The sequence below is a fragment of the Canis lupus genome, chromosome 17 (genome assembly GCF_003254725.2).
Source record: "Canis lupus dingo isolate Sandy chromosome 17, ASM325472v2, whole genome shotgun sequence".
NCBI lineage: Eukaryota > Metazoa > Chordata > Mammalia > Carnivora > Canidae > Canis > Canis lupus.
Genome location: NC_064259.1, coordinates 36,806,490 through 36,950,668, shown reverse-complemented (window position 1 = coordinate 36,950,668; position 144,179 = coordinate 36,806,490). Strand labels below are relative to the sequence as shown.

At 43.3% G+C, this 144,179-nt stretch overlaps 3 protein-coding genes, 2 long non-coding RNA genes, 1 other non-coding gene and 2 pseudogenes across 11 annotated transcripts in view; 2 read left to right on the top strand and 6 right to left on the bottom strand.

Annotated features, from left to right (window-relative positions):
- The window catches only part of LOC125752737 (uncharacterized), a 3,911-nt gene extending 2,673 nt beyond the window's left edge, over window positions 1-1,238 (top strand). Inside the window, exon 2 of the long non-coding RNA XR_007402887.1 lies at window positions 1-1,238. This exon is cut by the window's left edge and continues 567 nt beyond it. This is a non-coding gene — a long non-coding RNA (uncharacterized LOC125752737).
- A 35,552-nt stretch (window positions 1,239-36,790) lies between these two features.
- Window positions 36,791-47,469, top strand: LOC125752782 (uncharacterized). Its single transcript, XR_007403080.1, has 3 exons — window positions 36,791-36,970; window positions 43,323-43,422; window positions 46,995-47,469. It is a non-coding gene; the product is annotated as an uncharacterized LOC125752782 (long non-coding RNA).
- On the bottom strand, window positions 45,013-54,012 carry CHCHD5 (coiled-coil-helix-coiled-coil-helix domain containing 5). Of its 6 annotated transcripts, none has more exons than XR_007403076.1 (6): window positions 53,825-54,012; window positions 52,315-52,455; window positions 52,058-52,223; window positions 49,301-49,422; window positions 48,702-48,805; window positions 45,013-47,124 (listed from the first exon to the last, which is right to left on the bottom strand). XR_007403076.1 is itself a non-coding variant. In XM_025453927.3 (4 exons), coding segments are annotated over exons 1-4 (333 nt in total). In that variant the 5' UTR covers window positions 53,827-54,012; the 3' UTR covers window positions 49,244-49,398. The 6 variants fall into 6 exon arrangements, 1 of the variants encoding a protein (XP_025309712.1); XR_007403077.1 differs by having other exon boundaries at window positions 45,013-47,119; XR_007403078.1 differs by lacking the exon at window positions 48,702-48,805.
- Window positions 54,013-61,133: 7,121 nt separating this feature from the next.
- POLR1B (RNA polymerase I subunit B) lies at window positions 61,134-86,250 on the bottom strand. Its single transcript, XM_025453928.3, has 15 exons — window positions 85,999-86,250; window positions 83,289-83,456; window positions 82,889-83,035; window positions 81,407-81,539; window positions 79,621-79,757; window positions 78,623-78,846; window positions 77,677-77,848; window positions 75,244-75,415; window positions 74,074-74,355; window positions 73,006-73,139; window positions 70,793-70,963; window positions 69,791-69,947; window positions 66,813-67,009; window positions 64,624-64,877; window positions 61,134-63,822 (listed from the first exon to the last, which is right to left on the bottom strand). The coding sequence occupies exons 1-15, from the start codon at window positions 86,173-86,175 to the stop codon at window positions 62,940-62,942; spliced, it is 3,408 nt and encodes a 1,135-aa protein (XP_025309713.3). The 5' UTR covers window positions 86,176-86,250; the 3' UTR covers window positions 61,134-62,939.
- On the bottom strand, window positions 64,884-66,767 carry LOC112664395 (39S ribosomal protein L11, mitochondrial-like; annotated as a pseudogene).
- A 2,308-nt stretch (window positions 86,251-88,558) lies between the features above and the next one.
- On the bottom strand, window positions 88,559-88,665 carry LOC112665165 (U6 spliceosomal RNA). The gene has a single exon (XR_003140257.1). It is a non-coding gene; the product is annotated as a U6 spliceosomal RNA (small nuclear RNA).
- A 2,003-nt stretch (window positions 88,666-90,668) lies between these two features.
- Window positions 90,669-125,366, bottom strand: TTL (tubulin tyrosine ligase). Its single transcript, XM_025453929.3, is given in 8 exon segments — window positions 90,669-94,214; window positions 97,038-97,181; window positions 104,782-104,863; window positions 104,866-105,050; window positions 105,986-106,121; window positions 113,714-113,946; window positions 122,308-122,386; window positions 125,044-125,366. Coding segments are annotated over 8 exon segments (1,131 nt in total). The 5' UTR covers window positions 125,201-125,366; the 3' UTR covers window positions 90,669-94,099.
- A 13,108-nt stretch (window positions 125,367-138,474) lies between these two features.
- LOC112664399 (60S ribosomal protein L37-like) lies at window positions 138,475-138,777 on the bottom strand (annotated as a pseudogene).
- Between the last annotated feature and the right edge of the window lie 5,402 nt (window positions 138,778-144,179).

The following is a 144,179-nucleotide window of genomic DNA, read 5'->3' as shown; positions in this document are numbered from 1 at the left end:
TACTGCCCTTACCTGCTGAAGCCCTACTGTGTGTGTGTGTCTGTGTGTGTGTGTGTGTAAGGTGTCAAAGCTATGATCCAGCCCAAGCTCTTTTAGACTTCTCCCACTGCTGATAAAAAAATGGGAGGCGGGATCCCTGGGTGGCTCAGCTGTTTAGCGTCTGCCTTCAGCCCAGGGCATGATCCTGGAGACCAAGGATCCAGTCCCACATCAGGCTCCCTGTGTGGAGCCTGCTTCTCCCTCTGCCTGTGTCTCTGCCTCTCTGTTTCTCTGTGTCTCTCATGAATAAATAAATAAATAAATAAATAAATAATAAATAAATAAATAAATACATCTTTTAAAAAAAAATGGGAGGCCATACGGACACCTGGGTGGCTCAGCAGTTGAGCGTCTGCCTTTGGCTCAGGGCGTCATCACAGGATCCAGGATACAGTCCTACATTGGGCTTCCTGTGGGGGGCCTGCTTCTCCCTCTGCCTATGTCTCTGCCTCTCTCTCTATCTCTCATGAATAAATAAATAAATCTTTAAAAAAAATGAGGCCACAAAATCCTGGGGACTTGCTGCCAGAGGGGGAAGGGCAGTGTGTGGCACAAAACATATGGGGGGCTCACTGGCCTGGGCAGAGGACATCTTCGGTAGATCAGAGTCCCTGCCATCGAGCTTGGAAGCCCAAAGGACCCGACCCATCCTCTTCAAAGAAGACAGAAAGACAGCCTACTATATGCTGCTAAACACCAACCTGGCACTGTGGGCTCAGGAGCTTTCTGGAAGATGTTTCCATCCCTCACTAACTCAAGGGAGTTAAGCTTCTGAGAGCTGGGAAAGCAGACCCACCAGCCCCTCTAGACCTGCAGAAGTGGGAAAAAGGAGGCTTCCTGAGCCTGAAAGACACTTGCAGTCCAGGAAATGCATCTGAGGTCACTGTTCAATGAGCATGAACCAAGTATCCGGGAAATAGTCTACTTGGAGGGGCAGGGACTGCAGTGGCAATGGGAACATCTTGGAGCCAGACCAGGATCCGAGGCAATTTCAGAGACTGTCCATTAGGACTGGGATAGAGGGACGCCTGGGTGGCTCAGGGCGTGATCCTGGTCCAGGGATGAAGCTCCGCATCAGGCTTCCTGCAAGGACCCTGCTTTTCCCTTTGCCTATGTCTCTGCCTCTCTATGTCTCTCATGAATAAATAAATAAAACCTTAAAAAAAAAAAAAGGACTTGGATGGAGTAGGAAAAAGAAAGTAGGAACCTTTGAATAAAGGAAAATCATCTCGCCTCTATCCACCACTCCCTTCCACTTGGCTATGGTCACAGATGAATGAGGTCATAGTATCTATGATTGTTTGATTGGATGTTTACAAGTGCCAAACATTGCTTCAGGTGGTCTGTGTGTATCATCTCATGTGACACTCTACATAAACCTCAGGTTGCCATACCTTATTTTACACTCAGAGAAACCGAGGCACAGAGAATAAAGCAACATGTAAAAACTCCAAGTTCATAGGTGCTTCTTCCCTGGCTGTCAGTAAGTGCAGAGGCAAATATGATGCCCTTGGGTGTTAATTCTTATTTGCACTTAACACATCTACTTGCCCTTTCTTTCCTCTTTATTTTTATTAACTTTGTTGTTTTTACCCTGTTGTTTCTCCTGCCTACATATAAGCCTCCTCAAACCCTGCTGGAATAGAAAGGGCATTTCTAGGACACCTGACTCCAAGATTGTCTCCAGTTTCCCCAGAGTAAAAAGCGGAGGCAGGAAGCCAGGGGCACATTGAAATAAAGTCAATTCAGTAGCCTGACCAGTCTTCGAGTTACTGAAAACTCCGTTCTCTTGAGACTTCTCAAGAAAGGAAATCTATCTTGCACCCACCTGTAGTCAATTCCTACAGGCAATAGGTTCAGAATAAATTAATAAACAATAATAATGAATGAATAATAAATAATAGTAAAGTTAGGACCACACATCACCGTTACCACCAGCACTTTCCCACCTGCTGTGGATGTAGCTGCCCTCTGCCTTCAAACTTTTCCCCACTCCCCATCAAATAGAACTGGGCACCCAGTATCCATGGCTCTGCCCTCACCAGGTCCAGGGTAAGTTCCAGACAGAGACAGAGTGCAGGGGGAGGGTGCTTTCAAGTACCCAGACAGCCAATGTCTGATGTGGGGACACTGGTTGAGACTGGTCGCAGGCCAGTGTCCCACAGCAATAAAGAGCCAGATTTTAGTTGCCTCAGACAATGGGTCAGTCCATTCCTCTGCCCATCCCAGGAGTGAGGGACAAGGCTACCCACTCCAGAGTTTATGTGCCTCCTCCCTGACTGCTCATCGCCTGGTTTCTTTCCTTTGGTTTTAAGTTCATACTTTTGGGTGTGATGTGGCCTAGCACCCAGACAGAGGGGGCAGAGGGATAGTTCTTAGAGCTAGAAATGGCCCTGAAGTCTCTGGTTCTCCTTCAAGCCAGCTTCAGGACAGCCCAGTGTTCTTGAACACTTCTTTGGAAAGACCTCTCCAGAGACCTGAACTGGGACCCATTTTCTCCAAGGTCCAAATTTCTCAGCTCTTACCCGGAAAGCAGGGAGAAAAGGCAGCTGGCTGGAAACTCAGGAACTGTGTGTCATGAAGATCCTGTAGCAGAAGGGGGGAAGAGGTCAGCTCACTGCCACCACACCCCAGGACATGTGGTTTTAGGCTGAGAAAGTGAGTGGGCAGCAGGACGTGAGTCATCCACATAGCCATCTCAAGGACGAGGTAGAGGATAAGGACTCCAGGCACTGCAGCTGCTTCCCCTAGCTCTTCATTTGTTCATTCATTCAACAAATAGTCTGCGATGGATTTGGCAGATCAACAAAATTGACCAGCCCACGCCCTCACAAAACACAAACTCTTTCTTACATCTAGAACTTCATACTGAGGACCAGCCACGATCACAACAGCCAAGGAGGCAAAGTCAACCTTCTACCCAACGCCAGACTTCCTAGTCCTGTACCCAGCTCGCATGACTCCTTTTCCAGTACATCCTTATTATTGTTCTCTCAGTGAACATTTCCAGGGTGCAAGAGAGTGCCAGGCCACTCATCTCAGCCTACTCACCCTGCCCCGCCTCCTGCTCTCCATAGGCTCCCCCCGCCCCCCTGCCGCTGGCTCAGGGCCCCTGTCTTCAGATCTCCTCAGCAAGAGAAAAGAATCCCACAGGGCTCCATGGGTAAAGTTGAAGAAAAAGCTGTCTGACTTGGGGGAGAGATCAGAGCTTCAGCAGGTCCAGAAATTTTGGTCTTTGGGGACTCAAAGACGAGCTTCAGCAGTTGGAAGCTGCCTCGTGGGAGCCTAAGGATCTGAGCAGTTTCTTTATTTTCAGTGGCAAATCCATTTCCTATGATGGGGACCTTCTAGCCCTCTGCCTAATGCCTGGCTCCTTAAAGTGCGGTCTGCAGACCAGCAAGCCAGGCGGTTTGCAGTCTCTGGTCCCACCCAGACCTACTGAATCAGAATCTGCATTTTAACAAGGTCACCATGTGATTCATATGTACATTACAGCTTGAGAAGCAGTTACAGAAAAAGAATGGTTCTTGCTACTGGAAAGTTTAGGAACATTATGTTAAAGACCTTCAGTCTGATGTTGAAAAGCCACCCCTTTTTTCTATATTAAGTCCCCCTTTTCCTGAGCAAGTACTCCTACCGTTTTAGCTGAGGAGTCCTTCAGCACATAGACTCTGGGGTCAGACAATCTGAAATTAAAATCCTGGCTCTACCATTTCCCTTGCTAGGACTGAGGGCAAATCACTTTACTGCTCTGTGCCGCCCATTCCTCCACTATAAAGTGGAGATAATAGGGTTGTTATGAGGATCAAATAACTAAAGTGCTTGCACTATACCTGGCATTTAGCAAGCATGCAATACGTTTGGATACTAATTGGATTTGGGTGTCTCCAAATTTCCTATGTACTGTATTTACCATCTTTTAGGCTGAAATGCTTCTGTAGTAGATGATCTCATCTATTATGTACAGATTCTTCCTAGTTTTATTTTCAAAAGGTTACTTTATTTCCTGAGGGCAACCTACTGTCACTTCCAAATGCATCTGTTTCAGGACTGTTTAATTTACCCCCTTGCCAGCTGCAGGCAACTGAACTTTTTTTTTTCCCTTTTTTTTTTTAATTCTGGTATAGTTAACATACAATGTGGTGTTAGTTTCAGGTGTACAACATAGTGATTCAGCCATTCTATACATTACTCAGTGCTCATCATGGCAAGTGTGCTCTTCATCCTCCTCACCCATTTCACCCATCTCCCTACCATCTCCCCTCTGGTAACTAACTGCCAGTTTGTTCTAGAGTTAAGAGTCTGGGGTTTTTCCTGCAGATCTCTTTTGTTTTCTTCATTCCTTTGTTTCTTAAATTCTACATATGAGTGAGATCATGTGGTATTTCTCTTTCTCTGATTCAATTTCAGTCAGCATTATACCTCTAGATCCATCCATGTCATTGCAAATGGCAAGCTTTCAATCTTTTTTTAATATTTTATTTATTTATTCATGAGAGACACAGAGAGAGAGAGAGAGAAAGAGAGAGACATAGGCAGAGGGAGAAGCAGGCTGCCCTTGGGGAGCCCAGTGTGGGACTTGATCCCAGAACCCAGGATCACGACCTGAGCCAAAGGTAGATGTTCAACCATTAAGCCACCTAGGTACCCCGGTTTCGATCTTTTTTATGGCTGAGTAATATTCCATTGTGCATATGTGCATATGCATGTGCATGTGTGTATGTGTGTGTATACCACATCTTCTTTATCCATTCATCTATGGTGGACACTTGTGTTGTTTCCATATCTTGGCTATTGTAAATAATGCTGCGATAAACATAGGGGTGTACATAGCTTTTCAAATTAGTGTTTTCATATTCCTTGTATAAATACCCACTAGTGAGGGGTGGGTATTTATACACCTGGGTGGCTCAGTTGGTTAAGCATTTGCCTTTTAGCTCAGGTCACGATCCCAGAGTTTGGGGACTCGAGCCCTGAGGCACCCCCTTCTCACTCCCCCTGCTTGTGCTCTCTCTCTCTGTCAAATAAACAAATAAAATCCTTAAAGTTCAAGATAGGGCTACCCTAAAACCCAGCAATTGCAATACTACTGAGTATTTACCCCAATGTTCATAGAGCAATGTCCACAATAGCCAAGCTGTGGAAGGAGCCAAGATATCTCTCAACATATGAATGCATAAAGAAGATGTGCAGGTGGCTGGGTGGCTCAGTGGTTGAGCGTCTGCCTTTGGCTTAGGTTGTGGTCCCAGGATCGAGCCCTGCACCAGGCTCCCTATGGAAGCCTGTTTCTCCCTCTGCCTATGTCTCTGACTCTTTTCTGTCTCTGTGTCTCTCATGAATAAATAAATAAAATCTTAAAAAAAAGTGTGGTGTATATATACAATGAAATATTATTCAACCATCAGAAAGGATAAATACCTACCATTTATATTGATGTGGATGGAACTGGAGGGTATTATGCTGAGTGAAATTGGAGAAAGACAAGTATATGTTTTCACTCATGTGGGATATAGGAAATAGTGAAAGGGACCATTGGGAAGGAGGGGAAACTGAGTGGGGAAAAATTAGGGAGAAAGACAAACCATGAGAGACTCGACTCTGGGAAACAAACAGAGGGTTGCTGAAGGAGAAGTGGGTGGGGGTATGGGGTAACTGGGTGGTGGGCATTAAGGAGAGTAGGTGATGTGATGAGCACTGGGTGTTATACTACATGTTGGCAAACAGAATTTAAATTTAAAAAATTGGAACAAAAAATAATAAAATCTTTTTAAAAAATAATAAATACCCACTAGTGGAATTACTGGATCACATGGTGATTCTGTTTGTTTATTTATTTATTTATTTATTTATTATTTATTTATTTATTTATCTATATTTTAATTCCAGTATAGTTGACATACAATGTTATATTCGTTTTTTTGTTTTTGTTTTTGCTTTTTTTTATTTATGATAGTCACACACAGAAAGAGAGAGAGAGAGAGGCAGAGACATAGGCAGAGGGAGAAGCAGGCTCCATGCACCGGGAGCCCGACGTGGAATTCGATCCCGGGTCTCCAGGATCGCGCCCTGGGCCAAAGGCAGGCGCTAAACCACTGCGCCACCCAGGGATCCCTGTTACATTCGTTTTGCATGTAAAATATGATTCAATAGTTCCATATACTACTCAGTGCTCAGGATATGTGTACTCTTCATCGCCTTCACCTATTTCACTCATTCTCTCACCCAATTCCATAATTCTGTTTTTAACTTCTTGAGGAACTTCCATACTGTTTTCCACAGTGTCTGTAACAGTTTGCATTCCCCCTGCCAAGGGTACAAGAGGGTTCCTTTTTTTCTGCATCCTTGCCAACAGTTGTTTTTTTGTGTTGTTGATTTCAGCCATTCTGACAGGTATGATGTGATACCTCACTGTAGTTTTGATTTGCATTCCCTTGATAATCAGTGATGTTACGCATCTTTTTATATGTCTGTGAGCCATCAGTATGTCTAAGTCTTCTGCCCATTTTGGGGACACCTGGGTGGTTCAGCAGTTGAGCCTCTGCCTTTGGCTCAGGCCATGATCCCAGTCCAGGGATCCAGTCCCTCATTGGGCTCCCTGCAAGAAGCATGCTTCTCCCTCTCCCTCTATGTCTCTGCCTCTCTCTGTGTGTCTCTCATAAATAAATAAAATCTTAATAAAAAAAAAAGTCATCTGCCCATTTTGATTGGATTATCTGGTTTTTGCATGTTGAGTTGTTTAAGTTTTTTTATAGATTTTGGATACTAACTGCAGAGAATTGAAGTTTGTTTCCTTTTTCAAGATTTTATTTTTAAGTATTCTCTACATGCAACATGGGGCTCAAACTCCCAACCCTGAGATCAAGAGTTGCACGCTCCCCCAATAAAGCCAGTTAGGTGCTCCAGGAATTAAATTTTTAATTGTGACCTTGGATAATGCCTCTGATAATGATTTATAAAAACCTCAAATCTGTATATAGGACTCTTACCCTCCTAGTTCCAGGTATTTTCAAAAGCTTTTTCATTTCATCTGTGTGATATAGATGTTGTTGCTCTGTGCTTTGGAGCCAAAACATAATGTGAAGATAGAGTTTGGGATAAAGAGAAATAATACCTTTATTGCTTTGCCCAGCAGCAGGCTATGGCCTTCAAAGACTGCAAGCCTGCCCAGAGGAAAGGGCTGGGGGGTTTAATAGGGAAAATCAGTGCATGTACTGCCAGCCCCCTAAGTCATTAGTCATTTTCAGGATGGCACCAAGTTCCTGAAACAAAAGGCTAAGCAGGGAAGATGGGAGGTTTGCAGAACAGAGGAAAAAGGTGACTTTGAAATTAAACTTCACTGAAGCATTAGTGCATCCATTTTTATTTTTGTTCAACTTTATGCTTTTAAATGGTTTTATAGGCAGAACAAGTATTATTACTCCATCTTACAGGGATATGCCAAGAGCCCACAGCCAGATAGTAAGTAGGGGAATAGGGCCTAGAACACTGGCACAGTAGGCCCTGGCAGGGAGTCCATGAATGAATAACCCAAAGGCCAACGTTTTTCCCTCCAGATTTACACCAGAGAAGCTGTTTACAGGAGTGAGACTTCCAGGCCAGATAAGGGAGAGAGAAGAAAAGGAGAGTGTACTTCACTTTCTAGGATGACCTCCATTGCAAATATTCTGTGCCATTGTCCCTGTAAAAATTCGTATTTATCAGCCTTGTGTTCCGACTATCTAATTCACAAAATGTGGTCACTGAAACTATCAAGCTAAATAATATATGCTGCTATTAAAAACCACACCATGTGGATATTAAAAAGAAAATCCAGGCCCTAAATGGAGTCACTTATGCTAGGCCAAGTCACCCAACTGGGGCTTAATCTTTAATCTAATGGCAGTTCCAACTTTTCCCAGAAATGTGGTCTTAACCAACTAGCCAGGAATTTGCTAGAAAGCACCAGTGTGGTCATCTGTCACAGGGGCCCTCTCCATCCCCCAAAGGAAGATGAGGTAATCCACCTAGTAAGACCCTTGCTCTTCCCCCTAAGGGAAGATAACCTTGCCTGAAAATATCCTTTCTTTCCTTTTGCTAATTGCTCCACCCACTCACCCACCCCCATCTGCCTCTGTTTCTGCCTGTAAAGTCCTTCTGTTTTGTGCAACTCCTTGGAACTCCTTCCTATTTTGCTAGGTGATTTTCTGCCTGGTTCCTGGATGGTTGAACAAAGCCAGTTTGATCTTGAATTTTTTTTAAGTTCATTTATTTTTCTTTAGTAATCTCTACACCCAAAGTGGGGCTTGAAGTCACAACCCCAAGATCAAGAGTCGCATGTTCTCCTGATTGAGCCAGGCGCCCCAAATTTGGAGGAGGGGGTTTGTATGAATTTTGTTTTTTAACACTGAAGACTATCCAGTTAAATGTGGCCCTCCGTAGAACCCCAATTTTCTAATCCAACCCCCAAAATAACTACTAACTGTTCCTTATGAATTCAAGTTGTATACATAAATGCATACAGCTGGTTGTATGTCAGTCATACCTCAAGAAAGTGTTTTTAATTCCTTGTGATATACACATGCAAACATGTTTGTATTTCTCTATAATATATAATATACATCATTCTTTTTTTAAGATTTTATTTATTCATGAGAGACACACACACAGAGAAGTAGAGACACAGGCAGAGGGAGAAGCAGGCTTCATGCAGGGAGCCTGATGTGAGACTCGATCCCGGGTCTCCAGGATCATGCCCTGGGCCGAAGGTGGCGCCAAACCTCTGAGCCACCCGGGCTGCCCTACGTCATTCTTTTTTTAATCAAATGAAACACTACCATGTACAATGATACAACCTGTGCTTTTCACTTAACATTGTCTTAGATACCTTTGCATGCATGTCATTGCAGATAGAGCTGTTTCTTTTTTTTTTTTTTAAGATTTTATTTATTTTTTCGTGGGAGACACAGAGAGAGAGAAAGAGAGAGAGGCAGAGACACGGGCAGAGGGAGAAGCAGGCTCCATGCAGGAAGCCGGACGTGGGACTCGATCCCGAGTCTCCAGGATCACACCCTGGGCCGAAGGCAGCGCTAAACCACGGAGTGACCCGGGATGCCCTGCTTCATTCTTTTAATATCTGAATAAGAGTCCATTATAAAGTGTGTGCATGTGTACACGTGCACACCCTAGGGCGAATAGAGTAGCTGGGCTATTGGCCGTTTGAATGTTTTCATTTTCTAAAATATCAAGGCCCACCCACCATATAATGGGAAATGCCAGTTTCGAGGCTCAGAATGTTTTAGATCTCCTTCAGATGACACGATGTCAGGGCCTAATGGCCCACCCAGATGTCCATCCATACAGCCTACCTCTTCAGAGAGTCTTCTCGCTGGGCCAGAAAGAACCCTTCGGACTCTCAGCCCCAGCAATGGGCTTTCCCTTTTCCTCTTTAGCCCTTGTCATTCTGGCACCATCCCTTTCCCTTTGGTACTGTCCCTTCCAGCTTAGCTCTGTCTTCCCACCCTGCACTCTCCAGAACAGCCTCCCCCAGCCACGCTGGGAGCCAGCACCTCCTTCCCCTCCTAGGATGTGTTTGCTTTTGGGGTGAGGTCATCGTCACCACCACCTCCTTGCTTGTTGATGCTCCTACCTCTGCCGGGTCTGTTGGGGTGGTGGTTGTTATGGTCTCAGCGTAGGTGACCAGACCCTGAAGAGACACAAACTTTGTGGCTAAGAACTCTACATCTGTAGTTACTTACTCATCGTCTCAGCAAAGGCTAGCTGGGAGCATGTGGCTGAGAATTCCTACGATTAACCCGGTCCTCGATCCCTCCTCCTTGTGGTCACACTACTTTCACTTCTGGTCTGCCTGTTTGTGCCTGCGCACCTAAAACAGGGGCCAGAGGCTTCCCTACTGTGTACAGCCCTCTGGAGAGTATGGAGCCACCAGGTCTAACGGGGCCCTGTGATAGAGAAAAGGGGAGGAATCCATGGCAAAGGGGATGAGGGATTACTGCTGGTGCTCTGGGTCCCAGATCCAGGGAAGAACCCAGCCTGCCCCTCCCCACTTCCTTTTGCTGCCTAACCACAAGAATGAGAACCATGGACAGCGGGGGGCGGAGGGGGGGTTGGGGGGGGAGGTACCCAGGACTTGGCCCAACATTGAGGGACAAGGAGATGCAGAAGTTGTGAAATCCAAGGTGAGCATGTCCATCTACCTCTTGCACCTCCTCTGGGTCCTGTCTTCTTCATTTTATCCCTTATTTTGACTAGATCTAGTTCTCTCACCTCTGTATCCTTCCTTCTACCTTCAAACTTTCATGGGTTTCCTTTTGTTCCTACTGTGGCTTCTATCTGCTACAGGCTCCTTGAGATAATGCTCTGTACCTGTTATTACCTTCCTCTCCACCCATTCTCCTTGACTCTGAGATATGTTGACCCCTTCTCCACACCAGCAGAAATCCCTGTCGCCTCCTAGCTTCAAACCCCTGGCTTTTCTCCACTCTGTTCTTCTGGAAGCTCCTGTAGTTGATAATGCTAACAGACCTCTTCCTTCCCTGCTGACATCTGTTTACTCTCCACCCCTTCAATTCCAGGTTAGTCTCCTCCTCTGATTTCTCCTGGTTGCTCTTCCCCCTTTCCCCCTTACCTGTCTCTCTCTCCACCTTGCCCCACCTCATCTCCCATGGTAGTCCCATCTAATCCACTGCTGCCCTGAATCATCACCTCTGTCTCCATCCTAAATGCCAGCTGCATATTTCTTCCATCAAATGTAACACGTTTAGATCAAAATTTCTTTCAACTTCTTGCACACCACCCCAAGCAGCTGCCTTCTGATGACTTTCCCGTCGTAGTCTAGAACAGCATCTCTAAGATGCTCCAAGCTTCCCTGATACCCTCTGGATCCTTTGACTCCCACTCTGCACACCAGTCTTTACATCGTCAAAGTACCTGGGGCACCTGCCTGGCTCAGTCGGTAGAGCATTCAACTCTTGATCTCAGGGTTGTAAATGCAAGCCCCACGTTGGGTATAGAGATTACTTAGAAAAATAAAATCTTGGAATACCTGGGTGGCTCAGTCAGTTAAGTGTCTGCCTTTGGCTCAGGTCCTGATGGTTGGTCTCCCTGCACAGTGGGGAGTCTCCTTCTCCCTCTGCCCCTCTCCCACTGCTTGTGTACTTTCTCTCAAATAAATGGATAAAATATATTTTTAAATTATTTATTTATTTATTCATGAGAGACAGAGAGAGAGGCAGAGACACAGGCAGAGGGAGAAGTAGGCTCCTTGCAAGGAGCTTGATATGGGACTCCATTTCAGGACTCTGGAATCACGACCCTGAGCCAAAGGCAGACGCTCAACCACTGAGCCACCCAGGCATCCCAATGAAATATTTTTTTAAAACATCTTTTTTTAATAAAAATAAGATCTTTAAAAAAATTTCTCCCTAATTCAGCTCCCACATACCCCCTACATTTCCTGGATTGTGTTTTGTGTTCATCATCACCACCCTGTGCAAACACCTCAGAGGTGGTCCTGAGCTGCATGTGCACCTTCTCAACACTGGCTCCTCCTGCCTGTCCCTATCTGGGAGCATCCCTACCTTGTCTCCAATTGAGAACTGTCTCTTCCAGCAAGTTGCCCCTGACTTCTACATACCCTTTTCTCATGACCTCATTAGGAGTAGAGCTCCTGTGTAAGCTCAACTCAAAATACCAGTGTCTGCCCCATACATTGGGTCTGGTATGCCCAATGTATTGGCCTGTGTATTTGTTTTGTTTTAGTTTTCCAGGCAATGTTGGAAGCTCCTGGAACATCTTTGGTTTGTTTTTGTTTAAATATTTTATTTTAAAAAATAAATAAATAAATGAATAAATAATTAAATATTTTATTTATTTATTTGGCAGAAAGAGAGAGAGAAAGCACTAGCAAGGGAAGAGGCAGGGAGAGGCAGAGGGAGAAGCAGACTCCCCACTGAGCAAGGAGCCAGTGAGCCACTGAGCAGGATGCCAGGCTTGATCCCAGGACCCCAGGACCATGACCTGAACTGAAGGCAGACACCTAACTAACTGAGCCACCCAGGTGCCCCTGGGACATCTTTGTATTTCTTTGTGCCTTCTAGGATGGGACTGGTAAATTCATAAGCCCAGGTGCCACCAGTTTGAGATCCTCACCCAGGTGCCTTGCCTCGGCCACTATTTCATGAACATTTCTTTATAGTTGATCCCCCCAGAGGCAGCAGTCAGTCCCTCAGTGTCTGGCAAGTGAACCGAGTGACCTGATTTCTTTGGCTTAGAGTAGAAGGAGCAATGGGCCTCAGCAGCCTAGAGGTATCACCTCTCTTCTCACCCACCCAGTTGTACTGCACTTGATGTCAGGTGCTGTCACTTGGCTCCAGCTTCCTGTGAGGTCTAACCTGCAGTAGCTTTTCTCACTCACATACTAAAGAAAACGTGGGCCTGCTCTCCCCGCTCATGACCCAATCAATGCCAGCCAGAGCAGCTTTACCCAGGAAGGCCTGCCAGGCAGCATCTTTATCATCAGCAGCATTTGCTGGGCCACATTTGCCTGCCTCCTTAGGTGGTAGAAGGACACAGGGCTGATAATGAAGGTGGGGGTAGGGGTGGGGACGGGACAAGAAGGAGAAAAACAGACAGGGAGAAAGAAAGAAGTGGTGCGGGGAATATATAGAGCTATCAGAAACCCAGTTTTGACTCCTCTTGGGGCCTGCCTCTCACACCTGCTCCCCCCTGCCCGCCCCGGTCCTTCTAAGCCTCCTAAGTCCAGCTGCTCACCCCTCTTCCCAGCTTCCAGTCTCACTCTGCTTCCAACCAGACTTTAGGCCAGACTAATCTGCCAAACCGTTACTTTCATGAAGTCTTTCACCTGCTACCACTGCCTACAGGACAAAATGCAGCCAGTTCCGTCTGGCTGAGGCTTTTCCATGACTGGGCCCTCTAACCACCCAGCTTTATTTTCCACTGATTCACAACGGGGAAAGCCTACTCTGTCCGGTCTGGCTCCCCACCTCTGTCTCTCTTCCTTGCCCTGAAGCCAGTGGGCTTGCGTGGTCACCTCAGAAAGTTACCAGCTTCATGAAGGTTAGCTGTTCCCATCTCTATCCCCTCATTCCCCTCCTTGCAGTGGCCTGGGGAGCAGCATGGCTGTCCTCATGCTACAGAGGAGAAGAAATTGGGTTCAGAAAGAGTCAGTCTCGTCCCAGGACTACAGGGATTGTGAGTGGCAGAGCCAAAGTCTCTGCTCAGACCTTTGTTCTTTTCAGGCCACGGCCTTTTCATTTTACCTTAGTTACACGAGAGAGGTCAGCTCAGAGGGAACAAGGGCCAGGTTCTCTTCCCCATGTGATAATGCTTACGGTGGATTATAACTTGGGTGTGTAACAGAAAGCAGAACTAGGCAAACAGCTAAGAGGAATTCGTTTTTGTTTCTTTTTAACCTGCAGAGCTGCTTGCGCAAATCCTTCTGCAAGTTAAATTCCCTCCCCTGTGGGAGACACCACAGTGCTATCCTGCTAGAAGGCATTCAGTAAGGTTGAAAGAACAAAGACACAAAGGGAGTGGGGCCCAGATACAGGCAGAAACCAGCTGGAATGTTCTGGAATCAGATGCCAGGTTCCCTTCTGTGGTGTTGGGCCCTGTGCAGAATGGAGCTAGCAATGTTTGTTGTTTCTTTCTTTGTGAAAGTGTGGCTACCCCCATCATAGGACAAGCAGAACCATAACTTACGTGTCCCATTGTAGTGCTGTGATTTATGTGCTACTGATGTGTCATGATCTGTGTCATTTATGACAGTTACATGAAAATTTTCTACCAGGACTATTAGCATGTTGGATTGAGAGATGGAGGGACACGGCATTCACCGCCCTCTGTCCCTGTATTCTCCTTACTTGCTCAGGGTGATGTATAACAGAGCAGAGAAGAGGCGGGAGCTCTGGAGGCTCTGGGCTTGGATTAACTAGCCAGGAAAGACTTGGGTCACCTTTGTGTTCCTGGTGCTGGGCCATTGGTTGCCACCTGCCATTCCTTTTTTTTTTTTTTAGATTTTATTTATTTGAGAGAGTGAGTGAGAGAGACAGAGAGAGATAATGAGAGCATGCGCAGGCAGGAGAGGTAGAAGCAGGCTCCCTATGGGCAGAAAGCCTGTCTTGGGGCTTGATCCCAGGCCCCTGGGATCATGACCTGAGCCAAAGGCAGACGCTTAACCAACTGAGTCCCCTAGGCGCCCCTCCACCTGCGACTCTAATTAGTTCATCAGTGACTCCAGTCACCAGTCCCAAGAGCCTGCTTTCGAGTGTCAAAGTTTACCCTGAAGCTCAGGCTTATCGTCTTCCTTTATTATTATTTTTTAAGATTTTATTTATTTATTTGTAAAGAGACAGAGAGAGAAAGAGGCACAGACAAGGCAGAGAGGGAAGCAGGCCCCCCGCTGGAAGCCCAATGAGGGATTCCATCCTGGATCCCATGATCACGCCCTGAGCCGAAGGCAGATGCTCAACTGCTGAGCCACCCAGGTGTCCCTCGTCTTCATTTCTTAAATTGTGAGATTTCTACACAAAGTGAAGAGATAAATGAGTTTTGTAAATTCCCTGTTGAATTCCGGGCACCACTGCTTCCTGCCTGTGGGCAGCACCTGCCCATCCTGCTCCAGAGCAGCTTGACCCTGCCTGCTTCTCCCTGGTCTCACCACCCTGAGCCCGTGGCAACCCCCTACCCAGGCCGCAGTCAAGAAGAGACGAGCGCCTGCAGACCCCAAGAGTACAGCCACTCATCTCAGACACACCCCAACCCCTTCTTGACATAGGAAAGCTAGGCCCCCTCCAGGAATTCAGTTGAGCAGCCAGCCACGGGGAAAAGACTTACATTTCGGTCTGGCGTGATAAGAGCAATCACAGAGGTCTGCACGGAGTGCCACGGGAGGACCTCTTTGTGAGGTGGGGATGGCTATGTCAAGGAAAGAAGGAAAACTGTGAGGGTCCGAACAGGAAAGATGCCAATGGTCACAGTAGCCCCGCGCTGAGGTCCATCAATGGTCAATAAAGCCCACCCAGCCCTCTGCTTCATAATAAGGCCAAAGCCCTTCTGGTCCGCACATCAGGGCTGGCTGAGGCCCTCATTTGTTTACAGCTTAATCCTAATCTGATCCTGGCTTGGAAGGGAAGCTCTTCTCATTTGAGCTACAACAGCTTTTTTTTCTTTAGGACTGTGGCTTTCCACCTGCAAGTCTCAATAAACACTTTAAAGGAGAAGGAAAGAGAGAGAAATAAAAGAGAAAATATCAGAGTGCATCTAACACAGTAAGTATTATTTCTTGAAACTTTTGTTTCAGTTAGGTGTGTGTATGTATGATGAGTCTGCGTAAACTGGGTCATGGTGTAAAAGATATTTTTTACTGAGAGCTGTGGTTTAAAAAGTTTAAGGAACATTGTTGTAAGGGAAAATGGCCATTCCTCAAATACTAAACAAATACTGTCAAAAACTGTATCTTGCTCTAGTACAGAAAAAAAGCAAGACTAAGCTCCGAGCCTGAGGGTGGAAAGACAAACAGTCACTGGGAACAGGATATGAAAACCACACAGACAGAGGAGTGGGCGCCCCTCCTCCCAGTTCCAAGGAGGGAGCCACCACTTCACCCCAGAGTCCCCGGGCTCCCCTAGGAGGTGGTGTGTGGCTGGGGCTGGTGAGGCTGCCCCGAGGCAGGGTTGGGGGCCGGTGCTGGGGAGGGAACAGGCAGCAGGCAGCAATGAAAAGACCAGAAGGGGCCAGATGATGACTTCATCCTCTGAGAGATGTGAGATCAGTTCTGTTGTTTCACAAGGGGATGACCCTACACCACATGGAGGGCAACAATTTTTTTTTTTTAAGATTTTAGTAATTTATTCATGAGACACACTCAGAGAGGCAAGAGAGACAAAGGCAGAGGGAGAAGCAGGCTCCCTGTGAGGAGCCCGATGTGGGACTCCATCCCAGCACCCCGGGATCACACCCAGAGCCAAAGGCAGACGCTCAACCACTGAGCCACCCAGGCGTCCTGAGGGCAGCAATTTGAAAGCTATTGTTGTAATGGTCCCTGGTTCAAGATAAGCTTTTCAGGTTTATCTGAATATGGGTGCTGATAAAAACTTAGGATATACAGTTAAACATTCGTCTGATACAAATGTCCAGATTTTTATTTTCTTCATGTTTCCGCTTTGCTACCTAGCCAGAACCAGCACTGGTGTCTGCCCACTGGGCTCGGCCTGCTTTCCTTCCTTCTGTATCCCCCAGCCTCCTTGCTGGCCCTCCCTGTCTCCTCTCATTATCCCGGCTGAGCATTAAACCCTCCAGCTGAGGAGATGAGAAGTGCTTTCCCTTAACACCTCTCCTTGCATAGCCCGGGGGCTGCCCGCAGGCTGGCTTGAGACTGGTGCAAGGCTAACAGTCTGCCTTTCCGCTCAGCAAACAAGCTGGGAGTGGCTCCTCTTCCTGCTTGTGAATCTCCGCGGAGGAAGTAGAGATGGAAGAGGAGAGCAAAAGCAACAAAAGAGCTAGCATTTCATTTCTCCTTTGCATGCAAAAGGAGTTTTGAACCTGTTGATCCAGACTATAGTGTCTACCTTTTCCTAGTAATTTCGTTGAGCCCCTACTAACTGGAAAGAGTCTAGACAAATATCAAATATCAATTTACAGCTATGAAAGGGCTAACGTCTAGGACCTGTGAGAATTCACCTACCTCATCCCAGCCTCACTGTGGCCACCTTCCTCCCATAATGTTCAGCTTGATTTTGAACCCCAACACATCTCCAAGAAGGTTACGTATGCACTCTTCTATGTTGTCCATTGTTCTGCAAAGGCTGGTCTTCTTGACTCCCCGCACCAACCCCTTTCCTGCACCTCTGCTCTCAGTGGGTTCTACTGCCTGGAATTCCTTCGCCCCCTTTCCCACACCAATCTGAATCCTACCTACAATCTCATCTCCAGGAAGCCAGCCCTCAAGGAATGCTCAGAATTCCTGAAATCTTTATGGCCTTTACATCTTTATGAATGATAAGGGACTAATTCATTTCCCTATTTTTATAGCTTCATGGTGTTAAATGTTAATTACTGAGGTTGTAGATTCTTAGAACCCAGAGGGGCTAATTCATTCTTCTGTGTCTGACACAGAGCTGAGAATATAATATGATCTGAGAACTGAGACCTCCTACAGACCTGGTACAAAATCTGAGTTCAAGTCCCTGGGACCTTGGCAGCTTCCTGAATCCCACTGAGGCATGACTTCCTCTCTTGTAAAACTAGGATCGTAACAGCACCTACCATTTAGAGATGTTGCACGGGTTAAGTGAACTGCAGGGTAATGTTTAACATATAAGGGAACAATTATTTTCACTGGAATGTGAGATAGAAGTCAAAGGGCATTCTTTACTACTTATTTCTAAGTATATTCCATTTTTAGGGGTTTCCCCATCCTAGTGACTTTCGTGTTATTTTTATTTATTTTTGAAATGAAAATAAATTTATTTTTTGAAAAATCAAAACGGCTCCAAAAGCCAAGTCAGAACAAGAAGATATTTCAGAGAAGCATCATCCCCCTCATTCCCTCTGGCCTTTCCATCCTGTTTTCACCATGCCCTGCAGCTAACTAATCTCATTAGTCTAGTTTTCACTTTTTCTCTTTCTTTTCCCTTGAATAAGTAGTTAAATGCCCTTATTTCCTCCCCCCAAATGATATTCTTGAGATGATGTTCTCTTGAGATGGGATTTTCAGGACCCTCTTTTGCACAGCTGCTTGGGAGGTGCTTGCAAGCAGGAGCTAATAATCCTCACCCAGATTACTCATGGTGAGAACAACTGACACTCCTCACAGGACTGGCTCCATCCCAGGTACCAAAGGTGTCTCTATGACAGGTAATGAGGCCACAGCCCTATTCCTGCCACTCAGGAGGCTGAGCCCTAATGAGGCATCTCCACCAAGCCTGCTGATTCTCCTGGACAGGGTGAAAATGCCAGCATGCCTGCGTTGAGGATACACTTGTATAACACTGGATTTTTTAATTTATTATTTTTTAAAAGACTTTAATTTTTTTAATTTTTTAAGATTTCATTTATTTATTTGACAGAGAGTACAAGCAGGGGATGCGGGAGAGGTAAAAGCAGGCTCCCCACTGAGCAGGGAACCTGGTGTGGGGCTCCATCCCAGGACCCTGGGATCAAGACCTGAGCCAAAGGCAGACACTTAACCTACTGAGCCACCCAGGTGCCCCAACACTGGATTTTTAAAAAACCATGCTCAATCCTTGCAAAGCCACTACAGACACATGCTGTATCCCTGGGACCTTCTTCACACAATGTGGGGAATCAGCACTTCATGCCACTAGGCATTACTTCTTGGTGAGATCTGGGGAATTAAGGTTGAAAGTCCCCTGGGTACTTCTCCATAGGACCTCATTTCAAGGAGTAAAAGACCTGAGTAAATAGAAGTTTCTAGCTGTCCCGAGGTGGCCAGAGGAAGTGGAGTGCCACAGTGTGCCACAGCTGGAGGTATTCATTGGAAAAAGCAGTGGGAGGGAAGTTCTGTCTTGGAGTCAAGCTGTCCGCAAGTCAGCTCCGAAGCTGTGACTCACTGTGAGGAAAAGGAGGGCCCTGTATCCTGGGGGAGGCTACTTTCTCCAAACAGGGGATCGGAGGCCAAGGAAGGAAATGAAGTAATCCAGGACCAAGCAGCCCGCAGGGCAGGCGGAGCTGGAAGTCCAATCCTGCCCAGCTACCGAGTTTGAAAGAGGGGAATGACACCAAAGGGACCCCACTGGTGAGAAAGGGAATAATCGGGCCTGATCTTGGGCAAATTGTGTTCCCTCTCAGGACCTCAGTTTCTCACCATAAGATGAAAGAGAGGCCTGGAAGCCAGCGTCCCAGCGCAGCCCCAGGTGTTTTCTTTTCCTCTTGGTGAGGAGCCCAGTGAATGTAGGTGCTTTGGCCAGGCTTGTCTCCAGCTCACACAGCCACTGTCATTCCCCACCGTCTCACCCTGAGTCAGTAAGACAAATTGAGGCTCCCTGCCTGCATTTGAAGTTATTTGAAATGGCAACTCCTAGACCAGCAGTTCCCAAGTCCCTTCCAGCTCTGGGGACTCTATGCCTTGGAAAACCAGATCCTGAACGAGTAGAAACAGGGCAAGCAGCCTGCAATGGGATGAGAAAGAAATGATCCTTCGTCCCAGGACCCTAGAGAGGGTGAATGTGGCACAGCGCCAGGGCTGAGCATCTGCCAGGCAGAGCTGCCACAGCTTAGAGAGAATTCAAAACAGCCTTTTTTTTTTTTTTTTTTTTACAGCCTGCTGGTGCATCCTGTTTCTCTCGGGCTGCTGCCGCCAGCAAGTGGGCACCATGCCCAAGCTTCAGTGGCCAGTGAGGGGGCTAGGTACCCATCTGTCCAGTTTCCTAAGCAAGTTGCTAGGAAAGTGGTGCCCAGGCTCTGGCTGCCCTCTGCTGGGCAAGCACAGATGCTGCTGTACCGTCAGAGGCAACAGAAAGATCCAGAGGGGAAGGAGGCCCCCCTCTCCTAGAGTTTCCACATCTGCTGAGGTCAAGAAGGCCAATAGTCATGGAAGAGGTCTTCTAGAGACTTTTTACGAGGCACTGATATTTGAGGCTTCCTGGATAAGTCCAGAAAGACCCTATTTCTGACATAGGGTCTGACACAACAGTAAACATTTATTGAATAAATAATTAGATGGGCAGTCACCTCAGGTGGAAGGCGCTCCTGAACAAAGCCAGGAGCGCATTTACAGTTTACTGTCTCTCTTTCTGAAATTCCTCTAACGGATCTCTTGTCTGGCTCTCCCAGTTCCAAGCTGCTTCTCTTGGTGATTCCACTTGGGCTTCCTCCTTTGGTCTCAGGGACCTCTAGCTCCTTAACCCCACTCCCAGTAACCCCTCATTCCCACCCCAAGATGCTTACTAATTACATGAGACCTAGTGCACAGCTTCTCCCATTTCTCTCTATGTATTTTCTTCTGTCTCCCTTCTAGACCTCTGGGTGCTCATTTGGCCTTTTAGTTCATGAGGGTTAGAGGTACTTTTTCCTTCCAGAAGCAGCTACAGGCAAGTCTCTCTTTCTGCCATTAACTTACCGACTGCGGTTACTTGACACTTGTAACTAAGATGGGTGGGTGGGAAGGGCTGGAAACTTCTGGTTTCCAGGAGGGAACTCTGGGAACCACCCACTCAGGGTTAGTCTGGGGCAAGGCCAGGCACAGGGAGGGGTTGAGGTGTGGCCTCAGGTCCAGACCATGTAGGCCGCATGGCAGGACACTCAGTAAGCATTGAGCTTTCCCTCAAGCCTGTCTGGGGGTATTCTCAAGCAGCCCCATGTGACCATCTCACCATACTTAGTGGTGTGTGGTCCTTATGTTTTTTTTCCCATTATTTCTCTTACAACTTGTTTTTCCTAATCAATAATAGGGCTCTAGGGGCACCTGGCTGGCTTAGTTGATAGAGCATGTGACTTTTGATCTCAGGGTTGTGAGTTCAAGCCTTACAATGGATGTAGAGCTTACTTAAAATAATAATAAGAAGAAGGATCAAACTTATTTTTGATTAGCTAGGTAAAATACATAGAGTTAAAAGATAGAGCTGTCTGGGTGGCTCAGTCAGTTGAGCATCTGACTCTTGATTTCAGTTCAGGTCATGATCTCAGAGTCCTGGAATCAAGCCCCTCATGGGTCTCCATGCTGAGCAGGGAGTCGACTTGAGGATTGTCTCCTTCCTTTCTCTCTTCCCCTACCCCCACTTGTGCTCTCTCTTCTCTCTCTCTCTCTCTCTCTCTCAAATAAACAAATCTTTTTTTTTAAGATTTTATTTATTTATTCATGTGAGACACAGAGAGAGAGAGGCAGAGACATAGGCAGAGAGAGAAGCAGACTCCATGCAGGGAGCCCAATGTGGGACTCGATCCTAGTTCTCGATCCTGGGACTCCAGTATCACACCCTCAACTGAAGGAAGGCGCTCAACCGCTGAGCCACCCAGGCATCCCTCAAACAAATCTTAAAAAAAGATAAATTGAGGCACATTAAAAATTGCTTATTTGAGCAAAAAGTAATTATAATCTGGCAACATTCAACCTAACACACAGAAAAGAGCTCTGAAGAGCTATACAAAATGAAAGACTTTTATAGCCAGAAGGGGCAGGAACAAGGAAGGAAGTCATATTAGGGGGAAAAATGGATAGGGTATTGCAAGGTTAATTTCCCTTAGGGGATGGCAGGGGTCTCTCAGGCAGGTCGCCTAACTAGTGTTGATCAGGTGACTCCTGATCGACTGCTTTAGTATTATTCCCTTTCTGTCACTCTTGGTTTGGTGATGTGGGGCGCAGCATGAACAATTTTATTTGGAGCCTCTTGTCTTGTTTTTAACAATGGGTAGGAAAAATTCAAAGGCTGAACAGAGTCAGTGAAAATTATACTCACTCCCACTCTTTCTCCCATTTCCCTTACCCACAGGAGGTCTCCTGCCATTTCCTTGCAGATCCTTATAGAAACAGTATCATGAACATAAAGATGTGGGTGTATAGTCATTCATTCTATCAGTACTTATCGAACACCTGCTATGATTCGTGCACTGTTCTTGCCCCAAACACAAAAATTCTTGCTCTAGGGAATTTACACTGTAGAGGGGTGAGGGAGTCAAGCAATAAAGGAGATAAATCAGTCAAATCTGTGATGTGTTAGATGCTTACACTGGCCATGGGAAACACTTAAGTAGGCTGAAGGGCTGGGGCTCGTCCAAATGCCCTTCCTCTCTGCTGCCTTAGCCACACCCTGAGAACCTGGCTACCCCCTGCCCCCATGAGTCAGGCCTCCACTGTGCTTACTGTTGCTGAGGGGCTTATCCACATGACCAGGAGGGGCTGTGGCAAGACCCTGGGGGATCAGTTGGGGAGCATCCGAAGCAAATATTGAGGTGGGGGCTGCTCATTTTCATTTATTCTGGGTCAAAGTTTATGAATATTTTTCTGGCTTCAATTAAATGTTACCACAACTCAGGGAACCTGGGTGGCTCAGTTTGTTAAGCATCAGACTCTTGAGTTTGGCTCAGGTCATGATCTCAGAATTGTGAGATCAACCCCAACCCAACCCCGTACTTCCCCCCCACCCCCCGCCCCGCCCGCTGAGTCAGGCTGGCTCTGTGCTGGGCATGAAGCCTACGGAAGATTCTCTCTCTCCCTCTCCCTCTGCCCCTCCCCTACTCCCTCTCTCTAAAGAAAAAAAAAAAGTAACAGAAAACTCTGAATACTCTACATCAGTAGTTAAGTGTGGTCTGTGGACCAGCAGCATCAGGATCAGCATCATTTGGGAACTTATCATAAATGCAAATTCTTTGGCCCCACCGCAGTCCTACTGGATCACAAACTAAGGCTGGCATCCAGAAATCGGTGTTTTAATTTGATATTTGCTCTACAGCAATGCTTTACCAATTCACACTGCTACAAGCTATGGTTAGAGCACATATTTTCTACAGTCTTATGAACTTTTATAAAATCTTTCCCAAATTAAATCCTAGACTAGGGGTACAGATTAGATGTTAAGAAGTAAGAGATAAATCTCATAGCTCAATTACTGGAAGATAAGGATCAAGTCATTTGATTATCTGGTCCTTACTATCCAATCTGTCACGTAAGAATATTCATTCAACCTAATGAGTGACCTAGACCTAAGTTCCTATCCCTAAGTTCTGTTAATAAGAAGCAAAAAAGAGGCACCTGGGTGACTCAGTCAGCTAGGCATCTACCTTTAGCTCAGGTCATGATCCCAGGGTCCTGGGCTCCCTGCTCAGCAGGGAGTCTGCTTCTCCCTCTGCCTTTACCTGACCCCCTGCCCATGCTCACGTGTTCTCTCTCTCTCTCTCTCAAATGAATAAATAAAATCTTTAAAAAAAGAAGTAACAAAAATTAGAAATAAATGAGAAATTATTAAAAATGCATAAAATGAGGTATTAAAATACTCATAGATAGTAATATATATTTCTATTCTTCTTTATGCTTTCTAGAAGAAGTGGATGGTCCTGATGGGTGTTAGGCTGTATCCTAGGCAGGGTGCAAAGCACTCGATGTGTAATCTTATCATATCAGCACAAACAAGAAACAATCAGAAGAATATTTTTGGCTTTACAAATGAGTAAACAGGCTCAGAGAGTTTAAGGATTTTTCCCAATACACGCCTAACAAGAGAGAGGACTGGGAATCAGGTGCTTTAATCTCAGTCTATGATCATTTTACTGAAAGCCACATTTGTAGATACTGGTGCTTATCTGAGCCTAATCCCTGGAGCACTGTGATTCATTGGAGAAAGGATTAGAGAGGACAGAAGGATAAGTGTTGGCCAGAGTCCATCTCATAGAGGGTCAGGTGGGATCCCAGACACACCGTGTGGCTATTTTGCCAGCCTTGCTTCCTTTACCAGACGAATAGGTCTACTACAGTAAGAACAGCCAAATGAAGTCCTTGAATAGGCCTCCTACAGCCAAGATAATACCCCAAAATTCTGTGCTTCTGGGACATTGCAGAAATTAGTTCCATAAAAATTTGAAAGATGCAGGGCTAATGACTGTTACCACATCTGCATTGACCTCCCCTATGTGGTTGTGGTGGGCAATGAAGGAAAGTGAACAGAAACATATTCTTTTTTTTTTTTTTAATAAAGATTGTATTTATTTATTCATGAGAGATACACACACAGAGAGAGGCAGAGACATAGGCAGAAGGAGAAGCTGTCTCCATGCAGGAAGCCCGATGTGGGACTCGATCTCAGCACTCCGGGATCATGGCCTGACCCAAAGGCAGATACTCAACCGCTGAACCACCCAGGCATCCCCAAACATATTCTTGGTATGGATTTGTTTACCTGCCCACAGCACTTCTACCAAATCACTGTATGTAGATTTACAAATGCTTATTCAATTATAATGGTGTCCCACAAATTATTTGGCCATGAGACACTATTTTATGACAAAAAAATGTGGGCTGTGTGCCCAAATCATGGAATTCCCTGATGTTACCACATGCCGTATCTCCTAGAAGTGGCTAGCCTCCCAGAATGATGTGACAGCCTGCTGGAGTCTCATTGTGGTGGCAGTATGAACACAATGACTTTAGGGTGAGTAGTAGACCTCCGGACACTTCCCTGAATCCCTATCAGGACTCACTCCTCAAGCTGCCAGGGTATTCACTGCTAGTTACTCCCAGCTGAGTCCCCTTCAAGAATGAACTTAGCCCACAGGAACAATTGTATCCAGGTCATGCATCCTCCACAGTGTGGGGACACACAGCTATTTCAAGTATGTGTAGAACTTCTCTTGATGGTAAGAGACCCCACTGGGCAGATGCTACAAAGACAGTGCCAGTGGAATGAATATCCGTGAGGGACCCAGCAGGTGCCCCAGCCAGGCCCTGTGGCGTGGGGAGGCAGTACAGGATGTGGGGATGAGCCTACCTCACTGATGGAAGAGCTGGTGTGGGCAGGAGTGCTTAAGACCACTGTCCCACAGTCTGTCTGCGCTGCCCACCCCCTCTGACCAGTTAGTCCCGGTGAGCATTTTCTCTTGTCTTTTTTTTTTTTTTTTTTTAAGATTTTCTTTCTTTATTTATTCATGAGACCCACAGAGAGAGAGACAGAGACACAGGCAGAGGGAGAAGCAGGCTCTCTGTGGGAAACCCGATGTGGGACTCAATCCCAGGACTCTGGGATCATGACCTGAGCCAAAGGCAGATGCTCAACCACTGAGTCGCCCAGATGCCCCACCTGTGAGCCTTTTAAACTGCAAAAGTCAGTGACTGGCTACTCCACAGGCTGGAGCCTCCAGGCATCAAAAGAGTCATGATGCTGCATAAAAATGAGATCAGACATCCCCAGATGCAGTGACCCCAGAGGAAAAGTTGGTGCCAGCGCCTCCAGCTTCTTGGGGGCACTAGTGCACCAAGGTCTCAGAGGATGCCTGGGCCCCATTCATAGATGGATCAGTCAAGTTAAAGGCCAATGGAATGTGCTTGGTCCCTGCAGCCGTGCAGTCACAGAAAACAAGTGTTTACAACTTTGCACGAAAAAGAAAACTCTTCCCAATGGACAGTTGGAGTCAATTGTGCTTGTCCTAAATAAACCCTCCAAAATGTATGTTGCTATGTGTTCAGTGATTCATGAACAGGAGCCAGTGGATTGCAGGGACTGGATATACCAACTACGCGACCATGTACGTAGAGCAACCACCCAGGCTCGTGGTGAAGGAATACCTTAGACCTTTCTTGGCTGCAGAACACCTGGCTCTGCCTGTCATCTTGGAGCACTTCAGTAACCTGGTCCCACAATATCACTACTGCCCTCAACCTAACTACAGGACACCTATTCTAGTGGAGACCTTAAATTAAGTTCTGGAAAAGTGGAGACTTTGGGCCCAACATATAAAAAAAGCCCACAAAATTCCCTTGGATTGCTGAATCTGTCTTACCCCTTTTGACCCGCTGACAAACCATTGAGAGGTCCTCCTTTGAATACTTTGGAAGTATTTTTCTAGAAAGTATTCTCTCTTATAGGTTCTTTCTGGTACTTAAGTTTCCTTTACATGGCTAATCCCAATCACCAGTCTTGTAAGAATTGGACCTTGACTTCACATTAGCAAAATGCTGCTGCTGAGGTGACTTGAACTTGCTATTAGCAGAATCTAAATCATCTCGGACAGGACACAGTGTTGGGCTGGGCTATATGATAGCTGGATAGTTACACTTCGAATATACCTTTGCCCCAAGTGAACAGTACTGTTTACAGGGAATATCAGGTACATAATTGCCTGCCACTAGTAAACAGTCTAACCTATCTCATGTGAGTGGTGATAGATGATCACACTGCCCTGGGTTGTCTGCTGACCAGTCAAGGCAGGGTATGTACAATAACCAACACCTCTTCTGGCACCAAAAATAATGACATATTAAATTAGCCTGGGCCTGGATGGGAAGCCTGATTGCAATCCATCTTCTAAGTTGGCCTTGTTGTCCTAAGAGGAGTCGTGGTTGTGTCCACTCTCATTCAATGTTGCCTAAAGGAAGGAAAAAGGATTTGGTCTAAGTCCCTGTCAGCACAACTACCTATAGTATTTGATGGAGTGGCTTCTTTTTCTTTCTATCTTTTATTATTTATTTATTTATCTATTTATTTAAAGTTTTATTTATTTATTTATTTATGAGAGAGAGAGACACACACACACACACACACACAGGGCAGCAGAGACACAGGCAGAGGGAGAGGCAGAGGGAGAAGCAGGCTCTATGCAGGGACCCTGATGTGGGACTCGATCCCAGCACTCCAGGATCACGCCCTGAGCCAAAGGCAAATGCTCAGCCGCTGAGCCACCCAAGCGTCCCTCTTTCGTTCTTTCTTAAAGTGTCCAATCTGAAAAAGGGCTCACTGTTCTTTGCCCACATATCAGCCAGACCTTAGAGCTGCTGGAGTGCCGGGGCTACCTGCTGCTTGGCCACAGCAGTAAGATAGCAGGCCTACAGGGTGAGGATGGGATGGAACACCAGAGGAACTGCAGGACATGGCCAATGTGTCCAGCAGGAGCTGGGGAATCCACAGGACTGGGTTCTCTTCATGCTGCACCAAGTAAGGCAAAACATGAAGTTAGATAAGGGAGAATGGATTAAGCTGGGAGCACTGTCGTGTAGTACAGGATTTAGCACCCTGGCAATGCACTAATGCTCTAGGGGTGCTTGGGTAGCTCAGTAGGTTAAGCATCTGACTTCAGCTCGGGTCATGATATCAGGGTCCTGGGAACCAGTCCCACATCTGTCTCTGTGCTCAGCATGGAATCTGCTTGCCCCTTTCCCTTTGCCCCTCCCCCCACGTATGCACACACACACACACACACACACACACACACACACACATTCTCTCTCTCTCTCTCATAAATAAATAAAATCTTTAAAAAAAAAAAAAAAAAAGCTCCACTTGGCTGGCTCATGGAAACTTAGGAAAAGCAATGGCCCACACTAAGGGAAACAGAACTGTCAGAACCACCATGGCAAATAGGGGTGAAGGGATCCAAAAACTCAGAGAAATGGGCCTGCTAGTGTAGAGAGGCTACTGAGACAGAAAACCCACCAGGAAAAAAAAGAAAAAAGAAAAAAAAGAAAACCCACCAGGTGGCCACAAGAAGACCTGAAGAATGTTTTATTCTCTTGAGTGAGAAGGCTTGGGCTGGTGAACATGGCCAGCAGCATAAGTGAGAAGTTCAGTGGTGGCTCCTTTCTAGACCAGGGCTAGATGGGAGATGCCAGTTAAGAAAGAAGTATGCTTGGGGCGCCTGGGTGGCTCAGTGGTTGAGCCTCTGCCTTCAGCTCCAGGCGTGATCCTGAGGACTCAGGATCAAATCCCACATTGGGCTCTTTATGTGGAGCCTGCTTCTCCCTCTGCCGTATCTCTGCCTCTCTCTCTCTCTGTCTCTCATGAATAAATGAAATAAAAAAAAAAAAAGAAAGAAAGAAAGAAGAAAGAAAGAAAGAAAGAAAGAAAGAAAGAAAGAAAGAAAGAAAGAAAGAAAGAAAGAATGCTTCTAATCCTAATAGGGATGACGGAATCTCAGAATAACCGAGGCCGGGTGACGGCCAGCCACTGCCAGCAGCAAGATGGGTGAGCTGACTGTAATACATGACAAGAACAGTAGTGATTCATGGCAGCCAGAGGAGTCTGTTCTCACAGAGAATTAGAGAGATGGTATTAAAACATAGTATTCCTAGGGGGCAAGATATAGCTTAATTTATACAACTAAAGGGAATCAGGATGGATGATAAAGGTTCAAGGCAGCCATCCCAATAAAAAATTATGATCCCTTGCCCCTCAGACTTCTAACTGAAAGGGAGGCTGGGCTGCATAAGGAAGGATCCTATACAATGTCATGGCAAATGTACATGGTAATGATGCCCTCAGTCCTTTTCCAAATGGATCTCCAAAAGGACCTCAGAGGTTGGGGATCTCTGGGTGGCTCAGCGGTTAAGCATCAGCCTTCGGCCCAGGGCGTGATCCTGGAGTCCCAGGATCGAGTCCCACATCGGGCTCCCTGCATGGAGCCTGCTTCTCCCTCTGCCTGTCTCTCTCTCAGTCTGTGTGTGTGTGTGTGTCATGAATAAATAAATAAAATCTTTCAAAAATAAATAAGTTAAAAAAATAAAAGGACCCCAGAGGAAAGGGGAATAACCAGGGGAATAACCAGACATTTCAAGGACTGTTGGACACAGGACCTGAGTTAACACTGAAAAGTAGAGACTTGAAGCATCATCATTACAAAAGCAAGGTCATTTGTGGAGTCCTGGGCCAGAGCAAGTCATAGTGGATCCACAGTGTCCATAGATCCACCTGATGCTCATTTCCCTGATCCACAAATAGATCATTGGAATGGACATGCTTGCCAATGGGAATAACCCCACATGGTCCTTAGCCTGTAGGGAAGGTGGGAAAGGTCAAGTAAAAGCCCTGAGACTGTTTCCTCTGACCAAAATAATCCATCAAAAACAACACTCATCCCAGGGGGATTGGCCCAGATTAGTGTGACTCATAAAGAGGAAAGAATGTGCAGAAAGAGGTGCTTATCATACCTCCTTTAAATTACATCTGGTTCCTACACCAACTATACTTTCTGTCCTGGCAGAAGGCAAGTAGACAGCTTGCATACAACCAAAGGGTAGCCCCAGTGGTTATCACTGCCTCCCCTGAGAGGGCATCCAGATGTCTTCTTGGGGGAGCTAAACAGGCTATGGGTGGGGCGAATGCTGTAGGCAGTCAGTGGTCTAGCAAATGGTTCTTTTGTATCCTTGGTTGGGACCACTTACAGTCTTACCCCAGGGTGTAACTCTCCCACCCTCTGGCTGTGCTCAAAGGTGATTTGAGGTGGAATTAGGACCTCCTGAGACCAAGTCTGGGTTAGGTTAAAAAAAAAAAAAAAAAAAAAGAAGATGATCTTGTAGGGTCACAAGCAGGAGTAGACCAACTAAAGTGTTTACAGATAACTGGAGTCATCAGCAACATAATGAGCACAGAACTCCCTTTTGGAACCCAAGCTTCGGGAATTTGTATTCATTTCTAGCACCTCCCTCAGGACAGACTGGAGCGAAAGACATTGGAAGCAAGGAAAGAGGTTACTTGCACAAGCCCTGTATCCTGTCTCCCAAGACCAACTTTCCCCACCGTCTCTCTGCTCTGGGGCTTGACCCCACCCTCCAAATTCTGCATTTTGTGTATCTTCCTCTGCAGCCATTCCACATAGAGATCTGCTCCTTCTCCCCTGAAACTAAGCATGGACCTCCAGCCTCTTCCTGTCTTCCCACCCATTGGCCCTTAAACCCTCCTCCCCACATAGCCAGTATCAGGAATCCTTGATCCTCAGCTTCTATGTCTCTCAGTCTGTGCGTCCCACATCTGACCTGGGAGTCCAGCGGACAGAGGCAGGTGCCTCAGTGTTGCCGGGGTTATTTAAAGGGTATTTTAATCTTTCATCCTGGAGACAGCTTCTTGCTTATTTCCAGGCCTTAGTAGTTCTTCAGGCAGCCCAGGTCACAAGTTATTATGAGCAGGAAAGCCTCTGGGTATTTAACGACCTAGGACCTCTTCTTCCTGTAGAATCCCCTTCTCCACCATTTTTGAGCAAGTACTTGAGTTCCAACCATATGACAATCACTGTGCTTGAGCTGAGAATATAAGGATAACATCAAGACTTGCAGCTAACTTCTCGCCAGCAAGATTGGAAGCCAGAAAATGGTGGAATATATCCAGTGTTCTGAGATGAAATGACTGTGTGTCACGGCTCTTTCAGGTTCAACAGTTCACCAGGAGGGGTCACAGGACTCAGCATATAGTCAGACTCCTGCAATGATTTATTACAGTAAAAGGATACAAAGAAAAAACAAAAAGGAAATGGTGCATGGGGCACAGTCCAAAGGAAACCAGGTGCAAGGTTCCAAGAGTCCTCTCCCAGTGGAGTCACACGGGATGTGCTTAATTCTTCCAATGGAATTGTGACAACACGTGTGAAATGTTGTCCACCAGGAAAGCTCATTAGAGACTGTGTAAGATTTGTATTGGGAACTGGTAACGTAGGCACCCCTGTCTAGCACACATCAAAATTCCGGACTTCCAGTAGGAGAGCAGATGTTCAGCAGAGACCATATGGTATAGTTTCAACACAGTAAGACATTCTTGTCAGTTAGGGAATGATGGGAACCCTTCTGAAATCCAAGGGCCCAAATGCCAGCCAAGGGCCATCCTTGTAAGCAGTCCTTTCTAAAGATAGCAGTCTTGAGCCTGCTATGTTAACTCTTTTTTTCTCACCAACTGTCGACTTGGAATTTTGCAATCAGTAAAAATACTCTTGAAGAATGAAAGCAAAATGAAGACATTTCAAGCTAACAGTGTAGAGGGGTTGCCTCCAACAGAGCTGCAGTAAATTCTAAAGGATATACTTTAGACAGAAGGAGAGCAATCCAGAAAAAAAAAAAAAAAAAAGAAGGAAAAAATGAAGAACATTTATGGTACAAAACATTAAAAAAACGTCTGCCGGGCTTAAAATAACAAGATGAAAAACAAAATAAGGAATAGAGGATGTGAGGTCAATGTATCCAATTATCCCTCTATGATGTGAAGGATAGTAAAGCTATTCATTAATTTTAGACTTCAATAAGTTCATTGTGAGTATCAAAATATCTGGGGTAAAAATTATTAAGCTAGGAATAGAAATCCCACACTTGTCCAGAGGGGGGGAAAAAAAAGAATTATAGAAAACTATTTAATCAGTACAAAAGAAGCCAATGACAAATAGAACTAAAAGGGAAGGCAAATATAAAGCACAAAATAAGGTGGCTAAAATATTCCAAACAGGTTGCTGATTGTCATATAAATATCATACAAATAACTGAAAATTTTCACTTAAAAGCTTTATACTAAAGGAATGTAAAAGGATATATTTAGACAAACAAAGGAAAAGAAAGCAGATGTGGCTATGTTATTATCAGACCAAATAGAATTTAGGGCAAAAAGCATTACTAGAGATAAAAAGGATCACTCCATTATGATAAAAGGCTTAATTCACCAGAACATGAAATAAATACAAACTTGTGTGAACCTAACTAAATAGCATAAAATACTGTATATAAATAAAATATGGGCAGAACTACAAGGAGAAATTCACGATACTACTATCCATGGGATATTTACACATCACTTTCAGTAATACTTTGATCAAGATGTTACTATAGTGACTGCACTCAGTAGTTAAAAGCATATCTTTTGGGTAGAAATGGAACAACAGTTGTGGAGTACACACTCTTTTGAATCTTACGTTGAACTTTTATGAAAAAAGACCACACATAACATTTTTCACCAAACCTCAAAGGATTGATGTCACTCCCTGACCATGTTTCAATCAAATTAGAAAGTATTAACCAAAAAAGAAAATTAGAAAAACATATTTGGAAATTCACGAAACAACATCTATTCTTTTTTTTATTTATTCTTTTTAAGTAGGCTCCACGCCCAACGTGGGGTTTGAACTCACGAACCGAGAACCAGAATCAAATGCTCTATCTACTGATCCAGCCAGGTACCCCTTCATTAAATAACTTCTAAATAATTCAACTGTCAATGAAGAAACCATAGTGGAAATCACTTAGGATTTAGAAATGAAAAACAGTGACAATACCACCATATCACAAACACTGTCTAGATATTGCAGCCTTGAATGCTTATGTTAGAGAAAACTAAAGGGTGAAAATTAAAGATCCATGTAAGTAATTTAACTTAAGCTGTTGCAAAAAGACAAAATAAATGGGTTTCTAGATGGTGAATTGCTGAGTTAAAGTTACTGATATTTTTCTTTTTTTTAAGACTTTATTTATTCATGAGAGACACATAGAGAGAGGCAGAGACATAGGCAGAGGGAAAAGCAGGCTCCTCTCAGGGAGCTCGATGCAGGACTCGATCCCAAGACCCCGGGATCATGCCCTGAGTCGAAGGCAGATGCTCAACCACTGAGCCACCCAGGCATCCCAAATAAAATCTTAAAAAAAAAAAAAAAAAAAAGATTCTCTCCCTCTCTCTCTGTCCCTCCCCACTCTAAAGAAATAAATAAAATAAATTATCCATAATGAAAAGTGTAATTAAATGTAGAGACCTAAGGAACCAGAATTCCAGGTAATCTCCATTCTTTTTCTTTGACGGGAGGGGGGTGGTGCTGAGGTAGTAGAGGGAGAAAGTATCTTAAGCAGGCTCTTTTTTTTTTTAATTTATTTATGATACGCACACAGTGAGAGAGAGAGAGGCAGAGACACAGGCAGAGGGAGAAGCAGGCTCCATACACCGGGAGCCCGACGTGGGATTCGATCCCGGGTCTCCAGGATCGCACCCTGGGCCAAAGGCAGGCGCTAAACCGCTGCGCCACCCAGGGACCCCTTAAGCATGCCCTTAAAACAAGAATCGGAGGCTTAAGTAACTGAGCCACCCAGGTGCTCTTCCTCCTCTTTTTATAAAGGAGTTAGAAGTTTATCACACTGCAAGGGAGCGGTGGGCAGGACAGCAGAGGAGAGAGGCGGTCAGCCTACATCCTTTTCTTTAGAGAGAGTGTTCACCTGCATGAGGGGTGAAATGAAGAAGCAGAGGGAGAGAGAATCTCAAGCAGACTCCACACCAAGCACAGAACCCGACACAGGGCTTGCTTGATCTCACCACCCTGAGAGCATGACCTGAGCTGAAATCAAGAGTCAGATGCTTAACCAACGGAGCCATTCAGGTGCCCCTTAACTAACTAGAATTTTTTTTTAAGATTTATTTATTCATGAGAGACTCAGAGAGAAAGAGAGAGAGAGAGGCAGAGACACAGGCAGAGGGAGAAGCAGGCTCCACGCAGGGAGCCCGATGCAGGACTTGATCCCGGATCCCGGGATCATGCCCTGAGCCAAAGGCAGATGCTCAACCGCTGAGCCACCCAGGCGTCCCAACTAACTAGAATTTAGATAAAAACTTGAAAACATTAAAAAGTAAATAAATAAATAAAAAGAGAGAAGGAAAGGAGAGGAGAGGAGAGGAGAGGAGAGGAGAGGAGAGGAGAGGAGAGAGGAGAGGAGAGGAGAGGAGAGGAGAGGGGAGAGGAGAGGAGAGGAGAGGAGAGGAGTACTTAACAAGCATTCACTCCCCATTCCTCCCCCTCCCTAGTCCCTGGCAACCATGAATCTACTTTTCTGTCTCTGGGTTTGTCAATTCTGGCCATTTTATATAAATAGAATCATATAGTATATAGTCATTTGCAATTGTCTCCTTTTACTCAATATGATGTTTTCAAGGTTCATCTGTGTTGCAGCATGAGCAGTACTTTACCCCTTCTTTTTTTATAGTTTCTTTTTTTATATATAAACTTATTTTTTATTGGTGTTCAATTTGCCAACATATAGAATAACACCCAGTGCTCATCCCGTCAAGTGCCCACCTCAGTGCCCGTCACCCAGTCACCCCCACCCCCCGCCTCCTCCCTTCCACCATCCCTAGCTCGTTTCCCAGAGTTAGGAGACTTTCATGTTCTGTCTCCCTTTCTGATATTTCTACTTTACCCCTTCTTATGGCTGAATTATATGCCATTGTATGGAGATAGCACATTCTGTTTATTCATCAGTTGATAAAGATGTGGGTTCTTTTCCCCACTGTTGGGCTATTATGAATAATGTTGCTATGAAAATTCTTGCACGAATTTTTGTGTGAATATGTTTTCAACTCTCTTGGGGGGATACATGCAGGAGGGGAGTAGCTGGGTCATATGGTAACTCCACGTTTAACTTATTGAGGAACTTCCAGACTGTTTTCCAAAGCAGTGGCACCATATTACATTCCCATCAGAAATGTATGATATTCTGAATATCCTGAGTTCTTGCATAGCAATGTATTTCATATTTCACAATCCTGAAAAGCACCCACTGAGCACCCACTTTCTTGCTGCTTCTCAAATTAAGTAAAAATACTGATTTTGCTGAAATGAAGCAAAAAAATAATTTAATGAAATAAATATTTAATAATTCTGAATTCTACTTGTTCTTATTTTATTAGTCATCCAACCATCATCAATCACTCAGACATGAGCAATAAAGATTAAATGTTGGGACACCTGGGTGGCTCAGCGGTTGGGCGGCTGGGATCTGGGATCAAGTCCACATCCGGCTCCTGTGAAGAGCATGCTTCTCTCCCTCTGCCTATGTCTCTGCCTCTGTGTGTGTGTGTGTGTTTCTCATGAATAAATAATAAAAAGAAATCTTAAAAAAAATTAGATGTAATCACCTTTAAAATGTCAACTCTAGGGGCACCTGGGAAGCTCAGTGGTTGAGCATCTGCCTTTGGCTCAGATTGTGATCCTGGGGTCCTGGGATTGAGTCCTGCATCAGGCTCCCTGCAGGGAGCCTGCTTCTCCCTCTGCCTATGTCTCTGCCTCTCTCTCTGTGTCTCTCGTGAATAAATAAATAAAATATTTTTTAAAAATAAAATGTTGTCGATTTTAATCATTTATAGCTACAGCTTTATACATGGGCTGAAGGCGGTGCTAAACTGCTGAGCCACCCAGGCTGCTCAGGACATATTTCTTTTAGCATCTTGTCAGTTTGACTTTTTAAATATTGGCCGTATTGGGGCAGGGCCTCCACTGCACTCTTGCCGTGGCTGCAAATGTTGGGGCCAGCTGGTAGTTGCCTGACTCTACTTTGTAATCTAGGAAATTAATCTCTCTTTTTTCCCCCCTTGCCAGATCTGGTAGGTGGAAAATGCTGGATAAGGATCTACGGTTTGAGTGTGAAATAAGAGAGCAGCTTTCCCAAATGAAGTTAATGAGACCAGGTTACTATCTAATCAAGCTGAGGTGGACTTTCAGCCTCTCTTCAGGGCCGGGGACATTGCCAAGACAATGAGTTTAATGTGGTTTAAAAACAATAGGCAGGGCAGCCCCAGTGGCTTGGTGGCTTAGCTGTTTAGTGCCGTTGTCAGCCCAGAATGTGATCCTGGAGACCCGGGATCGAGTCCCACATTGGGCTCCTGCGTGGAGCCTGCTTCTCCCTCTGCCTGTGTCTCTGCCTCTCTCTCTCTGTGTCTCTCATGAATAAATAAATAAAATCTTTAAAAAAATAATAGGCAGATTTACTCTTCTGAAAATCTGACCCCCCTGTAAAAACGGGTTGGGGGAAGACCATGTTACTCTGTACAGCTATCACAATCCTGTTTTAAGATGATTTCATTTGGGTGTGTTATTCTTCTTCATGAATACAGACTATGAGGTGTCTTCTCTATGAACTTAAATTCTTTTTTTTTTAAGATTATTTATTTACTTACTTATTTGAGAGAGGGAGAGAGAAAGAGAGAAAGCAAGTAGGGGAAGAGGCAGAGAGAGGAAGAAGCAGACTCCCAGTTGAGAAGGGAGCCTGATGCAGGGGCTCCATTCTAGGACTCTGGGGTCATGACCTGAGTCGAAGGCAGATGCTTAACAGGCTGAGCCACTCAGGCACCTCTATGAACTGAAATTTTTTCTTGGACTGCAGCCAAATGTAGACAAGTAGGATGAAAGCATGGTCCAGCTGATGCTTTCACCTCTGGCATTTCTCCAAACCAAGGTGGCCTTGATGCCTAGGAAAGCTCCACGCACAGGGCAGTCTGGTGGGGGAAGCAGGGTGAAGAAAGGCATCTCCCCACCAGGAAGGACATCCACATAATTGTTTCCTGATGTGAATTCATAAATTCATGAGATACAGAAAACAACATCCTCTAATGAAAATTTTGGACTTAATAAAGTGCTTTCATAAAATTCTGAAAGTCTCAGGGAAAAATTAAAAGTTAACATCTGTAACATGTGCATGCATACAACGCAGTACAAGATAGGTGTCCCGGGACGCCTGAGTGGCTCAGTGGTTGAGCACCTGCCTTTGGCTCAGGGCGTGATCCCAGATTCCCAGGTTGAGTCCCACATCGGGCTCCTTGCATGGAGCCTACTTCTCCCTCTGCCTGTGTCTCTGCCTCTCTCTCTGTATCTCTCATGAATAAATACATAAAATATATAAAAAAAAAACAAGATAGGTGTCCCAACAGAAAATGTAAAATGATAATTCACTGGATAGAGAAACATGGTATTTCTTTCCTTTTTAAAAAAATATCTTTTTTAAAGATTTTATTTTTATTTATTTGCTGGATAGAGAGTACAAGTGGTAAGGAGGAGCAGAGGGAGAGGGAGAAGAAGACTCCGTGCTGAGCATGGAGCCTGATGTGGGAGTCGATCCTGATCCCATAACTCTGAGATCATGACCTGAACCAAAATCAAAAACCAGTTGCTTAATATATCACATATGTGTAAATACACATGTATATGAATGATAGGTATAGGTACATATCTAAAGTTAGATATAGATATATAAATATATATACACTTTTTTTTTCTGAACTGTTTGGGAGTAAGTTGTATTTATTATGGGGCTTTGATCCTATACACTCCAACATGTACTTCCCACAAAGGACATTCTTCTATATTAAACTCAATATCATTATCAAACCCAAGACTTTTAATATTTGCACAATACTTTCATCTAATATGCAGTCCTTATTCAAATATCCCCAGTTATCCCAATGATGGCTTTTAGGGATGGTCTGGGCATGGGCAATGTTTCTTTTGTCTCTAATCAAGTACCATCTCCTGGGTATTTTCTTTCATGACACTGATATTTTTGAAGAGTCCAGTCCAGTCACTTTGCAGAGTATCTCTCAACTTGGATCTGCCTGATATTTCCTTTTTCAAGCGGGGTCATGAGTGAGAAGCTTGAATGTTGCTATGAAAATACATAGAAGTGGAATCCAGCCCTCTGAAGAGGAGGCAGAGAGGGAAGACTCTCTGAGGGGCTCTGGGCTAAGCTCAGGTCTGAAAGGTGAGTAGGAATTAACTGAGCACACTTTGCCATCAAGAGCAAGAGTACTCCAGGCCCAGAGTCCAGGACATGGTGGCAAGAGACAGCATGGCGGCTGAGAGGAATGACAAACTGGAGGGAACAATGCCTTCAGTCCTGGATGCCGTGGGGCTGAGTGTTCCCAGAGAAATATAAGGATAGGTCTGTGTAGCCAGGTGGAAGCCCGACTGGGCTGGGCTGGACATAATCATCCGCAAGCCAGTGATTTGTTTGATATTCTCTATAATGAATGAGATCACTGCAGAGTAGAGAATAGAAGAGATGGGGATTAGGCCTTGAAGAATACCACCATATGGTGGCTGGGTAGGAGGGGAGGAATAGCCAGAGAAGGAGGACTCCTGCAGAGTGTGTGTGAAAAAAGACAAGGGAAGAAGGGTTTCAAGAAAGTAGGAGGGAGGGCACCTGGCTGTCTCAGTCCACTGAGCATCTGCCTTTGGCTCAGGACGTGATCCCCCATGATATGGGGCTGGGATTGAGCCCCATATCAGGCCTCCAGCTCCATGGGGAACCTACGTCTCCCTGCCTTTGCCTCCTTTTCTCTGTCTCTCATGAATAAATAAAATCCTTTATTTTTAAAAAAGATTTATTTAGGGGATCCCTGGGTGGCTCAGCAGTTTAGCACCTGCCTTCGGCCCAGGGCGTGATCCTGGAGTCCCGGGATCGAGTCCCACATCGGGCTCCCTACATAAAGCCTGCTTCTCCCTCTGCCTGTGTCTCTGCCTCTCTCTCTCTCATGAATAAATAAATAAAATCTTAAAAAAATAAAATAAAATAATAAAAATATTTATTTATTTATTCATGAGAGACACACACAGAGAGAGGCAGAGACACAGGCAGAAGGAGAAGCAGGCTCTTCGCAGGAGCCCGATGCGGGACTTGATCCTGGATCCCCGGATCACAACCTGAGCCATGGGCAGCCGCCCAACCGCTGAGCCATCCAGGCATCCCTAAATAAAATCCTTTAAAAGATAAATTAAAGGGGGAAAAAAAAAAAGATAAATTAAAAAGAAATAAATAAAAGAAAGCAGGAGGGGGAAAAAAGTAGGAGGGCAGTTAAAGAAAAAAGTCATCTGACACTTGTTAAAAGAATAAGAAAGATTTTATTCAGGCTGTTGCAATAAGGGTATTGCAATAGGGGAGCAAAATCTGGCTCAACTCTGAATCCATGGCCAAGTGGGGATTTATAGCCAACAAACAGAATGGATGGTCAGTGGATGGAAAACTACTAAGAGGGGACATCAGGGAAAGGGGATTTCTTGCTAAAGGCAAGAATCAAAGATGGGGTGTAAGGAATTGATCAGATAGCAAAGGTAAAGAGATTCTTGCTAAACCACTTTGCAGGGTTCTTTGCTGATACTGGGCTGGGCAGGCCAGCCTACAGGATGGGGCTCAAAAAGAGGCCCAGAGGAACCTGACTAAAATTTGCTCAAGCTGAGCATCCTTGTCAGGGGTCCACCAGCCAGCTGTAGAGATGAGGACCAAAAAGTGTAACGACATGGAGGTCATTTGGGCTTTTGCAAGAGCTATGAAGCTTGAGGATTTTTTCATATAGTTCTATGTATGTACAGAAAATACTTAATTTTATTTTATTTTTTTTTAATTTTTATTTATTTATGATAGTCACAGAGAGAGAGAGAGAGAGGGGCAGAGACACAGGCAGAGGGAGAAGCAGGCTCCATGCACCGGGAGCCCGACGTGGGATTCGATCCCGGGTCTCCAGGATCGCGCCCTGGGCCAAAGGCAGGCGCCAAACCGCTGCGCCACCCAGGGATCCCCAATACTTAATTTTAAATATAATTCCTTTGTATATCCATATATAGAAATATTATGAAGTTATAAATAGAACAAGATAATTATTTATGTACTGACAAGGAATGGTTGCCAACTTCAATTTTTAGGTGAGAAAAGGAAAGTGAAGAACCTGCATAGTAAGTTAGCATTTGTATAAAAAAGGAGGTGATAAAAATATACAGACATATATGTGCAAGTGTGCCCACATATACATACACTTGCTGGTGTATGTAAAAGATGCTTTTGGGCAGCCCAGGTGGCTCAGCAGTTTAGCGCCTGCCTTCAGCCCAGGGTGTGATCCTGGAGACCCGGGATCGAGTCCCACGTTGGGCTCCCTGCATGGAGCCTGCTTCTCCCTCTGCCTGTGTCTCTGCCTCTCTGTGTGTCTCTCATGAATAAATAAATAAAAATCTTTAAAAAAAAAAAAAGATGCTTCTGGAAGGAGATACAAGCAACTGGGAGCATGGGTTAACTGCAAAGACAGGAACTCAATGATCCAAAGAATGAGTGAAAGGGAGACTTTGTAATGGACAGCCTTTTGTGCCTTTTGAATTTGAGAACATACGCAAGTAAAGTTAAAATTAGTTATAGTTAAAAATTAGTTAAAAATTAGTATATGAATATTAGTTAAAATTAGTTAAAAATTAGTATATGAATATTCTTTCTGAGATAATATAATTTTCATTTTGTTAGACAATATCAGGAGATCTTCATTTTCATATTGTTATATGCATTCCATTTTATAGACAAATCATTATTTCCAACTATTCATTATTCTAAACTATACATGGGGTGTATCCTGTACATTCATGTTTGTGCACATGTTTCTGTAGCACAAATTCCAAGACTGCCTTCCTAAAAGGCTGTTCTAGGCCACATGTCTCTTCCCTCCATAGTAGTGTTTGCCTGTTGCTCCATGTATTTTACACTGAGTATTCACCCAAAATTTTGCAAGGTCTCTGCTGTGGCAGAAACGATGCTGAGTGCTCCCTACTTTTCCCCTGGAGCACACTGGTAGGCCACATTTTCCAGCATCCCTTACACTGAGGTAGGACTGAGTTCTGGTTGATGGCAGTAGTGATGTATACCAGCACTTCTAGAGTTGACCCCTAAAAGAAAATCTCTCTGTAATCCTTGAAGCTCTCTCTCTTTCTTCATCTGCTCAGTGGATACAGAAGGGCACATGGAGGACTCTGAGCTCTAGAGCATTACTGGTTGAGCAGAGAAATAAGCTTACCATATCCCATTGCTTCCCCACTCCCTCCCTCCTAACTGGGATTTGATCCCATACGCAGGACCTGGCACCAAGTCTTTGCTCAAATGTCATCTTCGCAAAGTGCATTCCCTACCACCCAACTCAGCACAACCTCCTGCCACACTTCACTTCTCTGAGCCCTTCTCCTTCTGAGGGATCTGGCTGTCTTCCACAGTTAGCTGATACTTGCATTCCCTATCAACCTTCCTCCTCAGACAATGCTGCAACCTTGATCAACCTGGCTAGAGCCTCTTAGAGTGGGAGGTGAGAGGAAGCAGGAGTTGGCCACTAGGCCTCTGACCTCAGCCCATCACCCAACCACCATTCTGGGGACTCCATACCTCAAGACAACTACAGTCACACTTTCCGAGCTATAACCTGAACACAACCTGGTGACCACCTCCTTCACTCATTCTAAACTATTTACTGAGTACCTACTAAGTACTATATACTATTCTAAATTTATTGAATATATCAGGGAACAAAGGAAACATATATCCTTGCCCCATTCTGATGGGCAAGACAGATAAACAATAAGCCTGCCAAATAAGTGCCTTACATGAAAAGAGGTGATAGGGTAAAGATGAGGTCATTAGAAGCAGGGTAAGGAGTAGGTATATGTGCTAAGTAGGGCAGAAAGAAGGTGGCATTTGAGAAAAGACCTAGAGGTAACAGTCACATGTTTATCTGGGAGAAGTTTTCCAGTGAAACAATTATGCAAAGGCTTTGAGGTAGGGCCAAGCTTGGAGTGTTCAAAGGGCAGGAAGGCCATGTGGCTGGGAATGTGGAAAGAAATGATGTCAGAGAAGTAATGATGAGGGTGCCCAGATCACACAGGGCTTTGGAGGTGACTGTAAGGACTTTGACTTTTACTCTGAGTGAGATGATGTGCCCTTACATAGTTTTAGACAGAGAAGTGACTTATGTTCTGACTTTTGTATTAAAAGGGATCCCTCTGGCTCTTGTATTGAAAGCCTGCCATGGGATGGGAGCAAAGTAGAAATAGGGAGAGCAGGAAGGAGGCTGCTACAGAACCCAGGAGGAGCAACAGTGGTTTGTGTTGGATTTGGTAACAGGAGGTGTGGTTCTATTTTGAAGATGGAGCCAACAGGATATCCTAATGCATTTGCTACTGAGAAAACAGGGGTCGAGAAAGCTCCAAGGTCTTTGCCAGAACACCTAGAAGAATGGAACTGCATGAGTTACAGAAGGCTGAGGGTGGAGGGTGCAGTTCTGGGAGCAGGATCAGGGGCTCAGGTCTGAGCTTGGGCAGACTAGGACGCTTCAAGACATCAAAATAGAGATGTTGGGTAAGCAGTGGGTTACAAGTCTGTAGTTTAGGGGAGAAGTCTGAGTGGAGATTAAACTTCAGAAAGTGACTACCTTCAGGTCACCTGGGCGGCTCATTGGGTTGGGTGTCTGCCTTCAGCTCAGGTCATGATCTCAGGGTCCTGGGATCAAGCCTCCCGCTGAGCGGGGAGCCTATTTCTCCCTCTCCCTCTGCCACTCCTCCTGCTTGTGCTCTCTCTCTGCCAAATAAATAAATAAAATCTTAAAAAAAAGAAAAAAGAAGCTGACTACTTTCCATAGTTGCTGTGGCTCTCCAACCCCTCTACCCCCGGTCTGTACTGTGTGACTCAGAATAATGAATCATTTCTGGCTGCATCACTCTGAATGATGTGACTTAATGTGTGCAGCTTAAGAACAGTCTGTGCACTGAGCGTGGAGCGAGGCAGATCTCACCACCCTGAGATCACAACCCGAGCCAAAACCAAGAGTCGAAGGCTTAACCCACTGAGCGGCCCAGGCACCCCTCTAATTTTTAACAATGAGTATCATAAATGCATTTTCTAGGAGTTTGGATAATTCAAAACAGGATGGTTACATAACAATGCCAGCATGACCCAGACATCACCGAAAACACAGACTAAGTGATTAAGGTAGTTTCATAACAAATGGGAGGACACATATAACTGGATTAGAGAAGTAACCAGAACAGATCAGACCGCTCACAGTGCAGAAAGGAACGTGAGCTTGTGCATTGTGCACAGAAATATAGGAAAGTAATATGAATATGGAGACTGAATCTCACAAGCTCAGGATAAGACAGGCAAGTGCTTCGAAATCTGTCGGTAGTGAAGGGGTTTTTGTCTCCCCCAAAGAGACCAATGCTCAGTAGAAACCAACAGCTGCTGAATGGGCTTGGGCATACTCCACAAACAAGCAGCCGTTATCGTATCGTTCCCTTAAATGCTCTGCGACACTGAGCACCCTTCTCCTTCCTGATTCAGGCATTGCAACTCAAATATCCTGTGGGCTTCCAAAAGGGGAAATCCTGGTAACAGAAGTGTTGGCCCCTTAGGGTGCAAAACCCATTCTATCATGTCTTCCTATGGTTATTTTTTTTTAAAGCTTTTATTTATTTATTCATGAGAGACACACAGAGAGAGGCAGAGACATAGACAGGGGGAGAAGACAGAGGGCTCCCCTGCAGGGAGCCCAATGCAGGACTCAATCCCAGGACCCCAGGATCACGAGCTAAGCCAAGGGAGATGCTCAACCACTGAACCACCCAGGTATCCCTTCTTATGGTTATTCCTGCCATAGTTCTCATCCTATAGTCAACTGCAGTGTGGCAGCAACAACGAATGTGCCCCCTAGCTCTCAGGTGTTTTGATTTGAAAAATGGCATTTTGGTCATCTTAATTTCTATGACGATTGTAATGAAATTGCAGAAAACATAAAAGATTGATCTTTTATCCAAAGACAAACTAGAGGGACGCCTGGGTGGCTCAGCAGTTGAGCATCTGCCTTTGGCTCAGGGTGTGATCCTGGAGTCCCGGGATCGAGTCCCACTTTAGGCTCCCTGCATGGAGCCTGCTTCTCCCTCTGCCTGTGCCTCTGCTTCTCTCTCTCTGTGTCTCTCATGAATAAATAAAATAAAATCTTAAAAAAAAAAGACAAACTAGACTTTTCTTACTTATTTGCGTACTTGGCAGGCAGTACAAATGTAAATTTTGGAGCATCCCATTTGGTCTATATTTCTTACGAAGGAAAATGAAAAGATCTTACGTGTTAGGTGTCCTGGACATCTTATATACAATGTTGCTAAAACAGAGATGTGATGTACTTACCTGTGATTCTGAGGCTTCCATAATGTGCATTTTGGTCAGGTTTCCATTTCTTCAAAATGTACAGAAGCATTTAATGAGATTTTTTTTCTTGATCACTTTTACTTCATTATGTAAAATTTGCTTTGATTTGCAGCTCAGCAAGCCCACATCATGCTGACTCCTGGTGTCAATCTGTCCTGGTGTCAATGTGATGCCATCAAACTCACTATCCTCTCAACAAAAGCACGGACCACGTAAGAATTAGGATTTTCAGTTTTTCCACTACATAAGGGCATCTTCAAAAACGCAGGCAGTTTAGAAAATTATTACTAGATGGGCAGCCCAGGTGGCCCATGGTTTAGCACCGCCTTCAGCCCAGGGCATGATCCTGGAGACCCGGGATCAAGTCCCACGTCAGGCTCCCTGCGTGGAGCCTGCTTCTCCCTCTGCCTGTGTCTCTGCCTCTCTCTCTCTCTGTGTCTCTCATGAATAAATAAAATCTTTAAAAAAAATATTACTAGAAAAGGAAATAGAGCGAAACTTTTTTTTTTTTAGAGCGAAACTCTTAACTATCATCAGACAGAAAGAAGTATGTAGTTGCTTTTTATTCAATAGAGGTAATTTGCTTTTTAAGTAGTATGATTGGGTTTACATTCTGCTTTTTAATTTTTTTTTTTTAATTTATGATAGTCACAGAGAGAGAGAGAGAGGCAGAGACATAGGCAGAGGGAGAAGCAGGCTCCATGCACCGGGAGCTGGATGTGGGATTCGATCCCGGGTCTCCAGGATCGCGCCCTGGGCCAAAGGCAGGCACCAAACCGCTGCACCACCCAGGGATCCCTACATTCTGCTTTTTAAAAGTCTTGCACTTATGTATCTTAAGAACATACATGCTTGCCTGGGCCCGGTTCCCTGGGCCTGGTGCTCTGCTAGGTATAGATGCCTTGGGGTTGTTCTGGTTCTTCATCTTTCTGGTCTGCAATTCCCCCTTTTCCTCACCAATACCTTATACTGCTGGACCACAGTCATGGGTGTTATCCCCAGTGGCTTATCCTGGGAAGTACGAGATTTGCCTATCTGCCCACACTCTGCAACAAAGGTAGTTCCAGGGACGGTGTCCAGATATCTGCCCTTGGGAGCCTCGGGAGGGCAGGTCCCTTCATCACACAAACCTGTTCATGTCCTTGGCATTTTTGTTGCTTTGTAATACTTTCCAGAGTGACATTCTTTCCTTCTATACAGCTGACCTGACACACCATGCATCCCATAATTTCTGGCCCTCAGAGAAGGAATGGATTTAAACTATTTGGGTCTGACCTTGTCTCACATGTCACCACCTCACTGGTAAATATTTACTGAGTTAAAAAAAAAAAAATACTATTGTGACACTCATCAGCTCCCTGGACTCTGAAACCTCTGTATCATCAGGGGCTTTAAAATAAGTTGACAACTTTCAAACCTTAATTCCAAGTATGTTAATTTTATAAAACACAGTCAATCAAAATTGAGGAATTCCACTAGGACCGTGGTTCTCAGCCTTGCCTGCATATTGAAACAGATCTCAAAATCAGTATATAAAGGTGCCTGGGTGGCTCAGTTGGTTAAATGTTTGCCTTCGGCTCAGGTCATGATCCCAGCATCCTGGGATCAAGCCCCACATTGGTTCCCTGATCAGCAGGGCTGTCTGCTTCTCCCTCTCCCTCTGCCTCGGCTCCCTTGCACACACGTGCTACTCTCTCGCGCACTCTCTCAAATAAAATCTTACACACACACACATGCTGCTCTCTCGCGCGAGTACACACACACACTCTCAAATAAATCTTAAAAAATAAAACACACATATATGATTTTTTAAAATATTTTATTTATTTATTCATGAGAGACACAGAGAGGCAAAGACATAGGCAGAGGGAGAAGCAGGCTCCATGCAGGGAGCCTGACGTGGGACTCGATCCCAGGTCTCCAGGATCACACCCTGGGCTGAAGGTGGCGCTAAACCACTGAGCCACCAGGGCTGCCTATGATTTTATTTTTAAATAAGCTCTGTACCCAATGTGGGCCTTGAACTCACATCCCTGAGATTAAGAGTCACATGCTTTATCCATTGAGCCAGCCAGTGCCCTCCCAACTTTCTTTCAGGATTATGCATTTCCTTAGAGAATCTGGCTTCTATTTGTACAGATTCTGCCCAAAAGTTTTTCACAGCATAAAACAGGTGCTTACCCACTGAAGGCAAGTACTGTTTATTATCATACTTATTCTGATTATCTCTATACATCTTTATCAACAAAGTCAGTATATTCAATGGCAGGCACAAATTCTCAGTTCAACCACCAAAGGTGAAACAGAGACTTTTGACTCTGCTTTCTGGTTAACATACCCTACCTCCTCACCTCTGCACTCGACTGGCATATCCTGCCTCTTCACAATCCTGAGAGTCATCAGCTCACTTGATCACTTCAACATCTGCACACGTCTCTCTACATTGCCACTTGTCTCCTCCCCACACAGTTCTCAGTACTCCCCCAGCCTTCATGCCCACCACCTCTAGTTGGCCTCCTCGGTTGAATATAGCCATCCTTTGTGAAGAGTCAAGCATTTTGAAAGCATTCATGTTATTGCAATACCTCCACCAATGGTACCTGTGACAGGATGCAGTCATGGGAGGCAGCAGTGACAGGCAGCAAAGGTAGCTGAGATGCTGTGGTGGCTGCTGTGGAGGTAGCCAGGACAGGCTGCGGAAATGGTGGCTATGGCCACGGGTCACATTGCAATGAAAAGCCACTGAGTGGCTACCACTGAAGCAGCTGCTCTTTGCTCCACCAAAGCCCACTCTGCCTGTGTATCTGGCAAACAGGAAGCAGCAGGGGATTTAAAATTCCAGCCCCCTAGGTGACCCTGAACAGAATGACTGATGGGGGTTAGTGTATAATTACCCCCACCCCTTGAGGGGGAAATTTATGTTCCCCACTGTTTCCCAGAGTTCCCCAGAGGATTAAGATGTCACCCAGTGATAACTTGCTGGATAATGCAGCCTTGATGTGCTGCTTTCCTTTCCTGTCTCACTTCCCTCTGCCCTACCAGTGCCTTTTGGGGTCATCTCCCAAAGTGTTGCCTCAAAATCTGTTTCTGGGGGAACATAACCTAAGATAGTGCATCATGAACCAAGGATTATGATTCAAGCACAGATGGCACATTAACAAAAGCCAACCCTATGCCAAGCCATAAAGTCTCAACATATTTCTAAAGATTGAAACCATATAAAATGTGTTCCCAATCCAATTGCAATTAGGCAAGATAACTAGAAAAGTCCCCATATGTTCAGAAATTTAAAAATACAGTTTTAAACTTCCAAATAATCTGGGATCAATGGGAAATGTAAAATAGAAAGGCTTGTGGGAAATTTAAGTGCATACATTAGAAAAGAAAGGTGGCTAAAAATCAGTGAGCTAAACCTTCACTTCAAAAAGAGAGAAAACAAAATTAAATCCAAAAAAGATAATTATAAAGAAGATAATTAAGAACAAATAAACAAAGTAAAGAATACCAGCAAGACCAAAAGTAAATTCTGTGAAAAGATTAATAAGTTAATAAACCATCAAGATTAAATAAGAAAAAAAGGAAGAGGGTACAAATAAACAATGTCAGAAATGAGAAAGGGGCTTTCACTACACATTCTGTAGATCTTAAAAAGATTATATGAGGATATTATGAACAAATTTATGGTAATTTGAAATTCAGATCATGTCAAAATTCCTAGATAAATACAATTTACCAAAATAGACACAGGAATAGAAACTATTGAGCTTTTTTTTTTTTTTTTTAGATTTATTTATTTTGAGAGAGAGAATGCATGTGTGAGAGGCAGAGGCAGAGGAAGAATTCCAAGTGGACTCCGTGCTGAGCACAGACATGGCACCAGGCTCAATTCCACAACCATGAGATCACGACCTGAGCTGAAACAAAGAGTTGACTGTACCAACTGCACTATCCAGAGGCCCCCAAACTATTAAATTTTTATGGTAGTTTAAATGTGGGCAAAATCCCTTTCAGCCAAATGCCATCGAGAGGTAATCTCCCCACCCCTTTAATCTGGGTTGGCCATGAGACTTGCATTGACCAATAGAATGTGATAAAAATGATGACTTTGAAGTTTCCATTTTTGCTTTCCTTGGGACCACTGGTATACCACCAGATAAGGAAGCTGGTGTAGCCTACTGGAAGAGAGGCCACTTAAGAGATTCTAAAATGTAGTCTTGACCTGTTTTGTTTGTTATACTTTTTTTTTTTTTTTTTTTTTTTAATTGAGAGGGGCAGAGGGAGAGGAAGAGAGAGAATCTCAAGCAGAATCCTCAGAGTATGGAGCCTGACATGGGGCCGATCTCATGATCCAAGTCAAAATCCAAAGTTGGGTTCTTAACTGAGCCACCCAGGGACCCCCTTATTACATTTCTTTAATTACACAGAGCAGAATCCCACTCAAGCTTACCTAAGCAAAGTGGGATTGACTGAAAACATACAAAGAAACCTGAGGACTCAATCCACATCCCAAGGAAACCAAAGCTAGGAATAGAAAGCCACTAGGCCCCAAGCAGCCCTTTCAGGGACCCCAAGAACTATCACATCCCTTTTCTCTACCTGGCTTTTCTCTGGTTTGTGCCACATGGCTTCTGATGGCTCCTACAACTATGACTGCAGGACTTCCATCTTAGTTCCCAAGCCAACTGACAACTTTGTCTTAATTTTTTTTTTTTTTTTAATTTTTATTTATTTATGATAGGCACACAGTGAGAGAGAGAGAGGCAGAGACACAGGCAGAGGGAGAAGCAGGCTCCATGCACCGGAAGCCCGACGTGGGATTTGATCCTGGGTCTCCAGGATCGCGCCCTGGGCCAAAGGCAGGCGCTAAACCGCTGCGCCACCCAGGGATCCCGACAACTTTGTCTTAAAGAAGAAATCCCCAGGAGACTCTGTGGCTCATTTTTCCAAGCCAGAGCACAAGCCTTAGGTTTCAAATGGCTACTCCAGTCAGTGCTGGCCAGTCACTTCTAATTTCTAGAAGTCTGGAATCCCCTCCAAGGGGAAGGGACTTGTCTGAATGGTGAATCTGGGTGCAGGCGCTGGGCACACTGAGCTGGGCATTCCCAGATCTCTCACCCATATCTGTGTCTCTCTGCCCTTTGTCCCTCAGGACATGCCCATGCTGGCAAGCCCGTGATCCATCAGCTGGGCCCACAGAGTGTATATGCCCAAGAAGAAACAATCAGAAGCTGCAGCTGCTGAGTGGATCTAGTCCCTGCCCAGATCCACTCAGCACTCTTCTGGGCACTGAACGTTACTTACTTGATTCTCCGCTACTCTCCACTCAGGGCTTCTTTGATGGCAGGGCACGTGACCACACACAAAGAAGACAGTAGTGCTAAACGGTCAATGCCCATGAAAACTGCCCCCATGACAGATGGGAAGCTGGTGATCTATACCCCACTGAGTATAGAGCCCACTGCCCACTGTGATAACTGGCTTGATAATGCACCTTTCATTGGTTGCCTTCTTCTGTCTCACTTCTCCATTCCTCTCCAATATTTCTGGAATCACATTCCAAATATATTATCTGCACTCCATTCTCAGGGTTGGATTCTGGAAGAACACAACCAAGAGAGAACAGAAGTCCAGGACAGCAAACTGTAAGCCACACCCCTCAACGCAGCTGTTGTCAATAATAAAACCAATATTTTCATCCCCATTGCCTAGCGCCTATGTCTATCACACAACTGGCTCAAAACTCAGGAGGAAAAGAAGTGTGGTATTATTGCCCCCTTGCACCTCAAGGAAACACTCAATATTAAGACTTGGTAAATGGTCAAGTGGAAGGGAGAAAGAGCCTTTTCCCATGTATGTGCAGTAGCAGACAGGAAGCAGCTGTTGGCAGACTTAGCAAGGGAAGAGGGATCGTCTTAACCCTGGGGAGCAGGCCCTTTCTTGGCACACGGAGTGAAGGTGGGGAACAGAGGAGCAAGGTTTCCACCCAGCTGGCTCTCCAGGTCCCCCTCAGTACTGAAGGCAGAAGTCAAAGCCTTATATACAGAGTGTTTATTTATTGTGAGTCCTGCCATCCAGAGAAGCCAGACTCACATCCAGGGCTCTCATGACTCCATCTGCCCACTCTTCAGGGCTGGTGGCATCAAGTGATCAGTCACTCAGGTCCAGTTTTCCTATGGTTCAAAGGGTCCTCAGGAGGTAGGAAGTGGCTTTGTCTGTGGAAAGAACACATTGACATCTACTAGCATCTATTTTGTGCCTGGCCCTGGGGCCACTGCTGGGGAGATTATGTAGACACAGCAGAGACTGCCGTTGCCAAGTCCAGAGTCTGGATGGAAGAGGGTATCAGGGGATGACCTTGGCCATCTGTCACGTGAACATGTCTGACACAGTGAACTATCACCAGGAGCAAGGAAGGCACCATTTGCTGTCTTTACGGAGTACCTTCTGTGTGCCTGGCATTGTTACAGGGCAATGGATAAAGGGTACAAGTCACTAACTCTAGGAAGAAAGAAAACAAATAAACAGGTAAAAAGATGTCAACTGGATCAATTCTACAAAGAAAAGTAAATCAGGGTAAAGAGCACAGATGAGTGTGGAATGGGAGGTATAGATAGCACTTCAAATTGTTAGTTATGTGAACGTAAAATGTCTTTATATCACGTCTCATGAGAGGAGACCAGTTGTGTGTTTGCCACTTTGTAGAGAAGAGATTGGAAGAGGCTTGAGTCTCACTGCCTGCAATCAGGGGGAAAGCTGCAGCTGGGCTGCCATCATCTCAGAGGAGGAGGACAGTGAGGAGGGCCAGGTATGGTGGTAACTACCCTCAGTGCACTGAGGAGCTGCGAGCAGGCTGTAAAGGGGAGAGATGTGACCTGAACTCTATTTCCACAAGGTCCTCTGGCTGCCAGGGGAGAGCAGATTTTGGGGGGCAGGATGGCCACAGGAAGACCAGGGAGAGGCTGGCTGCTAAACCAGGGAGGGGACGAGTCCTGAGATGGGAAAGGAAGATCTTTACTGTTCAGATGCCCAAAAAACTTGAAAGAAAAGACACATGACTAACATATAAGCAATATATAGATAAAGAAACTAATGTGAACAGTATGCAATCATCACTAAATAATTTCTAAGAATTAAAAGTCCTTTCTGCTAGTGTCCGCTCTTAGGGCCTGAACCTTTCACTTATTACTGCCTAATTAAAACAAAATGAGGACTACTGGGCCTAGTAGAAGGGGATCTGCCCCATCTTTAGCCAAGAACTCTGAAACAGGCAATGGGAATGAAGGCGTTAGAAGGCAGTAAGATATCAGCCATGATGGAGGGAGCCCAGAGACCAGGGTGGGGATGAGGATGGGCCAGCATGGGAGGTGTTGGGAGGGAAGCGATATAAGCCAGAATAGCAAGCAGCCAGGTAGCTTAGAAAGGGTGGTCCAAGAAGAAGGAAACAGTTGGATAAAAGCCTGTCAACAGGAGACATGCACCTGAATAAATGCACATTTACTGGGGCTGGAACACAGAGTTTGAGGCAGAAAGTAGGGAGCGGTGGGGCCAGAGTCCACACCACACAGGGTTCTATACACTGTGCTAGATTTTAGATTTGGCCTCATGGAAATGATGAGCTATGGAAAGGTGTTTTGTTTTTTAAAATTTATTTACTCATGAAATATACAGAGAGAGAGAGGCAGAGAACATAGGCAGAGGGAGATGCAGGACTTGATCCCAGGACCCGGGGATCACGAATTGAGCCAAAGGCAGACATTCAACCACTGAGCCACTCACGTGCCCTGATGGAAAGATTTTTAAGTGAAACAGAACATGGGGCCTGGGTGGCTCAGTCGGTTAAGCGTCCTAACTCTTGATTTTGGCTCAGGGCATGATTTCAGGGTTGTAAGCTTAGGACCTGTGTTAGTGTGGAGCCTGATCAGGATTCTCTCTCTCCTTTTCTCTCTGCTCCTCTCCCTACTCACATTTTCTTTTTCTCTCAATAAAATAAAGTAAGTGAAGCAGAACATGGTCAGATTTCCTCTTGGGTTCACTCTGGAACTCACAGACAATGGACAGAAAGCCATAATACAGAGCATAGAAGCTCAAATGAGAGAGTATTAAGAGAGGTGTTGCAAGACAGTGACTTTTGCCTTAGGAGTGCACAGTCCAGTGGGGAGGAGGCAGCAAGCATCTAAAGTAGCATTTCTCAACTTTGTTTTAAATTACTGCTCCCCAGGGGGTCTTTTAAGACATTTTCTAAAAACTGCAGCCATCCATGAAATTTTAGTATCATAGTTATACTGCATGCCTATTTATGTACTGTATACATCAAAGAGGATAAGACTGCTTTGCCCCCTCTGCACCACTCACCCAGTATAGCTGAGGGGCAGTGAGAAAGGGAAAAAGAGCAGATAAGGAAGGAGGTGGGTGAGATCAGCCCGGGGAAGAACACAGAGAACCCAGCAAGGACCTGAGATTTTGTTCTCAATGTGAATTGGGAAACTACTGAAGAGTTCTAAGGAAGCAGCATATAATGTGACTAGTTTCCAGTTCCTAAATGGTCTCTCTGGCCACGGTGTGGAGTCAAGTAACAGGGGATTTCGAGAGTCACAGAAAAGGCTGGGGGCAAGAATCCTGTATGTGAACGGGTTGGGGAGGTGTCTTGACTAAAGCAAGGGCTATGGGAAGGGGCAAGAGGTGATCATGTTCTGGATCCCGGATGCTCAGTGCAGGTCTGTGCGGGGGGGGGGGGGGGGGGGGGGGGGGGATAGGGTGGGGCTGAAGAAAACTCCCAGGTCTTTATTCTGAGCAACTAGAAGGATGAAGGGGGTGAGAATAGATGAGCCCTCCTCCCTCCTGTCTCACCTCCATAGCTGAGGGTGAGCGTGGTGGTTGCACCTGCTCAGCACACTGCAGGAAGCGGCGCACATGCTCTGCACAGTTGCCCACAGCTGCCTCATTCTGTCGAAGACACTCTTCAAAGGCCTCAAAAGGCTCAGCACAAGCCTGGCGGATCTGACGGATGATTGGGCTGTGGAGGTAGGGCATTTCAGGCATTCAGACTTCCACTCCACCCTGCCACCCCCATGCCCCCACACCATCCCATTCTTGCCCCCACTCACTGGGAGGACGTGCATTGAGCAATACTCATCTTAAGGTGGTGACAGTCTCGCTGCCATGACTCAGGCTTGGCCACCACACACTGGCCATATTGCTCCAGCTCTCGGCCACAGTAGCGAGCAGTGATCTCCAGGGCCGCCTGCCTGTGGGACATGGTGGGCTGAGGATGATTCCACGCAACAGACAAGAAAGGGAGTTCTGATCTGGGTAGGAGGGTGGAACGGGGAACAACACTAGAGATCTTGGGCAGATCTGGGAGTCTGAAAGATCCTGGGATAGGGCCAGGGAGATGGAGGGGAAAGTAAGGCATGAGCCCTGGGGATTGTTTAACAGGCTGGGGGCTTCTCGGAAGATGGTGAAGCTCTCTTCCCAAAAAGGTCTAAGTATTCAAAGACAAGCCTTGGAGCCCTGGAAGAAGCGTCTTGGTGTCCAGGCATCCCTCAACAGGGCCTAAGAAGTAATATTTTGAGTCCTGGGAGAAAACCTGGAAGCCCTCAAGGGGTTTGGAGTCCTAAAAACAGGTTTAGAAATCCAAGTGATGGGCAGCCCGGGTGGCTCGGGGGTTTGGCGCTGCCTTCCGCCCAGGGCCTGATCCTGGAGACCCGGGATTGAGTCCCACATCGGGCTCCCTGCATGGAGCCTGCTTCCCCCTCTGCCTGTGTCTCTGCCTCTCTCTCTCTCTCTCTCTGTGTCTCTCATGGATGGATGGATGGATGAATGAATAAATAAATAAATAAAATCTTAAAAAAAAGAAATAAATCCAAGTGATAAATAAATAAATAAATAAATAAATAAAATCTTAAAAAAAAAAAAAAAGAAAGAAAGAAATCCAAGTGATAAGAGCTTGGGTCCTGGGGAAGGGTCTCTTGACCTGAGGCTTAAGGATTAGGCCTGAGAACAGGAGTACTGGAAGTGAGGCTTGAAGCCCTGGCGTGGGCTTGGGGGTCCTGGGGTGGGTCTCAGAGTCCTCGGGACCTGATGTGGAAGCCGTGGGTGAGGTTGGGGCTCTGAGACAGCTTTGGAGGATCCTACAAATAAGCTCTTGGGAACAAGATCTGGAGATCTAGACCGGGACCAGTGGTCTAGGAACCAGTCTGTGGGCGCCACAGGTGAGGTCTGGGATACTGCCCAGATCCAAAGGTTCAAAAGGTATGGTTAGGGGACCTAGGGGGATGAACCCGGAGCTGAAAGAACGAGTCTGAATACAGAGGTCCTGCGACAATTCTGGAGTCCCAAGGTTGCCAGCGGACGGGCAGTGCCTGGGGTCCTGGGGACCGGGGCCCGGCGGATGTGAAGCGTGGACCTGAGGGGGCGGGGTCTAAGGGTTCAGGGGGCGGGGCCTAGACACGCGGAGGGCCGAGACTTGTCATGGACTGCGCTGAATCCTAAGGGTCGGATCTCCGAGGAACAAAGAAGCCAATCCTTCCTCCCGGAGTGCTGGCCTAGGTCCGGGTCACTGGGGAAGAGAGGGAGAGCGGCGGCAGGTCCGGGGTAGGCGCTCCCGCTACTCACATCTCGAGGCCGATGCCCGTAGGAACTCAGTCAGGGGGGAGCGCCCCGCCTTTTCCGGTACAGGGTGTCATGGCGGCGCCCAGCTCGGCCGTCCTCGCCTCGTTTTCTTTTCCGGTCGCAGAACCGGCAAGCAGCCCATTCCCTTTAGGCCCCACCTGTCATGGCGGCGCCCTGTCTCTCCTTCCGGCCCCGCCTCTATTGGCGGCGCCTGCGCAGTCCGCGGCCCCCTCCCCTCCCGCCCGCCCGCCCGCAGTCGGCTAGTCGCTGCAGCCCTTCCTACTTCCGGCTTGCGGAGGCCGCGCGGGAATGCGCCGGAAATGCTGGACGCCTTCTGCTGCGTGCGCTCCTAGCCACGCCCCCCGCCGGAGCAGGTAGCGAGCGGCCGCAGTGGCCTCTCCGCTGGACGCCGCGGGTGCGCGGGACTCAGAGCCGGGCGCCTGGAGCCGCGGGGCCGCCTTCCGTCTCGCTCAAGCGGGTCCGTCGTCCCGGGATGCGGGTACTTGCGCGCACTCGGAGCTGCGGAAAGGGGGTCGCCGCCAGAGTAGGACCCCCCTCCCCGGCCTGAACCTCCCCCTCCCCCATCGCCTCACCCTGGGTTACCCAGACCAGGCCCCCCCTCCCCCTTCTTGGCATAAGCCCTGGGGCCACGCCAGACTTGAGTGATTATGGGCATGTGTGATTCTAATTCCTCCTGGCGAGATGCTGTTTCCACCTCTTGATCTGTTCTCCAGTGTGAGACCTGAGGGTAGTTTCCCACCGGCTAGGCTGGGCGCGAGTACCCCCATCCATGGTCAGAGAGCAGGCATCGGCCCAACCGTCGAGTATGTGGAGACTCCAACTGAAGTGAGCCAAAAATGCACGTCATCATAGTTTTGAGGAACAAGAGGTATTTGTGAGCAAGTGACAGCTGCTGGGAGAATCGGTGTGCTCATCTGTAAATGGGGATGATGATAGGGACATCCTTTCCATTGAGCATAGTGCATGTGAACAGTTCAGGGCAGAGCCTGGACCCTCAGGAGTTCTGGGTGAGTGAGAGCTGTCAGGGAGGCTGTTACTGTGAGCTGCCCTGGTTGGCCCTGGACATAGGATTGCCCCACCGGCCATCTGCACCTGCCTTAGATGACAGGATTAGGTCACCAGAGGAAGGCTTTTCATCCAAAGCCTTCCTATTCATCCTTCCTGCAAAAACTTCCCAAGTGTATTTTTGTTGGGGAGAAAGGGGGTGGGGAACACCATCAATGACAGAGAACACTTAGGGACAAATGTGGACTGAATCCTCATATTTTTCTCTCCTGAGGAAGTGAAATCTTAACCTGTCCCTTGCCACTTCCTGAATTTTATCTCAAAGTCCCTATAATGTGCTTCCTCAAGGGAAGGGGTTCAAACATCTGGGCTCACAAGTAGGTACAATGAAGACCTCAAGAGGAGACACCCCTCCTCTGGGGAGTGTGACATCTGTGCCTCCAAGCTTCTGGATGGGTTTTGGTCTGTAGCTCAAGAGCGTGACTAACTTCCTCTCTAGGGATCAAATGTAAGGCCAACCTATGGTGTGAAGCCGGCCTGGGTTTGAATCAAAGATCTTGAGCAGAATCTGCTCTCTGGGTTTCAATTTCCTCTAATAGCTGCTCATGATACCCTTATGAGCAGAGACTGAAATGACACCTGCAGAGCACGTGGTGTGGAGCACTTTGTACTTTCCCTTTCTAGCCTTATCAGAATTTATTACTATGTTTGTGTATTTTCTGCCTACTTCAAGACCCACGAAGAAAGGGGTCTTACATCGGTCTCCTGGTCACCGCTGGATCCTCCCCTGCCATAGCATGGGGTCTAGGAGAATAAAGGAATGAATGAAACCATAGGCTCAGGATTGCACGAGGGTAAAATGAGATCCAGTCATTGTTTTGTGTGGCACTTACTACATGCTATATATGTGCCAGGAACTGTTTTAGCTGCTGGGGAAACAGCAGCAAGTAAAAGAAAAAAATTATACTGCTAAAAATGGTATACAATGTGATATTTTGATATACATAGGCATTGTGAGATGATTACCATAGTCAAGCTGATTAACATAGCATTTTTTAAGTGTGATGTGATGAGGACATTTGAGATCTAATCTCTTAGCAATTTCCAAATATATAATATATTAACTAATGTTATACATTAGGTCTCAACTTCCTCATCTTAATAACTGAGTTTATACCCTTTGACCAACATCTCATTTCTCCCACACCCAGGACTGCCAACCACCATTCTGTTTCCATGAGTTCAACTTCGATCCCACATATAAGTGAGGTCATGTGATATTTGTCTTTCTGGGTATTTCACTGAGCATATAGTTCTCTAGGTAGGGCATGTGAGATTTGATGAGGGGCAGGGAGTGTGATGGGTGGAAACAGGGTGCGGGGGAGAGGGTAGGAGGGTACACTTGTAGAATGTGACCCACCCGGAGGGAGTTATTATCTGGTGCTTTGACCCCTGGCCAGACAGAGCAGCCACAAATGGCAGTACAGAAACAACTTTGGCCAGATGACCTGTGAGCTGGCAGCAAAGTGAGTCCTGACCCTTGACCCCCTGAAGGGGCCATGTGGCAGGAAGGGATGGTGCTTGGGTGTGTCGGTGATTTCTTGATGGTGTTACAGGAAGAGCACTGGAGACCAGGAGGGGGTCTCCTGGACTCCAGAGGGCTCCTCTCCCCTCAGTTATCTTCACTGCCACCTTCATTTCCTGTTTTTTTTTTTTCTATCTTGTCTTTTCTAGAAGCTCTCCCTCTTGATCTTAAGTTTATATGATGGGTGGGAGGCAAGTCCTGACAAGCTCAATACATGTAAAATCTCCAAGCTGAGGACAGCAGTGAGCAGTCATGCTCCTCCAGCCACATTACTTTTCTCACCAGCCAGTTGGCTAGTGACCTAGAGCTTCAGGACCATCCCTCTGGAAATAGTGGCACAGAAAATTGTTAGAGGAAACCACGTACTCCGACACTGAGGGAGGGGGGTGTCTCCCAGCTCTTGACTTCTCTATTCTCCATATTACACTCCTTACTAAAAAAAAACAAAAAAAAAACAAAAAACCTTTCACTTTCTTACTAGTGTCTTCTGGCTCCCTTGCCTCTCAGATTTACTCCCACAGAGCACAAAGCATTTGAATTCCTGGGAACTGCAATGGATCCCATCCCTGCCTCCTGCTTCTGGATTCTAGCCACTTGTCAGTGTAGGCAGGGGCCAGTGAGGCTTGGGAAAGGGTCTACTTGTTGGGTCCTGCCATGCTGTGCACACAGGACTGTATTAAGGGTGCTGGGCGACAGAGGGCTTGGGAGGAGGGGAAAGCCACAGCTCTGTCCCAGAGAAACTGACACGCACCAGTTTAACAACCTTCCTAAGTGATGATGGGTGCGAGGCACAACAGAGGGTGTGGTGCCCCCATGGTGAGGTCAGCTCTGCTCTCTTCTGCCTCTTGGGAACTGGTCTTAGGCAAGACCTTGACTGCTCACTCAGGGCAATTCCTTTCCTCCTGTACTGGGTGTACTGGGCCAGGTGGGCCTGGCCACCTCAGCACTGCCTGCCCCTTCCTTATCCACTGCAGGTTCTTGGGGTTGAGGCACAGGAGATGTGGATTCAGAAGCTGCAGCTGATGAGTGGGTCCTGGTGCCGATCTCTTTGAGGTCCTCGGGAGCTGTGGGCCACAGGCTGAAAAGAAGGTGTGCAGAAACCGTTTCCACCTAGAGGACATTGCCCTCACTCCTTGGCTTTGTCTTCAAGAAGCAGTAATTGATGTTTGAAGTAGCACACTGCACCACTTGGGGAGGAAAAGTGTGGGAAGGGTTAATTAAGTGGTTGGTTTCCCATACAGCCAACCTGAGCCTCCTCTCCAATCTCAGTATTACATTCCATCCACATGGAGGCATTGCACATTTGGAACCCATGCTAGTCTGTGAGCTGAGCCACTGGCTTTCTGAGGTTGCTGTAACAAACTGCCACAGACTGGGTAGCTCAAAACAACAGACCTGCATTTTCACAGTTAAGGAAGCCAGAAGTCCAAAATTAAGGTGCTGGCAGTAGATTCCTTCTGGAGGCTAGGAAAGGGAATCTGCTTCAGGCCTGTTGCCCAGCTCCTGGTGGTTACAGACAGTCCTTGGCATTCCTCAGCTGGTAGACACATTACTTCCATCTCTTTACTCACTTCACCTTCTCTGTGTGCTCTCCTCTTATAGGGACACCAAGGCCAAAACCAAACCCAGGGGGCGCTTTCACCTACATCCCTTTGCCACAAGCTGCAATGTTTCGTTACCAGTAATGCTTGCAGTTCAAAAGGCTCACCAGGACTAACTGGTCAGAGGGGGAGGGCAGCACAGACAGCTTGTGGGACAGTAGTCTTAAGCACTCCTGCCCGCACCAGCTCTTCCATCATCTGTGGTAGGCTCGTCCCCACATCTTGTACTGCCTCCCCACACCACAGGGCCTGGCTGGGGCACCTGCTGGGTCCCACAGATACTCATTCCACTGGCGCTGTCCTTGTAACATCTGCCCGGTGGGGTCTCTTACCATCAAGAGATTTAAATAGGGCAGCCTGGGTGGTTCAGCGGTTTAGTGGTTTAGCGGTTCCACCTGGGGCGTGATCCTGGAGACCTGGGATTGAGTCCCACATCTGGCTCCCTGCATGGAGCCTGCTTCTCCCTCTGCCTGTGTCTCTGCCTCTCTCTCTGTCTCTCATGAATAATAAATAAATATTTTTTAAAAAAAGATTTAAATAAATCTTTTAAAAAAGATTCAAGCTCTACACATACTCGAAACATCTATTTGTATAATATATCTTGCAGTTCCTGTTACAACCACTTGGGTGTATAAAATGTCCATTAAATAAAGCAGGTTAGTTTCAAGGACCACAGTGGGGCAATTCATTTTTGTTCTATCAACATTTTTTAAAAGATTTTATTTATTTGACAGAGTGAGAACAAGCGTGCACAACCATGGGGAGCAGGAGAGGGAGAAGCAGGATCCTCACTGAGCAGGGAGCATGACACAGGGCTCCGTCGCAGGAACCTAGGATCATGACCTGAACTGAAGGCAGAAGCTCAACTGACTGAGCCACCCAGGTGCCCTGTTAACAATTTTTTTAAAGATTTTATTTATTTATTCATGACAGACACAGGCAGAGAAAGAAGCAGGCTCCATGCAGGGATGGAGCATGGATGTGGGACTCGATCCCTGGTCTCCAGGGTCACACCTTGAGCTGAAGGCAGATGTTCAACCCCTTGAGCCACCCAGGTGTCCCTCTCATTTAAAATATTGTTATGCAATTTTCCATTCATAAATATAAGTAACATTGTATTACATACAGCTCCATCCTTTCCTTGAAGACATTTGTTTTGGACAGATACCCCACATTGAGGGATTTTTTTTTTTTTTTTAAGATTTATTCATTCATGAGAGACACACACAGAGAGGCAGAGGGAGATGCAGGCTCCATACAGGAAGCCTGATGTGGGACTCGATCCTGGGACTCCAGGATCATGCTCTGGGCCAAAAGCAGGCGCTCAACCACTGAGCCACCCAGGCCAGGCGTCCCAAGACATTTGTTTTGTAACAACATTCCATTTGTATAAATATGTATCATGTCTATACCTGTCTGTATACCTTCACTGCATACTCTGATTTGTGTTATACCAACACAACACTCAGAGAGATACATAAGGTATCACCCAATCTTATGGCAAAAAAAAAAAAAAAAGAATCTTGATCTGAACTTCACATCTTATACGAAAACTAACTCACGGGGTTCCTGGGTGATTCAGTCAGTTGGGCATCCAACTCTTGCTTTTGGTTCAGGTCATGATCTCAGGGTCCTGAGATTGAGCCCTGCCCTGCGGCGGGCTCACTCACCAGGGAATCTGCTTGTGATTCTGTCTGCCTCCCATTCTGCCCCACCACTCATGCACTCTAATAAATGCATAAATCTTAAAAAAAAAAACTCAAAAGGGATAAATCATAGATTGAAATGTACAGCATAAAACTATAAAACTTTTAGGAGGTAATAGAAAACTTTTGGGCTTGAAGAGGTTTTTTTTTTCCTTAAGATTTTATTTGAGAGAGAGACAAAGAGCCCAAGTGGGTAGGGAGGGGAGGAGATACCTCACCAAGCAGGGAAGCCCCATGTGGTTTGATCCCAGGATCCCAGGATCATGACCTTAGCCAAAGGCAGATGCTTAACCTACTGAACCACCCAGGAACCCCTGGGCTTGAATTCTTAAGACATGACACCAAAAAACATGATCTACCAAGAACCAAAACCAAATGATAAAGCATAAACTGTATTATGGAGTGCCGAGTGGCACTAAGGAGTAAATTACTGACACATGCAAGACCCTGAGTGGATCTCAGGGGAACTGCACTGAGTAGAAAAGGACAATTTCAAAATATCACATACTGTATGATTCCATTTATATAGTATTCTTGAAACAACAAAAATTATAAAGATGGAGAACAGATTAGTGGTTCCCAGGGGTTAAAGATGGTGGATAGGGTTGGGGACAGCTATAAAGGGAAAACATGGCAGAGCCCTGTGGTGTGGAGTAGCTGTGCATCAGCTTGGTTGGTTTGGTTGGTTGGTTACATCAATCTGCACGTGTGATACAATTGAGCAGAACTATACACACATATACAAATGAGTGCGTGTAAAAATGGTGAAATAGGACTAAACTCTGAATTGTCCCAATATCAAGTTTGCGAATCTGTTAATTTTAAAAAGCAAATGATTTCACTCATATGGGGAATATAAGAAATAAAACAGATGAACATGGGGGGCGGTGGGAGGAAGACAGGCAAACCATAAAACAGACTTTTAACTATAGAAAACTAAAGGTTGCTGGAGAGGAGGCAGGCAGGTAGGATCATTAAATGGATGATGGCTATTAAGGAGGGCACTTGTGATGAGCACTGGGTGTTATATGTAAATGATGAATCTCTAAATTCTACTCGTGAAACTAATATTATACTATATGTTAACTGGAATTTAAGTTAAAACTTGAAACAAAGTTAAATTTTATTACCATTTTTAGTGATCCTAAAAAAATTGGGAGACTTGGAACAACATACCTCCACTATGGGATTGTGATATAGGCAGAGACTGGAATGGGGTAAGTTCACCTGGGATTCTACTAACAGCAGGTGGAAGTATCAACCAAGAGACTCGAAGTATTTTTCCTTTTTTTTCCCCCCCATGTTTCATGAAGCAAAGCCAGGATATACTTTTTCCCAGTCTACCCCTATCTGCCTTATATTTAGTAATAGACACCTAAACCCAGACTCAAGAATTATCTTTGTAAAGTTTAATATCAAAAGGCATGTATTCACGAGTGAAGACAATAAGTTTATCTACTGCCAACACTGTTTATAATAGCCAAAGAATGGAACTGCCCAAATATGCATCAGTAGGGAACAGTACAACCATACAATGAAATATTGTACATGAATAAAATAGCCACTGGATTTTAGAGATTAGTATGAAAAAAAGAATATAAAACATCTCCATAAATTGTTAGTATTTATTACATGTGAAAATGGCATTTTGGCTAGATTACATTAAATAAAATATAGTATATGAATATTATCTCTAAGATACGGACCAAGAGATGAACAAATAGGGATACCTGGATGGTTCACTTGGTTGAGCGTCTGCCATTGGTTCCAGTCATGATCCCAGGGTCTTGGGATAGAGCCTTCCTGCTCAACTCTTTTTTTTTAAGAATTTTATCTTATTTTAGTTAAAAAAAATAATTGTACCACCAAATGAAGAAGTAGCTTTCTTTAGGGGAAGGTGAGAAGGGAGGATGAAAAAAAAAAAAGCAATAAGCCAAAGAAAAAGAATTTTTTATATTCATCTGTATGAACATATCTGCCAAGGCAAACAATCCTGGGCCAAGGCTGCCACACTGGGGTCAGTACCTCCTAATTTCTGCAGGTTCTAAGGCCAAAAAATAAAACCTCTGCAAATCTGAGTTTTGTGGACTCTGGGGGCATTTTACTAAAATAAAGAGTGATCAAGTTTAAAAAGCAGTGACATTGTCATGACACACATCGGAAGTTGCATAACTGCAGCCTCGACGGCCATTCACTGGGAGCCTGCTTCTCCCCCAACCCCTCCTGCTGGTGCTTTCTCTTGCTATCTTTCTCAAATAAAATCTTTTTAAAAAGAGGGAGAGATGAATAAAGATCTACACACACACACAAACAATGGACTATTATTCAGCCTTAAGAAAGAGTGAAATTCTACCATATGCAACAACATGGGAAGGACACTGTGCTAAGTGAAATAAGCCAGTCACAGAAGCACAAATACTGCATGATCTCATTTATATGGGATATCTAAAATAGTCAAACTCCTCGACTAGTATGATGACTAGCAGGAGCTGGTGGAGAGGAATGGGAGTTGCTGCTGGTAAAGTTCTAAGTTACAAGGTGAGTAAATGCTGCCTGTAGCTAACCATGCTCTATCGTACATCCAAACATTTGTTATGAAGGTAGATGGTCATATTCAGTGTTCTTACCAAACACACACACACAAAGGGCACAAGGAATCTTTTGGAGGTGATGTTTATTACCTTGATTGTGGTGATCATTTTTGATAAGTGTATGCGTATGCTCAAACCCATCAAATTGTATGTTAACTATATGCAGTTTTATGTAATAATTACACTTCGATAGAGCTACCTTCTGTTTTTATTTTAATGTGGATATAAGCAAATATAAAATTACATAAACGGCCTGCATTGTATTTGTATTGGATTGCTCTGTTCTAGACAGGGAAATGTTCGACACTCACTGCCCACTGAAAGTAGGATTCAAAGACCCTGGGGTTGGAAAGACTTCCCTATATATCCTTCTACTTACCAGTAGAATCATTTAAGATACTCATCGAATTTTTGAACAAGTGTACTGAAAATCAACTTTAGTAGTTACTCTTCTGGTCAGACTCAGAAATCTTGAATTCTTAGTTGCCAAGTCTTGGTGGGAAACATGCTTGAAAATAACTCCAGAGTAACCAAGTAATATCTTCACTGAGCTAAAGTCACATTTTGTTTTAATCTGACAGTTCTCCTAACCCAAAAGGCCACATCAAGTTAAACAACATCCAATTTCACTTTGATGTTCATAGCTGCCAGTTCAGCTACAAAATACCGGAAAACATAAGGCACAGAAACAGTGTCGATAGTATCACTGCGGTCACACAAAGTACAGTTGTATTTTCTGTTGCGCATGGCAGACCAAGAAGGAGGTGGCTTCTCCAACAGTGGAGAGAGTAAACTACCACACTTGACACAGACATGGGCTACCGATCGATCTGAACAGTTGAAGAGGCGGTCGTGAAGGAGAAATGATGTACCATGAGCTAAGAGAGCATCCCGCTCCATTTCCCCAAAACGGATTCCACCCTGTACGTTTCTTCCCCCAATGGGCTGGTTAGTGACTTTGTCTCTGGCTCCTGTGGTTCTAACTTGGAATTTGTCTGAGACCATGTGGCGTAAACGTTGATAATAAACCACACCTATGAAAATGTCTGCTTCCAGTTCTATCCCACTGATGCCACTATACAACCTCTCAGTGCCATAGAAGTTGTAGCCAGCAGCTTTTAACAGCTCACCAAAGTATTCTAAGGCCGAGTTCTCTTCTGAAAAGGTGAAGGGTGTAGCATCATGGCAGAGACCGTGCAAAGCAGCAGACTTCCCTGCCATACTTTCAATTAACATACCAATAGTCATGCGGGAGGGAAAACCATGAGGATTGAACAGAATGTCTGGGACCATCCCACTCTCAGTAAATGGCATGTCCTCAACTGGCCACAACCTGCTCAAGATGCCCTTTTGCCCATGACGGCTAGCAAATTTATCTCCAATGGTTGGGTTCCGAGGGACTCTCATCGTGATGCAAACACACTTGAATCTCCCATTGCCAGTGTCATTACTACACACTTTGATGTTATCCACAATGCAATTTTCTTTACTCCTGGGGGAAAAAAGGAGACAGAAGGTCAAACTATTATTTTTAAACTTACAAAGACACCTCAGTTTTACTGACATAAAGGATATTTGCAAAATTTATTTTTTCATTTATTCTCCAGTACAAATAGATTTGATATCCCTGAAAGTATTTATGAACAGGGCTACTGATTCGATTTGCTACAGAACTCTGCTCATCTGAAAGAATAGTCACAAGAGACTACCAAAACACCATAACAAAGACCTACTGCTAAAACCATTTAATAGATGTAAAATAAGCTAGACACTTTTTTTTTTTTTTTACATTTTTAATTTTAACGAGAGGCACACTGAACTTGACATTTTTAGCTAGGGAAACCCAAAAAAACATTCATGAGAGAGATAGCAAGTTTGAATAACTCAGTTTTCAAAGAAGTCACAGATAACTTATCAAATCGTGTAACAGACTGACAAGAGAAATAGAAAAAGACAGACACAGAACTGTGTCTCATTTAAGAAATACCAATTCAGTTATGACTGAGTAACCGAGCTACCACTTATATTTTTTCCACAACTCTCCTGTTACAAGATAACTTTCACTGACCTTGGCAATTTCACTGAGAAAACCACCTTTAAAAAACAGCACTGGGGAGGGGGGTGGGTACACCTGGGTGGCTCAGAGGCTGGGTGCCTTTGGCTCTGGTCAAGTTCTGCATCGGGCTCCCTGCAGGGAGCCTGCTTTTCCCTCTGCTTATGTCTCTGTGTCTCTCATAAATAAATAAATAAAATCTTAAAAAAAAAATAACCAGCACTGGGTACCCAAACTTACTTATAGTACGTCACAAAGCTTTCCCCGGTGTTGAGGTTCAGGTAACTATAATATGGATCTCCATACTGCAGCCGTGCTCCAATAAATGGCAATCCATCATCATCTAACTTCTGCAAAATCCGTGGGTCCCCAGGCTTGACACCAAACACCAGACTATCATCTCCTTGTTTAATTTTTTCAGAGAGATCTATGAACTCGGACTTGTAGACACTTCCATGGGCAAAGCCTCGTTCCCAGGAGGCTTTATTCACAATCTACAAAGTCAAAGAATCATTAATTTAAGAGACTGAGGCCAAATGGGGATTTTCACAATAAAGATGGCTAGAATTAAAATACTTGGTTTAGGATAACTGGCATTCTAATTTAAAAACTCCAGGGATCCCTGGGTGGCTCAGCGGTTTAGCGCCTGCCTTCAGCCCAGGCCGAGGTCCTGCAGTCCCGGGATCGAGTCCCGCATTGGGCTCCCTGAGTGGAGCCTGCTTTTCCCTCTGCCTGTGTCTCGGCCTCTCTCTCTCTCTCATGAATAAATAAATAAAATCTTTAAAAAAAAATATAAAGACTCTAAATTTCAGGGGCACCTGGGTAGTTCAGTTGGTTAAGGATCTGCCTTCAGCTCAGGTCCTGATCCCAGGACCCTGGGATCGTGCCCCGCATTGGGCTCCTTGCCCAGCAGGAAGCCTGCCTCTCCCTCTCCTTTTGCCCCTCTCCCTTCCTTGCTTGTGTGCACACACTGTTTCTCAAATAAATAAAAAAATTTTTTTTTGATGACAGAAGGATGTTTAAAGTTTGATTTCTTGATATTGTCATATGTGTAAAAATATATAATTTAAAGTCAGGGAAATAATCAGCTTGGTGTCGCCTCCTTCCACCCCTTCAGTACAGCTTTTCCAACTGGCCTCCATTTCAGCCATTCCCTTCAAAATCCTGGCATGTGGAGGACAGGGTCACTTCTTGGTAGCTTTTGCCTGGGCTGCCAAATCTGCCTCTTTGTGGGCAGCCAAGAATGTGGCTTGCTCCTTGTGGTAAGCTGCCAGCTCTTCTGAATGGAGGTCCTTCACCACACGAATGCCCAGGGAATGGGCAGAGCCAATGATGGAGTGAACCACAGAGGACAGAGTGAACCACATCCTGCAGGGCGAAGGCCTCATCCTGAGCTTTAATTTGGGCGATTTCATACACATGCTTCAAGGTCACCAGGCTGGCCACCTCCTTCCCTGTCTGCCAGGCCCCCTTCTCAATCCCAGCAGCTGCTTTCAGGAAGTAGGAAACAGTGGGCTGTCCAATTTGATTTCAAATGTCCTATTAGGCTTCACAAAAATCTTGTGGGCAAAGGAATGCCTTCTTTGATGTCTTTTGTCTTCTTGTTGAACTCCTTGCACAGAACTGGTTGATGGAAACACCTCTCTGACCCAGGATGGGACCTAATGGAGGCCCAGATGTGGCCTGGCCTGCCCGCATGATGGTCCGGATCATGCCTCTGGCCTCGGGCTTCCTGAGGGCCTGAGTCGCTCGGTTCAGCATCGACATGATGTGGGGTTGCCAGCCTCAATTCACTTCAGGGTTACAGAAAGAGTGATGGCCACAGGTGTCACCATCCTGGGACAGTGGTCAAGCGTCTTCACCATAAATAAATAAAATCTTAAAAAAAAAAAAAAAAAAAAAAACCTCCAAATTTTCCAAGCTTTCTATACTATTAAAACCCACTGATAGGGGCGCCTGGGTGGCTCAGTGGTTGAGTGGTTGAGCCGTTGGCTCAGGTCATGGTCCCAGGGTCCTAGGATCGATTCCTTTCATCAGGCTCCCTGCGGGGAGCCTGCTTCTCCCTCTGCCCATGTCTCTGCCTCTCTCTGTGTGTTTCTCATGAATAAATTCATAAATAAATCTTTTTTTAAAAATAAAAAACAAAACCCACTTATAAAGGGCTTAAAGCCTAATCATGCATAATGAATATAAAAGGTAGATATATCCAAAACTACATTCATTCAACATCTACTCATACTATGCACTCAAATATGCACAATATATGCATATCTGAATATTTAGTGAATATTCCTCAGGGCTTACCACTTTCAATGGAGACTAGGAACTAATCATTTAACAGAATACTCATGTGCAGGGATACAGAAAAACAGTAAATGAAAAAGTTAAAAATTAAAAGGAATGGAACTACATCTCTTAGTAGAACTTACCATGGCATCTTCCATATCATACCCAGTGTAAGAAATAACAGCAACGATGGCATTTGTCCCAATTGGATAGTTATCCATGTCATAATAATCATACATGTATGGTCTCACTAAAGGGCTTTGTGGGGTCTGAAGACGATACAGTTTATTATCTGATCGGGCTTGGTAGGTGAGAAGTGGAAAGCCCATAGTTTGCTTCCCTACAAAGGGAAAAAAAAAAAAAAAAAACCAAGCCTGTAGCATCTTCTTTTTTTCCCCTTGATTATAAAGGTCATATATAAAATTGGAAACAATAAAATATACATCACAGAGCAATGAATAAATCAATACACAGCATGAAAATGAAGCAGAATCACATGTATCTATGTAATCAGACCATGAAAACAATGCTGAGTGGGGAAAAAAAAAGCACAGAATGTCATTTAATGTATGATTTATGTACATTTGTAACACATCCCAGACAATTCTATACCTAGTTTATGGGGACATGTATATTATGTAAAAAAAGCATAAAAAAGGAGATTATAAAGGATATCTATATCTATATATATAAACAAACTACAGGGTATTACTAGTGGAAGAGAAGGGGTGAAAAGGGGACAGTAACTATTATCGAATTAGATTATTTTCTTACACAGCAAAATGCCAGTGTTTGTTAATTCTGGGTGTGGGGTACAGAGGGTAGGGAAGTAAGACTTCTTTGTACTACATTATAGAGTATCGATTTGAAACAATGTTAAGACTAAATATATATATGCATACATACATAGCGGAATTTTAAAAGACAGAAAAGGAGACTTCCAGTTTCCAGTAATAAAATGCTGCTCCTACAAGACCACTCTCAGCACATAAAATCCAGAACAATATAAAACAGAAAATCACCACTTATGCACACACAGACACACACACACAAAATCTGAACCCACTGGAAAATAACCAAGAGCTAACAGGTACTAGAGACGAATTTACACTTGAACAAAAGAAATGGAACAGAGTGAAAATACTAGCTTTTTTAGTTTTTAATGTTTTGCCTGATGGTCCAGTCAGTATAGTGGCTACAACTTAGAGACCTACAGTCTTGCTGGCTTGAAGAACCAAGGAGTAGAGTTCAGAACACAAGAGCAACTCAAATGTAAGAGGGGATATTTTAGAAAGGAAGGAACAGTAAAGAGCCTGAAATTCTGCATATAAACCGAGTCAAATCTTCGGTGGACTGAACTATGCATGCATGGGACAGATCTGAGCAGCCCACCTCAGGCCAGAAGAACATACTTCAACTGCTCTGTTCCACTACCTAACAGTTAAAGATAAGACCAATCCTCTTCAGAGGAACATAATAGAACCCATAGTCTTTTTTTCCTTTTCCCCTAAGGATTTTATTTATTTGAAAGAGAGCATGCACACAACAGAGACAGAACACGAGCAGGGCAGAGGGGTAGGGGGAGAGGGAGAAGCAGATTCCCCTCTAAGCAGGGAGCCCAATGTGAGGTTCCATTCCAGGACCCTGAGATATGACCCAAGCCAAAGACAGATGCTTAACCAACTGAGCCACCCACGTGCCCCTGATGATATCTTTTAAAACAGATTAAAAAAAAAAACAAGAACAGATTTTAGAATATCAGTAAACTGCAAGCACAAAGATCATATCTAGACATATCATACTTAATCAGCTACAAACCAGATATAAAGAGAAAATCTTAAGGATGGGAAAATAACACATTATATACAATCAATCACTGACTTCTAGACACCAAGAAGAGACCGTGTAACATCTCTTAAGTGCTAAAAAAAAAAAAAAAAAAAGTAACTGTCAAATCAGAATCATACATCCAGTTCCAAGTAAAGATGAAATAGAGACATTTTTGGAGAAATAAAACCTAAGAGGATTTGTAGCCAGCCACCTACTATAAAAAATGTTATAGGAAGGTTTTTTAGGCTCAAGGGATGCAACACTCAACGGAAACCTGAATCATTAGGTAGGCAGAGCACCAGAAGTGATAAGATGTGGGTGACTACAAGGGCTTGTGTTCTTCAAAAATCAAATTACAAGATCTCAGACAAACCAAATCAATAAACATTCTACAAAATAAACTATATTTTTGTTAAACAATGTTAAAATCAAAAATGACAAAGGCTAAGGATCTAATTTAAAAGACTAAGAGAGGATCCCTGGGTGGCTCAGCGGTTTGGCGCCTGCCTTTGGCCCAGGGCGCAATCCTGGAGTCCCGGAATCGAGTCTTGCGTCGGGCTCCCACCATGGAGCCTGCTCCTCCCTCTGCCTGTGTGTGTCTCTGCCTCTCTCTATCATAAATAAATAAATAAATCTTTAAAAAAATATAATAAAATAAAAATAAAAGACTAAGGAGAGAGTGTCTAGATGACTGCCTTCAGCTCAGGTCATGATCCTGGAGCTTTGGGATGGAGCCCCCATCAGGCTCCCTGCTCAGGGGGGAACCTGCTCCTCCCTCTCCCTGCTGCTCCTCCTGCTTGTTCTCTGTCAAATAAATAAATAAAATCTTAAAAAAAAAAAAAAAAGAATTAAATGACTAAAGAGATGTGTCACCTAATACACTGCGTGATCCTGGACTAGGTGCTACACAGAAAAAAATTTGCCATAAACCATATTTTGGGGATGATCAATCAAAATCAGAGTAAGGACTATAGAACAGTATAATGACATCAATATCAATGTCATTAACATCAATTTCCTGATGTTAATATTTGCCCTTGTTATATGTAAGGAGACATCCTTGCTGTTAGGAAATACACAATGAAATATTTAGGGATAAAGGGGCATCGTGTCTGCAATTTACCTCCAAATGGAAAACAGTGCACATGTTAACAGAATCTACATAAAGGGCTTACAGAAGTTCTTTGTACCATGCCCACAACATTTTTCTGAATTTGAAATTATTTCAAAATAAAAAAGTTATAAGCACTTTTCTTCTGTGTGAATCCCACCACCCTCCACTCCATCTTACCCATCTGGCACTGATACATATTTCGGGGACTCTGGTTGTGATCGGAGAAGGGGATGAAGTTGGCAATCACACTCAGCAGGCTGTGAGGGAAGAGCTCCTGGTGAGTGGTAACTCCAGCCAAAACCTCATCCTCAAAGATGGCAATGTTCATGAAGATCTGGAAGAGAGGAAGGGTGAGGAAGTTCAAGGCACAGAATAACTCACTGCTAACATATGAACTCATCCTCTCTCTGAGTTTAGGACTCAAAGATGTGAATGCAAACGTTCCCACTCCATATCATGAACACTGATGGGATCCACTGGGAAGCACGGAGAAGCTTCCAGTCAGAAATACTGTTTGCCTGATGCATTTCATTCTAAATCTACCCTGGTCCAACTGTGAAGGACAGGAAGACAGACATTTTGAGGTAGCACAAAGCCCACAGTTTTGCAACTGCAAAGATGTAGGCAAATATTAAGTCTAATGGAATGTTCCCACCTCACCACCTGACTCAGAGTCAGGTGCAAAGGAGCTGGGCGGGATGAGAAGGCAGGTAATGTGACCACCAACTCTCTTTCTCGATATGTAAGCACAGTGAAGGAACATGTGAAAACTGCTTTGTTCTGGTAGGAGGCAGAAAGTAAATTCTGATTTTTTTCAAATGCCCAATTGTTATTAAAGAACAACAACACTTTCTTTATAAAAAGAAGTTTTCTGGTTTTTTTTGTTGTTGTTGTTGTTGTTTTGAGAGAGAGAAACAGGTGCTCATGCAAGCAGGCAGAGGGACAGAGGGAAAGAGAGAATGTGAAGCAGACTTCCTGCTGAGTGCAGAGCCCGACTTAGGGTTCGATCCCATGACCCTGAGATCATGACCTGAGCAGAAATCAAGAGTTGGACACTTAACTGACTGAGCCACCCAGGTACCCCGATAACACTTTTAAAAAAGAGTGGTTATTAAGTCTCCGAAAGTTGTGTACTGTAACAGGAGCATATACAGGCACCAATCACAATGTTCTACATACCTGTTCCATAGTTCCAATTAGTTCTTCTTTGCCTAATTCCAAGTTCTGCACAGGCCGTACCAATCTACAAGGAGTGGTAAACAGGAACAATCCTGGGTATAAACTTGGTTTTCCTGTCATAGGGATAAGGGCCACTTCCATCCAGGGAGGAATTCTTTTTTCTTTTAATACCTGTTTTCAACAGAGTTCAATTAAGAAGAAGTGATGTGTTTCAAATTTATCCTCCTGTCACCTAGGAGGTGGGTAGAATGGGAAAGGAGGCCAAATATAAAAAGCAGCATCAAGAAATTAAATTAGTGGGACACCTGGGTGGCTCAGTGGTTGATCATTTGCGTTCAGCTCAGACCGTGATCCCGGAGGTCCTGGAATCGAGTCCCATATCAGGCTCCTTGCATGGAGCCTGCTTTCCCTGTCTCTGCCTCTCTCGTGAATAAAAAAATAAAATCTTGGGATCCCTGGGTGGCGCAGCGGTTTGGCGCCTGCCTTTGGCCCAGGGCGCGATCCTGGAGACCCGGGATCAAATCCCACGTCGGGCTCTCGGTGCATGGAGCCTGCTTCTCCCTCTGCCTATGTCTCTGCCTCTCTCTCTCCCTGTGACTATCATAAATAAATAAAAATGTTAAAAAAAATAAATAAATAAAATCTTAAAGAAAAAATTTAAATCAGTTATGCCAGTAATAACTTTGTGCCCTTCCAGTCTCATCACCACACAGAATGCTACTCACCTCATATCCAGAATTGGCCAAAGCCCTACTTTCTGGGGGGTGGGTGGTACCTCACTATGTGGCAAACTGGTAAAGGGGAGCCTAGAGGAAAGGTAAACCAAGAAGGTGCACGTGGATGCATAAGTAAAACTTTGTCCTCTGATGTCTAGAATGTAGTATATTACTGGTTTTATTTTAAACTGTACTCAATGAAAAGGCTCTTCTACCTGGAAATTAAAAAACAAAACAACAAAACTTCTACTAACCAACTCCAGGGTAAAATATAAACACACATTACAAAAATGTGAAAAAAAAAATAACAAGACCTATATATCAGAACTTCTGGGGATTCACAGCTAAACAAGTCATCAACAAAAACAGATGGATTAAATTCTTAACATAAAAGCTAAAAAAAACCCAAACAAACAGAACACACATACGTAAAACCCCCACAAGTTAACAAAGATAAAACCTGAACTTAATGAGGTACAGTACCGAAAAAGGCTCAAAGCAACAAATCAAAATTCTTGGTACTTTAAAAAAAAAAACAAACCAACAAATCCCCCTTGTTTAACTTAGTCAAGAAAAAAAGGAGTGGGGGGGGGCAGACAAATGTACTGAGTAAGAAATGACAACAGCAAAAAAACTACTGAAACTAAAATTTAAAATTATAAGTATACTCTGTACAACTCCAAGAAATCAAAATAAAATGGGTAAAATACAGGCTACCCAAACAGACCTCATTAGAAGTAGAAAACCTCTTAAACATGGTTATGATGGTAAATTCTGTTATGTAAATTTATTTATTTTTAAGATTTTTTTTTTTTTTTTTAAAATTTTTATTTATTTATGATAGTCACAGAGAGAGAGAGAGAGAGAGAGAGGCAGAGACACAGGCAGAGGGAGAAGCAGGCTCCATGCACCGGGAGCCTGATGTGGGATTCGATCCTGGGTCTCCAGGATCGCGCCCTGGGCCAAAGGCAGGCGCCAAACCGCTGCGCCACCCAGGGATCCCTATTTTTAAGATTTTATTTATTTATTCACGAGAGACACACAGAAAGAGGCAGAAATATAGGCAGAGGGAGAAGCAGGCTCCATGCGGGGAGCCCGATACAGAAACTCGATCCTAGGACCCCAGGATCATGACCTGAGCCAAAGGTAGACACTCAACCACTGAGCCACCCAGGGACCCCACCATTAGTATTTTCAAAACAAAAAAAGTTAAGATTTCTTAGATTTCTTAGACTAGGGCCTCGGTGAAACTACCAAAAAAAAAAAAAAAAAAAAAAAAAAAATGCATGCAGGTCAAAGCATTTGTCCCAGAGTCCGACTTCTGAGGTCAGCCCAAGACAAGATTCTGCAATTCTGGGGAATGTGCAGGCACTTAGGGAATTAGCTTCTGGCCTCCAGACCCCCTGACCACTCTAGACGGCCCTGGGGCTATCTCAACAACCAGAAAAGGACTGACGACTTAAGATGAAGGGATAGAACAATTCACAAAGACTCAACCTTAAAATGTCGGAGAGACTCTGCAATGCTAGGAGCAAGCTCCTTATCCACCCAGCCAACCATGACGCCATCTAGCAGGACAGGGTAGCACTCGCTGTAGGGTCGATGTGGAGCTCCATCAACTGGAGTGACCCCTGGTGGAAGGGAACAAACAGAAGGTTCACATCTGAACACTTTCTTACATTAAAAACTCCCTCCAGGTGGGCTCAACAGCCACTTCATCATTTTAGACATCTAGTTATCTTGTCTCTACACCAGAACATTTTTGTATCGCTTGAGTGTTTCTAAATCATTTCAACAAGGACACACAAGAAATGAATGACTCTGTCCATCTGAGGGGAGAGCAGCTGGGGGCCAGGGATCTAAGAGAGGCTTTCCACTGCATACCTTCTACATTTTGACAAACAGATTAACTCTTCCCCCAAAACCTAACTAACTACATTTAATCCTCATTATTTGTGGATTCCACACCTGTGAATTTGCCCTATTTGCTAAAATGTATTTGTAACCGCAGCATTAATACTAGTGCTTTTGTGGTCATTCCAGGACATTCAGCCAAAGCAGAGAGAGTGGCTAGAAGTCCCCAGGAACAAAGGCTGTGTCTCTGATTAACACCAGGGTACAGACTAACAACACCTTTTTAACTGTTTTCCTGCAAAAGGACCTTCTTTCCTACTTAGAGGTCCAGGAGTTAAGCCACCAGATGCAGGGAGAGCGACTCAAAATGCTTTTTCCAATATTAAATGCTGAATGCTGCTTTATTTCAAATGCTATGACGTCTTTTGAGGGAGAGAATGTGAAAGAGCAAAACTACAACATTTAATTTCTCTTTCACTTATTTTCAAAAAATGCACCCGACCTACAGAAAAGCCAAGGAACCAGCCCAACTGCTATGTAGAAGAGGAAACAATTCTTTTTTTTTTTTTTTTTTTTTTTTTTTTTTTTTTAAGAGGAAACAATTCTTGCAGGAATTCTCTGCTCAGCACCTCAAAAAGCCTAACTTAATAGTCTGTACCTGTTAAAACCCACATACCCAAATAAGACTGTTTCAAACCTTACACAACATACCCAAGCTGCAGAGCAAAGTGGGAACAGATGCCGTATACACACATTGTGTGACAACCTCGCACACAGCGGTCAAGTGGTTCATCAGGCCACAGGGCTCCCCATCTGGGGTGTGCACAGGACAAAGGAAACCCCAGGACTCTGGCAGCAGCCTGCGTACTGTGGTGGTCCTCATCTTGGCAAAATCAGCCCCTCTGTGCACACAGCGGAAATGGGAGAGATAGCGTATGAAGTTCAGCTTATCAGCCACAACACAAAGTCCAGAATCTTGCAGGAAGCCAAGACCTTAATAAAACAAAAATCATTCAAATACAGGTTCAATTTAAAAAACAAAGTCTATTCTAATTTGCGGCTCTGGGGACAGAAAACTCAGAGCACACTAAAAACCACGGAGTTACCATAAAGTTTATTAGCTCTGATGAGTGGGAAGAGTTTACAAAATTAGTAGTAAAAAGGCAGTCAAAATCTTGATTTCCCAAATTATATAAGCCCCATGGGTTCCCTCTCCCCTCTACTACTACCTCCTTTGTGGGAAACATTAAAGGAACATGAAACAGCGAGCAACTAAATGGGATGCATCAGAAGGAACTGGAGAGTATGTAAGAAGCTATTAGTCCTAAAAAAAAATCTGTATCGGGACCATCTGTTTAAAAAAAACAGCAGAGGGCAGCCCTGGTGGCTCAGAACTTTGGCCCAGGGCCTGATCCTGGAGACCCAGGATCAAGTCCCACATCGGACTCCCTGCATGGAGCCTGCTTCTCCCTCTGCCTCTCTGTGTCTCTCATGAATAAATAAATAAAATCTTTAAAAAAAAAAACAAAAAAAACCCCAGCAGATATCTGGGCTCTCAAAGACCACTTAAGTTTTTCAGGCCTGGCTGATGCACCTAGTTTAGGGACGGGCATGTATCTACAACCCTTCCAAACTGCCTGTCCTGGTAACTGTCACTCACAGATTACACTGTCGTTAGTACTATGGAAGGAGGCACAGAGATGCATGTGACGATGAGAAATGGATTTAAGCTCTACGGATGCCTCATCTCAAGCCTTTCAGGCTGACACACACTTGTCAAATTTACAACGTGAAATCGAAGAGACAAGTTCACTTTTAAAGAGAACCAATACTGAGCAATTAAGATTTAACTTAAAATGAAGCCAATCTGTTTTATTTTACCTGTTTTAGAACGCAGATTCCCAGTAGCAAGAAGATATTCAAATGGTTTTGTAAGGTCTGTTCCCAGATTAAAAATCCTCATCAAATTTTCAGTGTTTATGGACACATTTGTCTTCTGAGACCTCTTATCTAGAGCTATTTTAATAGACACTAACCAAGATTCCATTTTTTCCTGAAATAAAATTTAAACTATTATATTCAGATTATTTGCTTTTTGTATTTACTCCTACGTAATCTATATACCCACAACAAAGGCCCACAACGTATACATTTGACATGGAAAACATGTGGCCTATAACCCTGAAAACCAGCCTTTCGATGCACTATTATAGGTTAGGCTTTTTTTTTTTTTAAAGATTTTATTTATTTATTCATGAGACAGACAGAAAAGGAGACAGAGACCTAGGAAGAGGGAGAAGCAGGCTCCATGCAGGGAGCCTGACATGGGACTCAATCCTGGGACTCCAGGATCATGCCCTGGGCTGAAGGTGGCACTAAACCACTGAGCCACCCAGGCTGCCCTTAGGTTAGGCATTCTTAAGACAGAAGCTACAAATTCCTGTAGATCAGTTTCTCAACCTTGGCACTATCAACATTTTGGCTGGAATAGTTCTTTGTGCAGAGGCACCCTGCATGCATGTAGGATGTCTAGCAGCATCCCTGGCCCTTAACCACTGGATGCCAAAAGCATCCCCCCAAGCTGTGACAACCGAAAATGTCTCCAAGCATCGTCAAATATCCCTTGGAGTGGGGCAAAGTTGCTCCTATCAAGATTATTGACACAAATGGAAAGAATCAAAACGGTTTGCTTTGGTTTTAGAAAAGTTTTTCATTAAAATGCTCTTAATCAAGCAGTCAAAACAGCTTCTACCGGAGACAGGCAACAAAGCTTTGAGACCAAGCAGCAGCAGCCCGCTGTCCTAACAATAAAATCAACTAGGAAGAGCTCAGTATCTCAAATGACACCCAACATACAAGATAGTTGACAAGATCATAGGAAAGACTGATGTTTTCTTCTCCTATAAATCTAAAACAAAATGGAAAAGGGAAGGGGAGGGGAGGGGAGGGGAGGGGAGGGGAGGGGAGGGGAGGGAAGAGAAGAAAAGAGGAGAAGAGAAGAGAAGAGAAGAGAAGAGAAGAGAAGAGAAGAGAAGAGAAGAGAAGAGAAGAGAAGAGAAGAGAAGAGAAGAGAAAAAGAAAGCCACAGAACTGAGGGTCAGAGATACCGGAAGCAGTTCTGTAACCCAAGACAGGAGGCGGTGGGAAGAATGAGGAGCTTACTCTCTCTGCCTACTGCCACTTTGTTGTTAACCTGCGAGGGCAAGCAGCTAGTAGTTCTTGGATGCATACTGTAAAATGGTACTTTGCATATTTATTTAATCCTCACAACAAACTTTTCTTCATGAAGCAGGGCATTAGAGGATTGCTTAGGCCAAATGTATTTCAGTATTAAGAATTCCCCAGAGTTTAGAAAGGTAGCAGGTGCATAAACCCAACATGTATTATGAAGACTGAGGCACTGGCTTGTAATCAAACACATTTCTACAGTGAAACACACAAACTGTCACACTAAGTAGAATCAATAAAAATTATAAATAGCATCATGTCAGGGCAGGTCAGGTTGTCCTGCCAATTCGTGTTTTTTTTTGTGTGTGTGTGTTCTAGCACCTTTTAGATTTAGAAAAGCAATTTGAATGACTGGGACTTGTTCTATGTAAGGCCTACACACAACAGTGCTAGAGAAGTGAGAGAGGCCTCTCAGAAGCCATCTATAAGGTTCACCAGCCTTTCCAGTGAAAGGTTTAGGCGTATAAAGCTGAGCAGGGAGGGGAGACCCCACAGAAGATGATGAACAGCGTCCACCCAATCTGCTCTTAGAAAGGGCAGCTCTGTAGTATCTCTAGCTCCCCACCCCCACCCCCCGCCCAATAAGAAACCCTCAGAACCAAGCACAGAAATCACAGGACACTTCAATCTCTGCTGCAACACTCTGTGAAATAGCTAACGAAGCCTGTAATTCAGATTATGTCAATGTCCTGTACCTTCCTGAAGATTATTATGTCCCAAATTCAGAGGCTCGGAAGCTTAAAACAAAGCTGGTACAAAAGTAAGGAGATCACATACGTTAGGTCAGTAACATGTTACCATTAATGTTATGACCAACGTTTGATGTTGTCTTTACTCAGCCTCTAAGAAGCATTAAAGAAATTTCTGAATTTGATATAAACTAAGATCTTTGATTAACTCCCTTACTGCTAAACAAACAAAAAGAAAGGGCAAGACTAAAAAAAAAAAAAAAGAAAAAGAAAAGGCAAGACTATGTAAAATGCCACACCTACAAATCATAAATACGTAGGAAACACTACTGCTGGAAATTGTCTCACCATTCTGCAAGCAGGACCACTACCCACGGTGAAAGCAGCAGGTGTTTACCTTCAGAAACATAAGGAAGAGTTGACCAGGTGTGAGGACTTCTTGGTTCACTAAACTATCAGGATTGTCTTCCATGCACTCTCCTTTGGCTAAAGCAAAGAGTTTCCGTGTCATGAGACAAAGCATATAAAACTTCTCAGTATTGGATTTCAAGTGGATACAGATGCACTGGCTGTCAAAACAAAAAGTAAAGCTTAAAACAATTCAGTTGCCACTAGTACTAATCAAAGTTCCCAATTCCTATTTACTTATTCCTATTTACTCATTTTCAAAAAACCATTTTCATCTTTACTGGCAACATTAGCAAAAGGACTGTACGTAGTCACAAAATCTAGGGCTCTGCTGGACAATACGGCATGACAAGCAACATGTAGCCATTTTAATTTACATTAATTAAAATTAAATAAAATTAAGAATTCAGCTTCTCAGTTGCACTGGCCATTCAAGTTCTCAGTATGGGACTTGTGGCTGCCTACTGGATGGCACTAGTAACTATATGGTGGTTACATAACAGAGTCCTTGCCTTGGGGAAATAAAGGGACATGATGCCCAAAACTTTAAAATGCTGCAGAAAGAAAAACATTTATCTACATGCAAAGAAATTAAGAAAGTGAATGTAGTAAAAAAGATAACTAGTGAATGTAAGGGTCCACTGTACCATTTTTTTTTGGCAGATCCACTGTACCATTTTTGCAGCAATTCTGGAAGTTTGAAGTCGTTTCAAAATAAAAGTGTAAAAGTACAATAAAATAAAATGAAAGTACCACAAAAAGAAAGGTGAGGATGGCCACAGAAACAGAGCTAGCCCCCACTTCCTTAGACCAGAATCCTACCCACAGGTCCATTCTGAGTCCCAGATGACTCACCAGCCCTAACAACAATCAATATAAACTACCACTGACACCTTCCACCCCACAAAAAACAGTTTAAGCAAAAGCACACATACTTAAACAGAAATTCTGCAGCTTGTTCATTTGGATACCAGTCAGGGAGACTGAGCTTTACTCTGAAGCGTTCACCTAGATAGTTAAGGACCTGTTTTTGTGTGGAACAACCCTCTTCCATTACGATCCTTAACATCTGAGAAACTGAGTTTCTAAAGAAAGAGTCCTCCTCTTTGCCTTTGATGAGCTCCTGAAAAATCTGATAATCGGAGAAACTGACAAGTGCCTAGAACAGAAAAAAAAAAAAAGGTTTTCTTTTTAATTGGTAGTAACTAAACGATTTCACTCGTTAGATAACTATTCTCAATTTTTCTAATATCCAAGAAAAATAACTACTCCACTATTGGTGAATCGAAATGAATTCCCCAAAATAAAGCAGGGCTTGTATGTCAAGAAGATAGCAAGATGGCCCCAATGATCCTTGCCTTCCGGTATTCACAGCCTTATATAGCCTCCTCCCATACTAAGTCAGCATGGGCCCATGTGACCAAGACCATGTGCTGAAGAAGTGGATGTGTGACTTTCAAGGACAGGTCATAACAAGGACCAGGTCAGCCTTGCTCTTTTGGCTAACCCTCTCAGGGAAGAGAGCTGCCTCAAGCAGCCTATGGAGAGGCCCATGCAGAATGGAACTGAGCCTTCCTGCCAAGAGACTGTACTGACTTGCCAGCCAAGAGTGAGCACTTTGGGAGTGGATTCTCTGGCTGCTGGTCAAGCCTTCTAAATGACTGCAGCCACTCTGACATCTTACTGCAACCTCCTGAGACCTTGAGGCAGATGTGTCCCTGACCCCAGCCACTTCCAAATTTCTGACCACAGAAATACTGAGAGGGAAATGTTGACTGATTCTTTAGGCCAGTGAACTTTGGATAATTTGTTATGGAGCAGTGCAAAGCTGTTACAGCATGAACTCCGCTGTGGAGAACATATTCATTCTGCCCCAAATGTGACTTCCAGTGAAGCTCTTCATAGCAAAAGAAATATATTCACTATGTCACACCTTAAGTGCAAATCCCAAAGGAAGAAAAAAGAGTTCTTTCCGATAAATAAAGTTCAACATGACCGTGCCATTTTCCAAGTAGTGAAGGTTCATGTTGACAGCAGAATGTTCCTCCCTCACACAGTGCATGGAGACTCCTGTTGAAACAAAGCAAAAAGTAAAAAACTCAGTGATACCGTAACTGCTTCGATCATCTTTTTTTTTCTGAATTACTTTTACTTTTTTTTTTAAGATTTTATTTATTTATTCATGAGAAACACAGAAAGAGAAAGTCAGACACACAGAGCGAGAAGCAGGCTCCATGCAAGGAGTCTAATGCAGGACTCAATCCTGGAACTCCAGGACTACACCCTGAGCCAAAGGCAGATGCTCAACCACTGAGCCACCCAGGCGTCCCTTTACTCTCTTAAAAATAAAGCCAAATCACCAAGGTTAGCTAAGACTGGCAACCAAAAATGTCTCCAAACCTTGCCAAATGTCCCCAACAGTGCACCATCTCCCTGGGTTGAAAACCACTCAAAGTAACTGAAGCTACAGATTCAAACTTCAAAGTTTCCTTAGAGGGCAGGGTCCATGTCTTACAACACATTATATCGCTAGCATCCTGCAGAATCTGATCATATAGCATTTTATATCCCCCATACCCTGTGGAATCTGGTCAGGAGATGATGGTATAATCTAAGAGTTCAAATGAGAAAAAGAAAATTTTAGATTTTAAGTTTGTTTCAGCTTTAAACAAAGATTGCTAAGGCACTCTGCATCAGTGATGCAAAAGAATAAATGACTAGGCATTTGGACTTGCTGAGATGCTATTATTCTAGATACAGTATGTATGTCTATCTTTAAGGCTGATTTTTAGATTAGAATAAATTATTGAATTGTAAGGTTGCCCAATAATGCAAAGTCTTATGAAGCCAGGCACTGTCACAGAGAGTGCTCAGAGGTCAGGTGTCTGTCAGCCAAGGACCCCAAGAAGAATGCCATGGTAGTCTGCACCAGAAGACTTTTGAGGCCCAAACCTACCTCTCAGTCAGGCCAACCTTCATCTTCATATGTAGTATCATAAATATACGTGTTCTTTCAATGTGAACAAAATGATACATAATAGAAAGGGTTTCCCACTATAAAATCCTTTTTTTTTTTTTTTTAAGATTTTATTTATTTATTCGTGAGAGACAGAGAGAGAGAGAGAGAGAGAGAGAGACAGGCACAGGCACAGGAAGAAGCAGGCTCCATGCAGGGAACCCGACGTGGGACTTGATCCCGGGTCTCCAGGTTCACACCCTGGGCTGAAGGCAGTGCTAAACTGCTGAGCCACCTGGGCGCCCCCACCCCCCCGCCCCCTTTTTTGGGAAAGATTTTATTTGGCACCTAGGTGGCTCAACTGGTTAAGCTGGTTAAGCTGCCTTTGGCTCAGTCATGATCTTAAGGTCCTGGGATCAAGCCCCACATCAGGTTTCCAGCTCAGCAGAGTCTGCTTTTCTCTCTCCTGCTTGTGCTCTCTCACGTAAACAAATTTTAAAATTTATTAATTTATTTGACAGAGAAAGAGCGCGCAAATGCATGCACACAGGCAGGGGGAGTGCCAAAAGCAGAGTCCCTGCTGAGCGGGGAGCCCAACACAGCACTGGATCCCAGAACCCTAGGATCATGATCTGAGCTGAAGATAGGTGCTTAACTGACTGAACCACCCAGGCACCCCCCACTATAAAATCTTAACACAGAAATGCTTACTAGAAAAACAAAACTTTTCTAAGAGAACATTCCAAAGATCACTACAACTTACCATACTGAGTATAGCCAGGCCCTCTGGTTTTCCATTTTGGTCTTATCATTGCAATGGGGAAATTCCTCCGAGGCATAATCAACATTCGGATGACTTTTTCAATGCCATTAATTATAAAATAGCCTCCCATTTCCTGCCAAAGATATGAATTATAATTTGTTAAACAAAGAAACATTCATTGTAAACATGAAGCTAACTGTCAGATGCAGTGCAAGGTGCAAAAGAGGCACAGAGGCAAAAGGGTCTATGGATCCCTTGGAAACTATCTGGAAACTATCAGTTTGTGAATTAACAGTCTTTTTCAGTGCATTAGAAAGGTTCCAGGGACCTGGGAGAAAAGTATGGAAGAAAATCAGGGTACTCTCTTCCACTGGACAAACTTGACCTAACTTGCCCTTTTGTCCCCTAAAATGATTTGTCTTCAAATGATATTTATTTAAAGATTTTACTTATTTATCTATCTATTTATTTATTTATTTATGAGACAAGAGCAAGAGAGAGCGAGCAAGAGCAGAGAGGGGAGACAGAGGGAGAAGCTGACTCCCTCCCAAGCAGGGAGCCTGATGAGAGGCTTGATCCCACAACCCTGGGGTCATGACCTGAGCTGAAGGCAGATGTTTAACTGACTAAGATACCCAGGTGCCCCATCTTCAAATGATATTTAAAAAACAAAACAAAACCAAAAAAACTTTACTCTAAAGACATGAAAACAATAGCCATTTTCCTTCCAGGCAAATAAGGTTTTCTAAATAAGTTTAAAACCTTTGTGTAAAAACTTTGGAAACCAGAAATTCAGATGAGCTAAAGAGGAAAATATTCTTAATACCTCTAGTATCACACTTCTGTAATAAATAAAATGCTACTACACACTGATTGCCCACTATGAAGCAGGTATAAGTTCTATGTCACCATTCCATTTAATCCTCATAATAACGAGTGGCACAGTTGTTATGCCCCACAGAGGAAACTTAGGCTCAGAAAGATGGAACATGCCCCAAACCATGTAACTGGCAAGTAGAGCAGTTTGGTGTCAAACCCATCTGACACCATAACCCTCATCCCGAGACGTAACACAGTCTCTCTCCGTGATCACTTCAACTCAATACTGCAAAACCACATAATGCAGCTGAAAAAGATGCTGAAGGGAAGGTATGGGAAGCATTTAGTATGTTCACAGAATCTTAATGCTGGTAAAGCAGACATCTCTAAATGTGTATTTTACAGAAAATTCGGGAAAAATCAATTCTTTCTCCATAATAATGTTCTCTAATTGTGTGGCCACTTTTTATACACTCCCTTGTTGAGACTCATTCTGAGCCCTACACAGGATGCACACATGGTAGTAAGACCCATTTACCTAACCAGAAATTGAAGCACAGAAAGGAAAACTGACTCCAACTGACAAGTGTCGTTATCTTCTCACTCCCAACCCAAGCCTTTTCTATCATCACCTGGCCTTGAAGCATACTGGCTATAAGTTACCTCTACTTCTTCATGGTGCTCAATGAGGGCTTTGGGGGGAAGACTGTGTAAGTTGCAGAGCTTAGACTTCACCATGATGGGAATGTAACCAAGAAACTGTTTAATGATTCCTTTTGAGATTCCATTCACTGCCCAGCTGATGTCAGCCTAAATAAAAATGAGAGAGAGAGGGAAAAAAAAAATTAATGGAAAGAAATTACCTGGATCTATAAGAACAAGAATTTTAAAAGAATAAGGAAGAAAACCATAAAGTGAATGATTTTATGCTTCAGATATAGAAGACAGGGTCTCTTAGATGGCAGTACTAAGAAAGCAGAAATCTGGTATAAATTTTATTAGGCATCAGCCTTTTTCTCAAAAATGTATAGTCTGAGAGTCACGCACTGTCACATGTACTCACTGTCAACTTGCCACGGTAGGTACTCCTCCGGCCCCGGCATTCTGCTGGATAAATGTTGAGCTCTTTGCAGATGTTCCCTTTTGGAACCATGGGTGGACTGATGACAGCATCCACAATAGTAAGAGAGATCCGCTCATCTTTGAAAGCAAATTCAAAGGGAGGTATAGCCTGAAAGACAATTCACACTATCAACTGCTTGCATTTCTAAGGCTCATTTCTCTAAGAGTCTTCCAAACCCCACACGTTCTACAAGCACTGATGCCCATAATGCTAAATGTGACATATCTAAGAAGATGGTTAAAGCTACATCTATTCTACTCATCCCCTAAGTCCCTAAAACTCTAGCACGCTAATTCAGATTATAAGTGTCTAATGCACGTCAAATTCGTGGTAGGCTCTGGAGTACAGTTGTGTCTAGAACAAAGCTGTTCAAAGTGCCTGCCTTCTCTATTATACCTGGTGTCTGCTAAGAACATAGCAAGACAAATGGGACTGCTGCTAACAGGCAAGCATACGGAAACATCCTCCCGATTTAGGAGCAGACACTCTAATGCCATTCTTTGATATTTGTACATTTCATTCCACAGTGGCTTCGCACTGCAGCCAGAGCCATGTGGGTAGTGGCCCTGGTGATTCTTCCCATTCCTAACCATTTCTTCTCTGCCCTACTCCCTGGGGGAAGCTCTATTGTTCAGAGGAAGGGGCATCACTGAGCTCCCCTACAGGTTAACTATGAACAACCTCCTAGCCTTAGCGTTAGAACAAGAATGCCAGAAATGGTGCCAAGAATATAAAGAAGGTTCTCCCCCTCTTGTCAGTTCAATTGACCTTTTCTAAATTTTAAAATTTTATCTAAAGCTGTCATTGTTATAAGTTTAATATTCTATAAAATTTTTTTAATCTATACCCTATTTAAGGATGAAGCATTAATTTCTAAAAGGGAGAAGATTCACTTTCTCAAGCCACAGCTGCACTATCTATATCTCAAAACAATCACATTACTTGAGACGGTTACGGTCTATAAAGGAGTCATGAACACTGAATTAGTGAATACTGAACCACTGTTCTTAGGGGAAATACAAAGTTAGGTTCCTGTGAGTCTCTGATCACACTTTGTCAACTGATCAGTACATAACCCTGTTTGAAGGACACTTTATTTAATTCATATTGTTGATTCATTAACACTGAACTCAGAACCAACAGCACTAACTCATGACTGAACAAAGGTTATCTCACACAAATTTTCTCTTAAGGGGTACATCACAGCCTTTCTACATTTAGAACACTAGACAGCACTTTAGCACTGTGCTTGAGAGCAATGTTAAACAGTTAAATCACCAACAAAAAGCACCAGAACAAGAAAAACTGGACAGACTTCAAAAAGGATACTTATTAGTATGAGAGCTTGAAACAGGAAAGCAGAGCATCACCTTCTTGGACTTCAGTTGGGACCATGCACATTGGGCAATTCAAATTTTTCACCATTCTGCACATGTTGCTGAGTATTGATTTGGGGGTTACAAATAAATTTTAGCCAGTAGGCAATTCACAAACATGAATTCCTGAATAATGAGAATTGACCGTAATTCTGAAAAGCCGCCTGTGAGGCATCAATTTGGACTCACAGAATGAAGGAATCCACCCTCCCCCCTCCGAATTGGGCAAAACTCTAAATAAACAAAAATGACAAATGCTACTCTTCCCTTGACTTTATAAATGGTAGTCATTTACTTGACTGTGTTTTATGTAACAATATTTTCACAGAGTATTATGGTACCAGCTAGGGTGCAGCACCTTGATCCATGTGACTACACTTTCTGCATGCACTTCAATGGAAACAATGTATCATGAGAGACTCCTAACCCTGGCAAACGAACAAGGGGTGGTAGAAAGGGAGGTGGACAGGGGGTGGGGGTGACTGGGTGACGGGCACTGAGGGGGGCACTTGACGGGATGAGCACTGGGTGTTATTCTATATGTTGGCAAATTGAACATACATACATACATAGATAGAAACAATGTATCACGAGGGACGCCTGGGGGGCTCAGCGGTTGAGCATCTGCCTTCAGCCCAGGGCGTGTTCCTGGACTCCCAGGAGCGAGTCCCACATCGGGCTCCCTGCATGGAGCCTGCTTCTCCCTTTGCCTGTGTCTCTGCCTCTGTGTGTGTGTGTGTGTCTCATGAATAAATAAATAAAATTAAAAAAGAGAGAGAGAGAGAGAACCTCTTCAGGTAAGTTTCAGAGAAGTAAATCTCCCAGGGATGTGAAAGTCTGTGCGTGGTGAATGCCTGGGAAGCCCACCACCACGGGGCACTTCCTCACTCTCACCGCACGCCGCTGAAACCCGGCCTACAAAACACCACCGTTCGAGTCACAGAGAAATCCCGCAGCCACAGGTTCACCCAGTATTCCCCTAGTCCACGCCACTCCACGCCCGGGCCCCGCGCGGAGCCTGGCGCGATCCAGGAGTGCACTGTGACCGCCCAGCATCTCTCCGGGACCCCTGCCCCACTCCGCCCAGGCCCCGCTCGCCCCCGCCTCCCCCGCCTCCTGGATCCTGATCCTACCCCCACCCCGCCGACCCCGGGCGCAACACGCGCAGCCTCCCCTCCCGCCCCGCCCGGGGCTTCGCCTCCTCGCGGAAGGCGCAGGACCCAGCGGCGCTGGAGAACGCAGAGCCGACGAGCCCGCGAGGACCCCGCGCTCACCTGCACCGCGTGGCTGAGCCCCTCGCGGACCGCGTAGTTGAAGGACTCGACGTGCGCCCGTGTCAGTTCCTGCAACGCTGGCTTTTGCTGCTCCTGCGGGATTCCGTAAGACGGGTCAGTCAAGTGCTTTAGGCTAGGCCCGCTGGGCAGATTCTGCCACCGGCCGGGGGCATCCATGCGTCCGCCTGCACCACACGGGGAGCCGAGGCCCGCTCCACACGCGCCGCCGGAAGGACGGGCACTTCGGGGCCCACGGCCTGCTGGGAAATGTAGTTCCTCTGGTTCCGCCGGATCTTGGTCCCTCCGTTTTACAGGGTCGACTTGAATCCCAAACCGTGGAGTGAATGGGCCGGGCTAACACCGTACGGAGCCAGAGCGCGGCAGTCGCACCCGCGTCTCCCTTCCCGGAAGGCAGGTGGAGCCCCGCCCTCACGCAGCTCCACGTCCGGTTCAGCGTGTGATGGATCCGCTCAGCGTTTGTTGGCTCAGTTGGTTATCCCCGGAGGAGAGGAGGAGAGGGCGGTTCCGAGATTCCTTCCCTTCCGTTCCCCCCTGACGCTGACCGGGGCTCGGGGAATACAGCAGATGCTGGGCCCCAGACCCACGGCTTCCACCCAACTCTGGGTCGGGAGGACTTCACTGGTTGGTGAAGGAGGTTGTCCTGGCCAAGCTGCTGACCTCTGATAGACCCGAGTTCTAGGGGCGTGGGAGGCCCGAACATCCGAGGGGACTTCCAGCCTTTAAGATACGTTGAGTTTCTTGCTTTCTCTTTCTTGCTTTTCCTTTCTTGGGACGCCCGGGTGGCTCAGCGGTTGAGCACCTGCCTTTGGCCCAGGGCGTGACCCTGGGGGCCTGGGATCGAGTCCCGCGTTGGGCTCCCTGCCTGGAGCCTGCTTCTCCCTCCTCCTGTGTCTCTGCCTCTCCCTCTCCCTCTCTCTCTCTCTGTCTCTCATGAGGCACAGTGAGAGGGGCAGACACAGGCAGAGGGAGATGTGGGACTCGATCCCAGGACCCTGGGATCAAGACCTGAGCCAAAGGCAGACGCTCAACCACTGAGCCTCCCAGGTGCCCCCCAGCTGGTAGTTTTCATTCTTCCTATACACTTTGAAAAGTTATCTTCTGTTTCGATCCTATGCTGACACCATTAAACCTACCAAGATGTGTGGAGCTGTAACCTAAGTTGTGGCGCCTCCCGCTTCATGTCGCTGCTCCTTTTAAGGAAAACTCTTCATTTCCTCTCCCCTAGTCGAGGACTTCTAGAAGGCAAGAGGATGAGGAGATTATTGCTGGAGCAACCATTCCCATCAGCATAAACAGTTGCTGGAAAACTGTTAAAACAAAAACAACTCACTGATCCCTTATCCCTCTTTAACTACCAGGTCTCCTCTTCAGAATGCAAGGTTGATCATCCTCACTATTGCTCTACTGCTTTCAAGGTTCATCCATTTTAGAGCAACTTTCAGTACTTCTTTTCTTTCGTGACTAAGAATGCATTCTATGGATACATTACATTTTTAACATTTCATAAAATTCATCAGTGAATCTATTTGATCCTGGGCTTTTCCCTATGAAAAGATTTTTTTTATTATTAATTCAATCTATTTTTAGGTCTGTTCTGATTATCTTCTTGAATCAGGTTCATCAGTTTTGTTTTAAGATTTTGTTTATTTAATCATGAGAGACACAGAGAGAGAGGCAGAGACACAGGCAGAGGGAGAAGCAGACTCCATGCAGGGAGCCTGATGTGGGACTCGATCCCGGGTCTCCAGGATCACACCCTGGGCAGAAGGCAGGTGCTAAACCGCTGAGTCACCCGGGCTGCCCTCCTTAAACATTTTAAATGACTGAATTAAAAGTCTTTGCATAATAAGATGAATGCTTGGGCTTCCTCAAGGATGGTTTCTACTGATTGCCTTTTCCCTTCATATGCCATACTTTCCTTTTTCTTTCCATGTCCAATAGTTTGTGTTGAAAATTGGAAAAATCTAATATGATGGGGCAACTTTGAAAACCAGATACTCTATCCTCTCCAGGATTATTATTTTCTGAAACCATACTGTAAAGCCTTTATTCTTTGATGCATGTGACCACTGAAGTCTCTATTACTTTAGTGGTCAACTAATTATTGAACAGATTTCTTTAAACACTTGGACCAATAAGTCTCCCAGTTTTTGGCAAGGGACTCTGTGTATGGGTGTGTGTGTTGAGCATGCCGGGGAGTCTTGTGTAGATCCTCCTGGTCATATAGAGGTAAAAACTGAGGGAATTCAGGGTGCCTAGGTGGCTCAGTTGGTTATGTATATATGACTCTTGTTTTCAGTTCAGGTCTTGATCTCAGAGTTGTGAGTTCAAGCCCCACGCTGGGCTCCATGCTGGGCATGCGGCCAACTTAAAAAGAAAAGAAAAAAAAAAAAAAAAGATGGGAAATTCAGGTCTCCCCAGGCATGCACACAGCCCCTTCCATGTGTGGCCTTATATTTTTCAGAAACTTTTCAAAACTTTCAATGGACATCTCATTCCCCATCTTTTCCTAAGTTTTTTTTTTAATTTGTGAAAGTACAAAAATATGGAATGCTTCACGAATTTTCATGTCATCCTTGCGCAGGGGCCATGCTAATCTTCTCTGTATTGTTCTAATTCTAGTATATATGCTGCCGAAGGGAGCACTTTTCCTAAGTTTTTTTAGACAGCTTGTTTTTTTTTTTTTTTTTTTTTTTTTAATAATTTTTTTTTCTTTATTTATGATAGTCACACACACAGACAGAGAGAGAGAGAGGCAGAGACACAGGCAGAGGGAGAAGCAGGCTCCATGCACCGGGAGCCCGACGTGGGATTCGATCCCGGGTCTCCAGGATCGCGCCCTGGGCCAAAGGCAGGCGCCAAACCGCTGCGCCACCCAGGGATCCGACAGCTTGTTTTTTGTTCCAACTCATAGCCATCTCAGGAAGTTGAGGTATTAAACAATTGCTGGTGATTATTTTTAACAAACTCACCTAGGGAAAAGGTTGTTCACACTGGGAGCACTTTGAGAGCTGTTAAAGACAAGCCCTGGGATGCCTGGGTGGCTCAATGGTTGCGTATCTGCCTTCAGCTTAGAGTGTGATCCCCGTTCAGGATCGAGTTCCATATCAGGCTCCCTGTGAGGAGCCTGCTTCTCCCTCTGCCTCTGTGTGCCTCTGTCTCTGCCTCTCTGTGTCCCTCATTAATAAATAAATAAAAATCTTAAAAAAAAAAAATACAAGCCCTGAGAGGAGGACTTACATGGAACTGCCAGACAGGTCAAATGACAATTCACTGGGAATGGGGCTTTTTGGAGGAATCCAACCTCACTCTGTACCCTCCTGTTGTTGTTAGACTCCTGAGTTTCACCATAATTATGGGGCTTTTCTTTTCCAAAGCTTCTGTGGAGCTAGGAAAAGGGAGATGAAAATAGGGTGAATTAAAATATCACAAAACTTACTGTCCTTACCAAGGTGGAACTATTTTTTCTTTAATAAATGTTTCTGGACTGTTACAAGTCTTTGGTTAATTTCCATTTTTGTCAGTGTTCCCACTGCTTTCATGGAGAGGATTTTCAGAGGTTTTACCCTGCTATTCTTACTGATACCCTCATGTGAATTTGCTTGCAGCAATCAAGCTGTGTCACCAAATATCCTATGAAACAGGGGCTTATTTTCTTTGCCCTTAGGGATGCTTTGGGGGAGACATCTTTAAAGTATCACTGGACCTCTGAGGTTATGGGATAACTTCAGGTTCTTTAAGGAGAAGGGGGCAGCAGCAGGACCAGCCTCTTAAGAGAAGTCCTCTAAAAGCTATAACCTGTCCACTCTCAGGATCTTATATAGATTCCTGCTTGGGTCCATGTCTGCTCATCCCTGCACCCTGCCCTTGCAATCTACACCAAGTCTGGTAAGTGTGTGTCATATCATATCAGAAATCTGTCTGGAGTGCTTAAGCCAGGGCTTCTATTTGTGGAAGGCTTTGTGTCTGTGCTAGAAGTTATATTTATGGAGTGAAAGCAGCCATACCTGGGAAAGAAGTCCAAAGCACCCAGCATCATCACACAGGAAGTTACAAGTTAACTACAGTTTACATAAATGACACTAAATGCTTGAGACGTGTGAGACTTACAGATATTTATATACCTGGCCTTAGTGAACTCTTAAGACTTCATGGCCTTCTGGCTGATTATAGAATCATTTCAGAAGCCCCTCTACCTCCTCCCTATGTTTGAAGCACACATAATGCTTTCTCACAACTATGGGTCTCACCTGACCATCTGTATCATGATTCAGACAATACACCAGACATGTAAGATGAACTGGATTTTGGCAGCTGAAATTGTTTAAATGCTTACCTTAGAGGAGCTCATCACAGTTTCAAAGGACAATCTGTTGGCTTATGTATTGAGTAATATGCTACGTCAGCAAACAATGGCCACATCTGGCTTGTGTTTGGCCTCTGAACTAAGTTGTTGTTTTAAGAGTTGGTTAAAAAAAATATGCAACAAAGAACATGTTTGGTTTGTAAAGCCTAGCGTATTTACTAATCTGATCCTTTATGGAAAAAGCCTGACTACCTCTCAGTAACAGAATCATGGATTTAAGTAACCAGTAATATCCTAGGACAGTCAAACACCATGATGAGATGATAGAACCAAAGGGCACAAAAAAACTTGAAATATTACTTTAATGCTCTGGGCATTTTCAACATTCATAAAATCACCTTATTTCAGAGGTCATTTCCTCTTAGGTACAGATTCTGTGTCCAGGATCAGAGACAAGGGTACCACTGAATTTTCTCCACAGCACCCACATGGTGCAGGGGACCTACTCTGGCACCTTGTCTTCTCTAGCAGAGTCCCCACCACACCCACAACAGGGCTTGATCCACACCTGCTTGACACAATGTTGGCTGTCAATGAAAACACACTCTGTAGCTTCACTGCTGCTTGCAGATTCTGTGGATCCCATACATTTCCAACACTACCAGATATTCCAAGTCTGTGATCATTATCCTGAGGCGCTAGTGAAACAGCAAGTCAGCCATTGAGTATGCCAGAACCTGTTCCACTATATCATACAGACACTGAGGCACTTCAATGTTCTGGGTAAAATTGAGTTTATAATTACCATAGGAGTTAAGAGCGAGGGAAGGAGTTTTCTCTCAATAATTCATAACCTTAACATATATTTAGCAGATTTATACATTCCTGTCTGTTTACATTTGTTGTCAAGGCTTCACAAACTGTTGAAGTCAATGAGAGTACATTTGAGTTTACAAATGCTGGGACAAGAAGCAAAGAGAGAACATGCTTTAGACAGTAGTTGCTTGTATCCTGAAAATGTAGGTCAACACACTGACCAACAACACGGTCATTCTTAAAGAAATGCCTGTCCTTCCAAAAGGAACTTTTTAAAAAAAGCCCTAGGCCTTGTTTGATTATTCTCAGGTAGTAATGTGTTTGTCCTTTCTTCTCAAGCAGTGGTTCAAGGCATCTCAAAGCATACTGACACCTGAGGTTCTGATTTAATTGGTCAGAGGTGGGAGAGAAAGGGAGGGTGGTGAAACCAACATTTTTCAAAAGCTTCCCAAGTGATTCCAGCATAAAGTCAGCACTGAGAACCTTGGTACCACAGGTTCTCGAGTCTTCCTAATCTTACCTGTCCTCACTAAAAGTCCTTGAGGTAGTCCCCAGGCCAGGCAACGATCTCTTCCATGAGATCAGAAACTAAGGCACAGAGAGGTTAACAGGTTCATCTCACACTGTGCGGCCAAATGATGGGACCAATATAGGAATTAACATCTCTAAATAAACAACACCTCCGCCCCCTCAATGGGCGACACATCGGCAGACTGCATATATAAAGACTAACTGAGGAGGAAGGAATGATCATCTGTGCCCAAGGTATCATGGAAGGGTGTGGACACAGTTCTGAGCCAACCATACCAATCGAAAATAAATGCGTAAAATAGATACTTAATTGAAACCATGTGAGGAATGAAGTACAACTTTCTTTCTAAAGCCTTACTTCCCTCACATATATGCTATTGATTTGTTTCTTAAAAAATCCATCAAGATCCATGGGCTTGCAAATCTAAATTTAGTTCTGTCATTGTAAGAGTTGGAAAACTCTCAAATGTCCCTTTAAATTAGGTCCAAAAGGTCATTACAAATCTGCATTCACATGTGATAGCATGATAAAAACTTCCATGCTTTTCCCATCAACAGTCCACAGAGACTTCTCAAGGACTCAGTATCTTAATACTTTCTAAATGGGTCATGATCTGCTCAAAGTCCCCAAAGACTAATCCAACAGTGCTGGACCTCCAAGATTGACTTTCACTGCTGACTGTTTTATTTTGCTCTGGACACAAACTTTATCATCTGTATTTTGGGTGACCACCAGGCCTTTTATTTTGTAATTCCAAATTTGCAGAAGAGCCAAGCCAGTTGGGCCTTTCTCCTTTACCCTGACATTATGCCATCACATCCTACACCCACTGCTGCATCTATTAAATACTCCTTATTTCTTTCTTCACTGTGAGCTCCCACATCTCATCATGTTTGAGGAGGCATTGCTCTTTTCTCTTTTTAAAAATGTTTCCACAATGGCAGAACTGTTGTTTGGTGCCACACAGAAATAACAATGGAGCACACATATATACAAAGGAAGAACACAGCATGTACTGGACAGGAGGCCTGTGGTGGTTCCCAGGACCCTCTAAGAAGGACCTGTTCATTCAGCTCACGCTGAACACAAGAAGCATCTTGTTCTTCCCATGGCTAGTGATGTAGCCTCCTGAAAAATCTGCAGAATATTTGACCAGCAAGTGGAAATTACACCTACCAGGACACATTAGTTGACTTACAAGATGCTATGTGGAGCTCTGAAACCACATCTTTCCCATTTTAGGAGACTCTCCCATTCAGGCTAGACATACACTCATTTAGACCCTTGCCCTGATGTTAAGAGGCACAAGCAGGCAGAGAATCCTCCCTGGAACAAAACCCGCCCTTCCAGCTCCCACGGAAGGTGTTTAGAGAGCAAGAAAATAGGAGGAAAGCTATCTGTGCCTGGGGCAGTGCCACCTAGTGGTGTTGGTGGTGGTGGTGGTGTGTGTGTGTAATTCTACCCCTGCCCCAGACAGGGGTTTTTACAAAGTTTAAGACAACAACAAAAAAAGGGAACAAAAGGGAGCTTTGCAAAAGTGCATGTAGAATTCTGGTTAAAATAAAGATAACTGAGAATCATATTTCAAAGACCCACCACACCCAACTATTAAGTATAGCAAGACATTGTGTTTTTTCTCTCTCATGCTTATTTGATGCTTATGGGTTTGTGGCAGACTTGCTGCTTGGTTTCTAAAACATGCACAGAGCAGATCGAGAGCAGCATTTGCCGTTTCGGTGCCCAGCCCACATCAACCCTGATGGGTGACTGATCAAACGCCATCAGAAACATGGTGAGGAAATCCCCCTCCGCTGTGAGGTGGTGCCCAGCATGAAACCAAGGACTGTTGGTGCATGCTTGTCCGGACTTTTCTGGGCAGGGTGTTGTGGAGAGGGATGGGCAGAGAAACACTGGCAACCTCCCAAATTCTATAATATCCAATGCCTGTCCCAGACGGAAGGGTTGCAGCTGGGCATAGAGCTAAGGCACTAAGGCTGCAGCAGGTGGAAAGACACCAACCAAAGGTCCGACAGTCTCAACCCCCAGGGAGGAAAGGCGCTGCTCACAATGCTGCCTTAGGATAAAAATTGGATTTTTTGAAGGATAAGAACATAAAATACTCAAATCCCTGTCTTTTCCCCTTAGAAGAATATTTTACTCCCCCCTCAGAGAAATTTGCTTCAGTTTTCACATCTTAATAGCAATGCTGAGAGCGCCACCTGGGAACCCCTGAGCAACCACTCTTTCGGGAAGGTGCCTTTTCCTCTCGTGTTCTCTCTTCTACCGTGTTCTCTCTTCTACCGTGGCTCTGCCGGTTGCTTCTCTTTCTCCAGTCCTGGCTTGGTAATGAGCAATCCTGACCTTTCACCTTCCCCTGGAGCAGGAGCTCGTGGTTCTTCTGAGGCAGCTCTGAGCACCTCCCTCAGTCACAGCTTGATGAACGCAGCTGGCTGGATGTGCTGCGGCTCCACATCTGGGGGTGGGAAGACACTGGATATGGCAATGTCCACGATGCCCTGGCACAGTTCTGCATAAAGCCTCCTGAAATGTTTTTCAAAAAACATCACTGACAATGTTCATCAAAGTACATGTGAAAAGTCAGTTTTTTTTCACCAGGACCTGCCCTAGATATTCCATCTCATGACCAAATTTATAAAATTGGTTTCCATGCTACATACAAAAGCTGCATGAAGATCAAGCATCACCTTAACAAATATTTCTCAAAGGTCTCAGGTGAATAGACAACTTCTGCTCTCACTGGCAGAGAAGAGGGGCAATATCAATAGAGTATAAGAGCCATCTTGCCTGTCTGTGGTGGGTATACTTGGAGGGAAAGCACCTTCTCATTGTGGCTGAGGAGATTCTAGGAAAGGCTCTCAAGGGATGACAAATAAGTTGAGACCTGGAGAATGAGTGAAGTGGATGACAAGACAATAGTAGATGACAGGGTAGAAAAGAGGACAGAGAGGAGAGATAGACCCAGGAGATAGAAGGAGGGGAAAGAGGAAAAGGAGGAGAAGAGAGAGTATGTGTTGGGGGAGGGGGAGAAGAAGGGTTGCACCAATGGAAGGAGCAGAGAACACTCAGAATGGATTTATTTTTATTTTTTATTTTTTGGATTTTTAAAAAAGATTTTTATTTATTTATTCAGGAGAGATACAGAGAGAGAGAGAAGCAGAGACACAGGCAGTGGGATAAGCAGGTTCCATGCAGGGAGCCCGATGTGGGACTCGATCTTGGGACTCCAGGATCATGCCCTGGGCCGAAGGCAGGCGCTAAACTGCTGAGCCACCCAGGGATCCCCGAGAGTGGATTTTATTGGAGCAGGAGCATCCCCATTAGAAGGCTTTCTGCAAAAGCCTCCACATTGGGGGTGGACAGTAGAGGATTGTTAAGGCTGGAGGACAAGGTCCCAATGGACAGAACTTGAGGGTAATGGAAAGGAGGAGGCTGCATCGTGGTCAGAAGTCCAGCTTGGATTCTGTGGGGAAGGGAGGTGGACATTCACAGGGATGGGAGAGTCTGGGGCAGGGGGTGCCTCTCAGACATCCACAGACATCCTTGCAGGACACTGGGCAGGCAGGTGCACACACTGGTCTGGAACTCTGGACTGTGATACAATTTGGTGGTCTTAAAATTATGAAGTTGAATAAGATCACATTCAGAGAAAGTGCAGGGGAAAGAGAAGACAACACCCAGGGCTGAGGCACTGACACAGGTCCACTGATGAGGAACAATAAGCCAATCTTGCCCACATTTCCTCAGTCAAAACTTCCCAGTACAGATTGTGCCTGAAGCCATGATAGAAGTACATCTCAGCAAGGTGTGAGCAGCTGCCTCAAAGGCTGTTGAGAGGTGGGATGTCCGCACAGAAAGGGGCCACTAGACTTGGCAATATGGACTTGGGTGGGGACCTTCAAAGAACAATTTCTATGGGGGGGGGGATGGTATACAGCCCAGAATGGACCGCAGTACAGATGAGAATAGAGGAAGAGAAGACAGCCTGAGTAGACACTGCTTTCCAGAAGTTTGTCTGTGACAGGAGCAAGAAGAAGGAGTCACCAGAGCAGGATGAGGCTTCAAGGGAGGGCTCTTTTTTAACAGATGGGGAGATCTGCTGCATATGCACATGCTGATGGAAACCATATCCCAAAGAGGGGGAGAAGGTGATACTGTGAATGAGAAAGACAAAGAGACATGGGACAGGATAAGGAGGGGATAGGGTATAGAATACAAGGGAGGACTGAACCTTTATTGGAAGGACAAGGGAAAACAGGCATATTGCTGTGGATTTGGTGAACGGAAGATGTGAGCCATCCTGTTCTCCTCTTTGCTTCAGGTGGCTTACCTCTCCTTCTTCCATCCCACTCAGTTCCAAACACCACCCCTCAATAGCAGCCCTTTGCTCAATGATATTATCTTTAGCATCCTTTATCAAAGATAAAGCATGTCCCAGTTTGTGACCCAGGCCCCATTATGGGGCCTCGCAGGTTGGGAGTACTAAGAGTACTGGTTAGCTGAAAGGACTGCCAAACAAGAATAATCACACCTGCCATGTTGTGGCCATGGAGCAGGTGGCAAAGGCCTGGCTCCTAATGAAAGAGCTACTTGTATGTTAACACTGCCCCTTATAGGTCCAGGACTTTCTCCTGAAATGTGGAAGATACCTCAACTCCTCTAAGACATGGATGTGGGAAACCTGAAGGGTCTTGACCTGATGAAAACCATCTTTAGAAGAACCAGCAGCATTCAAGGATCATGTCCACCTGACTTCCACTTACATCTAAGACCTCCGTGATGCTTCTGAGGGTACGTTCTGTTCATCTGTGCATCTCCCACAGAGCCCGGCACAGGGCATAGTCCCACTAGATGCTACATCCCCCTTTCGCCCTTTTGAAGGCTCTCCTCCCCTCCTCTCCATGGTATATGTGACACTCTTCTCTCTATCCTAGTTCTAGCTCCACTGTGTCTACAACGCCTTCTCAGAATACTTCCTGCCTGAGGAGGCCCTCAATTTCTTGGTTATCAGTGTCCCCTCTCCCCTCTCCCAAACTCACAGGACCTCCATTCCCTGAACTGGTCACACAAAAGGGTCTCCTCTGACAGTTATTAGCTTTGCTTGAAACCCTCATTCATAGCACCTACCTGAGTAGACTACTGCTCAACACACATGGGGGAATTGGGAAGGACTGACCCAGCAAAGCCTCCCTGCTAGCCAGGGTCCTGCCAAAGGACATCTCCCTAACAATAAACAGTCTATGCTTGAACACTCTGGTAATGGGAGCTCACCACCTTGCCAAGACCGACTATCCAACTGTGGAACCAACTTCCCATTTGTTAAAACACAGTGATGTTCAGGCTTACTGAGCACAAGCAGGGGCGCCGTTGACCTCAATGAGCCAGACCTTCAGCGTCTCATCCACCATGAAGTCGAAGCCAAAGAGCTGGAAGCTCTGGTAAGGGAGGTACCTGGTGCTGATGGCAGGCTCCACACTCATGAGGCAGCTTCTGCAGGGCAAAGGAAGAGAGCTCACTGAGAGTGGGTTGGTTGAAGCAGAAGGAACATGGAAAATGTGCTTGGCTGATTTTATATCAAAAGTGATGATAAAATATCCACTTGGACTTAATTCTCTCTTTTATTTATTATATTGTATTTAAGATTTTATTTTGAAGTATCTCTACCAATGTAGGGCTCAAACTCACAACCCAGAGATCAAGAGTTGCAAGCTCTACCAACTGAGCCAGCCAAGTGCCCCAATTCTCTTTCAAATTTGTTACTAATAGGGGTACCTGGGTGGCTCAGTCAGTTAAGCATCTGCCTTCTGCTGGGGTGTGATCCTGGGGATCCAGCCTCCATCAGGCTCCCTACTCTGCAGGGAGCCTGCTTCTCCCTCTCCTTCTGCCCCTCCCCCTACTTGTGTTCTCTTTCAAATAAATACATAAAATCTTTTAAAAATGTATCACCAAAAAAATAAAAAATAAAAAATAAAAATGTATCACCAATAGAGTCTTTAGGACAATGTTATTTATGAAGCTATTTGTTACAAAACTCTGTAAACACTCATGTTCTTACAAGTAGGGCCTGCTTTCCCAGCACAGGGCTAAGTCACCACAGCCCTTGGAAAGGTGGATTCTTCCAATAGGAGGCTGCACCATGTTTGTAATAAATAAAACACTCCCATGCATTGTTGCCATATAAAAGAAATGGACTACCATTTGGTGAAGAGTAGAATTTGCAGTGAAGTTGGCCTCATCGATTGCTTTGCTTTCATTAGCTCCAGTTCTAATGCCAAATTATTATTAATTAAAAGATTTAAATATTGAAATACAAAATAGAATTACTAGTAACCTCAACTACCATTCAAAAATGGAGAAAAAACACAAAAAAACTGAAAACACAAAAAAGTTGAAAATGAACCTCAGAAACATATTGAGTTATTACATAAGATCTAAGGTCAAGGGCCTAAGACCAGAATCTTGGACAAGTTTTTTAACCTCTCTGAGACAAGCTTTGATTTAAAAAAATATATATTTTATTTATTTATTCATGAGAGAAGAACCAGAGAGAGGCAGAGACACAGGCAGAAGAAGAAGCAGGCTCCATGCAGGGAACCCGATGCGGGACTTGATCCCAGGACCCTGAGATCACAACATGAGCCGAAGGCAGACGCTCAACCACTGAGCCACCTAGGTGCCCCCAAGCTTTGATTTCTTTATCCACAAAGGAAGGGGTAAAAATAATACCTAGTCCTAGTGCTGGGATGGTTCAATTAAATAATTACATAAATAACTTACTAGGGTACCTGGGTGGCTTAGTAGGTTGGGGGTCTGCTCAGCTCAGGTCCTAATTCCAGGGTCCTGGGATCAAGCCCCATGTCAGGCTCCCTGCTTAGCAGGAAGTTTGCTTCTCTCTCTTCCTCTGCCCCTTGTCTCCCCGCCACCACCCTGTTTATGCTCTCTCTCTTAACCTTACTACTTGATGGGATGAGCACTGAGTGTTATACTATATGTTGCCAAATCTAACTCCAATAAAAAATATATATACGAAACAAACAAAAAAAACCCCTTACTACTAATAAATCAGTTTTCTAGAATAATTATCCCAGAAAACCTCTGCCATTTCTGTTTTATAAAGATCTTTCCTGCCTTTTCCCCTCAAATGAATGTTGGGGCAAAATATCTATTTCAGTAATAAAATATGTTGTAATGACTCTAAGATTACCAGAGATAGCTTTCCTCCTACACAACTGTATGTTTACAAGGAAAAATTAACGAACTAGCTTTCACGTGACTAACTCCAAGATGCACCCATACAGGTACGTTTTGACTCATGACTTTAAAGAATTGAGACCTCTCTGAATTTGGAGCCAGGATCTTGCTCCTCCAACCTACCCTCTACCACTACACCCCCAGAAAGGAAAATATTTCTATGCATATGTTTAAACCTTTAAAAGTAATTTTGAGCAGTTAGCTATTTAAGAATCAATTGGAATAAAAATTTCTTCCCTCATTCACCTTTAACGTGAACTGGTAAGCCACATACCACTTTTTTTTTTAATAGCTTTATCTCTACTCTATGAGGAAATACCCTTAACTTTTGTTTTAATTAAAATACCCTTTCCGATATTATATTTTTTTAAAGATTTTATTTATTTATTCGTGAGAGATACAGAGAGAGAGAGGCAGAGACACAGGCAGAGGGAGAAGCAGGCTCCATGCAGGGAGCCCGATGTGGGACTCGACCCTGGGACTCCAGGATCATGCCCCGAGCCAAAGCCAGACGCTCAACTGCTAAGCCACGCAGGCGTCCCTCCAATATCATAATTAAGAAAACTTTTATACTTAATAGAGGCTCATGGAAAAAAAAAAGAGAGAGAAAAAAACCTAACAAAGTGAAAGAAACTCTATGTTCACATAAAGGAAAAGCTGAGAGCTAGAAGCAAATAAAAATTAAATACTATTTTTTTACAGCTAGAAGCTCAAGATTAATAATACACTTTTTCAAGAATTTTTTTTCATCATCAGAGACTTTATACAGTACATCTTTTTTTGGCAGGAGTGGGAAGTTAGGGGGAGGCTAGTTGGGGAGAAAAAAACAAACCATGAGAGCTGTTATGTGAGCATTTTTAGCACCAAAGCAGCAACACTGTCTGAACTGTACAGAACAATCAGGGAGGGGGGACAAATACCCAATAAATCTTTTGCCTAAAATAGGAAATCTTTCTTCAGCATACTTGATTTATCCAATGTCAGAATTCTAAGCACCTACAATCCCTGAAGAAATGGGACTCTAATTATTCTGCCAGACTCTATGTAAGAATACATTAAGGAAAAAGTCTTAGTCATTGTGGTAATGTGGTAATGACAAAATGGATGACAGACTAACAGAACAGAATGGAGATTCCTAACATGTATGGCCACCTGATTTATAACAAAGGCTCACTAAAATGCAGTGGGAAAAGGCCAGCCTTTCACACAAATGGTCCTGGGTCAACAAGATGCCCCATAGAGAAACATGAAACCTGACATAGAACAATTCATAGCTTATAGGTCTAAAATGTAAAAGATAGGGACGCTGGGTAGCTCAGTGGTTTAGTACCTATCTTCAGCCCAGGGCATGATCCTAGAGTCCTGGGATCAAGTCCCACATCTCTGCCTGTGTCTCTGCCCCTCTCTCTTTCTGTGTCTCTCATGAATAAATAAATAAAATCTTTTTTTAAAAAATGTAAAAGATAAAGACCAAGATGGCCATCAACTTTAGAAGGATAAACCATGTAATAATCACACAAATATTGCACAGCAATAAAAAAGGAAATTACTGCCATATGCAACAATATGGATGAAACCCATAGATACAACTGTGAAAAAACATTGAACGTGAAACAGAAAATACAGTATAATTCCATTTATATAAAATGTAAGAGTAAGCAAAAGGAATCTATAGTCATGAAAGTCAGAAGAATGGCTATATGTGGCATGAAGTATATATTTTGAAGGAGTCCAACAGAGTATGTGGTGCTGTAAATGTTTTATATCCGATTTGTGTTATGATTAGTAAAGTGTATGCATAGTTAAAAGCTCACTACACTGTACACTTAAGATTTGGGGACTTCACCATATGCATGTTATACCTCAATTTTTTAAAAAATCTCTATTGGATTTAATAAATTAATAATAACATAAAAAATTATTTCCAGGCTTATTAGGAAACAGAACCAAGAGAAAAGAACAGACAATAGAAACAAGATCTGTAAAAGTCAAGGGGTGGCAAATTTTTTTCTACAAAGGATCAGACAGTAACTATTTTAGGTTTTGAAGGGCTACATATGGTTTTTGTTACATATTCTTCTATTTCTAAAAAACCTTTTAAAAATCTGGAAACTATTTTTAGCTCATGGTATATATGAAAACAAGCTTTAGGTTGGATTTGGCCCATACACAGTTTACTAACCTCTACTACAAGTAATTTAGATTTCAGACTAATCAAATAAACATGTTAAAGAATTACCATTAACATGTTTTTTTTTTTTTAATTTTTATTTATTTGTGATAGTCACAGAGAGAGAGAGAGAGGCAGAGACACAGGCAGAGGGAGAAGCAGGCTCCATGCACCGGGAGCCCGACGTGGGATTCGATCCCAGGTCTCCAGGATCGCGCCCTGGGCCAAAGGCAGGCGCCAAACTGCTGCGCCACCCAGGGATCCCCCATTAACATGTTCAAGAAAATATAAGACAAGTGGGAGATTTCACAAGAGGACTATAATCTAAAAAGAGTGAAATGGAAATTCTAGAACTGAAAATTACAATACCTAAAATCAAGAATTCAACAGATGAGTTTAACAACAAATTTTAATGGTTTTCCTTTTTAAACAGGTTTTAGTTACTGAAGTGAGAGATCAATGATACACAAAAACCATGGGAGAAATGTGAGACAGTGAAAGGACTGGTATCCAGAATCCCAGAGGAGAGAAGAATGGGACAAAATCCGTAAGTGAAAAAGACAGTGGCCGTGAGTATCCCAAAACGAATAAATGACCTGAAGCCACAGATTCAAGAAGCACTATGACACCTATGTAATGCAGGTCAGAAAACAATGGTAAGCCATCTTCGAAGGACTTTAAAAAAAAAAAGAAAAAAAAAGATTCTGCTGATCTAGAAATCTGTTTCCAAAGCAAGTGTCTTTTTTCTTTTTCTTAAGAGATTTTTTATCCATTTATTTGACAGGGAGACAGAGAGAAAGTGAGCACAAGCTGGGGGAATGGCAGGCAGAGGGAGAGGGAGAAGTAGGCTCCCTGCTGAGCCAGGAGCCTAACATGGGGCTCGATCCCAAGACCCTGGAATCATGACCTGAGCTGAAGGCAGATGCTTAACCAACTGAACCACCCAGGCACCCAGCAAGTGTCTTTTTTTTTTTTTTAAGATTTTATTTATTTGAGAGAGAGAGTGAGAGCGAGAGAGAGAGAGCCGGGGGAGGGACAGACATGGAGAGAGAATCTTAAGCAGACCCCCCACTGAGCAAAGAGCCCAACACAGGGCTTGATCTCACAACCCTGGGATCATGACCTGAGCAGAAGGCAGAAGCTTAACTGACTGAGCACCTCTATTTTTAATTTTTTTAAGGCCACTTGCTTTGGGGTCACCTGGGTTGCTCAGTTGGTTAAGTGACCGACTTTTGATTTCAGCTCAGGTCATGATCTCAGGGTCGTGAGGTCGAGCCCTACATTGGATTCTGCACTCAGCTGGGAGTCTGTTTGAGATTTTCTCTCTCTCCCTCTTCCCCTGCTTATTCACCCCCCAACATGTTCTCTCTCTTAAAAAAAAAAAAAAAAAAAAAAAAGAATAAGGAAACTGATCCTAGACAAAATCAAGAAAATATATGAAACTTCAAAGAGAAGCAACATGAAGGGTAAAAATCTATGGGGAAATCTAAATGAATGTTAACTATATAATAACAATAATAATAATGTCTTGTGAGTTTACAACATAGGTAGCATTAATAACACCCATGGACCCATAATCCAATTCCATTAAGCCCCTTTCTTGGGTCCCTCCTGTTTCCACTTCAAAAATAACCACTATTTTGAATTTTTTGTTTTTCATACCTTCAGTTCTCTATTTTTATCATATATGGACATTCCTCTAAATAGTTTATTTAGTTCTGCTTGTTTTTCAATTTATATGAACAGAATCAATCTATATACAGCTTGTATACAGCTTATATTTTTTTGTAATTTTTGCTTGACATTATTATGTTTGTGTAACACCAGTGAAAATATCCTTCAGGAATAAGGTGAGATAAAGACATTCTCAGATGACAGAAAATCAAGAGGAGTTATTATCTATAGAACTACTCTAAAAGAAATGCTAAAATCTGAAGGGAAATAATACCAGAGAAACTTGGAACATTAGGGCTGATGGAAGAGAATTAAAAAGGGCAAATACTTGGGTAAATAAAAAAACAGTATTTTTCTCTTTTTATATTGAACGCGAGTTTCTTGTAGGCAGCCTACCATTTGGTCTTGTATTTTTTAAAAAAATCCAACCGGATTGTCATATATATAAAAAATATATACGACTATTGATAGCAAAAATTGTAACATTATGCCATAAAGATGTCAGTGTTTATGAATGTAATATACACCACAACTATAGAGGTAGAGAGTTAAATGAACCATAAAGTTGTAAGTTTTCTGCGTTTTCTGCATTTTATTTGAAGTGGTGAATTAGTAACTCTAAGAAGGCTGTGAAATACACACTAGGTATATAAATCATAATCCCTAGAGTAACCACTAAAAAGAGAAAGGGAGACAAATACTCAGTAGAAAAAGTTAAAATGGAACTCTAAATTTAAATAATTTTTAAAAGGCAGGAAATGGGAAAATAAAAAACAAAACCAGAAGGGGGCAGATAGCAAATAATAAAATAGTACACATATATCCAACCAAACCAATAATTACATTAAATTTAAATGATAAAGACACACCAATCAGAAAGGTAGAGATTGCCATACTAGATGTTTTGTTATACAAAACAATAACAAAGCCTAACTATATGCTATCCACCAGAAGCCCACTTTATTATTATTTTTTTAAGATTTTATTTTATTATTTATTCATGAGAGACAGACAGGGAGAGATAGAGAGAAAGAGAGAGAGAGAGAGAGAGAGAGGCAGAGACACAGGCAGAGGGAGAAGCAGGCTCCATGCAGGGAGCCTGATGCGGGACTCGATCCTGGGACTCCAGGTTCACGCCCTGGGCCAAAGCCAGACGCTCAACTGCTGAGCCACCCAGGGATTCCCCCATAATGGAATTAAAGTAAAAATCAGTAATAAGAAAACATCTGGAAAATTCCCATTTGGAAATTAAGCAAAAATTTCTAAATTATACAAATCAAAGATGAAGTTACAAGAAAAACTAGAAAATATTTTAATAAAATGGAAATGAAAACATAGCAAAACGTGTGGGATGCAGCAAGTGAGTGCTTAGAGGGAAACTGACAGCATTAAATGCATTTAAAAAATGAAATCTTTTTGGTGCCTAAGTGGCTCAGTTGGTTAGGCATCTGCCTTTGGCTCAGGTCATGATCCCCGGGATCGAGCCACAAATTGGGATATCTGCTTGACAGGAAGTCTGCTTCTCCTCTACTCCTTGCCCTGCTCATGCTCTCTCTCTCTCAAATGAATAAGTAAAATCTAAAAAAAAAAAAAATATATATCTTTCAAATCAATGATGTAACTTTTCACCTTAAGGAAACTAGAAAACAAATTAAACCCCTCAAAAAAGCAGAAGGAAAGAAGTAATAAGGAAGAAATAAAAAAAAAACAAAAAAATCAATAAAATCAAGTTTTTAAAAAGATTAATTAATAATATTGATAGACCCCCTAGCCAATCTGTCCCAATAAAATAGAGAGAAAATATAAATTACCAATATAAGGAATGCAAGCAGGGACATCATTACAGAATCTATAGATACTGAAAGGATAATAAAGGAATATTACAGATAATTTTTGTCCTTAAAACAGACAGCTTAAATGGAATAATTCCTTGAAAGGCACAAACTCCCAAAGCTTCTTCAAGACACATAACCAAAAAAGATACAATTAAGTTACCTTATTATATGTTTAATTTGTAGTAAAATACTACTTTCCAAGGTAATGTTCAAAGCACTTATAAGGTACTGATTGAACTCTCAAAGAACATTTCGTTCCCTTCTTCATACTTTCCATAGTTCTTTGAGTACTCCTTTTGAATGCAATGATTGGTCAAATGGCAGGTTTTGTCTTGGAAATTATCAACATGATATGGTTCTGAAGCAGTCCGAAGCACACCCTCTTTATAGAGGTAGATATTATACTGATGATCCACCAAGACCCAGCTTCTGCAAGTCAATAAAAACAGTTTCACTCAAGTCATCCAAGGTTTCTCCATAGTATATACATCATCCCCACACCTTAACGTTTTTGGAGGGAAGTAGGAGGTAGGTTCTAAAATTATATGAGGCAAGCCAGGACAATTAGCTAAAATAGCAGATTATCAATGTAATGAGGCAAATAAAAGTTTACCATAAATGACAGGGAGTCCTTGATCTGTTTAAAAGATAGCATTTTGAAGAGATTTAGATGGGTTGAGTCCTAAGGTTTATCCATGAAACCTTCCATTTACCATGTTTGCTCTACTAGTAATCCTAAGAGGAAGATTATTCATCCTGAAGCTGATCTGACATAGAATTGGTGTTCAAGAAGCAAGTCATCATGAAGACATCAAGAAGACAGAGTCCTCAATGAAGAGATGTCAGCAAGGCCACAGGAAGGCTGGGGAGAGGGCTGTTTAGCTTTTGACAGCATGATACAACCTCTTACTCTCTGACAGGCCTTTTGCTCAGAAAGTTAAAATCCAAAATGGTGTATGAGGTGTTTATGAAATCCTTCAAAAATAGAGGCCTCAAATAATTAAGCAAGGGCATATTATTTGTCATGTCTGGATAATGTGTTTTCTCTTCACCTCTCAGCTTCTTCCATAAGCAACCGCCATACATATATACCCTCCTCTTTGAAGCCACAAGTCATTTTGATTAAAGAGAACATACTAAAAAGGAAAATCCACAATTTTAGTAGTGTTTTCTAGAAAGAAAAGAGAAATACTGAAGGAAAAATACAAAATTAGATACAGAAGCTCAGTTCTATTCAGCTGTGCTCAATTTTGGCTACATATTAAACATGGTCAAATATCTCCTCACATTCCATGTAACCCTTATCACCCACCACTGCATTTTTCTCAGATTAGTAATAAAAACTCTGGACACTGATGCATTACCGAATGTCAAACTTGCGGTGACCTGGCTCCAGAAGCAGAGGGTGCTCAAGGTATTTCTGGATCACATGCACCTGACCCTGGTTGTCAATGAAATCCAGAAGCTCTGTAGCCTCCGAGGAGATGAGGATGCCTTCACCTAACAGAAAAAAATTGTCACAGAAATAAGTCCAGTTTGTCCCAAGGGGAAAAACTCTCTACAAAGCCCGAAGGGAAATACTGACAGCAGAAGGAAACTGAGAGGAGGCTTCTACTGGCCTGCTCACCCTTCTTCCTCCATCCCATCACTTCCTCAATCTCTCACATTCTCCCCTCTGTCCACAAGAGCACCAGGGCCATCTAACTCTTTTTCCAGGTAAGACTGTAAACATGACCTTGACAGGCTCCAACTATGGAATTTCATTTTTACAGATACTCAAAATATCCAAGCATCCTAAATAAATGCCACTTTACTGCTGGCCACTGGCTGCCCTGACAAAGACAGCTGATAAACCCAGCTCTCACACTATAGCTTACAAAAATATCCAGAAAGTTAGGGCATAAACACAACTGTACAAGTCAATTCCCTACAGCATTGTAATAGGAAAAATTTGAAACATGTAAAGTACCCACAAACTTTAAATAAATGATGCAATGTCCTTATCAACAGGTTTGAGATGTATAAGATTTACCCTTTTAAAGTATAAAATTCAATGGCTTTTCCTATATCTAAGAGATTTGCAACCACTACTAACAATTTCAGAACATTTTCATCATCTCCCAGCAAAAACCGTAACTATTAGCAGTCTACTCCCCATTGCTTCCTTACCCTATTCTGACAACCACAAATCTACTTTCTGTCTGTATGGATTTGCTTAGTCCAGATGATTCATATAAATGGAATCATACAGTATGTTGCCTTGGTATCTGGCTTTTTCATCTAGCATAATATTCTCAAGGTTCATGTTGTAGCATATATTACTACTTCATTTTTCCTTTCCATTACTAGTTAATATCCCATTGTATGGATATACCATTTTTGTTCATCCATTCATCAATCAATGGAAATTTGAGTTTTTTCCACTGTTGTTTGGCTCTTACGAGTAATGCTGCTAAAAAGATCTGCACAGGGGCAACCCGGGTGGCTCAGCGGTTTAGCACCGCCTTCAGCCCAGGGCCTGATCCTGGGGACCTGGGATCGGGTCCTGCGTCGGGCTCCCTGCATGGGGCCTGTTTCTTCCTCTGCCTGTGTCTCTGCCTCTCTCCCTCTATATATATATCTCTCTCATGAATAAATAAATAAAATCTTTTTAAAAAAAAGATCTGCACTGAAGTTTTTGTGTGGTTTTCAATTCTTTTGTGGATATATCTAGGAGTGGAATAGTTGGGTCATATGGCAACTCTACGTTTAACTTTTTGAGAAACTGCCAAATTGATTTCCGAAATGTCCACACCATTTTACATTCTCAACAATACAGAAGTATTGTCCAATTTTTTCACATTCTTGCCAACACTTACTGTCTTCTTGATTATAGCTATCCCAGTGGGTGTGCAGTGGTCTCTCATTGTGGTTTGGATTTGCGTTTTCCTAATGACTAACAATGTTCTTTTTCTTTTATTTCATTTATTTATTTATTTATTTATTTATTTATTTGAGACAGAGAGAGAGAGGCAGAGACACAGGAAGAGGGAGAAGCAGGCTCCATGCAGGGAGCCTGACGTGGGACTCGATCCCGGGTCTCCAGGATCACGCCCTGGGCTGAAGGCGGCGCTAAACCGCTGAGCCACCGGGGCTGCCCGTTCTTTTTCTTTTTTTTTAAAGATTTTTAAAATTTATTCTTGACAGAGAGAGAGACAGGCAGAGGGAGAAGCAGGCTCCGTGCAGGGAGCCCAACCTGGGACTCGATCCCGGGTCTCCAGGATCACACCCTGGGCCGAAGGTGGCACTAAACTGCTGGGCCACCAGGGCTGCCCATGACTAACAATGTTGAGCATGTTTTCATATGCTTAATGGCTATTTGCATATCTTCTATGGAGAAATGTCTATTTAGGTTCTTTGTTTTTATCTTAATTAAGTTGTCCTTTTATTATTGAGTTATCAGAGTTCTTTACACATTCTGGATACAGGTGTCTTATAAGATACATGATTTGCAAATATATACTCCCATTTTGAACAGTTCCATTATAATGGATCCCTCAGTGTTGCTATTTTATTTTTAATTATTTTTAATTTTAAAGATTTTATTTATTCATGAGAGACAGAGAGAGGCAAAAACATAGGCAAAGGGAGAAGCAGGTTCCCTATGAGGAGCCTGATGTGGGACTCCATCCCAGGACCTCAGGATCATGACCTGAGCCATAGGCAGAAGCTCAACCACTGAGCCACCCAGTGTTGCTCTTTTCAAGTCACAACTACTCCCTCCCCATAACATCCTCCTGACAATTACTCATCTATTCTCTATTTCCATAATTTTGTTATTTCAGGAATTTTATATAAATAGAATTATACAGTATGTGATCTTTGGGGATTGGTTTCTTTCATTTGGCATGACTCTGGAGATTTCATCCAAGTTGTTGTATATATCAATAGTTCATTCCCTTTTATTGTTCAGGAGTATTCCATAGTATTGATTTGGCTTAATTACTCAGCTTCTGAAGGAATCTGAGTTGTTTCCAGTTTGGGGCTACTACAGATAAAGCTGTTATGAACAATCAAGTGCAAGTTTTTGCATAGACAGAAGTCTTCATTTTTCTGAGACAAATGCCCAGGTGTGTGCAATTGCTTGGTAGTTACAGGTTTAGCTTAACGAGAAATTACAAGACTTTTTTTCCAGAATAAAATGTACCATTTTACATTTCCACTAATACCGTCAGATTGATCTAGTTTCTCATGACTCTTGCAGCATTTGCTGTCATTACCATTTCTTATTTTAGCCATTTTAATAGGAGCGTTGTGGTTCTAATTTGCATTTCCCTAATGCTTAATGATTAATTAAAAATCTTTTCATTTGCTTATTTTTTATCTGTAGAATCTTTCAATGCATTCCCACGTCTTCTGCCTTTCTAACTGGATTGTTTGTTTTTTTTAACTGTTGAGTTTTTAAAGTTTTTTATATATTATATATATAAAGTCTTTTGTCAGGTATGTGTTTGAAGGTCTTTTCTCCAAGCCTGTAGCTTGTACATTCAGCCTCTTTAATGGAGTCTTTCTTTTTTTCGTTTTTAAGATTTATTTATTTATTCATGAGAGACACAGAGAGAGGGGCAGAGACCTAGGCAGAGGGAGAAGCAGGCTCCATGCAGGAAGCCTAATGTAGAACTCGATCCCGGGACTCTGGAATCATGCTCTGAGTGAAAGGCAGACTCTCAACCACTAAGCCACCCAGGCATCCCTTTAATAGAGTCTTACAGAGGAAAAAAAAAAAATCCTCATTGTTGAGGTTTGACTTATCAGCTTTTACTCTTATGGTCATATATGCGATACCAAGTTTAAGAATACTTTGTCTTAGTTTTATATTTTAAGTCCAAAACCCATCTTGAGTTAGTTTTTGCCTAATGTAAGGTTAACGTTGAAGTTCAGTTGTTTTTATCTATGGATATTCACTTGCTCCAGCCCCATTTGTTGAAAAGTCTGTCCTTCTATTGAATTGTTTTGTACCTTTGTCAAAAATCAGTAGTTATATATGTGGGGTCTATTTCTGAGTTCTTGCTTCTATAGATTTATGTTTCTGTCCCCCTACCAATACTGCAGGGTAGTGACTACTGTAGCTATATAGAGTATGCTTTAATATGAGGTACAGTGATTACTCCCAAGTGATTCTTCTTTTTCAAAATTGTTTAAGCTATTCTAGGGCTTGTACCTTTCCATATGAATTTTAGAAGAAGCTTCAGGTCTGCACAAAAAGCTGGTTGAGGTCTTGACAGCAGTTGCATTAGGCCTATAGACCAATTTGGGGGTGAACTGACATCTTTACTATGTTGAGTCTTGCAATCCATGAATATGGTATGTCTGTCCAATTACTTAGGTCTTTTTCGACCTCCTTCACAGTTGATTTGTAATCTTCAGCATTAAGATCCTATACGTGTTTGCTAAGTTTATACCTAAGCATCTCATTTTCTTTGGGGTGACTATTAAATGGTATTGTTTATACCTTTAGTTACAATATATTCATTGTTAATATACAGAAATGCAATCGATTTTTGTGTGATCTCATATCATGCAACCTTGCTGAACTCCGTTTCTTAGTTCTAGGACCTCCCACCTATGCTTTAGATTTCTAGCTCATCTCTATTTGGGTCTCATGCTTTCAGTACAAATTAATTTGTTACTTAATTTAATGATTCAATTTTCCTAAAACCCAGCCCCTTTTTCAACTATCTCATTTCTGTCACTTGCTCTACCATGTGGTTATCTCTTAAACAAGAAACTACAAATCAACTTGGAGAAGCTCCTTCCTCTCTTTTTGTAGGAAGAGGATTCTTTCTGTCTCATCTCCCTCAGGAACCACTCTCAGATATCCTGGTTCCTCTTTATTTCCACTTGCTAATTTTTTAGTACAGACCTTAGTTTCTCTTCCTTTTCACTTCCAAAATAGTTATCCTAAAACACCCCTTCCTACTAATGCCCTGGAACTGTACCACCTTTGATGCATTGCTCTCCATAATCTGTTCACATTCTCTCCTATTTGCTCTAACTTTATTTCCTTTATGCTATTTCCTTATGTACACTATTATTGAAAATATACCTAATGCTGATAGGTGGGGAAAATAATGGAAGTAGAAAGATACATCTCGATAACTTTAAAAACCTATTATCATTGAAAAAAGATATGGTATTAAAGTGAAATAGAAAAGTTACCTATAGTCTTATTTCCTAATATAATTATTTTTCTCTTTTAATATCACCTTCCTTTCCATAACGGCAAAGACTGGCTCATTCATAGTGAACTCACCATATATTGTCATTTTTTTTCGTTTCTATGTTAACATCACAATTAAGTTAGCAGCTGAAAAAATATCTCATTGTATATATAATCCCAAAATTATATATTGTTTACTGACTGCTGGACAGTGGGTTTGTTTCTAAGTAATATGCTGCTGTTATAGATCACATAGTAGTAAATGTCGTTGCTTTTAAAATATTTCCCTGGAGTTAATTTCATAGGAATGAGAGTAGTGGGCCAAAGCCTATGCACTCTTTATGGCTCTTCCTTTGTATTATCCTATTGCTTTTTCAAAGGCGTGTATTACAACTAAGAGGAAGTAGTTCATAACAAACTTTCAGCAACAGTCACTGAAGGTCTATCTTATTTGGTAAATATAAAATGATACATAAAATCTACATTCATTTTGTAAGTTTTGGATACAATGTAGCATGTTTCCATGTACTTCTTAACTGTATTTCTAATATTATTTCTCTAAATCTTCACTAACTTAACCTGAAGAAACTATAAGGAAACTCTGTAATTCTTTAAGGAGTTTCAAGGTGGTAAGCTTTTTTTGTTCTTTGTTCTCATCTCAACTATTTATCTGGAAATAGATGCATCACTAGCCTTCTTTCTGACTAGATTGGGTCCATTTGGGCGAGAGATCATGTCTGTTTTTTTTATCCCTGTATCTCCACTCATTACTTCATTCATTCATTCATCACTCAATACATATATTGAACTTTTGCTGGGTTCCATGTGCTACCCTGGCACCAAGGACAGCACTGAACACAGATGTGACAAGGTCTGACTGTGCTTTAATAGGATCTCTGTCTGCTGTACCGTGTGTAGATTCTGGAAAATGGCCAAGGGCAGGAGGACAAGGAGCAATGCTCCAGGTGAGAGGTGAAGGTGGCCCAGATCCAAGACTGGTAGTGGAGGGGTGTACAGGGGGTCTTTATACTGGATATAGTATGAAGAGCTAACTATTTCCAGCATGTGGTAGGTATTAAACACTTATTTAACAAGAACAAAAGCCATTTATTCATCCTATTGGTTTTATTTTATAGTTCCCAAACAAAACAAATGCATACCACTTAACTCCCTAGAGCAAAATTTCTTCATTTTTTTGGCATTTTATCCTCTTTTACCTCTCTCTAATGTTGACCATCTGACTGTCTTGGCAAAGGTTCAGACAACACCCAATGGAATCACTGCCATGACTGGACATGCCCTTCTCCAAGGACCTTGCCTTACTCCTGGTTCTCACACCAGCTAAGGCTCCATGATACAAGGTGTTCTTACAATGGCCATCCTGACTCAAGCCCAAGTCCACAGAAGGAATATGGAATACTGTAAATATCTATTTCCTCTTCCAATTCCCCCATTTATCATTAGAACCAAACTAGGGGATAGTACTTGAGAAGAGGTCACAAGAGGGGAAAGAGAAGTAGGTGAGGTACCTGGCTTGTGGCAAGAGTCCAACTCTCCCACTTTCAGGAGATTCCAGGTGATGCCCCCTTGTCTCATGGTTGGTAGAAAAGAAGGTGAGGTCCACTGGACCGGGGATAGAAATGAGTACCAATGGCCAGATGGTCTTCCAAGGCAATAAAAGAAGAAGTAAGTTCAAAATAGAATGGTTTTAAAAGGAGCATATGATGGTAGCTATAGAGACAGACCATGTTTATGTGTTCATTACATTGGGAACTGCCTGTATTTTGAGCTTGAGTCAATATTATAAACCTCATTCCTTCTATGCATTCATTCAACACACATTTACTGACTGCCTCTGGGGAGTGTAGAGATGAACAAGATAGAAAATCTGTGTTTACATGGAGCTTATGGTATGAGAGAGGAGACAGGCAGATAAACAGGTATGTAATGTAAGTGCTAGGAAAAGGTTAGTGCAAGGAGGAAAAATAAAGCAGGGCAAAGGACAGAGAGCAATGGGCATAAAGTCTATTTTAGAAAAGAAAAGGCTTCTCTGACAAGGCAACATTTGAGCTGAAATAGAAAATAATCCATAAAGACATTTGAGATACACAGACAAATTTAGAGAATTTGTAGGACTCCAGGCAGGTGTGGCTATAGAATAGTGAGCAAGGCCAAGAATAGGAGATGGGATCAGAGATAGGAGCAAATGTTAAATGGTATAAGCTACCAACAGCAATCTGGAGTTTATTTGAACTGCATTGGGAAGCCAGCTGGTAAGTCTTGAGCAGGGAGTAACATGATCAGATTTACAATTTTAGTCACTGCTCTGTCTTAGAAGGAGAACTAGCTGTGAGCAGACACAGCAGTTACACAGACTAGAAAGAACAGTAGTTTTGACTTCAAGTGAGAGCAGTGGAAATGATAAGAAAAGGTCTAATTCGGAATATATTTTAAAGGTAGAGCTAGCAAGATTTGCTGATGCATTAGGTATGGATTATAATGAAAAGAGCAGTCAGGGATGAAGCCTAGGTTTGGGTCTTCAGAGACTAGGTGCTGAGTGGGATCACATACTATGTGGGAAGACTGAAAGAGGTAGGTTGGAGTGGGTTACATTGGGCAGGAAATGAGTCTATACCAGACACATTACATTTGAAATTCCTGTCATACTGGATCTGGAGCTTAAAGGGAAATACTTTGGCTGGAGATATACATTTAGAAGTCATCATTACCTAGGTAAGTATTTAAAACTATGTAATTAGTCATGGTCTCTACCTTTGAGGATTCAGATTAGAACAGCCACTCATCTAAAGATATCAGTGAATTCTAACACACAATTGAACAAACCCATGGGAACCTACAGGAAAGGAAGAAAGGGAGAGCAATGCCAACTTACCTTTGGCACCGGCTGATGACTTTGCAATCCAAACATTGCCCTCTCCATCTTCTTTCTTTCTATTGTAAGAAGCCAGGAAGAACTCTCTTTCATCTGTCCTTGAGTTATGGATCGGTGGATGGATTCCATTCTGTGCTGGAGCAACTGGGGTCTTGAGGTTAGTTGGATAAATCACATAGGACTCTGGAAACCATGTGCAGGACTCAGCCAGGTCTGGACTTGTCTTGATTAGCCTGACAGATGACAGAGGGTCAGTTTCCCTTCTTAATTCACCCTACCACTCCATTCAGAAAAGTCAGTGCTTTCCCACAGAGCTTGTCAAGGAGGTAGGGCAATACCAGGGCCAGGAACTGGTGTTTGTGGGGGTTTTTGTTTTTGTTTTTTAAGTAAAGATTTTATTTACTGGGTGTCTGGGTGGCTCAGTCAGTTGTGCATCTGTCTGCCTTCAGCTCAGGTCATGATCTTGGGGTTCTGGGATCAAACCCCATATCAGGTTCCCCGCTCAGTGGAGAGTCTGCTTCTCCCTCTCCCTTTGCCCCAGCTCATGCTCTCTCTCGGGTAAATAAATAAACTCTTTAAAAAAGTAAAATAAAAAACATTTTCTTTATTTAGGAGCTGGTTTTTTTATCCCACTCTTTGCTCTTGGCCTCCTTGAGCTGACCTGTAATGTACTAACTGGGCAGCACCCAGCTATTACATGCAACCCTAAAGCCACGCTCCAAGTAGTTATGAAAGAGCTTAATATACAGGATTTTAGCTCCTTTTAAAATACATCTCTAGGGATGCTGGGTGGCTCAGCGGTTGAGCGTCTGCCTTCAGCTCAACACAGTGATCCTGGTACCAGGATCAAGTCCCACTTGGGCTCCCTGCATGAAGCCTACTTCTCCCTCTGCCTGTGTCTGCCACTCGCTGTGTATCTGTCATGAATAAAAAAATAAAATCTAAAAGAAAAAAAATCTCTAAGGAAAATGAACTTGATGTAATTCTGAGATAATACTTTTTCAATGTATATGTTGTGGTTGAGCTAGACCCAAGCAAAGAAAAAAAAAAAAGTAGAGAACTTAGGAAATTATTTGGCTTACTAGAAAAAATACTATCTTGGCCCAACTCTCTGGAGAGCAAAGACTACTGCTTAGGAATCTCAATTATCTGAAGACTTATTTTAGTTCTTCATTTCTTGCTTTTAGCTCAACCTTGTGTCAATGACAGATACAGGAGGAATCTTTCTAATGGGACACACGACCCCAGTGGTCATAACTAAACATATCTCCTGCCCCCAAAATAATATAACATGATGGAAGATAAAGTCAGGCTGTAGGCAAGGCACTTAATAAACACAAGGGCTTATGAAGGGCTTCCCATTGCATTTACCCTCCAATCAGACCTCCAGAGGGGGAGGTACTAGCATTCAGTTTCACAAATAAGCTACTGGGTCACAGAGAAATAAATTTCCCAAGATCATAAAGGTAGTAAAAAATAGCCCTTATGCAAGCTCCAAACTTCCAGTCCTCACTCAACATTTATTCTTACTCTGCAGGTCTCAGAGCCAGGAGGGAACTGATCCAAAGACATCTGCAGGCCCTCCCTAAGCTATGCTCCCTTCTCTATCTAGAACAGAATTATTCATGCTAAGCCTGTGTTAAGCTACAGAAACCAGTCTATGAGCAAATGGCAGAAATAATGAAAAGAAATGTTTAACTGAGATTTATTTTTTAATTTTATTTTAAGATTTTATTTATTTAACAGAGAGAGAGAGCATGCTTGCATGCACAAGTATGGGGAGCAGCAGAGGGAGAGGGAGAAGCAAGATCTCCACTGAGCAGGTAGCCAGATGCGGGGCTCGATCCCAGGACCCCAGGATCATGACCTAAGCCAAAGGTGTAGACGCTCAACCAATAAGCCACCCAGGTGTCCCAAACTTTGATTAGTTTTGATGTAAAAACTGAGGTATTGTAAAATATTTTTCCATTAATCACAATTGTACTCTTTTGGTAGGATGACATTAACCACTACATGACCTAAGATATTTTTGTGGTACTGCGGCGTGCATGTCAGGCGCATATGTTTCTACTGTATACATAAACACATCACTGTTCTACTCAAAGACAATAGACTGATTCAGCTCAAGTGGCTTTATCTCCCATGCCCTGATGAAGCATTATATTGTGTTTAGTTTATTACACAGCATGAGTTACAATGACAGCTATGTAAATCATAATTGGTAACTAATGTAAAATGTAACTAGTTAAAAAATAAGTATGGACAAATTTTTAAATTTAAAACAAAGGCATACTACTGATGCTAAATGTTTTGTCAAGTTAATGTGATAGCTTCATTCCCTTTGAGTTTGTATATTATCCACATTTGCACTGCTAGAATTCCCTTATCAGCTCTAAACCTGACAACTACAGGAACACATCCTCCAGCACATTCCTAGTGCATAGAAAACATTCATTTAGCATGGTTTTGTTAGTATAAGATATTTCTTCTTCTCTCAGTTTTTTATTCTTCTTATTTTTTTTAATCAAAGACTGATGCAGAATTGAGTGAGGATGCCAAAGCTAGAACTATGACTAAACAGTAAAGAAAAAAAAAGAACTGTCAGAAAGTATGTCAGAAATTTCATAATGAATGGCAATTGGAACTTGCTATAGCAGAGTAAAATGAAAAAAAAAGTTTACTGTACAAAGGAGGAATTTTCAGCAAATACATAATGAATTTCATAACCCGTTTCCTTCAACTACCAAACGAAAACAAAAATAAAACAAAAGACTGAGAGAGATAAACCGAGGAACAGACTCTTAACTATAGAGAATAAACTGATGGTTACCAGAGGGAAGGGGGATGGGTTAAATAGGTGATGGGGTAATTAAGGAGTACACTTTCTGTTATGAGCACCAGGGGTTGAATCACTAACTCGTACACCTTGAAACTAATATTACACTGTATGTTAACCAACTGGAATTTAAATAAAAACTTAAAAAGATAATCAGTGAAATTTGAGGTTGAAATCAGAATTAAATACCTAACAAAAAATGATAAACAAAATTTTAACAGGCTCTGAGCTTGTAACTTCAGTCAGTTACAAAATGGCATGGATTCTTTTTTTTTTTTTTTTAGTTTTATTTATTTATTCATGAGAATGCACAGAGAGGAGAGAGAGAGAGGCAGAGACGCAGGCAGAGGTAGAAGCAGGCTCCATGCACTGGGAGCCCGACGTGGGATTCGATCCCGGGTCTCCAGGATCGCGCCCTGGGCCAAAGGCAGGCGCCAAACTGCTGCGCCACCCAGGGATCCCAATGGCATGGATTCTTTTTTTTTTTTTTTAATGGCATGGATTCTTAAACAAAAAATAAAACCATTTTTTTAAGAGATTTATTTACTTGGTTTTAGAGAGTGAGAGAGAGAGAGAGCGTGTGAGTGTGCAAACACACAGGGGGTGAGAAGGAAGAGAATCTCAAGCAGGCTTCCCACTAAGCACAGAGCCCAGTGCAGATTTTGATCTCATGATCCTGAGATCATGACTTGGGCCGAAACCAAGAGTCATATACTCAACTGAATGAGCTACTCAAAAGCCCCAAAAGAAAATCATTTTAAGGGCATGGGGGTGGCTTAGCCAGTTAAGTGCCTTCAGCTCAGGTCATGACCTCGGGGTCCTGGGATAGAGTCCTGAGTCTGGCTTTCTGCTCAGTGGGGAGTCTGCTTCTCCCTCTCCCTCTGCCCTTTCCTCTCGCTCGTGCACACCCTTTCTCTCTCTCTCTCTCTCTCTTTCTAAAATAAATACATAAAATCTTTAAAAAAATTTTAGATAGAAATACAGTTAGACAAAATATTTTGAGGAAAAGAGTAAAAAAGATATTTTACAAAAAGTGAACAATCTTTAGCTAAGTCATGAACATAGCACAAGGAGTACAAGACCTTTCTAATAATATCAAAGACTGAGGGGATCCCTGGGTGGCGCAGCGGTTTGGCGCCTGCCTTTGGCCCGGGGCGCGATCCTGGAGACCCGGGATCGAATCCCACGTCGGGCTCCCGGTGTGTGGAGCCTGCTTCTCCCTCTGCCTGTGTCTCTGCCTCTCTCTCTCTCTCTATGTGACTATCATAAATAAATAAAATTTAAAAAAAAAAAAAAACAAAGACTGATTCAAAAGTAAAAAATCTTAAATATTTTTCTATAGTTAGTTTCTGTGACATGAGATGTTGCCCAATTGATACTTTATATACGCTCTGTTTCAAAGAATTTTCAAATACATGAAAAATATTATCAAATTGCAGTCTTAAAACTATCAATCTTGTGGTACAGATATTTTTTAATCTTTTACATCTGTCAAAGAATTTCACCTATGTGTGAAAATTTCTATTGTGACAGTACTTCAGCTAGGTTGGGTTGAACTCTGACTTACGAGGATTTTAATAGACTGATGCTTCTTTAATTGCTTCATTTTACTATATGTTACATATTGGAAACACTTGCTCTCAGTTTTCTGAAGCCCACTCTATGAAATCTATCATGGATACAGTTGTTGAAATGGTTTAGTATATACTTGCAAATGCTACAATGATTCTCCAGTATGAACTGTTGAAAGAAACAGAAGACAATGGATTTAATTACACTGTGTTCCCTGCCTCTGTTCACTGATTGAGAGATAAAGGAGTCTACAAAGACTCACTGTATTGTCAACTCCAAATCAGATTTCCTTGAAATAAAAGAAAATGCTTCTCAAATCAATAATTAATTATTTCACTCAATAATCAAAGATAGGGCAGCCCATGTGGCACAGCGGTTTAGCGCCGCCTGCAGCCCAGGGCGTGATCCTGGAGACCCTGGATCAAGTCCCATGTCAGGCTCTCTGCATGGTGCCTGTTTCTCCCTCTGCCTGTGTCTCTGCCTCCCTCTCTCTCTCTCTCTCTCTCTGTGTGTGTCTCTATAAATAAATAAATAAAGTCTTTAAAAAAAAATAATAATAATAATCAAAGATAAAAAATGGCAGTGGGATTGACATTTTCTTGCCGATATCCACACTCCATATAATCAAGCTAAATTCAAAGTTCCAAGGAAGGGAAAAGAAGATCTTATTTAGGACTTAACCAGACAGGTGTAAGAATTTGTGTTTCAACCTCATAATACAAGTTAACAATAATGATTTTACATATTTTTATAACATGACTCAGTGTGTGGATTTAAATTGAAATACACAGCATTATGTAAATTGGCTGCAAAAACTAAAGAAAAGTTTGAAGAGCAGTGTTGATATTGTTAAATTTAGAGTTTCTTTTCATTTTATTCAATATTTCTTTTTTTAAGATTTTATTTTATTTATTTGACAGAGAGAGCAAGTGAGATGAGGGAGGGGAAGAGGGAGAGAGAGAAGCAGACTCCCTGCTGAGCAGGGAGCCTGATGCGGGGCTCAGTACCAGCACCCTGGGATCATGACCTGAGCTGATGGCAGCTACCCAACTGACTGAGCCACCCAGGCACTGCTATTTGAATTTGATATTAATAATACTGTGTTGACACAAGAGTTAGCAAATTTATTTAACTTGGACACAGTTTTGAAAAGTCAATTATTCTAAAAATATGAACCAGTTTTGTCAATGTACATGCAACTATTACAGGAAAATGATTTTTCTTTCAGTCACTGAAAAAGTTTATGTGGGAACAACTTCAGTATGTAAATCTACTTTTTCAGTCATAAATTTTTATGAAATATAACAAGGGTTTCAAATGAAACTTTATTGTCTGGATTAAGATGTTACAAAAATGTAAAATGCACACCAGATTTTGAAGACTCAGAATGAAAATAAAATATATAAAATATCTCACTGACTATTTTTTACAGTTAATAACATGTCAAGGTGGTTATTTTGGATTTTTCTGGTCAAATAAAACATATTATTAAAATAAACTGCACCTGTTTCTTTGTACTTATTTTAATATTGCAACTAGGAAGTTTAAAGTTGCACAAGTGGCTTTCATTCTATTTCTGCTGGACAGCATCCTTTGCAACTGTTGCATTTCCTTAGAAGCCCATTTGGAAAGATATCACAAATGGAGGCTTATTTATATATACAAGGGATAAAAACTCACAAGAGGAAAAGAAAGCCTCTATCGTGGGTGAGAAGAAAAGAAGAAAAGAAGAAAAGGGCTCTGTGACTACAGCCTCAAGGCCTTGATGAATTTCTTAAATTCCCCGAAGTAACAGGAGGAAGGGACATGCTGTAAAGGGTCCAGTGGGAAACCCTATTAGGGTTCTGGGGAGCCCTGTGAGGGATGCCCAATCATATGGTCCATGGGTCCCATCTGTACAGATGACAACTATCTTAGCTCAACACTAAATGCTATGGCCATGGTCAACCCAGTTGGCCTCTAGGAGCTGCCATTTTATCCTACTTTAAATGAGAAAAATTACATTTTTAACTCTCTGGAACCCTTTCAAGCCATACAAAATTATGAGAGAGAAACAAAATGACAAAGGGAATCATCAATTCCTGGAACTACTACAATCCCTTGCAGGATACCTGACAGAATGAAGGACAACTCCCAGCCTGCATAAGTCATGTCACCATTTACAAAGTGCCATCACAGACCATGTTACATGCCGCAGAGGGACAAAGAGCAAGTATGATCACCACCATCTACATTTACAGATGGGTCACTGGGATTCACAGTGGTGTTGCCCAGGGTCATACCTACTCAGACCTGATCAGGACTCCAGTCATGTATTCTCTCTACTTTATTATAGATGCTAACTATGCAAATATGTAGGATGTTTTATATATATATATTATTTTTTTTACAGTATCCTCTGTTCATACTTATAAAAGCTAAATTCTACCTTTATCTTCAGTTTTTAAAATCATAAAGACTGAATAAACCTTTTTAAAAAATTTCTAAATAATCTGGATAAACAATAACATCCCACTTCTACTCTTAGTTCTAGTGAAACAATCTTTTGCATTCTAAATATGTAAATATGTAACAACAAGGGGCGACTGGGTAGCTCAGTCGGTTAGACATCTGTCTTTAGCTCAGGTCATGATCTCAGGGTCCTAGGATCAAGCCCACATCAGGCTCCCTGCTCAGTAGAGAGTCTGCTTCTCCCTCTCCCTCTGCGCTTCTCCCCCATCCTGCTTGTGCATGTGCACACATCTGTCAAATAAATAAAAATTTTTTAAAATGTACTAACAAGACTTCACAAAGCCTTGCTCACCTTTAGGGGTAGCTGGTGAATCATGAAAATCCATCACAGAAAGAAGTGGATACGTTAGTTACTGGAGCCAGTGAGTGTAAGCAAAAAGGAGAAAATGATGCCATGAACACCCAACCTTGGAAATAGATGGGAGCCCAGAGAAATGTGAAAGGGGAAAAGAGCATGTGCACTGAGTCATATCTTCTAGTGTCTTCTTCCCTAAATGATTTGTTTGGCTACACACACCTGTTTACCAATCATCATGGAAAGAATACTGGAGATCCATTAAAGCCCCAATTTTAGGGGCACTACCCAGTTTTTCCCAACTGAAATGAAAATAGTTACAGCAGTAACAGCCATAATAACTAGCAATAACAAGAGCTTTTACTTATGTAGTGTGAACTCCGAGACAGATATTACTCAAAGCCAGTATATAAATTAACTTAATTAATTCTAATAACTCCAAGGTGGTTACTATTATTATCACCATTTTGTTTATAATGGCGATTTCTCCTACAGAGAAGGAAACTGAGGCACAGAGTCAAATACTTACTGTTTACCACTGTGCTATACACTTTACACGTGTTGCCTTATTTAATCCTTACAGTTACCTTATGAGGTAGATTCTGAAGCTCAGAAGGATGAGGAAACCTGCCCCAGCTAAGAAGAGGAAGAGCTGGGATTAAAACCCAAGCTGCTGATCCTAGCTTTTAATCACTATAATACTGCTGCCTCTACCTTATGGTATCATTCTTACGACACTGCCTTAACCGCACTGCTCAGAGAAGGGCAGTGTAGCAGATAGTATTATACCCAGCCTGGGTGTTCCTTTTGAGGGGACCCCTGGCTGCTGTGAGCTGGCTGCCAAGACCTTATGCATGCCTTTTCTCCAGGGTCTAGCCCCTGCCCAGAAATGGGGAAGCTACATTTTCCACTTTCCCCCACAGCCAGAGGCTTCCTGATATTAAAGGACAGAAGCCAGGTCATCTTGTCTCAACTCTGAGGTACCATTAACTCTTGAGCTCTGTGGAGTCAGGCTGAGAAGCAACTTGAGCTAAAACTGTATCTTTGCTTGGCTTCTTCTCCCACTGTCTGTCCCCCAACCCCTTGCTTCCAAGTGAGTTTCTCCCAAGAGCTTCCACCTGCCCCCCCAGTAAATAACCCATACAAGCAACCTCGTTTCCCCTTCTGCTTCTAGGGAGCCTCATGTGGGCTTTAGCAAACAGCAAAGTTTTAGATTGCAATCAAAGTAGCACAGAGGATGCACCAGAATTAATACTGTTGGCTTTTTAGACAAAAGTATTTTTATCCTTTAAAAAAAAAAAACCCACATTTTTGCTTAAGTGCTTCAGGATGAAAGCTAAAACATTTATGTAATACATCGAATGGATCTCAAACACTTACTTCACTAAAGAAGCTTTGCGACACAGTTTGTCAGCCCCCCTGTAGTAATTCACCAACTGCATCAGCCCAGGCTCGTGACCTATAAAGGAAAGAGGAGGCTCAGAAGGGAAAGAGGACAGGTGGGAAATGACAATGTCAGCACCAGCATGCTGAAGAGAGAACAGCTGTGTCATGCCCAGCTTTCCTTTCTCCCATTTCAGAACTGGTTGGTGAAAATGGAACAATTCCGTTGCCCACCTGTACTCCTCTTTCACAGCATGGCACTGGAAACCCTCCCTCGCCCCATGGTGGATATTAGGGTATCAACATCCTAGCTCTGCCAAAGACGCTGCTGCCTTTATCTTCCTAGGGTGGAAGGGTACTTTCTATTTCTCTTGATCCCCACCACACCCTACTCTTCGCTTAACACAGAGGGACTTAATAATTTCTGTACAATACAGCTTTCATAGTCATGCTCTGACACCCCAACCTTGGTTTTCTATAGCCATCAAGGAAGGCAAAAGAACTACAATATTGCTGTTCTCAAGCATGTCTACCTCTGCAAGAGTCTAAGAGAGACACAAGACGTAAACGAAGGTGGAGAAGCCATGTCTATAAAATCAAAAGCCCTGAGGATTTTCTTCTGTGTATCCTCCACAGAGAAACTCATCCTCAATAAAGCTTATTGCTTATCCCCTCCTCTAAAAAATGGAGCAGAAAAGATATATACAAAAACAAAAACCTCAATTTTTATTTGAAATCCTAACAAAATGTATTGACTTTCCAGCAACAAAAATAAAAGTAAAATCAAAGGAGTTTGAGTAGAAGATGCCAGAGGTAAGAACATGTCTGAGAAAAGCATATAATTGAATAAAAATATTTAGGTACTAACTAGCTCTCAGGGTCTCCCTAACTACTAGCCAGGCAGATGTACCTGGCTCACACTTGAACCACCTACCTTCTCATCTCCATGGCACCAAGCATTCCTGACACTTTACCTGGCTCTATAAGCCATCTCATTGGGTTTCACACAGTGCACTTACAGCAAAAATTAAATATCCCTAACACTGAAGACACATAAATATATGGGTGTAGGATTCTGTTTTCTTTTCCATAAAAATCAAATGTTTACTTATCATCTGCTGACTCTGTGGTCCTGTTTAGGATTTGGACCCTATAAATTTCTGCTCCTTTTACCTCTAGTCCTGAGCATCATAGCAATGCCAACCACCCCTGCTTCAGCCCCAGTAGAGACAATTCGGTCTGTTTTTAATATTAGGATTCCCCCTAAACTTTTACAGCCAGGCATTGACCAGTCCAGGGAAGAAGGTAAGTCAGTATGGCAGGGAAGTGGACAGAGCAAGAAGGAAATATATTTTCTCAACTATAAGTACTTCTTCTTTCAGGAAAGGTATCCTCTTTGCTGAAGGTTTCCTGGAGAGACAGGTTAACAAAAGGGAATCTCCAGACACGTTCCCTGTAGTCTCAGAGTTCTGGGGGTTGGAATCAGCCCCTCCATGGAGTCCCCATCACGCATACATTCTAAAGTTGTATAACAATAAAAAGCTGTCCATGGTACCATTCCAAAGAAAAAATTCCCATAAGGCTATGCAACACCCTTCCTTCCTGAAATTACTACAACTATACAAGCCCCTCACGGAAAAGCTGTCATGTAAGCTCACCAGGAGCCAGTCAGTTCCAAACGGCCTGTTTTCAATCTGCCCATTCAACCTCTCTACCCTCTGACCACACCTATTTCTAAAAACTGTGTCCTCTGCTGGACACTGAACACCACCCTCTCTGGGTTGCCTTCCAGGGCAGAGATGACCTTTCCTCATCATTGATTTTCGTCTTCTGTCTTTGGCAATTCGATTTGGTCCCCACCCCAGGAGAATTTTGGAAAGGGACATAGCTACTCTGAGAGAGGGTGCATCTCCAGGATGACTGCGCAGTGAGGAGAAGCCACGAGACTGTCCAGGTCAACGGGAGGTAAGTTGAAGTGATCTGCACAACTTCTCGATGACGTCACCCGGAAAGGCGCTGCCGGTCCTCTCCTTTCCCCTGCTCCGCCCTCCAGGCGAGGATGTGGACATGATGGTGCCCAGCCAGCATCAATCATGTGAGTGAGGCTAACTCCCTCGGGATGGGCAGGGCGGAGAAGTGGAACACAGGGGGAAGCCGGTGTCATGTAAAATCCTCGGGGAAGCTAAGGAAAGGGCTAAATCAGACACCCTTCGGCCCTTCCCCGGCCGGGCTCACTTCTGGAACTCCTGCCTTTGGGTTCTAGAGGTCTTTTGCAAATCCCCAGTGTGTGTGAGCCCTCGGGGAGCTGAATCGGCAGCGTCTCCACCACGCACAAGGATCCCCCCCGCGCCTACGCCAGGCGGGTGGAATCCGCCGTGCAGGAAATTCCCAAGAGGACTCCAGCCTGAGGCGGGTCGCGCGCCGGCTCCGCGGGGCCTGGTCCCGCCGCAGCTCTGCGGTGCGCGGTCCGGGGGCGCCCGGCGGGGCAGGGCGGGAACGCGCGGCCCACGCCCCCCGGGCTGCAGGGACGCGCCATTGTCCGGAGGCGGCGGCGGCCCGGAACCCCGCTTACGGGACGGGAAGGCATGCAAAGCGGTTGGGCTTTAGACCGCTCCGCAGCCTTCTGCTCCATGCCCGAGGAACCACGGAGAGGAAGATTTATGACCTTAAGACAAAAGCGCTGGTGCTGAGGGCCGCGGGAGGAGCGGGAGGGCGGGGACCGGGGGCGCTCACCCAGTCTCCCGAAGGGCAGCCGGTTCCTCTCGCCCAGCATCAGGTTGAACCTGGGGTTGTCGCGCCTCAGCCTCTTCCAGTGCCCGGTGGCGAGCAGCAGCCGCGACACCTCGGCGTAGACGCTGCTGTTCTCGTCGCGCACCACGAAGGTGTACATGGCGAAGGGCCGTGCGCCCGGGTCGCCCGGGCCGCCGCCGCAGGGACCAGCCGGCAGAGGGGGCGGCTCAGTGCGGAAGCCGCCCGGACGCCCGCCGCCGCGCCGGCTCCCCGAGCCACTGGGGTCCCGGTGGCGACGCGCCCGGGCGCCCGCGCGTCAGCCCGGAGGCCGCGCCCCCTCCCTGTCCCCTCCCCGTCCCCTCCCCGTCCCCTCCCCGTCCCCTCCCCAAGCAGCTCCCGGCGCGGCCCCGCCCCCGCCCCGTGATGCCGCGCGGCCGTCCGGAGGCCGCGCCCCCTCCCCGTCCCCTCCCCGTCCCCTCCCCGTCCCCTCCCCCGGCAGCTCCCGGCGCGGCCCCGCCCCCGCCCATGATGCCGCGCGGCCGTCCGGAGGCCAAGCCCCCTCCCCTTCCCCTCCCCCTCCCCTCCCCCCTCAGCTCCCGGCGCCGCCCCGCCCCCGCCCCGTGATGCCGCACGGCCGTCCGGAGGCCACGCCCTCTCCCCGGCCCCTCCCCGTCCCCTCCCCTCCCCTCCCCATCCCCTCCCCTTCCCCCTCCCCTTCCCCCTCAGCTCCCGGCTCGGCCCCGCCCCCGCCCCCGCCCCCTGACGCCGCACGGCCGTCCGGAGGCCGTGCCCCCTCCCTTGCCCCCTCCCGTTCCCCCCCGCCCCGTCCCCTCCTCCCGCAGCTGCGGGAGCGGCCCCGCCTCCGCCCCGTGATGCCGCGCGGCCGTCCGCGCCCGGGCCCGGTTGTCGGGCGGGGACGGGGGCGGGGACCGCGCTCCGCAGCTCGCGCTGTTCCCTGCTCCGGGATCCCAGGGGGCTGGCGGCTGGCCGGGGCGAGCGCGGCTTTGGCGCACCCTTGATAAGGTGCTACTTAGGGAGAACGGAGACGGCGCGGCCCCCTGAGTCCCGGGCCCCAGCCGAGGATCCCCTACTGTGCCGCACGTTGCGGCTCCTCCACCCTACTGTTCCGAAGGGAAGATTTGTGGGTAAAGATGAAACGTTCCAAAGCCCAGTCCAGTGTCTGCGGATGGAAATCGACAAGGCACTTCTGAAATGTATGCAGAAACGCAAAGGTCGAAGAATAACAAAAGCAATCTTGATGAAGAAAGTTGGAAGACTTAATACTCCCAGATATCAAGACCTATAAAAGTTACAGTATTTAAGCACAAAGCTATAGCCATTAAGAAAATGTGGTTTGGGCACAGGAGAGACAAGTAGACCAAAGGAAAGATACCTATCTATCCATCGATTGATAGATAGAGTCACTTGGTTTATAACAAAGGTGACATTGTAGATCAATGGGGGGAAAACGGACTTTTCAATAAATGAGGCTGAATCAGTGGATCTACATTTGGAAAACAAAATTAATCTTGACCTCTATAGTACACAAAATCAGTTGCAGATTCATTGTGAGTTGATGCATCTAAATATGAAGGTAAGGCAATAAAGCTTTTAAAAGAAAACGAGAAAATCTTTATAAACTTACATTAGGTAAAGATCTTAAAGAGGACACAAAAAAACCTCTAGGGATAAAGGAAGAAACTGATGAATTAGCAACCTTGAAAATAACGTTTATTTATCAAAAAACACCATCCAGAGAACGAAAAGGAAAGCCACAGAATAGGATATGATGTTTGGCACATGTATATATATATGTGTGTATATATATATACATCTGACTGAGGATCCTTATTTAGGAAATAGGAGGAATTGCAAATTAATAATTTAAAAAACTGGCAAGCTAATTACGAAAGAACTGAGCTGGGTATTTTAAGGGAGAATCCAAAAGGTAAACTCTCAGTGTAAAAGAATATTTGGAGAAAAGTCATAGGAAGACACTAAATAAAGAATATGTTGGGCTAAGAAGCAAGGCCACATCTAATACTTGTAGGGTAATAGTATAGATGAAAGCCATATGTGTAAATGTCTACCGTATGTCTAAATATTTTGAAGCTATAAACCATGCCCATAAGCTGCTAGATAAAATATCTTCCTGCCTTACAAATACATAATGATAAGGATGACCTGGAAAGCCAAGATTTCTAGAATTTTCAGATTCATGGAAGTTCAATGCCAGAAATTGGAAATACTGAAAGAGATGACACTGGCCTCTGTCCATGGCCTGCCCCTGTTTCTTCCCTTCCTTGATTCCATCCAGCTCCATGAGGGGGCCATGCCTATATGCATGGAGACACTACAGCCAGGAAATTCAAGCTCCATCTACTTACCCAGAACCTTCCACAAACAGCTGCATTTTGGCAACTGCCCAAGCATAGGGGTACACAAACCAGCAATGTCATTGACCCTTTGGAGACTAGACCCTGGGAACAAGCCAGTGCCAGATCAGAACAAGAGCTGAGGTATTTGGATCATGAATTCTGGTTCTCAGATACTTAGCATAGTCTAGAAAGGGGAAGGGACTATATCCCCTTGGCCTCACAAACATCTCATCCATAGGGAGGGACATGGCTAAAGGAGGGTCAGACTGGGAGTCCCTAAAGTAAGGGTCTTTCTTACATGGGCCTAAGGGTCATATTCCTAAGAAATAATCTTCAGAATCCTCCTCTATCCTTTCCCTTTCTCTGCTCTTTGTGTCCTATACTTGGACACCAAACTACTAAAAATTGTTTTTCTCTCATTATCTCTCACATTACCACAATCACGTTATGCTTTGGGTTTTGCATCTGTCTTCTTCCTTTAGCCCCTTTACCTCTCCAGTCTTTCCCGAATGTCACTACCAAATTAATCTTTCTAAAACATAGCATTCCTCATATCTACCCACACATCAAAGACTGCAACAGTGCATTGAAGCCAGCATCCTCAATTTCAGAGTCGTAGCCTTTTATTAAGTCTTTCCATTGTACCTTTATTGCCACACTCACCACACTACTCTAACCAAAGTCTTTGAAGTGCCCTGATCATCATCAAGGTCAAATGAAAGTGTGTTAGATAGCTTTAATGTTGAGTGTGCATTAACCTTTCCAAAACTGATGAATCATATGCCAGATGGATCATAAAGTTCCTATTAAAGCCTTTTTTAAAAAAAAGAATTTATTTATTCATGAAAGATACAGAGAGGCAGAAACATAGGCAGAGGGAGAAGCAGGCTCCCTACTGGGGAGACCGATGTGGGACTTGATCCTGGAGGCATCCCAATCAAAGCCTTTACTTAGCTAGCATTTTCTACCTCAGAATTGGGCTAAATAAAATAAGACTTACTATTTCTTTAGACCGAGGTCTTGGTTGCTCTTGAGCACTTTGGAGGTAGGACTGCCTCTTCCTTCAATAGAGGCTTTTGACACCCCTCCCTGAAATAGGATGCAACTCATACTCTTCTACTCTAGAACACCTGTGTTTAACAAGTCCTTGTTCCAGACCATGTTCAAGGCGTGGAGGACACAAGTCCTTGTTCTCACAGAGCTCCATTCCTGGGGAAGCTAACATTTTTCTGGATGCTACCTAGAGGAATTGAACTGGAGAAGCAAATATCCCTACAGTTTCTGCTGCTGGAATTCTGGGTTGGAGTGAGTGTGGGGACAGGAATACCTTTTAGAAACACTGACATCTCAACATGTAGGATGAAGCTGGTTATGTCCATATGGCACCTGAGTCATTTTCTCCTCTATTTCCTGTTCTTCCTAGATGCAATAGCTCCCACACAGAGATGAAGGAAAATAGAAAAATAACTCAGTGAGTTGTACTCAAGGGGCATTGTGAAATCTAGAGTTACAGGGTGTCAGTGACTGTGAGGTTTTGTCCATACCTCCTATCCAGAGGCCTCTGATGGAGCCCATACTCTCTTTCTATGGACCATGTTGCTACAACATGATGCATGCTCAGAGTTTGCACAAGGGTAATAGGCCTGTGGATGACCAACTTAATTAGATATTGGTAGCATCTTTTCTATTCTTTCTTTTTTTAAAAGATTTTATTTATTTGTTTGGAAGAGAGAGCACAGTCAGGGGAGGGGCAGAGGCAGAGGGAGAAGCAGGCTCCCCACTGAGCAGAGAGCCCCATAGGGGGCAGATCCCATGACCCTCAATCCTGACCCAAGCCAAAGGCACGTGCTTAACCAACTGAGCCACCCAGGCATCCCATGACATCTTTTCAAAGAAATGAAAATATTGATACATTTAAGATGATTTTTTCCATCCTGTAAAATTATGATAACTAGTAGTGCTAAGGAGCTAGGAATACAAGAGGCATTTGAGAGGGGAGAATCATGGGATACCCGGGTGGCTCAGTGGTTGAGTGTCTGCCTTCAGCCCAGGGTGTGATCCTGGAGTCCCAGGATCGAGTCCCACATCAGGCTCCCTGCAAGGAGCCCGCTTTTCCCTCTGCCTATGTCTCTGCCTTTCTCTCTCTGTATCTCTCATGAATAAATTAATAAAACCTTTAAAAAAGAGAGAGGAGAATCATCAGGGAAAATTTCCTAGAATAAATCAGTTTTGAAACCAATCTAGAATGGAAGGAAACTGAGTCCCATCTGTATTGACTGAAGGAAAGGCCAAAGGCTACATCTGCCTCTACCCAGTTTATACCTCATCTGACTTTGGGTATCACTAAGAATACCTCAACAAGGAACATCTAGGTTTTACTAGTTCATTCCTTCACCTACATAACTCCTGAGGCTGCCACTTGTGAAATTCTCTTTTCCTCATATATTCCTGGAAGGGGGCTTTCCTTCTCATACCAAGCCTCCTCTGTGGTTCTCTAGCCTGCAGTGCTCCTCAGGGTGAATCCTACCCTTCTCTGGTGTTCTCCCAAAGCTGGAAAGACCATCCAAGTGTCCCTGATGTTTCTACTGAAAGGGAAAGACTACCCACCCCTTTTAGAGTTCCCAGTCCTAGAGTAGAGCAAAAGAGTGATTCTTCTATTGTCTTCTCAGTGATCCTACTGAAATTCTCATTTCAGCTCCAAGCCTCCACTCCAAAAAAACCAACCTCCTGCTCCTCTAGGCAGATCACCTCTCAGCCTGTCTGGAATACTGGTTGTGGCCCAGCTGAAACAGCATGCTCCATCTTGGGTGGATTCCTAAGAATTGAATTGCTGCCTCCTCTGATAAATTTTATGTTTAACTTTTTAAGATACTACCAAACTGCTTTCTAAAGGGGATGTACCATTTTACATTCCTGCCAGCAATAAGAAAGGATCTCTTTGAAACCTTGTTAACACTTGGTATCATTGTTTTAATTTTAATTTTTAAAAATATTTTATTTATTTGTTTGTTTGTTTAGAGAGCACATGAACAGGGGAAGTGGCAGAGGGGGAGGAAGAGAGAGAGAAAGAGAGAATGCTCAAGCAGACTCCCTGCTGAGTGGGGAGCCCAACTTGGGATTCAGTCGCAGGACCCTGAGATCATGACCTGAGCTGAAACTGAGAAAGCATCACTCAACCAACTGAAACACCCAGATGCCTCAAGAATTCTTTTTTTTTTTTAATTTTTATTTATTTATGATAGTCACACAGAGAGAGAGGCAGAGACACAGGCAGAGGGAGAAGCAGGCTCCATGCACCGGGAGCCCAACGTGGGATTCGATCCCGGGTCTCCAGGATTGCGCCCTGGGCCAAAGGCAGGCGCCAAACCGCTGCACCACCCAGGGATCCCAAGAATTCTTTAAATACTTTGGATACAAGCCTTTTGTCAGATATATGACTGGTAAATATTTCTCCTAGTCTGCGGTTTATCTTTTCATTTTTAATGATATCTTTTATAGTGCAAAAGTTTTAAATTTCAATAAATTCTAATTTACTGATTTTTTTCTTTTTATGGATTTTAAAGCTATAAATTTCCCACTAACTACTGCCTTAGCTGTATCTGATATGTTTTGATCTGTTGTACTTCATGTTCATTCAATTCAAGACAGTTCCTAAGGTCCCTTGTGATTTCTTCTTTGATCTATAGGCTATTTTTTTAATGTGTTGTTCAATTTTTAAATATTCAAGGATTTTCCAAATGTCTTTCTGTTGTTGATTTCTAATTTAAGTCTATTGGGATCAGAGAATATACTTTGCATAATTCTAATCCCTTTTATTTATTGAGACTCTTACAGCACAGCATGTGGTCTATCTTGGAAAAGTGCCACGTGTGCTTGAAGTAAAGAATGCATATTCTCCAGTCATTGTGTGGAGTGTTCTGTATATGCTAATTACGGTGCCTTGGTTGATAGTACTGTTCAAGTTTTCCTAATTTTCTGATCAATTTTTCTATTAATTATTTAAAATTGGATTTTATATTTTTTTAGGTAAACTCTACCCCTAATATGAGGCTTGAATTCATGACCCCAAGATTAAGAGTTGCATGCTCTCCTGACTGAGCCAGCCAGTCACCCTTAATTAAAATTGGGTTGTGAAATCTACAACTATAAATGTATTATTTCTCCTTTTTGTTCTGTTGGTTTTAGTTTCATATATTTTGGGGCTCTATTGTAAGGCACATTTACACTTCTAGGTGTTATATTTTATGACATATTTACCTTTTTTATCCTTATGAAATGTGTCTTTTTGTCTATAACAATATTATTGTCTTAAAGACTATTTTATAATAACAGAAGTGTGTATTCATTTTTTTTTTTTTTTTTTTTTTTTTAGGGATGCTAACAAACTGGGTGGCTTAAAACAGAAATTGATCTCTCACAGTTCTGAAGCCAGAAGTCTGAAATTAATGTGTCATCAGACCCATGCATTTTCTCAAGGCTTTAGGGAAGAATCCTACCCTTTCTCGTCCTACCATCTGATAGTTGTCAGCAGTTTCTGGTGCTCTTGGCTTATATCACTCCAATTTCTGCCTCCATCATTACATGGCATTCTGTGTGAGTTTCTCTCCTCTTTACAAGGATATCAGCCATTGAATTAGGGCCTACTCTAATCTAGTATGACCTTAACTTGATTACATCTTTCAGAGATCTCATTTTTAAATAAAGTTGCTTTCCTAGGTTCTGGGTAAACATGAAATTTGGAAGGACATTGTTCAACCCAGCAGAGCACTCTCCCTCTCTTTTACAAGGGATAGCTTATACCCATTCACTTTACTTTCCACCCATTTGTGTTTTTGAATCAAGTTTGTGTCTCTTGTAGATATAATTAGGTCTTACTTTTTTTTTTTAAGATTTATTTATTTATTTCAGAGAGAGAGAACATGAGTGTGAGGGGCAGAGGCTTGAGAGAGAATCTCAAGCAGACTCCCCACTGAGTGTGGAACCCAAGGCAGGGCTCAATCTCACAACCCTGAGATCATGACCTTAGGCCAAAATCAAGAGTTGATCACTTAACTGACCAAGTCACCCAGGCACCCCTGGGTCTTGCTTTTTTTATGCTGTCTGTTGATCTCTGTTTTGATTAGAGTGTTTAGAGAATTCAGATTTAATATAATTATTGATATTATTTATATGTTTGTCATTTTGCTATTTGTTTTCTATGTTCTCCTTCTTGATTGTCTTCTTTTAAAAATAAATATTTTTAGTATGCTATTTTATTTTATTTTTCTAAGTATGTTCCATACCCTACATGGGGCTTGAACTCACAGCTCTGAGATCAAGTCACATGCTCTACTGACTAAGCCAGTCAGGTGCCCCTCATGTGCAATTTTAATTAATTGTTGGTTACCTTTAGTATTTTTTTTAATGTTTTATTTTGGGGGGGGTGCCAGGGTGGCTTAGTTGGTTAAGTGTCTGACTCCTGGTTGTGGCTCAGGTCATGATCTCAGGGTAGTGAGATTGAACCCTCTGTCAGTCTCTGTGCTCAGCCTCCCTAGCTCATGTGCACATGCTCAGGTTCATGAGCTCACTCTCTCAAATAAGTAAAATCTTAAAAATAAAATATTTTACTTTTTTAAATATTTCATTTTTAATAAATAAAATATTTCATTTTTATTTTTTTAAAGATTTTATTTATTTATTCATGAGAGACACACACACAGAGAGAGACAGGCAGAGACATAGGCACAGGGAGAAGCAGGCTCTATGCAGGGAGCCCAATGTGGAACTCAATCCCAGGACTCCAGGATCACGCCCTGGGCCAAAGGCAAGCACTCAACCGCTGAGCCGTCCAAGCATCCCAAATATTTCATTTTTAAAAAGTAATCTCAAAAAAAAAAAAAAGTAATCTCTACACCCAACATGGGGCTTGAATCTACAACCCCATGATCAAGAGTTGCATCCTCTACTGACTAAGCCATCCGGGTGCCCCTACCTTTAGTATTTTTTTTTTAAGTTATTTTCCTGTTGTTTCTTTTAGGATTATAATGTGCATCTTAACTTTTAAAAATATTTGCTGCAATTTAATACATTTTAATTCTGTTAAGATAATGAAAATTTGCTTTGTTTTTTAAAGATTTTATTTATTTATAAATGAGAGACACAGAGAGAGACAGAGACACAGGCAGAGGGAGAAGCAGGCTCCATGCAGGAAGCCCGACGTGGGACTCGATCCCAGGTCTCCAGGATCACGCCCTGGGCCGAAGGCATCGCTAAACTGCTGAGCTACCCGGACTGCCCTGAAAATTTGCTTTAATGTAGTTTTATTTTCTCCTCTTTCATGCTTTGATTCTTGTAAATCCAACAATACAGTGTTAAAGTTATTATTTTACATAATCTTATATTTTTAAGTCTGTTAAGAGAAAAGAGAAAAATGTGTGTATGGTTTTGATAATTACTTATATAAGTAGCAATATAGAAATTCTTCATTGCTCTCTATTGATTTGAATTATCATCTGGTGCCATTCCCCTATAGGCTAAAGGATAGTATGTCTTGTGATAGACATAGACTCTTCTGCCTCTGGGAAATCACTTTCACTGACAGAGAATCTGGGTGTCATCATCCGCTGCTCCAAACAGAGTGAGCCCTTTTCTTTTTTTCTTTTTTTTTTTTTAGAGTGAGCCCTTTTCAATGGCAATAGAGAAGCTACTGGTTCTTATGGATTTCCCTCCCTGACAGAACCTCACATTGAGGCCATAGATGGACTCAGCACCAGACTAGAATGCCGTAATGCTGCACAAAGCAATTGCTCAAGCATAAGCACTCCTCAGATTGTTGTATGCCTTTGACCAATTTCCAGAGTGCTGAAATGGTTGTTTTAGGGCAATTTCGTCTATCTTTATAGTTGCTTTTAGGGAAGAGTATTTGAGAGTCTTCTTGTTCAATCATTACCAGAAGTCCTGCCTCAATCACTGTCCCTCCTAACAGTGTTGTAATTAATTTCTTCAACCAAATTCCCTCCACTTTAAATACCTAGAATGGTTTCTGTTTTCCTGACCAGACACAACTCAAACAGCTGTAATCTTTAGGAATTTATTGAAAATCCAGGAACGGGTGCTAATTTGAATAGGAAATCATCCTCAGAGATTTGGTAGCATTCATATGCCCCAGTCTTCAGTTTCTTCACTCAGAAAGTGAACTTAATAACACCTAATTAAATTGTTGTATGGAATAAGTGAGCTGATGTGTGGAAAACATCTGGAACACAATATGAATTAATACAAAGTGAAGTCTAGGGACTCCTGAGTGGCTCAGTGGTTGAGCGTCTGCCTTTGACTCAGGGCTAGATCCCAGGATCCTGGGATCGAGTCCCGCATCGGGCTCCCTGCAGGGAGCCTGCTTCTCCCTCTGCCTGTGTCTCTGCTTCTCTATGTGTGTGTCTCTTATGAATAAATAAGATCTTTTTAAAAATTTTAAAGTCTATTTTTCCTCCAGTTTAAACCCAATTACTCTTACTGTTCCAAGAAATAGCCAGAATATTTCCTCAACAAATTCTTGTAAAAATTCACACAAGGGAACTAGAAAGAATCCAAGTTAATTAAACTGCTCAGTGATTCATCATCTGCCTTTTATTAGCCCTGGTGCCAAATTTCTTCTCATTCCCAACAACAAAACTGTCTAAAGACTCCTAGTTAAGTTTTGTTTTTATGACTGGACTGATTAAAACAAGTTAGCTTTTTTCTCATACTTTAATCTTGTTCTTATTTTTGTAGATAAGCAGCACTTTTAATATTGCAGAAACAGCAGACTTTCCATAGCTCCATGCATAAATTATGATGTTTGCTTGTTAGCAATCCTGTCTGTGACGTCAGTAGCAGAGTCAGCTAACAGTTGCTGGGCAATGCCACAGTCTCGAACTGTAGTGTGGATGTAAATAGATTCCTGTTGCTGAATTTTAGAAAACAAAACACAAAAAACCACCCAAACTTGGTTTCTTACAGTTAAAGTGAATCCAGGGGTCTGCTCTTTGGCTCAGAGAGTGGGAGGTGTCTTCTCATCAAGGTAAGCAAAAATGCCATGTTTTCCTCCCTTATTGGTTCGCTGTATGTGGCTACACTCTTGTAATTATTGATCAAACATTTCAGTCTTGGAATTTTGTCCATTTGAACACACAATGCTTGAAATTTCTATATAATATCCTCAAGTTGTCATTCAGCTTGTATGCCACCAGGGGAAGGAAGTTTATTAACCCCCAAGTAATAGTACTCCTAGGATTTTTGAGATTTTGATTGGAGATGCCCATTCAACCTAAGAGAGAATTTTCTCTTGCTACATGGCTTTCATCCCTTGTTCTGAGAAGCTCCATGGAGCGTTCTTCCCTCTACTGTATGTAGTTCTACAAATAATGAAAACCTCAGCCATGTCTTCATAATTAGACTAACCATTGCTTAAACTGGTCCCTAGGTCATTCAGTTTGCATGCATGAGTCTGTTTTCCATCCCATTTTCCTTCCTCTGAACCTCACATGTCCTTATTTTACTTTTTTACATGTTGCTGCTAGGCCACAATATATTCTATTCTTGCAAGGTCCTGCAAATTACCCCTATTTAGCTCTTTAATATTTTGTAGATGTCTTTCCCCTTGTAGAGATTAAATTAGATGAACATCAAGTCAGAGAAATATTGATACATGTGAGTCAGCATGGGCTAAGACCATGTCACACTTCTGTTCACAGACTGGAAGGGATGGAATCTTTCCTCTCAGAAGACATTGGCTCCATGATACAGAACAAGGCCATTGAGAGAATCATCTCTCCAATGACTGTCCAGCTTTGCCATCTGATCATTTTGATGGAGAAGAAAGACAAGGAAATTGAAGCATTTGCCTGTTTAGAGAAGATGGCAGAGGAATTGGCTCAAGCAAGTGAAGACTTTGTGCAAGTTGCTAAAAGGTAATAATTTCAAAGAACTCTAGCCCTTTTCCCTGACAAGCTTGCAGAAGAAGAAGAGCCTTGTTACGGTATTCTTAAATGCTTTGGAAAGAAGTCAGGTGGAAAAATAAATTGGTATAACATAAAGCAAATCCTACTTATTAGTTAGGGTGTACATAACCCTAACTAATCTTTCTTCTCTTTGCTTTATTTACTTGAGGAAGAGAGGGAGAGTGTACAGGGAGAGAAAGAAGCCCAAGCAGATCCACCCTCAACATGGAGCCTGGTTCAGGACTCGATCTCACGACCCTGAGATTATGACCTAAAACCAAACCAAGAGTCAGTCACTTAACTGAGTCACCCAGACAGTCTGGGGTGTATTTTCATTTTTTTAAAAAAGATTTTATTTGTTTATTTGAGACAGAGATTGAGTCCATGAGAGAGAGCAAGAGAGCACAATCAGGGGGTAGGGGTAGAGGGAGAAGCCGACTCCCTGTAGAGCAGGGAGCCTAGGGGGAACTCAATCCCAGGACCCCGGGATCAAGACCCGAGCCAAAGGTAGACACTTAACTGACTGAGCCACCCAGGTGCCCTGGGGTATACTTTCAATATACAAACATTTCAGGATTAGTTCGGTTTCCTACTAAGAAGCAATTGTATGTTCCATCAAAGTTTCTAGGTTCGTTCTTCTTTCACAGATTATTTCTTATGGTAGAGATAAGACTTTTCAGAGTTGTCTAAACAGAATTTTCATTAGCTGTCATTCAGTGCATTGGGCCTGATTATTAGTTAACCTGCATGGGAATTTTTTTCCGTATTAAATTTAGTTCCAGGGTCCATGTGAAAGAGCCCAGTTCAACAAAACTGAACTCTATACTTGAAACAGAGTTGCATACTACAACAAAAGTTTTACATTTTCACTGCCCCAAACTTAACATAAGCTCAGCAGCTAGACTGCCTGTGTTTGAATGCTGGCCTCAGCCCCTTGCTAGTTGTCTGGCCATGGCTAACTTCTTAAATCTGTGGGTGCCTCATCTGTAAAGGTAGATAATAACCAAACCTCTGTCATAGGACTGTCATCGGTGTATGAGAATAATCCACACAAGTCCCTGAGCACAGTGCCTAGCATACCGTAGCTAATGAGCGATTGCTTCTGGTATATCTTTTTTTTTTAAAGATTTTATTTATTTATTTATTTATTTGAGAGAGAAAGAGAACGCACAAACAGAGGGGAGGGGTAGAGGGAGAGGGAGAAGCAGACATTCTGCTGAGCAGGGAGCCCCATGTGGGACTTGATCCCAGGACCCTGAGCACCCAGGAGCCTCAGATATATCTTTAAAATAAAAGAGGTCTCATAAATATTCCTCTCTTTTTTTGAAAAAGGTTTTTTAATTTATTTGAGAGAGAGAGAGTGGGTGAAAGAGAGAAAGAAAGGGACAGAATCCCAAGCAGACTCCCTGCTGAGCACAGAGCCCAGCACAGGGCTGGATCCCACAACCCTGAGATCATGACCTGAGCAGAAACCAAGAGTTGGTAGGTTAACCAACAAAGCCACTCAGGTGGCCTGGTATTTCTCTCTTTCATCCAACAAGTATTAATTGACCATGTAGTAAGGTGGCAGGTACTATTCTAAGTGCTGAAATATAGCAGTGAATAAGACGTTCACAGTTCCTGCCTTCAGGAGCAATGGAGCAAACAGAAAATGCAACAATTAACAAAAATGCAAATTAAAATGGGTAGATACTCTTTTTCTGGAAAATTAAAAATTCGTGACGAGGTAGAAACAAGCTAAATGTCCTAGTTTAGTAAAGCATGATATAACTTTATGGTGAAACATAAAATACAAAATAGGTGCTAAAAATGTGGATGAACATTTGTTAGGGGAAATTTGTAGCATTATTTTATGTGGTTACCAAACAAAAATTGTAAGCTAATATAGAGCTAGAATGAAGACTGAAAAAGTATGAAGCTGTCATAACAACTGTTCCAGCAAGGGTTCCCAGTGGATGCTAAAATTGGTGGGCAAATGTTTAATAGGAGCAAGATATTTATAATGTCTCAAGGTATCTTCTGGCAAAGTTTTTATTAACTACAAAGGAGAAAGTAGTCATTTTTTGTTTTGTTTATTAAAACCAGAATGTTTATTGTGACTAATCATTGAAATCCTTAAGATGAACTGCAACAGCTGCCCTCTTGGGCTTAGGTGTCGTTCCTTCAGGGAATCCATGCCTGAATCTGCAGTATACAATTTTTAGGAGCCTCATTGGACCAGTCCCAGTGGAATTTTTATCCTTTATCCTTGGCACTCCAGTTATACTTTCTCTTCCGCTTGGCAGGCTAACCACATTTGCCACAGGTGGACGGACTTCTGTAGGTGGTAGGCCTTAGAGCCACAGTGGTGGCACAACATGTCTTATTGCAACGCTTCCAAACGATGACGTCCCCTTCATCATCTTGTTTCCACGGCAGACCCCCGAAAGTAGTAGTTTTAAGGAAGAGAAGGCCTTACCTGAGTGATCAAAGTTAACATTATTATTATTGGGAGAAAAATACGATATGCCTGTTGATGTGATGCAGTGAGAAGGACAAAGCACCATTTCTGGGGAATTACTTCCTAAAATGGATAATGAGAATCTGTTAATAAAACAGACAAACCCAAGCTGAGGGACTTTCTACAAATAACTGGATTGTACTCAGTTTGGGAAGATGAAATATCTTATTTCATCATAAAATATTTTTTAAATAGATAAGCTGGTAAATTCTGTTATATTTATATGTATATTTCAAATATATATTTGTGGCTTTTAAAAATATTTTACTTATTTATTCATGAGAGACACACAGAGAGAGGCAGAGACATAGGCAGAGGGAGAAGCAGACTCCCTGGGTGGAGCCCGACGCAGGACTCAATCCCAGGGCTCTGGAATCATGACCTGAGCCAAAGGCAGATACTCAACCACTAAGCTACCCAGGCATCCCTGTATTTGTTATATATATTGCAACACACACATACAAAAAATATAGAGTTGGGGACTGGATATGATCTGACTCCAGTTATGTAAAAAGAAAAAAAATCATAGAAAGAAACTTGCCAGAATATTTAACAATGTACTTAGGTGTTTTATAGTAATACTCTTTTGTACATTCCAAGTTTTTTTAATGTAATGCATTTATAACCACAAAAAAAGCACACAAAATTTTGAGAATAGGTAAACATCTTTTTTGTCTGTTTCAGTATGAATGCCTTTTTTGTATTGTCTGTTTCAGGCAAGTAAAATATTTAGAAAGAGAATTATCTGTGCTCATGACCATGGGAAATGATCCAGGTCACCAATCAGGACAATACTGCAAATAATTCATATTCTGACTTGGATTTGGCTCCATGGGCTTTCAGGGCAACTCCTTGAGCACTTCTCAAGATAGGCCAAATGGAGGCAATCAGCACAAAATGTGATAAGTGTCTGGCTGGCAAGTTCCCCTGTCTCTCTCTGCTGGGTAAGCTCTCAGGAAGCCAGAGAGAACCTGCCACGTCAGCAGACTAGTGTTGGGAGCAAGACAGGGCTTCAGGAAAGACCCCACAAGAAGAGGTCTATACAAGTACATGTTTCCTTTTGCTTAAAATGTATCTTATGACAAACATTTAGAAAATATGAATGCAATGAGGAAGAAAATAATTGTCCACAAGCCTACTGCCTAAAGATAACCACTGTGAATATCCTGGTATATATTGATTACAGATAGTTCCCCTTTTTCTCTCTCTCCTTTGCACTCCCTCTTCCCATTCTATTTTCTTTCCCTGTCTCTCCCTTTTCCTTTTTTATTCATGTAAAAAAATTGCATAAGTTTATCTATCTCATACTGGTATCTCTAGTTCTAAACTTTTTTTTTTTTAAGATTTTATTTATTTATTCATGAGAGACATACAGAGAGAGGCAGAGACATAAGCAGAGGGAGAAGCAGGTTCCCTGTGGGGAGCCCGATGTGGGACTCCATCCCAGGATCCTGGGATCATGATTTGAGTCAAAGGCAGATGTTCAACCACTGAGCCACCCAGGTGCCCTTCCGGTTCTAATCTAACACCACAAGGTCCTTCCCTACCTTCCCATTTCCTTATTGGGATCTTCTTTCTCCAACGGTGAGAATCCTGGCTCTCACCATCCACAATATATCCACTGATCTCTTCAACCCTAGGGTACACATCAAAGAGTTGCAAACTTAACCTATACCCCATGTGAGAAACAAATGGACTAACTAAAGAGCAGTATTTGTGTGTAGTTCTTACTGTTTTTAACCTGACCCTATCCAGGAAAAACACTGTTCTCCAGTTACTTAGGCTAGTTCTTTTTTTTTTTTTCCTCACCTCTTTCAGAGTTGCTATGTTACCCATTTGTCATCATATTAGTTTTGTACTGTTGCATTTCAAGTTGCCACAGTCTGAAACAGCACATATTTATTATCTCACAGTGTCTGTGGGTCAGGAGCTGGTCCACTGCTTCGGGTCTCAGCAGACTGGGTGAGCTGTGTGACTCAGGTGGCAGCTAGGGCTGTAATATCTGAGGCTTGAGTCCCTTTTCCAAGCTCACTAGTCATTGGCAGAATTGTTTCTCAGGGTTGCAGAATTGAGACCTGGTCTTCTCCACAATGTGGCAATTTGCTTCTTCTAGGCCAACCAGAGAATATCCTTGCTTCTTCAAATCTGTCTCTTCAAGAAGGACCCACATACCCTCTTTTGAAGGGTCACCTGATTTGGTCAGCCCCATCCAAGATATCCCCATTTTTATTAACTCAAGCCAAATGATTAGAGATTCTAATTACATCTAACAACATCTCCTTTTCCACATAGCACAACTTGATCATAGAACAACATCTCATCTTATTTGAAGGTCCCACCCACATATAAGGGGAGACCATTATACAGGTAGTGTGCACGAAAGGATGAGAATTTTGGGTCCATCCTAGAATTCTGACAACTTTATTAACTAGTTAATTTTTTCCTTTTTGCATGTCATTTTTGGGTTTTCCTCCACATGCTAGTTGATTTTAACACGTATATTTTCTTAGGGGTGCCTGTGTGGCTCAGTCAGTTAAGCATCCAACTCTTGATCTCAGCTCAGGTCTTGATCTCAGGGTTGTTGTGAGTTCAAGCCCCATGTTGGACACTACGTTGGGCATGGAGACTACTTAAAAAATAATAATAATAAAATAGAATAAAATAAAATAATAACATGCGTATTTTCTTATATTTTCCTTTTTACATAAGGGTAACATACTGTAGACATAGTTTGCATTCTAATTATTTTACTTAACAGTATATCCTGGAGATCTCACATGTCATTTCATAGAAATTTTCTTTGCTTTTTTACACAATGGCATAACATTCCATCATTTGTATGAGTGCACCATAATTTACTTAACCACTTTCCTATATTGGGCATTTAGATTGTTCCCAAAAGTTGAAATTACAAACGATGTGGCAATGAATAACTTTTTTTTTAAGATTTTATTTATTTATTCATGAGAGACCCAGAGAGAGAGAGGCAGAGACATAGGCAGAGGGAGAAGCAGGCTCCCCTTAGGGAACCCAATGTAGGACTCAATCCCTAAACTCCAGGATCATGCCCTGAGCTGAAAGCAGGGGGCTCAACCACTGAGCCATCCAGGAGTCCATGGCAATGAATAACTTTATATATGTTTACTTTCATGTTGTTGGAAGTGGTAATTTCCTGGTAATGACGTTACTGGTTAAAATATATTACACGATATATATTGAATACATCAAAATATATAATAGGTTATTAACCCTTTATAATGTATTTTGGGTTACATTATTAATCCAATACTCACATTGTTAAGTGATAAAAGCAAAGTGTACAATGCAAAGTTATATTAGGCTTATAAACATTGAATATATTATATATTCTAAAGTTATTAGCTCTTTGTCATATATTGAAAATATCGTCTCCTAGTTTGCCATGTCATTTGATTTAATATAATTTATTTTGCCAAAAAAATTTATTTTGCCATGCAAATTAAAAATTTTTTATATAGTTAAATTTATCGACCTATTTTTTATTGCTTTTGAATTTTTAAAAGGTTTTTATTTATTTATTTGAGAGTGAGAGATTGAGAGCCAAAGAGAGAGCACAAGCAGGGGGAGTGGCAGAGGGAGAAGCAGGCTCCCTGCCAAGCAGGGCTCAATCCCAGGACCCAGGGATCACGATGGGAGTCAAAGACAGATGCTTAACCGACCGAGCCACCCAGGGTGAATTTTGAATCATAGTTACAAAAACCTCCCTATACCAAGATTAAACAGGCATTCATTTGTGTTTTCTTCAAGTACTTATATAATTTTGACTTTACATTAGATTCCCTAATCCATTCAGAATTCAATCTTGTGTGTATTTTGAAATAGCTATCTAACTACATTTTTCCAGATGGCTACTCAGTTGTCCCAGTACTATTTATCATAAAGTCTATCTTTACCCAAATAATTTGAGGTGCCACTTTTACTTTTTTATGTGGGGGTCAATTTTTAAAAATTAACTGCAGTACATTGTGAATGAAAAATTTTAGTGTTTGTATGTAGTATTGTCTCCTTCTAGAGAAAGTTTAATTTATTGTGGTATGCAATTAATGTAGGGAAAAGTCACACTTATCTAATTAAAGCCTTGAGATGATTCAAGACGAATTTCACTCTTTGTAAGAAGATACCTATTTCCCACTTGTTCTTACTTCCAAGATGTAGCCTTCTGCAGGGGGTGGGGGGTGCGGGGGTCTCAGCTGAAATCCTGGGCTGTTCATCAGGTTCCCTTCACATTGACAAGACTTAAACTCTTTTTTTTCTTTTAAGATTTTATTTATTCATTCATGCATGACACAGAGAGAGGCAGAGACACAGGAAGAGGGAGGAAAAGCAGGCTCCCCGCCGGAGCCCCATGCGGGACTCAATCCCAGGACCCAGGATCATGTTCTGAGCCAAAGGCAGATGTTCAACCACTGAGCCACCCAGGCATCATGACAAGACTTAAATTCTCATTTTTGTTTTCTCAGAAGTCATGGTATAGCTGCCATTTTGTTTTTTCTTTTTTTTTAAGATTTCATTTATTTATTCATGAGAATACACAGAGAGGAGAGAGAGAGAGGCAGAGGGAGAAGCAGGCTCCATGCAGGGAGCCTGACGTGGGATTCGATCCCGGGTATCCAGGGTCACGCCCTGGGCCAAAGGCGGCGCTAAACCTCTGCGCCACCCGGGCTGCCCTATAGCTGCCATTTTGTATATGGCTTTTGTGCCTCTTAGTTCTTGGCTCTTCTCTGAGTTTAGTAAACTATTTTATCCATCTTTTATAACTGTTCTTGGTGAGCAGTTTAGTCTGGTACCCTCACAGCTTGAAACAGAAGTTCGAGAATGTTTACAGTTACTGGGACGCCTGGGTGGCTCAGCAGTTGAGCGTCTGCCTTCCAGCTCAGGGCACGATCCTGGAGATCTGAGATTGAGTCCCACATTGGGCTCCCTGCATGGAGCCTGCTTCTCCTTCTGCCTGTGTCTCTGCCTCAATCTCTCTCTGTGTCTCTCATGAATAAATAAATATTTTTTTTAAAAAAAGAGAGAATGTAAAAAAGAGAGAGAGAGAGAGAGAATGTTTAGTTATGACTCCAATTGTGATCGTCAATCATACAATTCAAACCAGAGAGTGAAAGCAGGAAGATAGAAATTATATGAGAAGAGATGCAGAATTGGAAGACCAGGAGACCCAGTTTGCAAATAATGGGATTTCTAGAAGGAGAAAAATGAAAAGATTGAGGGGAAGCAAAAATTAAATTATAGAGAAAATTTCTCTGAGCCTGTTAATGACCC

Bases quoted from the DNA above. Each gene is read 5' to 3' on its own strand.
- POLR1B (XM_025453928.3), bottom strand. From the start codon at position 86,175: ATGGATGCCCCCGGCCGGTGGCAGAATCTGCCCAGCGGGCCTAGCCTA. The intron at 78,847-79,620 runs GTGTGACATAGT...TTTCTGTTCTAG, and splicing joins CTTTGGGATTTGCACTTAAG to GCACTTGTCAGTTTCTCCGA. The intron at 70,964-73,005 runs GTTGAGTCTTTG...TGTTGAAAACAG, and splicing joins AGTCTCTCCGACATTTTAAG to GTATTAAAAGAAAAAAGAAT.
- CHCHD5 (XM_025453927.3), bottom strand. The intron at 52,224-52,314 runs GTGAGTGGGGGC...CTACCTCCACAG, and splicing joins GCTCAATGCACGTCCTCCCA to CCCAATCATCCGTCAGATCC. The intron at 49,423-52,057 runs GTGAGACAGGAG...TTCTTTCCACAG, and splicing joins GCTCACCCTCAGCTATGGAG to ACAAAGCCACTTCCTACCTC.